Below are 144,179 nucleotides of genomic sequence, written 5' to 3' on the forward strand. Positions count from 1 at the left end.
TTTTCTTCCTGTGGTTTTAAAAAATCCGCTAAATTTTTAGCACGGGTATGTGCAAAGATTGGTTCCTCTGAAAAAATTCCTTTAAAGTCTGGTTCCATTGTGAGCATTGGCCAATGCTTCTTGATTATTTGTTTAAATTGGGTGCTGACTGTAGAGAATTTACTGACGCATGTTATGCGATTACTGGATGTGGATGTTTTCCGGACTAATAATTGTTGTCTGGATTTTTGTTGGGCTCGTGTTGCTGCGGTTTGAGTAATGTCTGGAGGATATCCCCTTTCGATGAATCTTTGTTTCATTTCATTCATTTGTTCTTTACATTTGGAAGCTTCTGAGACCACTCTCTTCACCCGTAGCATTTGAGAGTATGGAAGGTGTTTCTTGAGGGCTGGGGGATGATGACTATTATATTGCAATAGGTTATTCCTATCTGTTTGTTTGCGAAATAGGTTAGTGGAAAATTCCTCCATTTCTTTCGTTATTTCTACATCCAGGTATTGAATTTTAGATTCTTGGATGTTCCATGTGAATCCGATTTGGTCAATTTGTCTGTCCATGATTTGTAGTTGTTGTTGAAGTATGTTCTGGGAACCTTTCCATATCAAAAAAATATCGTCTATGAATCGTACATACGTGACTATGTTACTGTTCCAAATCGTGTCTTGAAACACGTGCGTTTCTTCGAATGCTGCCATGAACAGATTTGCGTACGCCGGGGCGGCGCAATTTCCCATGGATGTTCCGCTTTGTTGCATGAACCATTTCTTATTATGTTCAAAGTAACTGTTATGCAGTGTGAACTGCATGAGTTCTAAAAGGAAAACTTGTTGATCTTGTGAATATTCGCTTCTCAGGAGGGCGCTTTCAATAGCTTCCAGACCTTGTTGATGCGGTATTGATGTGTAAAGAGCTTTTACATCGATGGTAGCCATTATCATACTTTCATCTGGTTGGATGGAGGATAATTTGATGAGAAAATCTGTAGTATCTTTCAGATATGATCTGGTTTTCAACACCAAAGGTTGTAGATATCTGTCCAAGTATTTCCCTATTGGTTCATGGATGCTGAGTTTGGTGGACACGATTGGTCTGCATGGTGGTTTCAATAAGTCTTTATGTACCTTGGGCACTAGGTAGATAGTTGGAGTTTTTTGATGTTCTTGAGTGAGATATTTGAGTGTTTTGTCCGTGATGGTTCCCTGATCATGGGCTTTCTGTACTATGCTCAACAAGACTTTTTTGATTTCTGTGGTTGGATTGCTTCCAATCTCCATGTATAAGTTTGTGTCACTTAGGTGTTCATTCATTGAGTCTTGATAATAGGTTTTGTTGAGGATAACTGTTGCACCCCCTTTATCCGCCTTTTGGCATATGATGTTTTGATTCTCAGCTAGGGATTTCAGGATTCCAAATTCTTTCTTGGAAGTATTCATTTTGTGCGGTTTTTGTTTGGTGCTCAGTTGCTTTAGGTCCTTACTGCATAGTTGTTCATATAAATCTATGGTTTTGTGGCTAATGGGAGGCATGTATGTACTTTTAACCTTTAATCCCTTTAGTTCATCTGTTTCCATTGTTGGTTGTTTTTCCACAATGTTTTCGAAGAAATGTCTGAGGCGAAGTTTTCTTGTGAGTTTGAATAGACTTACTTCCAACTCTAAAGTATTTGTATGGGCTGTTGGAACAAAGGATAGTCCTTTTTGAAGAGTTGCTATTTGGATTTTACTGAAGTTATAATCCGATATGTTCAACACTATACTTTGTTGGTCTGTTGTTGTTTCTTTCTCTCTTTCTTGGTTAGTGTGGACCGTGTTTGTGGTTGGTTGGATCCTGTTTCTCTTTCTGCGTCCCCTCCGGAGTCTTCTGTTTCTATCCGGCCTTCCTCTAAAAAAGGTACCGCTGTTGATGTTGAGGCTTGTTCCGTGGTTTGTGTTGTTTTTTGAGGAATGTTTTTCGTCTGGGTTGTTCTTTCGCTATCCGTGGAAGATGTGTCAGTGTGGGAAGTATATCCTTTGGATTGTCGTTTTCTTGCATACACTTCAGCCCATGTGTAGACTTCTTGTAATTTATAATCCAAAGTGTCTCGTTTATACTTGCGTAACTTGCGCTCATTGATTTCTTGGGTGTGCTTTATTAATTGGGTGTTGATGTCCTCTAAGGTTGCTGTTAGTTCTTCTGGTGTACATAGTTTGGCCATTTCTGCTTTGGTTTGTTCTATTTCGTGGGTGAGTTCTTCTAATATTAATGCCAGTTCTTCTATGATTAGTAGAATAAGGTCTAAGCTGCATTTATTCAAAATTGCGAACCATTTTTCCGTGAAAGTTTTGGAATTTTTACATAGACTGGGTTTGAGAGCTATCCTGAGGCCTCTAGGTATCCTTTGGGCTTTGTGGTATTTAATCATAGTGGATGCGTGCATTCTCTGGTTGATCTCCTTGCGGGTTAAGTATAGTAAATGTCTTAGTTGTTGTTCCTTGTTCTTAGAGTAAACTGGTTCTTTACTTGATGGTTGAATTAATGAATAAACCTAAAGCAACAGAGCACCAAACAAAAACCGCACAAAATGAATACTTCCAAGAAAGAATTTGGAATCCTGAAATCCATAGCTGAGAATCAAAACATCATATGCCAAAAGGCGGATAAAGGGGGTGCAACAGTTATCCTCAACAAAACCTATTATCAAGACTCAATGAATGAACACCTAAGTGACACAAACTTATACATGGAGATTGGAAGCAATCCAACCACAGAAATCAAAAAAGTCTTGTTGAGCATAGTACAGAAAGCCCATGATCAGGGAACCATCACGGACAAAACACTCAAATATCTCACTCAAGAACATCAAAAAACTCCAACTATCTACCTAGTGCCCAAGGTACATAAAGACTTATTGAAACCACCATGCAGACCAATCGTGTCCACCAAACTCAGCATCCATGAACCAATAGGGAAATACTTGGACAGATATCTACAACCTTTGGTGTTGAAAACCAGATCATATCTGAAAGATACTACAGATTTTCTCATCAAATTATCCTCCATCCAACCAGATGAAAGTATGATAATGGCTACCATCGATGTAAAAGCTCTTTACACATCAATACCGCATCAACAAGGTCTGGAAGCTATTGAAAGCGCCCTCCTGAGAAGCGAATATTCACAAGATCAACAAGTTTTCCTTTTAGAACTCATGCAGTTCACACTGCATAACAGTTACTTTGAACATAATAAGAAATGGTTCATGCAACAAAGCGGAACATCCATGGGAAATTGCGCCGCCCCGGCGTACGCAAATCTGTTCATGGCAGCATTCGAAGAAACGCACGTGTTTCAAGACACGATTTGGAACAGTAACATAGTCACGTATGTACGATTCATAGACGATATTTTTTTGATATGGAAAGGTTCCCAGAACATACTTCAACAACAACTACAAATCATGGACAGACAAATTGACCAAATCGGATTCACATGGAACATCCAAGAATCTAAAATTCAATACCTGGATGTAGAAATAACGAAAGAAATGGAGGAATTTTCCACTAACCTATTTCGCAAACAAACAGATAGGAATAACCTATTGCAATATAATAGTCATCATCCCCCAGCCCTCAAGAAACACCTTCCATACTCTCAAATGCTACGGGTGAAGAGAGTGGTCTCAGAAGCTTCCAAATGTAAAGAACAAATGAATGAAATGAAACAAAGATTCATCGAAAGGGGATATCCTCCAGACATTACTCAAACCGCAGCAACACGAGCCCAACAAAAATCCAGACAACAATTATTAGTCCGGAAAACATCCACATCCAGTAATCGCATAACATGCGTCAGTAAATTCTCTACAGTCAGCACCCAATTTAAACAAATAATCAATAAGCATTGGCCAATGCTCACAATGGAACCAGACTTTAAAGGAATTTTTTCAGAGGAACCAATCTTTGCACATACCCGTGCTAAAAATTTAGCGGATTTTTTAAAACCACAGGAAGAAAAGCACACTGCAAAATCATTTCGGGGCACCGTCCCGTGTTATAACTGCAATACATGCAATAACATCATCAAAGGAGCAAGCATAACACATCCACAAAGGGGACACCCCATACCATTAAAAGTTAACGCAACATGTGATTCAAGCAATTTAATCTACATGATTAAATGTCCTTGTGGAGACGTTTACGTAGGACATACAGAACGAAAACTTAAAGTCCGCATAAATGAACATAAGAGCACCATCAGACTCAAATCCCAGAAAACCAGTGTGGCGGAACATTTCACACAAAAGCAACACAATGTCAGCCAATTAAGAGTATGTGTACTCGAAATACTGCCCAAATTGGAAGGATCCCTGAATAAAACCAAGCTGTTAAAACAGGAGAATTACTGGATTTACAACCTGGGCAGTTTGAAGCCCGGGGGACTCAACGAAAGAACAGAATTTCTTTGCTATTTATAAACATTAGAAATTACCTATATTGAGTAATATCATTCTTAAAGTACAGGTAACTGTAGAGCATATTTGCATAATGCAAGCACAGTTGCGGCACCTTAACATAGTGGCAACGAGCACTGGTGTAGATCCCCAAGACTAGAACACCAATAAAGTTAGGGAAACCAAACCAGCATTGGGGAAAAAAAACGGGTCAGAGCGAGCATAATAGAGCGCAGGCGCCAGGGACGTAATACCGGAAGTAACCTCAAGCAGTCCACAGAGGAATGGCGCGAGCAACAGAAACGCCGAGTAAGTAAGCAGACCACTGCCTTAGGCGATTAATGCGCGTAAAACTCTTATTATCTTAGCCTCGACATTCCGCTTAAACAGTAGTTTATTTACGTGTCATAACTGTCAGTACGGTGTGAGAAGATCTTGCCAGCGCGTAACGCGAGGCTCTTTTAGACACTTTGTAACTAAGCGCCGCACGGACGGCAGAAAGCAATTACCAGCAATTTTAGATACTTTGTAACAAAGCGCCGCACGGACGGCAGAAAACACAGCCAGCAATAGCGAGCAAGGTACTAACATACATTCAGTTAGAACCATTCCCATAACGCTTAGGAGAATTTATAGGCTCTATAAGTTCACACAAATAGCTTGTTGATTCAGTTATTTTGCAATGCTGGTAAAACCTCAAAATGTTTAGTTTAAAGAGATGTTAACAAACCATACTAGCAAATGGATTAAAACTGTGTTTTTTTAATTTTAATTTGTAGATTTACTATTTCCCTGATGAAGGCAGAATGATACTGCCGAAATGCATTGGATTTCATGTGAAATAATGGAAAACGTTTTTTGCTAAAAATAATTTCATGAAAAATAAATGAAATATACAAGAACAAGGAGTAACCATTTTATTTTTTGACTCTGAATGAACTCAACACTTAAATAACAGGAAACTCAGAGCTGTGATAGCACATATCGGTGCCCGGAGGGACAGCTATACCGAGCTAGGTATAGCTGCTATCATAGGTTACAATTCAGGTTTTTACCTGCTACCCTTCTGTTGCTCCAACTCTTTTCATTGCCTTTGTTTTCACCTTTTCTTTTTTCCTGCAAGTAAAATACGTTAGCGTTACTACTAGTGCAAGATAATTCTTTTGTGGATATCAATGTTCTCTCTATTCCTTTAGCGATATCCACGACCTCTTGTAAAGTCGGTTTTTTACACGCAAGCAATCTTTCATGCACCTTTTTGGACTAACAGTAAAATACCACTTGGTCCCTAATATAAGTGTCAGTCATTTCCTCAAACTCACACTCTTTTGCTAGAACTCTTAAACAAGCTATGTACTCCTCAACTGCTTCTCCTTCTTCCCGCTTTCGTAATGCAAATTTATGCCTTCCCACCATTATGTTACTTTCCTCATCAAATTGCTTTTCAAGTCTCTTAACAACCTCCTTGTACTCGTCTAATGGTATAAAAACTCCTGGGTGCTTTCATACTCAGGCAAGCTATCAAACACTTCTTGCCCTGCTTTTCCAAGTAAACCAAATAAAAGCGGTGCTTTTTTTTCAGCACCATATCCTTTCCCATCTATAGATATGATATAATTTTCAAATGCTCTCAGCCAATTTTTCCACTTCATTACTGGTCTTCCTGGCTCGTCAAGAAACAATGGTGGTACACAAATATTATTACTCTGTGCCATATTTTATCATACATTATTGTATTCCTTATGCTCCTTATTTTGAATTTAATTCGAATTTATTTTTGTGTCCTTGTATACTTTCCTCTACAGATTTTGTTGCAAGCACCTTAATTTGCTATTTTATTCACTTCCCTTTAATGTCGTATTTCCACTTTGAGTTGTTTAAATTCTCATTTACTTTTCCACAAAACGCTACCTTAAGTAATGAATCTTTCTTCCTTAAAATGATGCACTTCTCATTAGTCCCTACGCGCAGCGTTATGCCTCCGCTTTGAGTTCCATTCGTTTTCAAAAGCACGTGTGATTGTCAATTTCACATTAGCTTCACACATATACGTGCTGAATTCTGTCAGGAAATGTCTTTTCCCAGTCAATATGGCCGCACGCACGCCACGCTGATGACGTTTGAACAATTTGACCCAATTACTAGTCAGAGCACAGCTGCGCTCGTCCCGGCATTCTTCACGCGTACCAGCTGACTGAAGTTTTATCGCACATATGCCTTGCCTTCTCAGCCTGCAGGGATTGCTTCACTGCGCGCCCAGCTGGTAAAGTTTTTCACTTACTTTGCCTCCGATTCCTCCAGTGTACCGGACATTCTGCGATGACGTTGATTTTTAGTTCAGTCCAGCTTTTATTCACTGATGAAATTTCTTCAATTATTCACCATTCCCGTGGGCCCTTGATGACCTTTACCCTCGTCGCCAATTGTTGTGGGTAGTATAAAGTGACACCGGAGCAGTTGTCTATCTATCCTTTATTATATCTAATAACAAGGCCCACATGGAGCCAGAAGAACAAGACACACTGGCAGCAAGGCGATCGCAGCGTCTGCCGAGTGACAGTTGTGACGTCACATAAGTAATCTCCGAACATTCGGAGATGACGTATGTCACGCGCAGCAGTGAACATAAAAAACATATTTCACTATGTAGGTATGCAAGTGCATTCCTCAACACTGGACCAATCAAAGACTGCCCTATTATAGGGTCTTTTAGAACCTCGTCAAGTGCCGCAACACAGGGTGACTGATACTACTCTGTGTCCGTGCATGGGACGGGACCAGGAAACCGAGCATGCAGTGACACCTTGGACTTCAATACACCTATATACATTAAGCAGTTGTTTGAATACTTTATTTAGAAATATTGTTTTATATATATATATATATATATATATATGTACACATAAACACACACATATATACACACATACACACAAACACACACACACATATATATATATACATACATATATATATATATATATATATATATATATATATATATATATATATATATATATATATATATATATATATATATATATATATATATATTAATGATATTTAGTAAGCAATAGTATATTAGAAAGTATTCTTACAGTTATATTCTCACAACATGCCCACTCTGCCAGCAGGTTAATGCACATACTTCCCATATCCACGAGGTCCTTTTTTTGCAAACGGCTTTGGTTTATGACTGTGCATACAGGCATTAGGAGGCATTCATTTGCATGGAACCACAGTCTCATGTTAATAGGATAACACACACTTAATTTTGCAGAGTCACCTAATTTTTCACACAATATATTTTAAAGGGGCCCATGGAGGAAAATATCATTTTGCTATGTGTTCAAAAAATACATAAACGTCTGTTTTAATCAGAGGGTACTTTTCCTTTGTTGACCCCAGAATTCTGCTTTTTTACTTCAGCAGAGTGCACTGCCAAGTTTGGTTTTAAACACAGGTGGAGCCAACTGATATCTATATATTGACACACTGAACGTTAATCTCACTCATGATGTATCTTTGCTGTTCATTTTTCTTTTCTCTTTGTATCTAGTGAATTCATGCTTAATTCATTGCAGGTCTATTGCAAGAGCAACACCAAAGAGTACACATTGAAAGTAATGGCGGAAGAGCAGAATGCAGATGTGAGTGTCCGGTAGGAGTTGGTCACAGCGCCCCCCCAGGCCTGTGGGAGTATGCATCTCAGGAGCTATCTCAAGGCCCTCTTCTGCCACAACACTACTGTGTACTGGATGACACTGTGCCTTAAGTTCAGCTGTGTAGCTCAGCTGCTGGTGCCCGAGTGCCATCTTCAAAGAAACGTAGTCAAAGGCTTTTCAAGAGATGGAGATATCCTGGTCGGGGGCACGTTCGCCATCCATGATGCCAGGGAGTATGAGTCCCCCACCTTCACCGAGACACCTGCAAGGATATCATGCCAGACGTAAGAAACCTGGAATTTATCAAGAATAAAAATGAATTTCTACTTCTGATGCATTACTTATAGGTTTTTCAAAGGTAAAGCAAGGAGGTTTCCCAGAGGGCTGGTGTGGCAGGAGGTTAGCAGGGCTGAGGCCAATCTAGGCACATGTCAAGATGGCTGTGACTCTTATAGTTCTTATAGTTGCATCAACAAGAAGATTGCTTAAACTCTCTGAAAGACTTGCATCTTTCCTTCTCCCACTGTAGGCTACAAAGGTGTATATGAAGTCACAGTGGTGTAACAAAACTTGAGGGCTGCCCCCTGCAAAGTACAATGAGGGCCTCCCACCCCCCTCATCCCCCCCACCCAGTTAGGAGCTCTCAGGCCAGGGGCCCGCTGCCTTGCACAGTACTGGAGGGGTCCCAGGGTGCTCGGGTGCTCCCCACACCACAGTGGCAGCGGGGACTAATGTTACAACACTGTGAAGTCCTTTAAGCATACCTTGCACAGCATGGATAGCAACACACAAGGTGTAGAAGAAGCGCATCATACAACATATGAGGTTTTTGTTAATACATGTATGCAACTCGCATTGAAATGCCTTAGGAGATACTGACATGGCATCAGGTACTTTTTTAGACTATTTGTCTATGCCTGCCATGCTTTTACTCATGTTCTATATGATACATGCTGGTTGAAGGTCATTTTTTTAACTTTTCTGTATGTATTTTAAACTGCTTTTATGGCAGGTCTCCCTGCTTAATAAAGATGCGTTGATCGACTGATTGATGATACTGGCATGAGACTGGTTTGAGCAGGATATATTTTGTTGCCAATCAATATTGCAATATCTCACAATAATTTTTTTTACACAAAATGTGATCTTGAAAAAAAAAGTTACAGAAATGACGTAAATCAGAATTATGTGAAATTTCATAAATTTTAGGTAACGTGAAATTTGGAAATGCTGCTAATTTTAGAAATGAAATAAATTTGAGGAGGGCTAGTTATTAGTGGATCAACAGCAAAACAATTACTGCTGTACTGGCGTTAACCTGTTGTAAGTTCTGCCACACCCTTTCTGCTGACTTCGGAGGTACCTCTAGTAATGACGTGACGTACTGTGCCCTTTGCGTTGACTTCAGAAGGACAGTCTGTCCTTGTGAAATCTTATGCAGGTGTCAACATAAGGAGGAAGCAGCAAATCAAAAACTGAGTGATTGCGCATATCTCAACATGCACTAGTATTGAGTGTTATGGTGTGGGGATTAAAGCCCTGTAACAATAAATGACCAATCTGCTAAATATGTGGTAGAGATGGTGTGGTTCGGTTACCGTTTACTTTGCATGGATAATATTTTGCTTATACTATGCATGGTCTATATATTCTCACGACTAAAGAATAACTACAGAAGTATAATCCATTTCAGCTTGATATATATCTTTCTCCACACTATATGCTGCAGGCTAATGTTTGATGATTTCCAGTGGTTCCAGGCAATGCTGTTTGCCATTGAGGATGTAAACAGGAATCCCAACCTCTTACCCAACATCACCTTGGGCTTCCGGATCCATGATTCCTGCATGGTCATACAGCGAGCCATCGAAGGGACTCTGTGGATTTTGACTGGGCAAGAGGAACCAACCCCAAACTACCAGTGCCTGAGGAACCGCCTTCCTGTAGCCATCATAGGAGATGTCACATCAACACGTTCAATTCTTATGGCACAAATATTGAGTCTCTACAGACATCCACAGGTACGTTAGAGGTTTGATGAACTGCATTGAAACTAAATTTGCAGCATGAAGAAGTCGTGATCTTCACTAAAGCATATCAGGGTATTTTATTGTACAAAACCCTTCCATGGATAAACCTTTATGTGGCTTTGGCCCATTAGATCAGCAAGGAATGGCCACTTAAGGCATGTTGGATCGCAAATGCCAAGCAAGTCTCTCACATGAGCAATGTATGTTAATGTGGCTTCTGCATTCTTACTAGCAAACAATATTAATTCAGCACCAATCTTTGCTAAATTCATCAGGTTATGTGCACATTTTTGTGAGAGCTCCATTGCAACAAAAAAATCTTCCAAAGTTTTGCAAAACTCATCACTGGCATTATAAATATTGTGACATGTAAGTGGATATTTAAGATGCTCTCTTCACTTCGTGTCATTGCCAGCCCCAGTCCTGATTTGTTCATCTACATATCATTGGTTGCAGGTGTGTTTGTTTAATTAGTACATTAGAAGCAAAACTTAGCAACAACACATGGAATGCATTAGGCTAGCACACAAAAATCCAGGACTAGAAACAGCATCCCTAATGTCCTAGAGCGAATGGTCATTCTAGTGACATCAGAATACTACAGCATTATGAAAGTATTATTAGTTATAACGTTTTCAAACATTTGGCCAAATACACCTAAGGTAACGTTCACAGTCTTTATATAACACTTCTAATTAAAATATTTTATTTCTGTATTACAGAGGTTCATCTTACTATATTGTAACCTAGAAAAATGTTTCACAACTCTATTTATATCAAATCAAGCTGCAAACTGCAGATATTTCGAAAGTTAAAGTATATTTTCCTGACTACATCAGCATCCTGGAAATTCATAAGACCCTTTCTAATAAATGAAAACACTTTACCATTCCAAGATATGATGCTCTCTTTGTGTCCATTTCTCACAACCACTAGTATCATACCCAGCACATGCACACGTACACATTTATTCACAGCATCCACACACCCACAAATACACAAACATCCATACATACACACAAGCATGCAAACACTCAACATGAATAGGGCTGTGGCTTCAATGTCAAGTGGCGGAAGTGAAGCCTCTGTTGTTTCCTGATGGTAGGAATATCCTGCCACCTGCTCTCACTGGTGGACCAATGAGAGGAGGACCTTCCTTACCTTGTCACAGAGTGGGATGGAGCCAGTGAGGGTTGCTGATTCCACAACATGCTTTGACAAGCGTCACAGATGGACACTTGGCCCTGGGCACCTCAGGACTTAAAAGTCTATAATTGGGCTCAGAAACCTGGTTTGGCCCGGAGACCTGGTTTGTGTCCATCCTCTGCTGCACTACTAGCTTCTTTAGCGCCAGGACACCTCTGTTTGAGGAAGCTGTTGCGCTTTACAAGTGTCTGTATTATTATTATTATGCCCCCCTCATCATGAGTGAGAGGCTCACAGATGATTTTGCCAGGCTGAGGAACCTGTGAACAGTGGGATGTGAAAACTTCAAATAGGAAATTTCAGCTCAGACAGCCAGGTGCATGTGCATTTAACCCCTTCGCTGCGGCGGTAATTCCGCCAGAGTGCTAGGGGCAGGGGGGGGCCGAGCAGCGCTCACATGCTCGTGACGGAACCGCTCCGTCACGAGCCTCGGTTGAGCTGTGCTCATGACGGAGCGGTTCCGTCATGGCCCCGCCCGCTCAATAGAACGCGCCACGCAGGCGCGAAATCAGCGCTGCGCAGGCGCGCCGAGCGGGCCATGACGGAACCGCTCCGTCATGAGCACAGCTCAACCGAGGCTCGTGACGGAGCGGTTCCGTCACGAGCATGGAAGCGGTTAACACATGTACAGCCGCGTAGAGTGTCTGTCTGGCTGATCTTTGCTCAGCCTATTAGACACTCTTCCTGTGTCAGAAAAAGGTGGAGAAGTGGGGCCACCCACCTTTAGTGACAGGCTGCAGCTGCACACTACCAAGCCACAATTTTAGTCTGGCCAATGTGTTGACAAAACTCCAGTACTTTTGTGAGGCCCATCTGCCCCTTGCCTCAAGATCACAATATTACTGGAAATGTAAGCAAACAAATTATAAGTTAACTGGTTTATTTCTCAAAAGTATTCAATTACATTCTTTGTCACATACAAGTACATCTGTTACAACTAAGCTAAAGGTAGTTGATGCTTCTTTGAGCCTAGAAAACCTATATAGAAAGAAAATGTAAAATAACGTTTTGAATGAGGCCAGAAACTGCTATCTTTTCTTTATAGAAAAACTTCAACAAAATTTTGGCTGACAAAATGAATGACTTAAAATGCAGTGGTACACAGTGTATTAGAGTACAGAAAATATGTGAGTACTTGAACCCACCACATAAGAGGGATTAGCAGTGCGCTGCTGCCTTTCACACAAAGGCCATTCTTACTTTAATGCTAAGGAAAGTAACAATGATAGGATATGATATAGACATTTGATATAGCGCACAATTCACTCCAGAAGGAGTATATCGGCGCTGCCTTGCTGACAAAGGAGGAAATTCCTAAAACAACCAGGACTTCAAACCATTCTTGAACGAGATAAAGTCTAAGGAGGAGTGGAGACTAAAGGGGTGTTTGTCCCGGTGATAGGGTCTGGTGTAGGAAAATGATCTGCCCACCTGTATTGAGGTCAGAATATATCTTTCTTCCAAATCTCCTACTTCATTAATTACTACTAATCCCACGTTTTAAATTCTTATCTTCTCTTTCTTTTATTCGTTTCCTTCTTTCTTCTCTTTTCTCTTCCTCTTTTCTTTTCCCTTATCTTTCCCTATCCTCTTTCTCTTTTCCCCTCTTACTTATAAAATTATTTATGATTGCATATGTCATGTAATACTTAGTCATATTTACTTTTTCCCAATATTTACGACACGTCTTTTGTATTATCTTTCAAATGATAAATACAAATTTCCTAAACAGAAAAAAAAGAATATGAGTGATAATCAGAAGAGCCTTATCTGAGGACCCGAGGCATCCAGCGGGCCAATATGTTTTTAAACAAATGAACTAGTAGGCAAGCGGGATTTGTGAAGTGCCTTCTGTGCCAAACAGCAAAGTATAAAGACAATCCGTTTTCTGATTGGCAGCCAATTAAGCTTCCGAGGAGTAGGGGAGGAGGGGGAGCGAGAAGAGAGATTGCAGAATAGTCTATCTGGTGTTCTGGACCACCTCCAACATGGTCAGCAAGGTGTCGTTTACTGATGTTAGCAGAGCTTTCCCGCTGTCCAGGGGTCTGATAAGGAGAGCCTGGAGAAGAGTTTTCCTATCTTGAGGCCATGGGAGGGCCTTTGTAAGAAGCTTCACAGAGGCAAAGCAGGAGCCGCAAGTGGCATTACTTGGTCCTTCATGGAAAGTAATCAATGAAACTTCACTCCGAGCATTTTCACAGTCTGCTTAGGTGAAGGGGCAGGGCCAAGTTCAGACTGCCACCAGTTGGCAGATCATAGCTCAGACGCTTTCCCAAGAGCATAATTTCAGTCTTGTCACTTTTGAATAAGAGATAGTCACTAGCCATCTAAACATCGACTTCCCTCATACCAGTAGCAAATTTGCTTTTCACCTTGTCTAGATATGGGCTGAAGGAAATAAGAAGGTAATTATTGTCAGCATACAACACGATCTCCACATCGCAGGCTCTCATGATCTGGGCAAGTGGCACCACATAGATATTAAAGAGGGTGGGGCACTCCCTTGTTCAAGTACATGATAATATGTGACTTGAAGGGGTCCAATCAGTCTTCTTGTGTTCAGTTGGTAAGGAAATCGCAGAGCCAGTGAAGGACTCTACCATGCAGCCCAGCCTTGTGAAGCCTGTGAATTAAGATGGAATGGCAGACTCGGTCAAAGACCACCGACAAATCCAGCAGCACCAACATAATTGGGGTACATGTGTAAAGAGAGAGCTTGATATTATCAACCACGGCTAGCAGAGTGCTCTCTGTTCTGGGGAGCTCTCTGTAACCGGATTGTGAGCAGTCCAGGCTGTGATTGTGCTTGAGAAAGGCAGTGAGTTGTTTATTGATAAACCTTTCCAGAGATTTGGCAAAGAGAGCATTTCTTAAGAAAAGGAGACACAAATGCGTGCATCCACTCCAGAGGCACTTTGGCTGTAGTCAAAGAGAGGTTATATAAGTCTGTGACTACAGGAGCCAGATAAGTTGCTAACTTGGCTATTATTCTGGGAGGGCAAAGGTGAACAGGACTTAGCATGGAATAGCATATCCAACACCTGAGCCACTGAGCCTAGTGTGAATTTATTCCAGCTACCCATGGCTATCGGTGAGGGATGATTAAGATCGAATTTGTGCTGAAGGCTATCCGAGATAGCTGGCAGATTTTGTAGAGAGATTCGATTTTGTCTTCAAAGAAGTTGACCAAATTGTCACAGACATCCTGGGAGGCCTCAACGGTGGAGACAAAAACGGTGTGTCACAAAGTCATTTAATCGCAGTAGAGAGGAGGATGGAGGGGTTTAGGGAGGGCGGAGCAGCAGTTTAGGGAAGGGTAAACACCCATCCACAAAAGAGTCATTACATTGTTATTCACAGACTGCATTTCTAAACTTATTACATCTAAAAAGGACCAAACATAGAAGTAAGTATACTCCAGCTCAGACCTGGAGAAAGCCCAGCACCACACATGGCCAGCGACTAGTACTTCAACACCCTCTTATAGAAAATAGAGCCCTATGGAAAATAATGTTAAAATGAATTACTTCTTTGGACTTTTTAAAAAACATATATGCATTGAATTGACTACTTAAAATTACAATTATATATAAATGAAACATATATAATATTTTACGATAAAATATTTTAATAACATTTTTCAATGTAACAAATAATGTATCTTACAGTTTGAAAACATAAATTATTTATACATAGTAAATGATCAATTGTAATGTATGTACATGAATGAAATATTGATTCAAAAATAGTTAATAGTGCTGATAGTATTTGAATTCTGAAGAAGGTGATATTTTAGCATTTATGAGTGCAGAATAACTGTCAGATAGTACATCCATCATTAGAGATTTTGTTTTAATTATTTGTCAACGTTATTGAGCTAGATTTTAGGCACTGATAAGGGGCAGGTGTCAACCATTCCATTTGTGCATCTTTTCACCAGGTTTCAACCTCTACCCCCCCCCCCCCATATCCCACCCTACATTTCCAAGTAATGAAGACATTGCTAATCTAAACAGTTTTTGGCTTTCCCATTGCTGTGCCCATTTTCTTAGTCATCACTGCGGGAACGCCAAAAGCCTGCCAGACCGGATGAAATTCTAATCTGTCAGGTGGCTTGACCACAGGTTTAGCGATGCGGGAGCGGGAAGCCGGCATGGTGTCCCCTCCAGCAGCGTCAAACTCGTAATCCGGCCCAAAGTGTGACTCTATGTGAGTTTCTTTTTTTTCCAACCATGCTTGTTTTACAGTGAATTGAAAAAGAAATACTGGTTTTGATGGACAAATAGAAATGTGACACCGGTAAAACACATAGGCATGTTGTATTTTCTAAAATTGTCACCTCAACATATTGAAATAAGCTAAAATGTATAAAGCATGTTTCCACCTGAATAGATGTTTTATAAAAGCCCTTTTTTCAATTATTTTGTAGATCAGTTATTCTGCATCAAGTCCACTCCTGAGTGACCGGAACCAATTCCCATCCTTTTTCCGAACAGTCCCCAGTGATGACTTCCAGTCTCGTGGTTTGGCTGAGTTGGTCATTTATTTCAAATGGACCTGGGTGGGCCTCATAGCAGACGATGATGACTATGGCCAACAGGGAATAAAACTCCTTCAGGAAGAACTGATCAAGATTGGTGCGTGTGTTGCATTTTCAAAGAATATTGTCACAAGCAGAGCTGACAAGAATGCTTTTGACATTGTCCAAATGATTAAAAACTCATCTGCCAATGCGATTGTCATTTTCTCCAATAGTGGAAATATGGTAGCGGTTATGGATGAGATGGTGAGACAGAATGTGACTGGGAAGATTTTTGTTGCCACTGAGGGGTGGTCTACATCAGCTCTACTGCTAGTGGAAAAATACTCTGAAATTCTCTCTGGCACCATTGGATTTGAAATTCACAGTAGAGAGATGCCAGGGTTTGAGGAGTATCTCACCAACCTCCATCCACTGAACACTGAAGATCATATGCTTCTTCAAGAGTTCTGGGAAGACACATTTAGTTGTAAGTTTCAACAGGAAGTGGGAGAATCGCTGAATATATACAACAATCATACTGTACAGTGTACTGGTGCTGAGAAGCTAGAAAAGCAGCATGTAAACCCCAGTGGTGTCACCAGTTTTGGACTCCCTCACAAAATCTACAATGCAGTTTCTGCCATTGCATTGGCTTTGCAGGATCTGAGCTCATGTAGCCTTACTGGTGCACCATTTGGTCAGGGAACCTGTGTGAATATTAAGGGGTTTCAGCCATGGCAGGTGAGAGCGTCCAAAGGGATTCATTGCGAAAATGCTCAATTTTAACAAATGTTTTTGACAAGCTGCACATTTATGGAGAAATGCACACTTAAAGTGGCATATTCGGTGGATTAGTCCAATCATAACTCATGCTATTTTTTCACAAACAATAGTAATATGTTGATGCTCGGCAACAGCTTCAATATTGTGAGAAAAAAAAATTAACTATGTAAACACATTTACGCACTTTAAATAGGTACCTTGATTAGAACAGTTACCTTCATATAGAAAAACCTTCCACATTTTAAGTATTTACACAGGCTTTATTTATTTTCTGAAATTTGCAGACAGTTTAGTATTAAGTAACATATTAGAACCACAACTTTTCCCCTTCCTTACTTAAAATGAACCCCTGTGGATATTCCTCTAGATCTACTAAACTCTGCACTGTCTCATCTGAGTGGAAGATATTACATACACAGTGCCTAATTTGAGAATGAAAGAGCGCCGGTGCCCGAAGCTCTTCTCAGACGCCGGTGGCTTGTGCAATTAAACATCAGCACACCAAATACCTAGCCCGGTGGTCTTTAATTCACCACCAGACACTCCCAGTCCCTTTTTGTCACCCTTGCTGGTTCCTTCTTTCTGTGTGTAATGGTTTTGCTTTATTTTTCTCCGTCCATTCTCCAGATCTGAATGTATTTCCCTCTCTTGCACTCAGTAAATGCCTGACATGGACATATACTGGTTGGTCCCTAACATTAACTGCCAGTGCCCCCTACCGGCTACCAATAGGTCAAATTAAGCACTGAACATGCAGCTGTGTATTCTTACTTAATTTCTTCAAAATGGTGTTGGACATTAGTGTCCCATAAAATCTCAAGCAATGGGTATATCTAAAGATTATGCAATACCATCCCTTATCCCCTCACAGACACTATCAAACCTCCCTCTGTGGTCTGTAATATGCTGAGGAGAAGTATCTTCTGCTCAAAATATTGTAATGCTGGAAAAATGTCACTCTATTGGTCTTGTTCCAACACTAAACATAACTTATCTTCCTGGTCACTGTGAGACCTCGCGTTAAAATGCTTCTGAGGTGAGGATCATTGCTTATTGATTAAAGCAACACCCTTTTTTGGACCTGTAAGATGCCTTGCAGATGTGTGTGTAATTGAACTGTGCACTATACACTGTATTGTTTGGCCTTTCCTAAATCCTTCTTTTTCATTCATCCTGAAATCCATATAACAATACATTTATCTTGCTTTTGAAAAGCCGGACCTCAATTATATTTTAATGCGCCATCCCTCTTTCAAGTTCTCACATCAAACTTCTGTCTCCCTAATATAAAATTGGCATTCCCTAGGGAGGGCATGGGCAAGCCAAAGAAGCATTAAATCCCTAGACTGCTATATTCATCGAAACCTGAAAACGTTGGACATTTGCATCTGGCAGAATTAAACCTGGTGGGGGGGGGTAGTGGTATGTCTTCAACATCAATTGATACATCAAATGAAAAGCTGTTTACCTTTTCTCCTTCCTGTCTATTGTATGTGTATAATAATTCATGTCATCTTGCTTTATGCCAAATCATCGTTACCCCTGACTTGTTGCTTCAATTAATCAGTCAATCAATCAGCATTTGAAAAGTGCAACACTGTTACCCCTAGGGTATCTGGGCGCTGTGTCTCTGTCAAAGAGCAAGGTCTTAAGTCTCTTTCTGAAGTCTGCCAGCAAGAGGGGTGTGTGAAAATGGAAGGGAAGGACATTCCAGGTCATGATGGCGATGTAGGAGAAAGAGCGGCCACCACTATTGCTGTGACAGAAGTGGGGGGTGTGCGAGGGCAAGTGAAGAAGAGCACAAGTGCCCAGCGTGTTGGTGAAAGTTCAGTCGGTGGTTGAGGTAGGAAGGTCCTAGGCCGTGGAAGGCTTTGTAAGCGTGAGTGAGGAACTTGAACTGGCATCTTTTCTGGATGGGGATCCAGTGGCGGTCTCTCAGGTAGGACGAAATGTGGGTTCATTTGGGGGGGTCCAGGATGAGTCTGTTTGCAGAGTTCTATATGTTCTGGAGTCTTCGGTAGAGCTGGGTGGTGATACCTGTGTGGATTCGATTGTCATAGTCGAGGTGGCTGGTGACGAGGACCTGAGTGACGGTCCTTCTGGTGTTTGTTGGGAATCCATCTGAAGACTCTGCGGAGCATGAGAAGTGAGTGGAAGCAGGAGGAGGCGACTGCGTTAACTTGTAATTTCATGGTCAGTTGGCTGTCTAGGATGATGCCTAGGTTGCGTGGTGGTCAGTTGGTGTGGATGTTGGTCTGTGTTCTGCAGGCCACCAGCTGTGCTTTCATGTGGAGGTGTTCTTTCCGAAGATCAGTACTTCAGTTTTGTCGAAGTTGAGTTGGAGGCAGTTGTCTCTCATCCATTTGGCTATGTTGGTCATGGCGTTGCAGAAGTTGGTTTTGGCATTGGAAGGGTCCTCAGTGAGTGAGAAGATCAGTTGAGTGTCATCTTGATGGGAGATTATGCTGAGTCTGTGGGAGCTGACGATGTGCATGAAGGGGGTCATGTAGATGTTGAACAGGGTGGGGTTGAGGAATGATCCTTGTGGTACACCACATATGATGTCTTTGGGCGCGGTGGTGAAGAGAGGCAGTTGGATGCTCTGTGTGCATCCTGTAAGGAAGGAGGTGATCCACTTGAGAGTGTCTTGCTGTATACCTATGTCTTGGAGACTGTTGATGAGGGTGTTTTGGGAGTCTGTGTCGAGGGCTGCAGAGAGGTTGAGGAGGATCAGGGCCACAGTTTCTCCATGGTCAATATGGGTTCTGATGTTGTCTGTGGTGGCAATCAGCACAGTCTCAGTGCTGTGGTTGGCATGGAATCCTAATTAAGTGGCGTACAATAGGTGGTTCAGTGAGCTGCTTTTTGATGGCTTTCCTGAGAATTTTGGCCAAGTAGGGGAGCAGGAAGATCGGACGATAATTTTTTAGATCTTTAGTGGTCAGCTGAGGCTTTTTTTAGGAGGGGTCTCATGTCTGTGTGTTTCCATCTGTCCGGGAAGGGTCCTGTGGAGATGGAGGTGTTGAGGATGCTGGTGATTTGCATGTTGATTGGGGTTGTTGCGTGGTTGTAGAGGTGATGGGGGTAGGGGTCGGTGAGGGCCTGGCATGGATGGAAGACATGATGGCTTGGGTGGACAAGGTGGTGACCAGGTGGTGATGGTTTGGTTGGTGTTCACTGGTTGGTTGAGGTCATTGGGGTTGAGGGTGGAGGGTTTGAGTTTGAAATTGTTGGAGATGTTGGTTATCTTGCTGTGGAAGTAGTCTGAGAGCATGTCACAGAGTTCTTGGGAGGGGTGGATGGTGTTCTGTGTGGCTGTCAGGTTGAAGAATTCTTTGATGATTTTGAAGAGTTTCTTTGTGTGGTTGGCTGCGAAGTCAATGCCGGTGGCAATGGCTGCTTTCTTGGTTTCTTTGATGAGACGGTCATAGTTGCTGAGGGCAGTTATGTGAGCTGGTCAGTCGGCAGGTACTTGGTGGTGCACAATCATTTTTCCAGTTGATGGCAGTTGCACTTGGTGGTACTGAGTTCCAGGGTGTACCAGCTGGCATGTTTGTGGATCTTGTTTGATTTTGTAGGTTTCAGTAGGGGTGACTCTGTCAGCACATTGATGATCCAGGTGGCAACGTTCAGGGCGGCCTGGTTGTGGACTTTTGAGGGTTTGGGTTGGGAGGTGGTGGAGGCCTATGACCAGTGAGTTTCCATGACACCTGGTGATGGTGTGCTGGGTATCAGTGATGGTGAAGTGTATGAAGGTGTGGTCAGGCCAGTTGAGTACTGTGGTATGGCTGAATTTGATACGGTCACTGGAGGTGAAAGTGGGGTTGAGTGTGTGTCTGGCTTTGTGTGTGGGTTTGGTGACCAGTTGGGTGAGGCCGATGTTGTGGTTCTTCAGGATGGCAATGGAGGTAGTGTCGCTGCAGTTGTTGATTTGGAAGTTGAGGTCACCGAGTAGGACATAGTGGTGAGAGTTGATTGCTAGGGGGAGATGAGGTTGGAGATGGTGTGGCAGAATGCTGCTCTGGGTCCTCTTATTAGTTTTTGTGTCAATTTGCAGTAGGAAGTTGAGGTGTTCCATGAGAGGTGTGGGTTCATTGTTGGGGAAAGTGCATCCGATGGTTTCCTTAAAGATGATGAAAACGCCTCTGCCTTGTTTGTTGACACGGTCTTGGTGTATCATCTTGTAGCTTTCGGGGGTGGCAGTGGTGATGTCGGGTTTTGAGGAGGAATTGAGCCATGTTTCAGTGATGAAGGCAAAGTCCATGGAGAGGGTGGTGATGGTGTCCCAGATTTATGTGGCATGTGTGCAGAGTGAGCGGGCGTTGAGGAGGATACAATGGAGCGGTTGTGGGGTATTCCTTGTCTTGAGGACAGGAGTGGTGCGGGATCTTTCATAGGTTGTGTAGCAGCAGAAGTGGCTGTGTCGGCTGGTAAAGGGTCCTTTGGTGGTTTGTGGGGAGGAGGAGATGCAGCTGATTCAGCGTCTGCAGTCCAGGAGTTCCTTGGCACTGTACTGTCAGGTGGTGGGAGGGCCAGGAGTCCTGGTGCTGGACGTTGTCCAACCGGTGGTGCATTGGTGACTTACTTATTGAGTACGTCCACTGCATGGTCAAGCCTTCATTAGTGGTCCTGGTGGGTGGTCCAAGTGCAGGAAGCACAGGAACAGAGGGCAGCACAGTGGCAGTGGCAGCAAGCAGCACAGGGGCAGAAGGTAGCATAGGGAAAGCAGACAGCACAGGGACAGGGACAGCAGGCAGTGCTGGGGAAGGAGGCTTGATAGGGACAGGGCCAGCAGGCAGTGCTGGGTGACAGCCAGGGCAGGGTAAGCAGGCAGCACAGGGTCAGCTGGCAGTACAGGGCAGCAGGCAGCATAGGGAAGGGGGCTGCACAGGGGCAGCAGGTAGCACCGGGGCAGGGCAGCAGGCAGCACAGGACACAGGCAGGAGGGTACAGTACCTTAGGCCAGAGGAACAGGAGAAAGAGAGGTGGCCCAGCCCTGCCCCCTCAGGGCTCAGACTGGTGCAGATGGGCTGACCCTTGGCCCGGGCTTTGCCCGGGCTATGCCAGAGCATTTCCCGCAATGCGGGAGCCGGAAGCACTCTTTATCCTACGCCGGGAGCTGTGAAATAGTGACTAGCAGCTGGCCCCTCCTCCAGGGCTGCAGAGAATGGCAGTTGGTCTAGCCAGGCCCAGCTGGCTGGCATAGTTGGGTGGTGGGAGGGGTCTGCAGTCACTCTCGAGTACTGGAGCTGGCAGGAAACAGGAGGAGGGACACCTTCTGCAACAAAGCGTAGAAGGCAGCCTATATTGATGCATGAGTCACAGGCGATCTTTTTCCTGTGCTGGGAGGCATGAAACAGTGAATAGCGGATGGCCCTGCCTCTGGGACCGCTGGAATTGCAGTCTGGTCCGGTCAGATCCAGCCGGCCAGCTTAGTTTCGTGGTGGGAGGTGGTCTTCAGGCACTCTCTAGCACTATAGCAGATAGGAAACAGGAGGGGAGACACCTCCTGCAACAAGGGCAGAAGGCAGCTTCCTTTTATTGGTTACTGGCTTACATATGGATGTATATGATATTTATTTAGCAACAATCTAGCCTTAAGTAACCCTGGGCGTAGTGTGCGTAGCGGAGCTACTTGGAGGGCCACAGAGTTGAAAACAAACTCCATGGAACTCCTTGGAGCTCCGCTACGACGCCTGCCTCCAACCCCCTGTTAAGATATATGTTACTAGTAATTTTAAAAAACTAAAAACCACTTATCCCTTTACCACGGCGTCCTCCGGGTTGCCCTCCTCCTCTTCCTCACCATACGGGTACTGCTGGAGAAAACCCATAATAAAGTGCTTGTGCTCACTCCTTAAACATGGTGAAATTGGTGTACATCCAATTGGTGCATTACATTTTCTTATAAGTACATAGTAAAGTGGTAAAACGTGCACAGGGCCTGAAAAGTAAATGCTACTAGTGGGCCTGCAAAAAACACAGTTGATGGACATAATGCAGAACAATGTCTTACATTCACCCCAGTACAAAGATCTGGGCCTAAATCCATAGTTTTTTTGCACTCCACACCACCCTAGGTCAGACAATGGCTATATGCAAATCAGCCTTGACCCTGTGCCTCATGGGAACAGTCCAGCCCGAACTGCCAAGCCATGTCTTTCCTAGACCGGAATCAAGCATCCAAGGACCGGTTTCTGGCTATCAGCCTTCTTCAGCCTGGATAGCTTGACTCCAGTGATGTGGAGAGCCTGGGACTCACGTCTGAGCATACCCAGCCCACTCGGGGTGAAAATTGCAAAAAACACAGTATAATGGATAGAATGCAGAACAATGTCTTACATTCACCCCAGTACAAAGATCTGGGCCTAAATCCATCGTTTGTTTGCACTCCACACCACCCTAGGTCAGACAATGGCTATATACAAATCAGCCTTGACCCTGTGCCTCATGGGAACAGTCCATTCCGAACTGCCAAGCCATGTCTTTCCTAGACCGGAATCAAGCATCCAAGGACCGGTTTCTGGCTATCAGCCTTCTTCAGCCTGGATAGCTTGACTCCAGTGATGTGGAGAGGCTGGGACTCACGTCTGAGCATACCCAGCCCACTCGGGGTGAAAATTGCAAAAAACACAGTTGACAGACAGAATGCAGAACAATGTCTTACATTCACCCCAGTACAAAGATCTGGGCCTAAATCCATCATTTTATTTGCACTCCACACCACCCTAGGTCAGACAATGGCTATATGCAAATCAGCCTTGACCCTGTGCCTCATGGGAACAGTCCATTCCGAACTGCCAAGCCATGTCTTTCCTAGACCGGAATCAAGCATCGAAGGACCGGTTTCTGGCTATCAGCCTTCTTCAGCCTGGATAGCTTGACTCCAGTGATGTGGAGAGCCTGGGACTCACGTCTGAGCATACCCAGCCCACTCAGGGTGAAAATTGCAAAAAACACAGTTGATGGACAGAATGCAGAACAATGTCTTACATTCACCCCAGTACAAAGATCTGGGCCTAAATCCATCGTTTTTTTGCACTCCACACCACCCTAGGTCAGACAATGGCTATATGCAAATCAGCCTTGACCCTGTGCCTCATGGGAAAAGTCCAGCCCGAACTGCCAAGCCATGACTTTCCTTGACCGGAATCAAGCATCCAAGGACCGGTTTCTGGCTATCAGCCTTCTTCAGCCTGGATAGCTTGACTCCAGTGATGTGGAGAGCCTGGGACTCACGTCTGAGCATACCCAGCCCACTCGGGTGAAAATTGCAAAAAACACAGTTGATGGACAGAATGCAGAACAATGTCTTACATTCACCCCAGTGCAAAGATCTGGGCCTAAATCCATTGTTTTTTTGCACTCCACACCACCCTTGGTCAGACAATGGCTATATGCAAATCAGCCTTGACCCTGTGCCTCATGGGAACAGTCCAGCCCGAACTGCCAAGCCATGTCTTTCCTAGACCGGAATCAAGCATCCAAGGACCGGTTTCTGGCTATCAGCCTTCTTCAGCCTGGATAGCTTGACTCCAGTGATGTGGAGAGCCTGGGACTCACGTCTGAGCATACCCAGCCCACTCGGGGTGAAAATTGCAAAAAACACAGTTGATGGACAGAATGCAGAACAATGTCTTACATTCACCCCAGTACAAAGATCTGGGCCTAAATCCATCGTTTTTTTTGCACTCCACACCACCCTAGGTCAGACAATGGCTATATGCAAATCAGCCTTGACCCTGTGCCTCATGGGAACAGTCCATTCCGAACTGCCAAGCCATGTCTTTCCTAGACCGGAATCAAGCATCCAAGGACCGGTTTCTGGCTATCAGCCTTCTTCAGCCTGGATAGCTTGACTCCAGTGATGTGGAGAGCCTGGGACTCACGTCTGAGCATACCCAGCCCACTCGGGGTGAAAATTGCAAAAAACACAGTTGATGGACAGAATGCAGAACAATGTCTTACATTCACCCCAGTACAAAGATCTGGGCCTAAATCCATTGTTTTTTTGCACTCCACACCACCCTTGGTCAGACAATGGCTATATGCAAATCAGCCTTGACCCTGTGCCTCATGGGAACAGTCCAGCCCGAACTGCCAAGCCATGTCTTTCCTAGACCGGAATCAAGCATCCAAGGACCGGTTTCTGGCTATCAGCCTTCTTCAGCCTGGATAGCTTGACTCCAGTGATGTGGAGAGGCTGTGTTGCAAAGTAGAAATTGTAATTTGTAAGGTAAGAAGATCCAGTAGTCGTAGGTATTCTTGAAAGGGTGTTTATTAATTAAAAGCTGGTAAATAGGTAAATAGGAAGGAGGTAAGGAGGAGGGAAGGAGGCCCCACCGGGAGCAGCATCCAGCTGCTCAGCCCACTCAATCAAACTGACCACACATTCAAACCATGCACACAGGAACATTCCAATGACATCACACACACAGGCTGAGCAGCAGGGAAAGAGATGAACAGGATATAACACATCTCCCTCTTTTAAAACAATGAAAACAAAAGAGAGAGGATGAAACTAAATACAGTAAGTCCTGATGATGACAAAATCAGGATTTCAAATAAACAGTCAACATAGGAAATGAATAACTGTAAATAATATCATGAAATGAACAGTCAACATAGAAAATGAATAACTGTAAATAATATCATGAAATAGCAATATATCATCATGAAAGATACATAGAGAGGAAAAATATCTTTTCGCACAAAACCAGGAATAATATCTTCTCGCACCAAACGGAGAGAGAAATCACATACAACCATCCCCCATCTCAAAGAAAAACCCAAAATATTACTAATCATGCCAGTTGGCCAGACTGTCACGAAAATCAATACTAGGGAATCAAACTAAACAAAATAGCGTCCCAATAGAATAACAAATTTAGGACGTAGGAGTTACCACGCTGTCCAAAACCACTTAAATAAAGTATAAAGAACAAAGCGCATAACACCTAATGCATGGGGTACATGGCTACCTAACGAATCTCTGTAAAACTGAACACCTCTAACTAAATAGAGCACTTGCGTGGTTCAGAAAAAATAAAACCAGAATAAACAGAACTGAGGACTCATCCTCATATAATTTGATAAACAAATGGAGCACCTCAAACCATGAGCACTGATGTGGCTCCGCAACAAATTCAAAATACACACTAGCATTGAACTCCTCAAAGTTCATCAAAATACACATTACCATTGAACTCCTCAAAGTTCATCAAAATTCACACTAGCATTGAACTCCTCAAAGTTTAAGAAATACACAAATTGAACTCCTCAAAGTTCAAGAAAATACACACCAACATTGAACTCCTCAAAGTTCAGCAATAAATATAGACTATGCACAACTAATCGCAATAAAGTGTGAACTCCTCTCACTATTACATAAGTGGTTCATCAAAAATCAGCATAAATAAATATCAACATGTAATGAACACCTCAAATTAATTGAGTTTGAACCCCTCTATTTAAAATAGAGCACTACTACTTAAGTGGTTCATCAAAAATCAGCTTAAACAAATATCAAAACGTAATGAACTCCTCAAATTAATTGAGCACAATGTGGTTCATTTCCATAAATAAATTCAAACATTGCCAGAACTCAGCAAAGTAAACTTAACAATTAAAATCGACCTTAAAAGCAAACAGTATAAATACATTAATTCATCAATTTCAGCAAACAACAGTTCCATAAATTACACAGAACACAACATGTACATCAATATATATGTAAGTAGTGACTGATGGAAAATAAGAAACTAAAATAATAAAAGTAGTCACCGTTGTCATATCAGATGTTGTGAATTGCGAGACCTGAATAGAAAAACAGTACCTTGTCTCTTGAAATATAAATGAAAACATCTCCGGGACTTGCAGGGTTTAAAAACAACATAGCGTGCCAGTCGCTGTGACACGATGATGAAAACGATGGCAGACATTAGGAAGGAAAGGCTTTATGTCAGAAACGCTTGATGAATAACAACAGCACGCAGCAAACATCAGGCTGTCAGTCACGTCTTCGCCCGATGGCTCACAGTGAAAATGCACTTGATGAAAGGCGATGACTCATAGGCTGAGAAGATGTGCTGAAACAAAGGCGGTGAGTCATAGGCTGACATCACGGAAATGGAACACGAGGAGAGCTCCCCTTCGCCAACTCCTCGAAACACTCTGAAGACGTCATCACACAGCGTGAAGCAGGGGAAAGGCAAGGATCGCTGCAGACCAACTGACAGCTCAACCGTCATTCCCAAACAGGACGGTGAGTGTCAGAGATTTATGTGAAAAGCAATGTTACAGCTCCGTTAAGTTGGGCGCGCTGGCACCTGTTAAGTTGATCACACTGGCACCCAATTACCTCCTAAACACTGCTCCAATTAACTGCTAATTTTAATGAAAACGGAAGACTTAGAGTGGAAAAATGTCACAGCCTGTACACATGCTTGCAGACAGCTTATACAAACGCCGCACATTTGTTTCACAGTAACAATCCACTTGGAAATAGCGCAGTAATTGGTCTCTATTAACTTCAAAGTTTATGAACAGAACAGCCGCCTCAGATAAATTACTGAAAAGTTCACATCTTTGCCCTTGAAATGTAAATAGTCATTTAAATTGCTGAAAGGTTCACATCTTTGCCCTTGAAATATAACCAGTCATTTTAAGTTGGGCTCTGAACATCTTGACGAAATATATTTAAGTTTTCCACCGTTTTTCTCTGACAACAGTCATAACTCGAAGTTTTGAGGCTCTTGCTAATAAATCTCCTAGTTTAAAATTCAATAATCTGCACAAAGACCAACGCTTGAAACATACCTTTATTGATGTTTCCTGTAGGCTGTCAGATGTGACATGACACCGGTGGGGCATCAAAAGCGTTGTTTGTCTTCTTTTAAAATTTTCATTTTCCATCTCTTCAGTTCCATGTTTCAAAAGTAATTTCTGCACACGTAGTTCTTTCTCGCTCGTCGCCATTGTTGCAAAGTAGAAATTGTAATTTGTAAGGTAAGAAGATCCAGTAGACGTTGGTATTCTTAAGTAGGTATTTATTGGTTAAAGTAGGTAATAAGGAAGGTAAGAAGGAGGCCCCACCGGGAGCAGCATCCAGCTGCTCAGCCCACTCAATCAAACTGACCACACATTCAAACCATGCACACAGGAACATTCCAATGACATCACACACACAGGCTGAGCAGCAGGGAAAGAGATGAACAGGATATAACAGGCTGGGACTCACGTCTGAGCATACCCAGCACACTCGGGGTGAAAATTGCAAAAAACACAGTTGATGGACAGAATGCAGAACAATGTCTTACATTCACCCCAGTACAAAGATCTGGCCCTAAATCCATTGTTATTTGCGCACCACTAGTGGGCCTGCAGCATGTATTGAGACACTAACTTAAGTAGCCTTTAAGCCCTGTCACAGGCCTGCCACTGCAGCCTGTCTGCAGTTTTAAACTGGCAATTCACATCAGGCTTTTTTCGCCATAGACCTCTTGGAGACTGGGCAAGAAGGAAGGTCATTCCAGAAATAACTGTGGGGGGAGAATCTAGAGGTTTCTTTCATTTCAAAGCTGGAACTAGGTATAAAAATAGGGTCCTCAAAACCACTCTTCAGTTCACTCCTGGGCCTGTGGAGGACCCTCAGAAGGCCTTCTTGTACTTCAGAGGAGTGCTGTGCTGCTGCTTGAGAACTGCCTTGCTGATGCAAGCCTGCCTGTTGCCCTCGAGGAAAATCGCTCTACTGCTTGAAGAATGCCTTGCTGCGACAACCCAGGAGTACCAGAATGACTCCAAGGGCTAGCTGACTGGCCTCCTGTACTAAGCTACCGGAACACAAAAAAACTCCAGTGACTTCTAATTTGCTCCTGGACCATGCACGAAGTGAGCGCTACCCTCCAAGCAATGCCCACCCATTCCTGGACCCTTGGAAGTAGAGCTAATGGTGCCCAAACAGAGTTACATTAAAACTTGGGAAGCAGGGCTCTGAAAACCGACAGGAGACCAGGAACTACTTGCTCATCGGTCCACCCAAGGTGTATCGCCGGTCAGCTCCTGCTATGTTCTAATCCACAGTGGCACATGCTAGTCAGTGGCTTTTCTTCAGAAGGGTATTTGACCTTGTGTCGCCCTTGTCAGCTACAGCCTGCATTTTCATCCCTGTGGAGATTTTCATCTTCCAAAAAACGTGATTAAGTCTGAAAGTAGAAATCTTCACTGCAACTTTGCTGACTGCCTTGCCCTGCTGAACTTTACCATCTCAGATATTTTTCCTTTAAAATGTCTTCTAAGTTCAAAGGTAAGCTTAACTGGGCCCAATCCACCTTGTATATCTGATCCACACCACATCGTGGTCAGACTTAACTTTTGACTCTGCCTTTGTCTTGCCTCACTTTATTGCTGCTTATGTGCTGCATAAATACTTAACAGAGGGCCTCTAAGTTAAATTTGACACCTTTTGTTCCAAGACACCAGAGGGTTGAGTACAGTTTTTTTAGTGACATTTGTGGTACATCCACCCGCAACCAATAACCCAATTTCTCACATTTATGTATTTTGGATAGTGGTTAGGAAATTTGTGAAAATGCAGATTATGATTGCGTGTTCTTTTGTGCATTAATTAATAAGTAATGTTATGCCTAACATCACTCTTGTGTCTTCACTCATCCAGGATGCTTTGGTGCCCTTTCTCTTTTGCTTATGATATACGTCTTAACACGATTTCAGCAGCCTTGACCTCACTCACTCCACTTGGATCCCTCTCCACCCTAACATTGTAAATAAAACAAAAGTCTGTGGAGAGGAAGGGTAACAATACATCTCGGACCAGACCCTTAAACAGTAACTCTTGGAATAAAATATAATATTTGAATAACGCTATAATTCAGTCTTTGTTTTATTTCACAAAAACCTAAAATGTTAGAAAAATGTATATAATTGTGAAATACGTTTTTTTCTTCTGTATAATAATTCTCTATAGGTTTGGTATTTTCCAATAAATTTACATTTTATTATACATTTTTTATATAATGTAATATACTTACTTATAGGTGCTTTCACCGAGGACCCGTCACCCATTAGTGCTATTCTGGCGTTCACATTTTTCTTCAGTCCAATACAGCATAAAGCATGGGTCAATGGGCCAGCCCAATTCAGCCATTGGCTACTAAATCTGTGAGTAACCGCATTCCTCCTGTTCCCCAGGAGCATATCCACAAATACAAATATGTCCCTTCAGTACCAGGGACTACCATGACAATGGGTGCTTTTGAGACCAAATAAATATGTTTGCTTTTAGCCACTTTATTTTTAGATTTAGAAGGTCCTGCAGGTCCCCCAACAAAAAGGTTTTGCAAAACTCATGACCAAAATAGTAAACTTTGAGAAGGTCAAAAGGCTGGCACCCAACACCAGACCTATTGCCTTTTTATTTCCTTGGAAGCCTTCTCTACAGGTCCTGAGGGAGCAGAATCCATAGGGCTTACTGCTATTTACCTCTGGTGTTCACATCACCCTAGGCCAGACGTCTTCAAACTGTGGGGTGCGACCCCCAGGGGGGCCGTGGAGCCCTGGGAAGAGGGTTGCGCATTCCCCCACCTCACTTTGCATGATTTCAAAAACATTTGCTTTAGTTTTGGAAAAGGAGAGCAGTCCTGGGGCAGCTAATTTCAATCGTTTGAAATGCTTCTGCTGAGACTGCTGAATCTCCTGTTCCGTGAAAGGCTTTTGTGTCAGGGTGCCTGGCCACCTGAAAGAAATGCAAATATGCCCCACAGGGCCGGCTCTAGCTCGGTGCGATCGGTCCGCCGCACCAGGCGCTGACTTGGGATGGGGGCCTATGTTAATTGTTTAAAAAGCACCGAGATCACCTTCCTTGTCCCAGCAATTTTAAAGCATCAATCAAAATGTCAAAGTGATTAACGTTCGTCCTGGAGAGAGCTTTGTCTGGTAGTAGAAGTTTTGACTCATTGTAATATGCCTACTGCAGGAAGGTGTTGCATTCAGATCACAAAGTGCATATACTATAAAAAGGGCAATAGGTTATCGTTTTTGTCAGAGAGATTCTTTTGTTGCTTCCAGTTTATAAACTAAAATCCTAATACAGAGCAGTAAGCTATTTACTGTCATCAAAGTGCCACATGCAAACTGCAAGGAAAATATTAAAGCTACGTTTTGTTTTGCCTAGTCTTTCCTTATTCTGATATTGCAAAAACATTCGGGGAGAAATCAATTCTTAATATTAAACAATGGTGTTACATTTTAAATTCTGAATTTATGCTTTTCCAGACCAAAGTACCTGTATGGATGACATGTGACTCCTACACCTTGTGGTCCTCTGTCTTATGTACCATTTCCTTTACACTGATTTACACACGTATGGCTGTCTCCATTCCCTGTATGTGTGATGTAAAGTGTTCTAACACTTTAAACAGGTATGAGTGGCGCTATAAAACTAACATCTAAGAGACAGTGGTTATGGAGACTTGGGGGGGATTGTCAAATGATGGTAGTGAGGGAATCCGTGGCAGAGGTAGTCTTTGAGGGGGGCGCCAACCAACATTGTGGCACAGGGCGCTACTAGTGCTAAAGCCGGCCCGGATGCCCAACTATTTAATCTGGAACTGTAAAGGGTGCTTGAGACCGGTGAATCACTCGAACCTTTGTGATGACAAAGAGTTGTTTGTTTGAGTGGTAGTGCAAAGAGTAAACAACTGGGCTGTGAAGTGTTTGCTTTTATTTATAACTGTACGTACACAGCCCTTGGTACCCCTAAGGAGGTGTTGAACGGACAGTTATTTAAAAAGAAATTGCATTACATAGGCCCTGGGATTCCTAAAATCTAAATTTTGGAAGAACCATTTTATTTAAAACTATTTATACATTTTGTATCAGTCTATATTTTACTGTGTGTAATGCAATGCAAGTATAAAATAACGACTTATATTCTCACAGTGCTTTCTGTCACAGGCTGCGATCACATAGCACTAAAAATACAGTGTCTCCTTTGCACCAACTAAGATTTAATTCTGTCTCTCTCTGGTTACACACAGATCTATGCAGTACATTAACTAATAGAGGTTTTATAATGTATGCAGTGCTTTTCCCACTGAGCAACAACTTTTTACATTTATTTTTAATTTACACTGCCCATTATTGTATATGTAGGTACCTGATGGTGAAAGACCTAAAAAAGCATACAGAATATTTTGGGGCTTATTTATGAGAGGCTTGCGCCACCAGAGCACCAGTTTTTTTTATGCTCTGGGTGCGCGAGCATCTTAACTATACCTATGAGCTGCGCAAAGTCACCCTGCATGGCTTTGCATGGCCTCATAGATATGGAATAAGACAAAGCAGGGCAAGTTGCTGCCCTGCGTAACTCTGCGTCAAGGAGGTGTTCCATGTGTGCTGCACGGGTGTTCCCACGCAACACCTATGTATTTTGATGCTGCCCCATATTATTAAAATCACTTAAACATGAGGCAGCACCAAAAACGTACGTCTCCCCAGTGAAAGCATTTCTCCTCGTGTTTTCCTCTTTCCATTTGTGCTGCATTCTGCACCTCACATAGAAAGGGGGAAACTTCTTTTGGGATTATTTTTGTGAAGGATGGTGCCCCTTCCTGCACAAAACCAATCCTGCCTATATTGGTGCTAGGCAGCAATGTGTGCGCCAACTGAAGTGGAAAGGACAGGAATGTACCGTATTTTATAAATATTGTGCATTCCTGTCCTTCCACATTGGCATAGGGCAGCACAGCAAGTGGACTTCCGGCGCTGCCAGACCCCAATTCCTTATAAAAGAGGCCCTTTGTTTTTAGCTACACCTTTGACCAAGCCCCCATGCTCCCTGACCTTTGGTTTGCCAAACACTGTTTAATATTATTTCCCCACTGTAAACATTATTTTGTGTAGGAATTGGCGGCGTTTATGGTTGTCGATGATGAGGAGTACCAGGTTCTAGAAATGTTTATCAGGAGGGGGTCCTTACTCCTAAAAAAGTTTGATAAGAGGGTTTAAGCATCAAAAAGTTTGAAGATCTCTGCCCTAGGCACTATATGCCCGCAAGATGGTGCAGTGATTTAAATGCTCACCACGGACATTTACTCTGACAAGCATGTTACAAGTTTGAACAGTAGCTAAACCAACTAAGCATCCCATGCTTCATCAGAGTCAATTACATGTAGTACCATTATTCCAATAAGTGTATAATTTCTTACGGCAAACACTAAGAGACTTGAAAACCTTAGTATGAAGTGCTATATACATTATTAGCACTGCACTCCAATTGAAATTATCAACCATTTATTTAGCTCTTCTGACTCGTGACAAGTAATTTGGTTAGGCAGTCCAAGTTTAATTTGCTCCAGATGATGGTAATGGTCTGGATCTCAGGTCCATTATGACACAGTATTGACGCATAGAAAACAATCCAATCAGCGCCATCTTAAATAAGGCATACCCCCTTATTTAGATGAGGACTTTAGGGTGTTAAAATGAGGCAGAACAGAGAAGATGAGATAGATGGAGCTCATGTGTCCAAAGTATGAACTGAAATGTTATTGCAGCTCTTAGGGTGAATGCACGAACAGCAATGTTTCAAAGCACGTCCTTGTCCTCAGACGACTCCAATGGCCAGCCAGACTATAAAGATTACTTATAAGTTCCACTCCAGTCAATGAATATAAAAACCAAAACATCACAGAGCTATTTTCTAATGTAGCACTACATTGAAGTGCATTGGTAGTCCACAAACCAGCTACCTCTCCTATCATTTAATGATTTTATGCTGGATTCTGACCATGTACAGAACTCTGCTGCGTTTTGACTAGGTTAAAGTTATAGAATTACCACATACATACATACACACATACAAAGATGTAGCTCATAGAACAAGGATAGCAGCTGAATGATTCTAAGCTATTACTGCATATGTCATATTCAGAGGCTTGTGTTCTAATAGATATGTCTGCATAGTACACAATGATCAAGTGAAAGACTGCAATGCATTTGAGGTAATGCAGAAAGAAATCATGAAACTAATGACTAGCTGGCAAGCAACACCATAGTCCTAATATGCAGCGAACTATGATAACGCGTTCAGTAAAGCTTATCTCTGTTGCTGCCTTCTTATATGTACGAGAATTCAAAAGCATAGGTCATGGCTTCCCCAACACCATTCCAGATAGACCTGAATTGAAGATCCCAACTCAGGGAAAGGGGCCTATTCTATAGCAAGGGAAACTGGTCACGTCAATTGGTTGCCTGGTATGTGGGACATCTAGGTTCCAGTCCTGGTGATCAGCATTTACAGCATTTACAATCCAGGGTGCTAGTAGATATTTTAAAGTGGTCCCTGACAGACCAGTGCACCAACACACACTAGGGAATGTCATGTGTCTTCATGTTTTATTGGCAGAATCATATGTCTTTGGTAACAATTTTCTGGGGAAACCCATGGGTCTAAGGTGTCCCCACATTACTCACTGGACTCTCATCAGAAACAAGGATTAGCATTAGCATGGTTTAGGCTTTGGATGTGATACATCTTTCGACACCTCAATATCTCAACAACCATATGTCACATGACAATGCTACAACCATTTAAAATCAAATCATGGCTAGCTGTCTGAGGTTCCGTGAGAATCAGAACGACGTTTTGAACTTGTTCGAATATGGACGAGTTTGGTATCTATGAACCGCAAATGACGAGTTCAGTGGGTGTACGTGTTTTCGCTACACTACTTTGCACCATTCGTCTTAGTCGTGGGTTTCTTCATTTGAACCCACGGGTTCCATTTTAGATACGGCATCCATTTTGTTTCTTGCCCTCACGTAGTCAGCGAACGGACAGTGTTCGCTTTGTGACCCTGGGATTCCCAAACTCTTGAGGAAGACACATGTTCCTTTGAGGGTGACTTTATGACTAGAGGAATGACACTGCAAAGGCAGATGGCTTCGCTCGAGGCTCATCTAGCCGTGCCGGTCTATTGTTTCAGCCTTGCATGCGCTAGGCTTGAGTCCTTTGATCCTGCGATCATGCTTCCGATATTGCCTCCATATTCCTTTTCGATCTGTTGTCTGTCTTCCTTGCACCTGTTCCTGTCTTCTCCCTTGGTTCGTTTACAACTAGAGTGGAATGCGCCTAATGATGAGATAATGTGCTTTCACAATTGGGAACCGGCAATGCTACTGTATGTATGTTCCGGGCTTCTGAAAACATGAATGCAACCCTTTTGAAGTTTACTGTGGGAACTGAGTTGTAACCTTTTGTTCGTATGTTGTGCAATGGTAAAAATGTGTATATAAGGAGCGATCCACTTAGTGGAATTTGAAGCAGTCTCTCAGAACCTACACGCTGTGTACTTCTTGCGATTTCTGTATCCCTGCAGTAAATAAATGCTGATCTTTTGACGCCAAAGGAAGTGTCCCGTGTCTCTGTCATTTGTGCGCCAGAACAGGTAAACCCACGAAGGTTTTAGGTGTTGTTCCCTGGCACCGCTGGGCCTTAGAATAGCCTAGTCCTTCAGTTGGCGCCCTACGTGGGGCGACATCAGCGGTACCGGTCCGAAGCCTGACGATCGTGAGGAACTTCATGTGAAATCTCCGAGGGAAGGTGCACCCCGCTTCATCGATCCTGTTGTCGAAATAAGTGGCCCGAAGACTTTTCCCGCGAAGATTCCCGCCTCCTGACGGCTGCGACGGACTGATGCCCTGACTGTCGACCTGGTTCGGTGCTTGGCGTAGACCTTTGTACAGCGAGACGATAGACGGGCCTTCCTGGTGACGCCATTGTTCTTTCAGTTAAGTATTTGTGGGTCGCTCCCAGTCCTTAGTTGTTGGTTCCTTCTTGGGACATTTGCTTTGTTGTTGAAACTTGGTTGTTTGCATGGTTCCATTGCATTTGTAGTTCTTAGTTGTTGGTTCTTAGTTGTTGAGTCTTTATTTGACGATTGCAATTGCCAAAAACCGAGGGTCTTGCATTTTTGTGAGAACATCGTAATTCGATAAACCCTTGAAGTTTGTAAGACGGTTAGTGTGCACGATGCCTGGCCGTAGTCATTTGTTTGGTTTCTTTATATGCAGCGGTTCGGATTCCCGACTAGAGGACTCGTGTCCGATACCTCCAGTTGGAACTCCACTTTATGAACTTTATAGTCGACACGGAGTGGGTCCTATCGTATACAATAGTTGTTGGATCCGCTACACGAAGAAAGATGGTGTCCTTAGCTGGCCACCTAATGGTAGTTTCGACACTGAGATTTTAGATAATCTCGAAGCAAAATTGTTTAAAAAGAAAGCTAGGCCGGCTATGTTTGATTCCTTTCGGTTGTGGCGTAAAGAGGCCAAACAGAAAGAAATCAAGCAAATAAAGAAAAATAAGAGAGACAGTATTATTACAGTGATGCAAAGTGCAAAACAGTACCAGCGAGATAAAGATGAGATGGAAAAGGAAGTTTTTACTAGATTGCATCGTATGGCGGTGGATAAATGTTATCCGGTTCTACCGTCAAGTTCTGATGAGAAGGGAGAAGAAGCGGTAGAAGATCCTTTGTTGTCCTATCTACTGAAATCACCACCTCCATATGCACAGGATACTATAGTTCCTGTGGTTCTTCCTGTTCCTCAACCTGTTGTTCCGGCAGCTGCTGGTCAGCCTGCCGTTGGTCCTGTCCTTCCGAACCCCCTTGTTCCCCAAGCCGTTCCAGCTCCCTTATCTGTCCTTCTTCCTACTGCTCCATTACCTATACCTGCTCAGCCTATTGCTCCCGCTACTCCTGTTACCTTGGCTACTCCTGCTGCTCCTATGTTTAGTTCTCATGTTGTTGCTCCTGTACTTCTTTCCTCTTCTCCTTCTGTCCGTAGTCGTATACCTAATACTGTTGCTAATCTCTATTCTCCACTTTCTGGACCAATACTTGGGTCCGATGTCTCTGATGTCTCTCAGAGACGAAGTCAAATTCCTAGTGGTAGGGAGAGTGAGACGTTAGTAACTATGGCACGCAAATGGATTAGACATCCTGCTAAGTACGCTCCGCGTATAGTTTACGAGACGTTCTCTCAGTTTAATGAGCCCACACAAAGATTCGTGTTTGAGGAAATGTGCAAATCTTTGCAGGAAGAGTGGGACGATGATGAATTAGATAATGTACCGTCAGAAATGACTGAACTTCGGAATCAGTTTTCGAGCGGTATGATTATAGGTGGTAATGTACGACGCGCATTGGAGCGTCTATTGGCTTTTCGACCTATAGTACAACCTCGAGCATTGTTTAAAGATGACACCGAGGAGTGAATGGCACAACCTGGTCAGTATCCTATGCGAGAAGTTCCCCCAGTATGGATGCCGGGTGATGCTGCTGTAGCTCCTCCCATTTTGCCACACTTCCAGAGAGTTTGGATACATCTCCCATGGAAACGATCAGAGGTTTTGCAGGTGAAGCAATCTTTACCTGATCCACGAAAGAATCCCGCAGGTTATTATAAGGAGTTGTCCCAACTTGTGGATGCTACTATTATGAACCTTGCCGATATTGATATGTTGTTTGGTAACGTGGTACCACAACCAATTTGGGCCAAAATTCGACAAGAAAATCACGCAGCCGAGCTAGGCGGTGATTGGGCTGCTCTTGTGGCGGCCGATGGACGACAAGTTGGTGGGGCTAAGCCTGAACAGTTGATTACGGCTCTGCCCCAAAGAATTATTACCCTTATGAAAACGCTTATGCCAGCAATGAGAGTTAACTGGGATAAATTATCTGCGTGCAAGCAAAAGAAAGACGAGAGTGTCTCCGATTTCTTTACTAGATTTGAGGAAGCGTTTATCGATCACAGTGGTCAGGATATGAGTTCTGAGGGAGGTCAGCGACTGTTTGTTGATAAATTTGTGTCGAATCTGTTGCCTGAACTAAGTAACAAATTGAAAAATTCCGAAAGTTCGTGGGCTGATTCTACCACTGCTCAAATATTGGCCACAGCTCAATATTACGAAAATAGAGAAAAAGAGGAAAGTGATCGCGCTGATAAGAAAACGAAAGAGCTCAAAACTAAGGTATTATTGCAGCAAGCGTATCCTCCACGCCCGAATCAAAATGACTCTCAACAGCAATATCGATCACAGGTGCAGTCCTCTAGGATGCAGTCGCGCTCTGATTCCTCTGCATCTAGACCTATGCTCGGGTATAATCAGTGTGCATATTGTAGGGTAGAGGGCCATTTGAAGTTTAATTGTCCCGTTTTACGTGATCGAATTAATGGTGCTCCAGTTCGGGGAGGTCGTGGAAGTTCTCAGCAGACATCTCAAAGTAGAGGTCGTGGTACCTCTCGAAATCAGAATGAGCGTTCCGCTCCTTCATCGGACGCGAACAATTGTTTTGATCAGCGAAATACGAGAAATGATAGATCTGCACAGTATCACATGGATGACTATTATGTTGAGCATGAGATTGGTGCAGACGACAGTTACTAGGACAGCCATAGACAAAGAGAGGGAGTAGTATCAGTTCCGGTTGATCAGAGAGGGCCTTACGTCGCAGTTGCCACATCGGGCGTAGTTGAGCCTTTTCTGTTGGACTCTGGTGCAGCAAAAAGTTCTATCATGCATTCGAAACTCCCTGGCGCACCTTTGTCTGGCTTAACAAATGTTTCCGTTGGATTCTCTGGCGCCCCGGTTAGCAACCCAGTCTCTAGTCCTTTGTCCCTTACGATCGGACCTTGTGAGTTAGAGGCTCCTTTGATTTTGACTACAGGTTGTGGTGAGAATCTCTTGGGTCTGGATTTACTGAAACGGTTAAATGCGACTTTGTACTGCTCTCCTGCGGGAGTGGAGCTTACATTAAATATGAGAGTGATCTCTCCTATGTACTTGTCAACTGATAAGTTCCCGCCGGAATTGAGTTCACTTCCTGAGTCTTTATGGGCAACAGGTCCCAATGATGTGGGCCTATTGGACATACCACCTTATGTAGTCCAGTTGAAGTCAAATGTGCGACTGCCACGCATTGCCCAGTATCGTATCTCCCTTGATGGAGAGCGTGCGCTACTGGCGATCATTTATGATTTGATCGAGAAAGATGTAATCGAGGAAACTCGGGGAGATGTGTGTAATAGTCCTGTGTTACCTATCTTAAAACTAACTGATCCATCCAAACCCCCTGTGTATCGCTTTGTCATTGATTTGAGAGAGGTAAATAAAATTGTGATTCCACAATTTCCTGTGGTGCCTGACATTACGGCTTTACTGACTCTGATTCCAGCCTCTGCCTGTTGGTTCTCGGTAATCGATTTGAAGAATGCCTTCTTTAGCATTCCGATTGCTGAGGAAAGCAGGGATCTATTCGGCTTCTCATTAGGAGGTCGCAGCTTCAGGTTTAAACGCGCTCCACAGGGCTACTGTGAGAGTCCATCGATCTACAGTCAGGCCCTTAAGAGTCAACTTGATTCGTTTGTGTTACCGACGGGTGCGGCCTTGATTCAATATGTTGACGATCTGTTAGTGGCTGCTGACACAGAACAGATTTGCAAAACTGCTACAGTGTCATTGTTACAGCATCTATGTGACTTACATCACAAGGTGTCACCTTCTAAGCTACAATATTGTTGCCAAGAAGTAACCTACTTAGGTCACTTATTGTCAAAGGAGGGAAGAAGGTTGACCCCAGAAAGATTTGCAGCAATTGCCCGAATGACTGTGCCAACAACTCAGAGAGATGTGCGTGCCTTCCTAGGTATTACGTCATACTGCAGACAATGGATTCCTAATTTTTCATTGTTAGCGAAGCCATTGTTAGCTCTTACGTGCAAGGATGTTCCGACTCCTTTGCCATGGACTGAAGATTGACAGAGAAGTTTTTCTGAATTGCGTGATGCGTTGTGTTCGGCCCCTGTGTTAGGTACTCCTGATTACAGAAAGCCGTTTACACTATACGTTCACGAGAGAGAAGGTTGTGCGTTAAGAGTGTTGACGCAACAATTTGGCGATAAACAGCGTCCATGTGCATATTTTTCTTCGACCTTGGACCCAGTAGCTAGAGCATTGCCAAGTTGTCTAAGAGCGACAGCGGCAGCTGCGGTGTCCATTCGACAATCCGCAGGCTTGGTCATGGATAATATGCTTACGGTAATGGTTCCGCATGCAGTTGACACTCTCTTGAATCGTACAAAGACTCAACATCTGATGAGCGCAAGGTTGTCCGGTTATGAGTTGACGCTTTTGGCAAGTCATATACAGATCAAGCGCTGTAATGTGCTAAACCCCGCGACATTGTTGCCGACCAATATGGAATCAGATGATGTACCACCACATGATTGTTATTTAAGAACCGAAGAAGAAACGAAAGGTCGTGTTGATCTGAAAAACACTCCATTGGCAGATCCCGATGGTACTTTGTATGTTGATGGTTCATGTTTCAAGTTGCCGAATGGTGATGTGACGACTGCGTATGCTGTAGTGACGTTGAGTACGGTTGTGGAAACTGCGAGATTGAGTCAGAGTTCTGCTCAAGCAGCGGAGTTGATTGCGTTGACAAGAGCGTGTGTTTTGTCTAAGGGAAAGCGAGTGAATGTGTTTACTGATAGTCAATATGCTTTTGGCGTTGCACATAGCTTTGGTCGACTGTGGAGAGAAAGAGGATTCCTGACATCGCATGGTACAAAGATTCAGCATGGACAGCTTGTGAATGATCTTTTGGAAGCACTTACATTGCCTAAGCAAGTGGCAATCATTAAATGCAGCGCGCATCGAAAAGTTACAGATGATGTTGGTCGTGGTAATGCATTTGCTGATGAGATTGCTAAGGAGACAGCTAAGAACCTTGCAACCCGAATGTATGTCACGAGTTCAGTGAGATGGCCGGTGGAGACTGGTATGTGTGAGGACACTGTGGAGAGTGTTAAAGCGATTCAGAATGAGGCCACCGAGACTGAAAAGACTAAGTGGAAAGAAAGCACGGGAAAGTTAGACGCGAATGGATGTTGGGTTGATTTGTCAGAATGTCAAAGGTGGATGTTACCGGATGCGTATGTGCTTGCCGTTGTGACTATGGCCCACGGCATGTCACATATTAGTGTGAAAGGTATATGTAAGTTGTTGTCCCCTGTATGGAAGAATGACGGTATTGCTAAGTGTGCTGAGAGAGTGGTTAAGAATTGTATGGTATGTTTGATGTATAATCCTGGCAAGGGCACCCTCACCCCACCTGGTCATTTTGCTCCTCCTACATGTCCCTTTGAAGTTATCCAGTTGGACTTCATCCACATGGAGAGATGCAATATCCTAAAATATGTCTTGGTTGTGGTTTGCACATTCTCTAGATGGATTGAGGCCTACCCACTTAAGGATAATACTGCCCTGTCCACAGCAAAAGTCCTGCTGAAGGAATACTTTCCTCGGTATGGAATGCCATGGATTGTATGGTCAGATAACGGAAGTGAGTTTGTGGGAAGTGTGATGAAGAGTGTGTGTAAGGGCCTTGGAATTCGACAAAAATTCCATAAGCGCCAATCATCCTCTGTCGGCAAGTTTAGTGGAAGGGTACAATGGCACCCTGAAACTGAAACTTGCTAAGATTCAAGCGACCACTGGTCTATCATGGCCTGATGCCTTACCTCTAGCTCTCTTGTCAACTAGGGCGACTGTGCACTCTCGAGTAGGGCTTAGCCCATATGAGATTGTGTTCGGCCGTCCTGCAAACATTTGGGGAGTCCTGAGGCCTAAGGCGTTTGAAAGCCTTGAATATCCAATGTTAATTGATTATCTTCATGATCTGACTGCTAAACTGAGGTTAATTCATCAACAGGTCTTTGAAGCTCTACCAGCACAAACAGAGGGTCCTGGACATCGGCTCCAACCAGGGGACTGGGTCGTCACCCGCAACTTCGGAAGAAAGCGTAACTTGGAGCTGAGATTTGTGGGTCCCTTCCAGGTACTCCTGGCCACAAGGACTGCAGTTCGGTTGGAAGGCAGAAAGAATTGGGTGCATGCCACCCACACCAAGAAAGTTCCAATCCCTTTGCCAGCAGATTCTTGGGTGAGGACTGGGATTGCTGCAACGGAAACTGAGACCCCAACACGTTTTGTGCCGTTTAGTGATGCTCAACCTGTAGGAGACACTTCATTGCAGCCAGATACATTTGTTGAACCATCAGCATTGGAGAATTCAAGGCTTGAACTGTTATCAGAACGATCGAACACTGTTTTACCATCTGAACAATTATTTGAAGAACAGACTCGACCTGGGAGAAGTCGCTATTTTCTTCGTTCTCATAACAAAGACTAATAAAAAAAAACATTTTTTTTTTGTTTTTTGTTTTTGAATTTACATTACCCCTTTTCTGTCGCTATGAACATTATGAACAATTGCATCCTCTACCAGTTCTTGAGTTCTTCTCCACGTGTGTTTTCCACAGCTAGGAGATTTGCATTAAAAATTGAATGTTAGATTAAGGAAAACCTTTCATCCAGGTTGACCGTAGGGCCGTGCGGGTACTTCCTTCTGTTTAGCAGGTTTCTGACACTAGGTCAATTACTTTTGTCGATTCCTGGGAACTCCTGGGAATTGATAATCGCTACTCAGAACGAAGTGCGTCAAGAACGTCACGGACGGTTTTTCGAGGATGGAGTTCTCTAAGCTGTCGGAAGTAGAGAGGATGTCGGCGTTAAGAACTAAGCTTCATAAGGTTATTCGAACCAAATGTTTTCTGTTTCTGTTATTCTTGCTATTCCTGACTGTTTCTATGTTGCTAGTGAGTGGAGTCTATTTTGGAATACAGTCGTTATTGCCTTCCGCTTCACCTATTTCTCCTTCTCCTGTATTGAATTCTATTCCCACTATTTCTCCACATTCCTTTCATCTTCTGCCCCAACATGAACAGGTTAGACGTGCGGAATTTATGAATAATTCCTTTGTCCAACTTCTGCATCAGCATCAGTTGGTGATGAATACTACTAACTGTTGGGTGTGTGGATTAATGCCACATACCATGGATAAGGGTATTCCATATTTGGTTCTTCCTTATAGTTCCCAGGGGTCAGCTCGAGCATTCCAAACTTTGTTTCGTAGTGCACTAGATTCCTACCCCCATCGAGAGCCACGCTCTGCAGACCTTGGTCCCGGCCCGTACCACAAGACTTTGGCAATAGCGATTGCTGATTTAGATAGAGATATTTTTGATGCATCGCTTATTCCGGAGGTAGAGGTGCGAGCATACAAGGACCTGAGTGGGGCTGAGTATAGTATGTCAGTGGGTGATAGACAGCTTAAGAGCTCATCTCCGATCTGGATTGTACCCCACCTTGGTAATTTCTGCTTGCAAGGACTTGGTCGAAATCCGCGAGCTCAGCTTGGGAAGAGTGCTTGCACTGAAACGTATGTTTTACCAATGCTCTCTTCCCCTGTTTTCCTGACTGCCAAGGGTACATACTTTGTATGTTATGATCGCGCATATACGTGGTTGCCTCGGGATTTCTCGGGCACCTGTTATATTGCGAATCTTTTGCCACCAACTTTCTCAGTTGCCTCAGACTATCACAAAACTAGAGTTGTGAGAGGTGTTATTAGCAAAGAGGACACTGCCGGTCAAGAAGCGGGAGACTTCTTTAAGGGTTTCCTGCCATTTTGGGGACCTATGATTAATAGTAGGAACCTGAGACAGTTGACTCGTGTGGTAGAATTGACTGCTAACATAACTGCAAGTGCTCTTGGTAATCTGACAGCAGAGCTTCAGGCGGATAGACTTATGACGTTGCAAAACCGTATGGTTTTAGACGTTGTACTGGCAGATAGAGGTGGTGTGTGCAAGGTGATCCATTCGAGCTGCTGTATTTTCATTCCTGATAACGCTCCAACTGTATATCAAGCCATCTCGAAGTTGCATAAGATCTCCGAGTCCATACACGTGGATGAAGGTGATTGGACGCTTCTAGGATGGTTTTGGGGCCTGATGTCGATGTGGGGTTGGAAGATTCTGATGATCATCGGGGTTGTTGTGACATTCCTGTTCACATGTTGCCTTTGTGTACAGTGTGGTCCTGCCTTATGTGGCCTTTGTGCTACAACGTGTATAAGACGGCCATCTGTTACCAAAGAAGCATTGATGGGTAGAATAATGTTACAGCAACATCTGAATGGTCTGATGAATATCGAAATCGATTCTGATATCGACTAGTGCTTGCCTACATGAGGGCAAAAGGAGCGTCTGAGGTTCCGTGAGAATCAGAACGACATTTTGAACTTGTTTGAATATGGACGAGTTTGGTATCTATGAACCGCAAATGACGAGTTCAGTGGGTGTACGTGTTTTCGCTACACTACTTTGCACCGTTCGTCTTAGTCGTGGGTTTCTTCATTTGAACCCACGGGTTCCATTTTAGATACGGCATCCATTTTGTTTCTTGCCCTCACGTAGTCAGCGAACGGACAGTGTTCGCTTTGTGACCCTGGGATTCCCAAACTCTTGCGGAAGACACATGTTCCTTTGAGGGTGACTTTATGACTAGGGGAATGACACTGCAAAGGCAGATGGCTTCGCTCGAGGCTCATCTAGCCGTGCCGGTCTATTGTTTCAGCCTTGCATGCGCTAGGCTTGAGTCCTTTGATCCTGCGATCATGCTTCCGATATTGCCTCCATATTCCTTTTCGATCTGTTGTCTTTCTTCCTTGCACCTGTTCCTGTCTTCTCCCTTGGTTCGTTTGCAACTAGAGTGGAATGCCCCTAATGATGAGATAATGTGCTTTCACAGTTGGGAACCGGCAACGCTACTGTATGTATGTTCCGGGCTTCTGAAAACATGAATGCAACCCTTTTGAAGTTTACTGTGGGAACTGAGTTGTAACCTTTTGTTCGTATGTTGTGCAATGGTAAAAATGTGTATATAAGGAGCGATCCACTTAGTGGAATTTGAAGCAGTCTCTCAGAACCTACACGCTGTGTACTTCTTGCGATTTCTGTATCCCTGCAGTAAATAAATGCTGATCTTTTGACGCCGAAGGAAGTGTCCAGTGTCTCTGTCATTTGTGCGCCAGAACAGGTAAACCCACGAAGGTTTCAGGTGTTGTTCCCTGGCACCGCTGGGCCTTAGAATAGCCTAGTCCTTCATGACCACACACAATGGGACTTGGCTGAAAGGAAAAAAATAAATAAATTTAACCCTGAGTTGGGGAGATTTCACCATCTTAAGGCAATACTCCCTCTTCCCAGCTTGGCCATGAATATAGATGTCTTGTTCCAGGTGTACAGTGAATGTGCAGAATGAAATGAAAGGGGCAATGTGAGCTCACCAGATGACACAATCCACCTTTGTCTCTTCCATGTCTTAGATTCCCTTATGGTGCAGATGTTAATTCAGACTTTTTAAGCTTGGTTCAGGTCAGCTGGGCTGCAGATCCACCTGCAGATCATAGATTCATTGTTCCTTAGTGGGGCAAGATAAACTTTAATACACATGGTAGGAAACAACTATCAATCAGAAAGTCACAAAATTGCAGAAAAGCACAACTGTTCACGTGGCGTGAAGATTTCCACTGCTGCTACTGGAATTTGCTGTTTGACATTAAACTTAATGAAACTCAGAGGTTATAGTAACAAGGTAGCATGAAAGCTTATACATTTTGGTTCACGTTACCCAGTGTCTTAACTAAGGTTAAATAAAGGGCCATAGGAAGGGTACAGGGTTCATAAATAAGGTGGAATTTTGATGCAAACCTGCATGAAGGTATGAAGTCTCTTTTTATGTCATCTCCTTCTTTGCTACGCCAATAGTAGACAAAGTGTTACATGTAGCAAACATGACGACTCCCATGCACACAGAGTAGGATACAGACTACAAAATTCAAGACATTGAGAAATTATATTATGCAGGTGTCAACAATGCCATATCGTTTACTTGATTCATTCTCTTTAATTTCTTCTCTATATCAAGAATTTCTTTAATCTCTGTCTTTTACCGATAAATTGTTTGTGAGATAATTGAAAATTATGCCTTACGTGATCTTGTGTCAGCTTTGCAAGTTGACCTTTGTGCCTTTAATAGCATCTATATTTCTTTTCTAACCTAGTCATGAATCTCATCATTCATCACAACTTAGCGGGTGATTATAATGGCCGGTGGATCGCCACTGCCGGGCCGGCAGTTGCAGTCCGCCCACCATCCCAACTTGATTTACCCCCGCCATATTATTATGGGGGGGGGTATCGTGGCAGACGGAAAGTCCGTCTGCCGCTTTCCCGCCGGTTGGCAATCGATCTGCGGTGCCTGCAATGTTGTGCATGGGAATGCACAACATGTCAAATATGCGGACTGCGACTGCCAGGGTGGCGTTACACATCCTAATCAGCCGCGTGTGACTGCCGCATGTATGATGGGCGGTCCCATCCCCGTGAGGATGGCGGGCGGACTTCAGTCTCCCCGCCATTCTAATGGGGACCTTAGGGCGGACTTCAAGACACCACCATCCATATTACCATGCGGGTACTGCATGTGGGCGCCCATTGCGGGTCCCCAGGATGTTGGGGGGATGGGGGGTGCACATGGGGGTACCTATGGTACCCACCTCCATTGGCATGGACAAGGTGGAAGGCACTGCACGGTGCCTGTCACCTTGTGCATGCCAATGCCCAACGTGCATTCTCAGCATTGAGGCGGGCGGTGCTGTGTGCACCGCCCGCCACATTGCTGGGAATGGTAGATGCCACCACCACCATGGCGGTGGCATCCTAATTGCCGGTGCGGGACCGCAGCACCACTGGCGGCTGGTGCCAGCACCACTAGGGTTGCGGGCGGACGAAAGACCACCCGCCATCCTAATAGGCCCCAAAATGTCTTAATGTTAATTTCTGGTAAAGCGCCAGCTGAAACTTTATCATCTAATCTGCCTTTATCTCCAAAAGTGCTTGGCAACTATACCAGTATTTTATCCGGAATCAATTTCCTCTTTCCTTTTTCTGAATATCCATCCTGTCTTAAACTGCCTCCACATCTCTCCCAAGGGCCACAACGAGTAGGGAACTGACCCTTGAGGGTGAAATTGCCTGAAACAAGGATATCAGCATGATGGCTGGTGCATGCGAAAGAAATTGCCCAAACCAGCAAAAAACAGATATTACGGCCGGGCAAAGTCCATCCCTATCTCCAGGGCTCAGTCTGACCTCAGGGAATTCCTCTTTGTGATGCGCTGCATTGTTACTGCTAAAGTAGCCATGGCACTTTAATCTTAAGCCCTGGGGCTCCTCATCAGTCCTCCTGTTGCTCCAACTTGTGTGACAAGTTAGGAAAGGTAGAAAAGGAAGAGGCAGAAAACTGGAACCTGCGCAGTACATAAGCATAAGCCCTATGACATTGGGTCCATGTTAATTTACTGCACAGTCTTCCACTTTCAGTGTCCTTCTTAAGTAATTGAGACAGAACACCTGCCAGAAGGGAGCTATGTGCCTGCCTAGAGGGTTAATGGAGCTGAAGCAAGAACCATTCAGGCAGCTGATGGGTAAGTAAAAAATTATTTCATACACTGTGTGCATGCATTGGGGTGAGATATTGTGTGTGGGCGTCTGGAAGTGAATGAGTGAGAGCAAGTGAGAGTGAAAGTTTGAGTGAGTGAGCATGTGACTGCCAATATGAGTGACATGATGTTTGAGTATATGAGGGAGACAGTGTACAAATGAGACTGACACAGTGAGTGAGACTGTGTGAGAATGTAAGTTTTACAGTGTGTGAGTATATGAGTGACAGAGTGTGGGAATATATGAGTGAGCCAGTGAGGAGGATGCAAGTGAGAATTAGGGCCCCATTAGGATGTCGGGCGGATCGCCACCGCCATGTGCGCGGTGGCGATCCGCCCGCTATCCTTCCCCACCCGCCACCAATTTCCCCCCACCACACATTTCCCCCGCCATATTACTATGGACGGAAAGATCGTCCAACACTTTTCTGCCCAGTCAAGGAGTTGACCGGGCGGAAAAGGGTTTCATATGGTAGCGGTGTCTGTTAGACACTGCTATCCATATTGGGGTGTGGGCGGGGACATGCTTTTCCGTGGCAGCGTTGACATGCGGGAATGTCTTGTGGGGGCCTGTTGTGGGCCCCCAGGGACTCCGGGGGGGTGCACATGGGGGGTACCTATGGTACCCCCCTGCACTTCACTGTACAACGTGGCAGGTACCGCACGGTGCCTGTCACGTTGTGCATTGAAGTGCACAGTGTGCATTTTTAGCATTGCGGCGGGCGGTGCTTTTAGCACCGCCCGCTGCAATGTTAAAAATGCGGGATGCGACCGCCAGTGTGGCGGGCGCATCATAATGGCCCCCACGGGACCGCCGCCCTTATGGCGGGCGGTCCCGTTTTACGTCGGGATGGCGGGTGGACTAATGGGCCCCAGAGTGTGAGCATGTAAGTGAAAAGTCTCCTTGAGTGAGACAGTGTGGGTGAGGCAGTGAGTGAGGCTGCATGAGACAGTGTGAGTGAGACAGTTAGTTTGACAGTGAATGAGACAGCGTGAGGTAGTATGTGAGAGAGACACATATCTAGCTGCAAGGCTAGTGTACTTGAGGGAGCACTGTGCACGGGCATTCTGCACCCCCTCTCCAGAAACTGCTGTCTGGAGCTATTGGAAGGTGCTTGCTCCTCAGGAAGGTTTATAACAGTGAGCAACCCAAACTACCCTTGAGGGCTTGGGTAAATATAAATGGAAAGGTAAAGGATGCCTTCAAGGGAATTTATTTCAAGTCTGTATTCGGATTAATTAGAGTCAATTTTAAGGACAAATTAATGGTCCCAAGGTTGAACGTTCAACAATAAATTCTCTTTGAGTCATATAAATTTCAAAGGATGTAAGCAGTTGTCAACAATAAACAGAAACAAAAAAACAAAACAAGACTAGGCGGGTGTATATGAAAATGTTGAATTTATCATCAAGTAAAAAAGGCAAAAATCTATATATACAAATATATGAACAGGCCTACAGGGATATCAGTAATACATCAATATATGACACTGTGGGTCCTGCTAACACCTTTCCTTCAATCTAAATTGCAAAATAATTATTGGTAGGAGAAGGCGATGGTCGACGTTTCGGTCTCTTATGTGTCCATCTGCGAGACCATCTTCAGGACTGTGTAGTTTATATTTGTAATGCCCTCAATGGGGAAGTGGGGTGGATTCCGTGAAACGGCCATAGTGTTAAAGGCGTCTCTGCCTACGGGCACATTGGGTGCAGTTAAATCACAGTCTAAATATTGTCTCAGTCACAACGCGGCCTATGTAAGAACCAGCGTGGCCGCTGCAGGTCGGAGAGGAGACAGGCGGCATGATGGCTACACGTCGGTGACTTCACTAGTGTAGCTGGGAGGCTCCCTTGATTTTCAATTGCAGTGCAGATGAGTTGCAGTCTTAATTTAAGAAGAGAATCGTTGCAACGAAGCAAGGCAGCTTGAGTGCAGATAAGTTGCAGTCTTAGTTAATGACGGAAAGTCGTGGCAGCGAAGCGAGGCAGCTGTCAATGTCGAGATGCTCCTCAGGAAGCCTGAACATTGAGGTGTTTTGGAGCGGGGAGCACAGAGGAGATATGGGGTATTTCTGGTGCTGTGACAGGCCATTTTTCTTCAGCACGTGATTTTCATCACTTGCAGCTGTACTGTCTTGTGCTGAGGCAGGAAACAGTCGAACAGTGGTGCATCCACACACTGTAATTTGAAAGGTTCCGGCCTCCATATTAAAAGTAGCAGGTGCACACACTGTGCTTCAAAAGACATCATCCACCATATTGTAAGTAGCGGGAGCAACAGGGGTACAGTGTTTAGGAGTGTGATCCGCTCACCTTGAGAATTCGGTGCAGAAAACACTCTGGGCATGAGTTTATCGGTGCTGCGCCATCTTCGCTCCACCACCCCCGAACTCATAGCTGGATTGCCTCCCACCTCCCACGGTGGTCCATGCCATGCAGGAACTCGTGATCATGCACACAGAGGGAAACACGATTTCTAAAATAATCTTAATCACATTAGCTTACCTAGTACCAATGGTTTTGCAATCCCACAATTACCTATACTACAAATTCCATAGACAATATGAAATATGTCCAATGTTATCATAACACAAATTCCATGAGCAGTAAAAAGTTATATCCTAAGCTGTCGATGCAGCGTTTCGGTGGTATATACTGGTTTACATCGGGAAACATCCTTTACAATGAAAGTTTTACAACGCAGTGCTATTACAATGCAGGTTTTACAACGAAAACCATTACAACGCATTGCGCTGGGGGGCGCTCTAGGATAGGGAATCGATTTAATTTACTATCCAACACCTTCCCTAGTGTCCACGGGGACTGGAGTTGGAATAGTAAATTAAACTATTCACTATCCAGCACCCCAAAGCGATATGCGTTGCAAAGGTTTGCGTTGTAAAACTGGCGTTGTAACAGCATGCGTGGTAAAAGCATGCGTTGTAACGTCATACATCCGTTTACATCACCTTCAGAACGTAAGATTTTACATAGAAGGTATAGATTTATCTTTGAAACAGAGGCTTTCTTTACATTCCTCATTCTCTATCAGGTTGTCACATGTGATATGTAGGGGTTTTTCTTTTTTATTTCAGAAAAAATATTGTATTTCCAAGTTTCCTGTCACGTTACTAAGGGCCCGATGTAGGTAAAACGCATTTTCCGATTTTAAAATACTGAATCGCACCAAATCGGTATATTGAAATCGGAAAATGAGATGTAGGTAAAAAAACTCGGAAAAATACCGATTCGGTAGTAATCGGTATTGTGATTCGATACGTACCGAATCGGCATTCACTGAATCGGAATTTACCGAATCGGCTACAACCGATTCAGCAAATACCGAATCGGTAATCGCAATACACCCCCTTGGCCAAACGGCCCATAGGAACGCATTGTAAATACCGAATCGGTATTTACCGAATCGGTAGAATCCGAATCGGAAAAATCCGAATCGGTATTCACCGAATTGGTGAATGCCGATTCGGCACGCAAGTCAAACTGAAACCAAAGACAACAGCCAATGAGGTGGAAGCACCCTCCCCCACCCTAGCAGGGAGTGGCTACCCAGGCAGGTGCAACTCATTAGAACTTTCTGGAGAGGCAGCCTGAGCTGAGCATTCACAGTGAGCAGCAGTGGAAGCAGGATCCAGAGCACTGTGAAAGATGGCTAGCAGCACTGAGAGCCAGAAGGCTGGGCACAAGAGGAAACCAAAATTCAGCACCATGGAGCTGCAAGTGTTGGTGGAGGAGGTGGTGAGGGTACACAGGCAGCTGTTTGGGAGGCTGTCCCTCACTGTACCCGAGAGCACGAAGAAGAGGCTGTGGAGCGAAATAGGGGAGAAAGTAAACGCTGTAGGTGTCACCCCCAGGAGCCTTGACGACCTCAAAAAGAGGTTCTATGACATCCGCAGCCTCACAAAGAGGAAACTGGCAGAGCTGCAGAGGCAAGCAGGACTTACTGGTGGAGGCAGGAACCCGGCGCCCCCCCTCACTGACCTGGAGGAACTAGTGGCGACTACCATCGAGAGGGAGAGTGTGGTTGGAGTTGGGAACCTGGATAGCTCAGCCAGAGCTACAGCTAAAGGTAAGAAGCATGCACATCATGACACACCCTACCAGACACCTCCCCTTTAGACCCAATGCACAGCCAAACCCCAGCCCAGTACTGCTACCAACAGACATGAGAAATGCAGCATGGTAAATGTAGTCAGCAGAACAACGCAAAAATGCCAGTGCAGAAGCACAATTAAAAGAACTGTGAAACTGAATCAACGTATTTGAAATGATATGTGCAATGCTTTAATTGTAGTGACTGTAATACATCAGCACTCAATTCACAAATGCTTCTTTATACCTAGGGGCACCATCAGGTGGAGGAGCAGGAGCTACTGAAGCACCAGCACCAGCACCATCTGCTAGTGCGGTGGCAGGGCCAAGCACCAGTCAACCAGCACAGGAGGAGGAGGAGGATGAGAACACCAGTGCCCTGGAAAATGAGGAAGACCTTGGACATTCCCTCAGATTTCTACACTCCCCCCGACTATCTGGCACGCCCCCATTGCTGTTCTCCCCAGAGAACTCACCACCACAGAGCCACCCTGCACCTGCCACATCTCCTGCCAGGAGTATTATTGTAGCTCCGTTGAACCCCATCGATGGAGCAGCGGGTCAGGCCCCAGCTAGCAACCCAGTTACACCTGTGGCACCCCAGCCCACACAGCAGGGCAGCAGCAATCCCCGGAGGCGAAGAACATCCAGCAGTGCACTTCCAGCACGGGAGGGCAGCGTGTTTCAAGGGCTGGAGGGCAGTATGGTAAAGATCCAGCGGATGCAGTCTAAATCCATCTTGGCCTGCCAGCGCCAGTTGCGGGTGCATAACCTGCAGATGGGAGAGATGGCGCAGGGGTTTAAGACATTTGTAGAAAGCAATAAGGACATTGCTACAGGTCTTGGCCGAGTGACCACTGCCATCACGCAGCTCTGTACAAAACTGGATGAGCACGAGCTCTCTCACCGCAGGGATGCCCGCGTGCAGAACAGGGCCATCAACCGCCTTGCTGCTGCTACCGCCCAGATATGCCAACGTGGGGCAAACATGGAGGCCAGCCTGACCCGGAAAACGGCAGAGGTCACTAGGGGCATGGCCCGCATTACGACCGCTATGGAGGCACTTATGATTTCGAACACTGTTGTCAATCCAGCCCTGGACCTGGGCGAGGCTGGGGACAGCAGCAGCCGCAGCAGCCCGGCCAGCGCAGTGTCATAGCCGCGCCGGAGCAGCAGGCGCTCTGCTGAGGCTGCTGGACATGCGGAAGGGGGAGAGGCACATCCCAGTGGGGCTGCCAAGCGCAGCAAAAAATAAGACTGCCAGGGCGGGTGAGGCAACCCGGACAATAGACATTTCACCACTTTCTCTTAACATTTTCTTTTGTTGCACATCAGTGCAGTAACGTTGTTGCAACATTATTAAATATTTCTTTTCCTAACATCCATTGACCTGTCTGTGCATCTGTACTCACTCAGAAATAGTTTTCAGTAATCTCCTCACGTCTGTATCTGCCATCACTTGGCGTAGACACCCCAGCAGGTTGTGTCTGTGGCACAGCGACGTCGTCGTTATGGTCCTCGTAGTCTGACAACTCCACCTCAGTGCCCTTCTTAACCGCAAGGTTGTGCAACATTGCACAGACAGCTATGATCTTGCAGCAGGTGATGGGGGTATACTGCCTTGCACCTCCACTCTTGTGCAAGCATCTGAATCTGCTTTTCCAGATGCCAAAGGTCCATTCAACTACATTCCTTGTGCTTTTGTGGGCCCGGTTATACCTCCTTTGGCTGGGTGTAGAGGGGTTGAGGTAGGGGGTGAGTATGAATGAGCGGAGGGCATATGCACTGTCGCCTAGAAGGAAAAGGGGTAACATTACTCACATGCATACATGTATTTCACTTAGCTACTTTGTGTTATGGGGGTCTGATGATGTGTCTCACCTAGGAGGTATCCTTCACCAAATTCGCCAGCCGTCAGCCGTGCATAGATGCCGCTCTGTTGAAAAATGTAGGAGTCGTGGGTACTCCCTGGGAATTTTGCTACCAGGTCTGTGATGGTGCACTTCGCATTGCAGATCACCTGAACATTGATGGTGTGCGTCGACTTCCTATTGCGGTAGATGTATTCTGTGTCAGCAGGGGGGCAAATCGGAATGTGCGTGCCATCTATACAGCCGATGATTTGGGGAAATTGTGCCATCTGGTAAAAGTCAGCTTTTGTTTGTACCAGTTCCGCGTGGGTTGCAGGGAAAGAGATGTATTGGTCCATCCTCTGTATCATGGCGTCAAGGAATTTGTGGAAAAACCTTGACAGGCTGCTCTGGGTCACCCCTCCTACCGCAGCTACTCCACTTTGATAGCTGCCAGACGCAAGCAGGTGTAGGCTGCATAGCACCTGCACGTGCGCTGGGATGGCGTGTGCCCTTGGGGTGGGGTGGTCCAACAGTGGTTTGAGGTCCCTGATGAGCTCCAGAATGGTGTCTGAGTCCAGCCTGTACCTCTGTAGGATCTCTGCCTCTGTGAGCATGAACAGGGTGATCCGCTGTCTATACACCTGCTCCTGTCTCAGCCATTCCCTCTCTCCGTCCTGCTGTAGCCGTAGCCGCCTTGCAATGACATAAAAAGCAGCCATCCTGCAAGTTGCAATGCATTTTGGGTCTGTTTTTATGGGTTGCAGTTGGTTACCACCTGATTGTAATCCATGGTAATTACCGAATTTGAAATACCGATTTTGAGCCAAAATCGGTATTTCTATGCTTCCCTACATCTCTATCTCTGTCCGATTCGGTGTTTACAGATTCGGTAACTCTACCGAATCGGTAGGTTATCCGATTCAGACTTTTTCCGATTCGCTGTCTCGACCGATTCGATACATGGACCGAATCGGTATTTTTTCCGATTCGGTGTCACTACCGATTCGGTACATGTACCGAATCGGTATTTTTATCGATTCGGTATGTTACCGATTCGTTCTCTTAACGATTCGGGCTATTTCCGATTCGGATTATTTCCGATTCGGTAGCCATTCTGAATCGGTATATATACCGATTTGGAGGATTTTCATTGCCCTACATCTCGATGGCTGAATACCGATCGGTAAGGGCCCAAAATCGGTATTTTCGGCCGTTACCGATCGGTAACGGCCTACCTACATCGGGCCCTTATTTTCTTGTTCATCCGCTTCTCATTAAGACAATCCTCAATTTATCATGGCTGTAACCTGTGAAGGGCGATAGACTTCTGGAGAATTTTTGTTGATATTTTGAAGTCAATTTCTTTCCCAAATAAATCAATCAGGATTTCAAAGTTTCATTATGCCTGGCATATGATGACAGGCTGATTAGAACACAAGTACAAATGTTGCTATTTCTCATTTTGCCAATGCCCCTATCGCAAGGTTTTAGCTAATGGCTAATAGAAAAATGAATATAATAAATGTGATAAATATTTTTTAAAGATTTATAAAGATTGAAATATTAAAATATTTGTCATGACTAACAAATTATTTATATATAAATTACATGTGACAATTCAAATATAATCATAAGTTATAAAATACATCACAAAATACATATACTTAAACTTATTAAACAATATAAATTCTTTAAAAAAAACGAAATAATAAGTCATTCATATAAATAACACAGCAACTCCAAAAAATGTATTTTTATTTAAAGAAACAAAATATAAAAAATATAAAAACATAAACTTCAATTTAAAGAAATTTTCATAATCACAAAACACCAAAAATTTAATTTATATTATCTTTCAAATGTCTTATTTATACATATTAAAAACAAATTATAAAATTAAATGTATTAATAATCCCAACTGTCCTTCCCTATGAAAATAACATCCAAAAACAAAAACTACTTTTGAAGTTGTGTACATTTTAAAATATTTTCTATAAAAAATTCAAAATTATATATATATATTTTTGACCCTGCTATGACCCTTCTCGCAGGCAGGTCGCTCCCCACGCTGCTGCACGGCTCTGCCTGCATTGTTTTTGCCTAATCTTGTATTTTTCCCCTGTGCCTAACTTGCTTTCTTGCCCAGACTTGTTTTTATTCCCCTGTGCCTAACTTGCTCTCTTGCCCAGACTTGTTTTTATTCCTCTGTGCCTGTACTTGTTTTCTTGCCTAAACTTGTTTTTCCTTCCTGTGCCCAGTTCTCCCGTGGCCCCCGCCCGTTTTTCCCGCCGCTGCGTCCCTGCGGCCCGACCACCTGCAATCCTATTCGCCGCCCCACTCCCGCCTCCCAGCTGCTCCTCCCTCCCACATCCCCTCATATGGAAGCCGCTACGCGGCCACGTAGTGGGCGCGCTCAGCGGGGGCGCCGCTGGCGCACCTAAGGCAAGCCCGTCTGCACCCGTCCACGCCTGGACCGTGCCCAGTGCCAGAACCCCTGACCCCCGCGCCCCCCAACGCACCCAACCCAGACTCAGCTACGATGCCGACTCCCTCCATGCTCTCAACACTGGCCAAGACCAACACTGCAACCAGGCTGCCCCGAAACACACCCACGGACCCTTGTCCTGCCACAGCTGCAGATTCACCTGCGACAGAACCATCAAACCACCAAGAACCAGACCCAACCACCTCCTCTGCATACTCCTCAACACCCGCTCCGCCCGCAAACACGCCATTGAGCTCTGGGACCGGCTCGACACCACAGGCCCGGACGTAGCCTTCATGACCGAGACGTGGTGTAACGACTCTTCTGCACCAGACATCGCCGTAGCCATCCCAGACGGATACAAGATCACCCGCAGGGACCGCGCCAAAGGCATCGGAGCAGGAATAGCCATCGTCCACAAGTCCACCCTCAAGGTCACCACCCACGCAGACGACTCCCTCAACACCGCCAAACACCTGCACTTCTGGATCCACACCAACACCACCCTCAGAGGAACTCTCATCTACAGACCCCCCCGGACCCTGGGCCCGCTACAGTGACTCCATCGCCGACCTCGCCAGCACCCACGCACTCGCCTCCACGGACTACATCCTCCTCAGGGACCTGAACTTCCACCTCGAGAACAACAACGACGCCAACTCCTCCACGCTGATCGCCAACCTCGGCCTCAGACAACTTGTCACCGCACCCACCCACGCCGCTGGCCACACGCCGGACGCCATCTTCTCCACAAGCACCCACGTCACCTTCGACCACACAACCAAACCCCACTGGACCGACCACCGCGGCATTCACTTCACCTTCAAAAAACCAACCACCCACCATTGCACCCAATAGCTGTCTCGCCGCTGCTGGAGCAAAGTCACCGAAGATCAGCTGATCACCACCCTCTCCAAGAACCCACCCTCTGACCCCACCAACCCAGACGCCGCAGCCTGCAACCTCAGACAGTGGATCAACGACTGTGCCAACACCCTCGACCACTGAAGAAACCCTCCAACAACCACGCCAGCAAGAGAGCCACCTGGTTCACCGATAAGCTTCTGGCCTCCAAGCGCGCACGCCGGAAACTGGAGAAGAAATGGCTCCCCAAACGCACACCGGACAACCACGCAGCCCTCAAGGACGCCACCCGCAGACACCACCACCTCATCAGATCAGCCAAGAGATCCTCCTTCAAATACCACCTGGATAACAACGCACACAACACCAAAGAGCTCTTCTGCATTGTAAAAGAACTCTCCAACCCCAGCGCCAACACCAACGACATCCCGCCCTCACAGGAACTGTGCGACTCACTGGCCATATTCTACCACCGCAAGATCGCCGACATCCACGAAAGCTTCAACACCACGACCGACCCGACCACGCCAGACTCCACCCCTCTCCCGAACACCAACAGCACCAACCGCCTGACTTCCTGGTCCAACGTCAGCGATGTCGAGACATGCAAGGTCATGAACTCCATCCACTCAGGATCACAGACAGACCAGTGCCCACACCACATATTTAACAAGGCAGACGCAGCCATCGCACCCCAACTACGGAAGATCATCAACATCTCCTTCGAAACAGCGACATTCCCGGAAAGCTGGAAGCACGCCAAAATTAACGCCCTCCTCAAAAAGCTCAAGGCGGACCCCAAGGAATTCAAGAACGTCCGGCCCATCTCCCTGCTCCCATTCCCGGCGAAGGTCATGGAGAAAATCGTCAACATGCAACAGACCCGCCACCTCGAAGACAACAACATCCTGGACCCGTCCCAATCCGGTTTCAGACGAAACCACAGCACCGAGACAGCCCTCATCGCTGCCACATACGACTTCAGGCACCAATTAGACAACGGCAAAACATCTGCCCTCATCCTCCTGGAACTCTCGGCCGACTTTGACACGGTCTGCCATCACACTCTAAAAACACGCCTCCAAGAAGCCGGTATCCAAGAGAAGGCCCTCGACTGGACCACATCCTTCCTCTCCGACAGATCCCAGAGCGTCCGCCTCCCACCTTTTCGATCCGAAGCTACCGACATCATCTGCGGCGTCCCCCAGGGATCCTCCCTCAGCCCGAAGCTGTTCAACATCTACATGGCCCCCCTCGCACAAGTGGCCCGCCACCACAACCTCAACATCATCTCCTACGCTGACGACACTCAGCTCATCCTCTCCCTCATCAAGGACCCACGCACCGCCAAAACCAACATCCACGGCGGAATGAAGGCCATCGCCGACTAGATTAGGAGCAGCCATCTGAAACTGAACTGGGACAAGACGGAGGTCCTCATCCTCGGACCCAACCCCTCAGCCTTGGACGAATCCTGCTGGCCAACCACTCTGGGGACAGCACGGACACCCACCGACCACGGACGCAATCTTGGATTCATCCTCGACTCCTCCCTCTCCATGTCCAAACAGGTCAACGCCATCTCCTCCTCCTGCTACAACACCCTCTGCATGCTCCGCAGGATCTACAAGTGGATCCCGACCGAAACAAGAAGAACGGTCGCACAGGCCCTCGTCAGCAGCAGGCTGGACTATGGCAACGCACACTTCGCCGGAATCCCAGCCAAACACCTACGACGACTACAGCGCATCCAAAATGCCTCCGCCCGACTGATCATCAACGTCCCCCACCACAGCCACATCACCCCCCACCTGAGAAACCTACACTGGCTCCCCATCGACAAGAGGATGACCTTCAAACTCCTCACCCACGCACACAAAGCACTCCACAACGCCGGACCAGCCTACCTGAACAGCAGACTCAGCTTCCACACCCCTCGCCGCCAGCTCCGCTCCGCCAGCCTCGTCCTCGCCGCCGTCCCCCGCATCCATCGAACAACCTCAGGTGGCAGATCCTTCTCCTACACCGCCGCCAAGGCCTGGAACACCCTTCCTACCCGCCTACGGCAGACGGAAGACCTACTCGCCTTCAGTAGACTCCTCAAGACCTGGCTCTTCGAACAGTAGCGAAGCTTCCACCCACCCCCCCCTCAGCGCCTTGAGACCTTCACGGGTAAATAGAGCGCTCTACAAATAGATTGATTGATTGATTGATTGATTGAAATAATATTTGACAACAGCTAACAACATACATTAATCTAACTAACTACCCTAAAAAAAATTAAAAAATATAAAAATGTAAAAACATTTTTAAAATACCCCCAACATTTTCCATTCTAATTTTCAATCTGAATACTCAGTTATTTTTAATAAATATGAAATAATTTCCCAAACAAATACCACATTTTTTAATTTTGTTCACTATAGCCCACACCTTTTCGCTATAAATATACATCACACAATTAATATTGTTTTCTCTCTCTACATTTTTACATTTTCTTAAATAGATTATCCAATTGTTAAAATTCCCCACAATTAATCCTATAACTCCATATCCCAATACTACATTTTTAAACATTTTTGAATATAATGGAAAAACATTTTTTTAAATGATGTAATATTTAAAAATACTCTCCACCATTGTCCCCTATTGGCCCATCATGCCAATACTAAAACAATGTTATTTTACAAAAAAATTGAATTCAAACAAAGGGGTCTATTAGGATGATGGGCGGATTTTGTCCGCCCGTCATCCCATCGTAGAAAGGACCGCTTCCATAAGGGCGGTGGTCCTGTGGGTGCTATTAGGATGCGCGCGCCACAGTGGCGGATGCATACTGCATCCCTAACATTGTGGCGGGCGGTGCACTCATAATAATATGGCGGGGGTCTTTCCTACAAGGATGGCGGGCGGATTGCCCCCGTCAGGCCGGCGGTGAGCACCGCTGTCCCGGCAGGGGCAATCCGCCCGCCATCCTAATGGGTCCCTAAATATGCTAAAATAGTCCCCACTGTCTTTCCATGTAACTCAACATTCCACTCCCAAATTTCAAAACTTCCATCTAAATTATCCGCTATAAACTCATCATCCTTCTCCTGAATTTTTTCAAATTCAATCGAATTTTTCTTAATAATATTTTTTCATTGAAATATTACACACATTTTTACAAGTGTTTAAATTACTTCTCACCCTTAACCCATATAAACCCAACATCCCACTCCTAAAAAATATTAATTAACACAAAAAACATTTCTAGCAATTCACCATAAATAAATGCATATTATTACAAACTACGTTTAACAAAAAAATCTGTATTATATATAATGATTTTTAAAATCGATAGTTTTAATATTGATATTTATTCAACACCATAGTTCGATATTTCTGACTTCAAAATTACATACCAGACTATTTTGAGATCAAAATATTTTGTACACAATATTTCTGTCCCACTATATTTTTTTCGATATTTTGTCTGAATACCATTCTAACCATTTGTTTCTTGATATTGCTTGAAACTGATTTATCTCATTTCAAATTTGAAAAACTAGGGGTGCACTGAGTCAATGCTCCCTCCAATAGCTCGTTTGTATCTTCACCCATGTATGGTCCAGAGAGAAAGCGGCCCCTCATTTGCTTGGGACCATGTCCCCATGCAAAAGAGGGAAATTCCCCTTCGGAATACAGTGGTGCATGCAAATGCACTCTGTATGGCACAAGAAGCTGCAGAAGTATCTGCAGGCACTTCTGCAATAGGAAAGTGCTACAGAGGTGCAGAAAGCAGATTTACACACCTGTTGTACCCCAGGGTAGTCAGTGTAACACTGCCCCTGAGATCTGGTACATATGTTATTGGTCTACCATCAAGATCTGAATGGGCTCAAATATGTGTATTGTGTACAGCATACTGTAACAGCCTAGTAAAATTGTTTCTATTATTTATATATCAATGTATTTATCTTTTACATTAATTTATCATACTTCATCAAGTTATAGTCACTCTGAATTATGGAGACACTATTACATTCAAATGATGAACACATTAAATCCATAGAGGTTAGCTGTTTATGCTGTCTTGTAAATGTTTTGTTATCTTATTGTGAGGGTCTCCAATATTAGTTAAATATTCTGTCAAATATAAGCTAGGCTGTTAAATATTTTTTTTCATGAGTTTATCAGACCGCTTTGACAAAGCCTATGCAAATTTAAGGGAATACATTTAACTTTTCACCTTGCCCGGTCTTGGATATAGGATTTTTGGAACCACATAGATGGTGCCACAACACAAATGTGTGAACAAGATTGGGGTGGTCAAGTTTCAAGGAACCTTATCAGTCAAGTGCACCTGAATGTATGTGAATGGCTTGTTCTAGTACAACCTAAGCAATGGGATTCTTTCATGAATATAATCCTAAAAATGGTAATAAAAATTAAACAGTACATTTGCAATGAATGTCTCTTCTGTTCTGCCATCCTCCAGCTTCTTGGTTATATAAAAAATGTGAGCTTGAAAGAAAATGGTGGCAGAGGGGCCTTTTTTGATGAGCACGGAAACCCACCTGCACAGTATGATATTTTAAACTGGCAACAAAGTCACAAGGGTACCCTCAGACCTGTGAAGGTGGGCACATATGACTCAAGTGCCCCTCCCGGAGAGACCCTCAATGTTAATACCAGTTCTGTCCGGTGGATTGGAGGAGACACAAAGGTAGGATTTTACACATTTTATGAAGTGGTTTAAGCTTCTGTTTTAATGTTCGTATAATAGAAGGGGTGGTTGTGAGGGTTGACAGAAAATTCTGGCAAATTTCATTGAGTAAAGAAATGGCTCTTCGCTTTAGCAATTGTTGACCAGTAGATTCCTAGCCACAAATCAAGTTAGGAATTATCAGTGATAATTGCTTATAATTTGGCTTACATAACATATCCTCTTTCGTGTTGCTTTTTCCACCACTGAGTGAGTAGGTATCTGTACTACGCTACAGCAAAAATTTCAGGTGCTCCTCTCGGCAGCGTATATTGTGTAAGGTTTTGGCTCACCAGGGAAGCCAGGCAGCTTTGTGAATCTATTATTTTTCTGTGGTGCTGCATTTCTGTTATAGATGACTACACACATATAGACACCTCCTGCCATTATAATTGGTGGTATCGCTATTCTAGTTTTAATTGAGATGAGTGGGCTCACAGATTAAAATTAATTTTGGAGCACCACCTCGCCTCATTTTATTTCTCCTCACTTAACATCACAGCTACACCACTTGGCCCCTCACACGCACCTCACCTATACGGCTTGGGAAAAAGATCTCCGACAAAGAGCCCCTCATATGGTGCCCGTCATGCATTGCAGCATGAGGAGCAAAGAACAAGGCGGATGACGAAACGCGTCAAGATTGCTCGAAAATGAAGGAATATGGATGAGAAAACCCCCTGAGAGTGTTTTCTTTCTTGAATGTATATCAGCAAGAAAACGGAGCGTGAATAATTCTCGGGGACGCACCTCCACGATTCAAGCACCCTTTCAAGAGTGCGCTGCCAAGGTGCGTCGGAGCAGACATATATATATATATATATATATATATATATATATATATATATATATATATATATATATATATATATATATATCCAACAATACCAGAGTCCCAAAGTGAAAGGACCACCAGGAAGATTCTTTGGAAAACACAGGTTTATTGACAGCTTGCTCGTGGCAGGTAAACAGGTAACCACTTCACAAAGTTAATGTTGCCAGACGCGTTTCGGGAGGAACCAACTCCCTTCTTCTGTGGCATTAAGTGATTAACACGTGAACTTTCTGCTTTTGTTAATTGCTGCCCAACACGCCCCTGGGCGGGGACGCGGCCACTCCTGCGGCATCTTGGGCGTTGTAGTTTGATGCACAATAAATCCCAAGTGGGTGCAAAGTTCATTAGTTGTGGCACAAGTATTGATCCCAAGTGGGTAGAGAGGGTGACCTGCGTCTTGTCACGCTGCTTTATTGCTGTGAAAAAGTGTCCGCGTGAGCACTTACTGGAATCGTGCTTACGCGTCTTCCATCCGTAAGCGTCAGACAACCGGGTGCTTCTGACTCGGATCCAAAGGCTGGGGGGTCACCTTCGCGACCGGGACGGCCGCTAACATCCAACAATACCAGAGTCCCAAAGTGAAAGGACCACCAGGAAGATTCTTTGGAAAACACAGGTTTATTCACAGCTTGCTCGTGGCAGCGAAACAGGTAACCACTTCACAAAGTTAATGTTGCCAGACGCGTTTCGGGAGGAACCAACTCCCTTCTTCTGTGGCATTAAGTGATTGACACGTGAACTTTCTGCTTTTGTTAATTGCTGCCCAACACGCCCTTGGGCGGGGACGCGGCCACTGCTGCGGCATCTTGGGCGTTGTAGTTTGATGCACAATAAATCCCAAGTGGGTGCAAAGTTTATTAGTTGTGGCACAAGTATTGATCCCAAGTGGGTAGAGAGGGTGACCTGCGTCTTGTCACGCTGCTTTATTGCTGTGAAAAAGTGTCCGCGTGAGCACTTACCGGAATCGCGCTCACGCATCTTCCATCCGTAAGCGTCAGAAAACCGGGTGGTTCTGACTCGGATCCAAAGGCTGGGGGGTCACCTTCGCGACTGGGACGGCCGCTAACATCCAACAATACCAGAGTCCCAAAGTGAAAGGACCACCAGGAAGATTCTTTGGAAAACACAGGTTTATTCACAGCTTGCTCGTGGCAGGTAAACAGGTAACCACTTCACAAAGTTAATGTTGCCAGACGCGTTTCGGGAGGAACCAACTCCCTTCTTCTGTGGCATTAAGTGATTAACACGTGAACTTTCTGCTTTTGTTAATTGCTGCCCAACACGCCCCTGGGCGGGGACGCGGCCACTCCTGCGGCATCTTGGGCATTGTAGTTTGATGCACAATAAATCCCAAGTGGGTGCAAAGTTCATTAGTTGTGGCACAAGTATTGATCCCAAGTGGGTAGAGAGGGTGACCTGCGTCTTGTCACGCTGCTTTATTGCTGTGAAAAAGTGTCCGCGTGAGCACTTACTGGAATCGTGCTCACGCGTCTTCCATCCGTAAGCATCAGACAACCGGGTGGTTCTGACTCGGATCCAAAGGCTGGGGGTCACCTTCGCGACCGGGACGGCCGCTAACATCCAACAATACCAGAGTCCCAAAGTGAAAGGACCACCAGGAAGATTCTTTGAAAAACACAGGTTTATTCACAGCTTGCTCGTGGCAGGTAAACAGGTAACCACTTCACAAAGTTAATGTTGCCAGACGCGTTTCAGGAGGAACCAACTCCCTTCTTCTGTGGCATTAAGTGATTAACACGTGAACTTTCTGCTTTTGTTAATTGCTGCCCAACACGCCCCTGGGCGAGGACGCGGCCACTCCTGCGGCATCTTGGGCGTTGTAGTTTGATGCACAATAAATCCCAAGGAGGTGCAAAGTTAATTAGTTGTGGCACAAGTATTGATCCCAAGTGGGTAGAGAGGGTGACCTGCGTCTTGTCACGCTGCTTTATTGCTGTGAAAAAGGGTCCGCGTGAGCACTTACTGGAATCGTGCTCACGCGTCTTCCATCCGTAAGCGTCAGACAACCGGGTGGTTCTGACTCGGATCCAAAGGCGGGGGGGTCACCTTCGCGACCGGGACAGCCGCTAACATCCAACAATACCAGAGTCCCAAAGTGAAAGGACCACCAGGAAGATTCTTTGGAAAACACAGGTTTATTCACAGCTTGCTCGTGGCAGGTAAACAGGTAACCACTTCACAAAGTTAATGTTGCCAGATGAGTTTCGGGAGGAACCAACTCCCTTCTTCTGTGGCATTAAGTGATTAACATGTGAACTTTCTGCTTTTGTTAATTGCTGCCCAACACGGCCCTGGGCGGGGACGCAGCCACTCCTGCGGCATCTTGGGCGTTGTAGTTTGATGCACAATAAATCCCAAGTGGGTGCAAAGTTCATTAGTTGTGGCACAAGTATTGATCCCAAGTGGGTAGAGAGGGTGACCTGCGTCTTGTCACGCTGCTTTATTGCTGTGAAAAAGTGTCCGCGTTTACTTGGCTGCACTACCCACATGGGATTAATGTAATGAAAATTCAGGACAGTCACGACGGCGCACTTGTGAGACCTGAACCACAAGTACCATCAGACCCCAGGGGTGGCCGCGCCCATGGGCGTGACTTAAAGAAAGTGAGGTGGTACTCAAATAAATCGCCGTGCAACCCTGAGCTTTGTCTAATGCCTCTGAAGAAGTGCTTAATGCAGGAAACGCGTCAGGCAGGACATTACTTTGCTGCCAGTCCAGGTGTCCACATGATGCTGCCTGCACTGAATAAACGTGGCTGAAACTCCATCTTCGTGTGAGGCTCCCTTCTCCTTTGACAGGCAATCTTGTGGATTAATTGCGGCGTGCCTGAAGCCGCGAAGAGGGGCCCAGGATACTGTTTACAGCCTCCTACAGAGACGCCACACGGCGTGTTTGTAAAGGAACGAAGATGCCTGTTCCGTGCAGAATGAATGCAACAACGTGATGGTTTACTTGGCTGCACTACCCACATGGGATTAATGTAATGAAAATTCAGGACAGTCACGACGGCGCACTTGCGAGACTTGAACCACAAGTACCATCAGACCCCAGGGGTGGCCGCGCCCATGGGCGTGACTTGAATAAAGTGAGGTGGTACTCAAAATAAATCGCCGTGCAACCCTGAGCTTTGTCTAATGCCTCTGAAGAAGTGCTTAATGCAGGAAACGCGTCAGGCAGGACATTACTTTGCTGCCAGTCCAGGTGTCCACATGATGCTGCCTGCACTGAATAAACGTGGCTGAAACTCCATCTTCGTGTGAGGCTCCCTTCTCCTTTGACAGGCAATCTTGTGGATTAATTGCGGCGTGCCTGAAGCCGCGAAAAGGGGCCCAGGGGCTGTTTACAGCCTTCCTACAGAGACGCCACACGGCGTGTTTGTAAAGGAACGAAGATGCCTGTTCCGTGCAGAATGAATGCAACAACGTGATGGTTTACTTGGCTGCACTACCCACATGGGATTAATGTAATGAAAATTCAGGACAGTCACGACGGCGCACTTGCGAGACTTGAACCACAAGTACCATCAGACCCCAGGGGTGGCCGTGCCCATGGGCGTGACTTGAAGAAAGTGAGGTGGTACTCAAATAAATCGCCGTGCAACCCTGAGCTTTGTCTAATGCCTCTGAAGAAGTGCTTAATGCAGGAAACGCGTCAGGCAGGACATTACTTTGCTGCCAGTCCAGGTGTCCACATGATGCTGCCTGCACTGAATAAACGTGGCTGAAACTCCATCTTCGTGTGAGGCTCCCTTCTCCTTTGACAGGCAATCTTGTGGATATATATATATATATATATTACCTACTGGCGATAGCCAGTAGGTATATATAGTTAGGATTTTTTCTCTATGGAACTTTTGAAAATTCTATGTCTAATAACTTTGGCGTTTGTGGACGGAATCGGCTGAAATTTTCAGGAAAATGGCACATTTTGTTTCTGAGCAGCCCCTGAAAATTTGGGGGGGGGTTCCGTCAAGGGGGGGCCGAGAAAAAAGGGGGGTCCCAAAACACGTTTTTCCCATTCATTTTTCCATAGGGCGTTTGGCCTCACTTTTAGCTCGAACGGCTGAATGGATTTGCACGAAACTTGGCAAAATTGTAGGGACTGTTAGCCCGATGTGCCTTTGCTGGGTCTCAATATATATGCTCCAGTGGATTTTGAGAAATTAACGTTTAAAAAAACAGATATATCTGTGACAGCATCCCGGTTAGCGCACCAGTTCGCGTACTTTTCGCGTAACGGAGCTTTGCGAAGTGAAGCTGATTGGCTCTCTGGTGTCTGTCAACATTCTAAACAGTCCGGAGCGGCCGCCATCTTGTCTCTCGGTAGGATCGAGAGACAAGAGGAGGCCAAAACGAAGGGGGAAATGAAGGAAAGGGCGCAAGGTAGACCCCTTCTGACCCCCTAGGATTGATGAGGGGGATATTAAAGTGCCCCGCGGGGCCAAAAAATAAAAATAAAAAAATTTGCGATTTTTTGTCGTAGAGGCGCAAATCGGTACGTGAACCGGGCAGCTAACCGGGCAGCTAACCGGCAGCGTAACGGGAGTCTGAGGAGAAACTGATTGGCTGTCAACATTGTAAACAGTCTGGAGCGGCCGCCATCTTGTCTCTCGGTAGGATCGAGAGACAAGAGGTGGTGAAAAATGAAGGGGGAAATGAAGGAAAGGGGGCAAGGTAGACCCCTCCTGACCCCCTAGGATTGATGAGGGGGATATTAAAGTGCCCCGCGGGGCAAAAGAAAAAATAAATTGTGATTTTTCGCGGTGGAGGCGCTTCCCGGTACGCCAACCGGGCAGCTAACCGGCAGCGTAACGGGAGTCCGACATCTTGTGTTTTTGGAGCGTCCGGTTTGCGTACCGGGTAGCGTTCCGGTAAGCGTAACAAGGGGAGAACCAAGAGAAACAGTAAAATAAAATTTAAAGGAATAGATTTCCACCAAACTTGGCAAAATTGTAGGGACTGTTTGTTTGATGTGCCTTTGCAAGGCCTCAAGATATGTGCACGTGTGGATTTTGTCTAATTAAGGTTAAAAAAATATATATATATCTGTAAGCGTGCTCTGGCGCGCTTACGTTACGGGTTTTGTTTGCGCTGCAGAGACGATACGTCACGTTTATGCGACGCGTCATGAGGCGTCTCACGTGGCTACGTGATACGTCACGTAATAAAGAATATATTTTACAGCTATAGATATTAGCTTTTAAAAAACCAATGAAATTCACTGAAAAAACCATAGGTTATACACCATATATAGTTAGGAATTTGCATTTACAAAACCATGAAAATTCACTAAAAAAAACATTGGTTATAGACCATATATAGTTAGGGATTAGCATTTACAAAACCTTAATTTACTCGCACAAAACCATAGAAATTTGCATTTATAGTTAGTTGCAATAACTATATATTGCGCACCCGCAATCCACTGCTGATGATGTCACATATTACATCATTCATGACATGGTCAGTGACATCACTGATGACATCACTGATGACATCTCAAATGACATCACTGATGACATCTCAAATGACATCACTGATGACATCTCAAATGACATCACTGATGAAATCACTGATAACATCTCATTTGACATTACTGATCACATCACTGATGATATCATTCATGTGATAATACGATGAACATCTTCAGACTCTAATATAACCTTAGATACAATCAGTGTAAACAGACACTCACAGACTGTCACTCATCCATGGAGTTACTCACACACCTAGTCAGTCATGCAAAGAATCAATCACACCTCCATTTCCTCAACTATACAGTTATACACACCTTACTTAATCAAACATATACTAACACATATTTACTCTCTTATAGAATCACTGATACAAGTTCACAATGATCCATACAGCCACTCACACATTCACTGGCTCTTATGCACAGTTATTTATATATGTCAACTCTTACATGTACTGTGTTTTACATATGTACTTACTTTGACATGTAGCACTGAGAAATCCAATCACTCACCAATACACTCATGCAGACAGTCAACCGCCCATACAGCTGTTTCCACATGCACTTTTGAACCCATACATCTAGTGAATCAACTGCTCACACATCTATGCACAGAGTCACACACCTCCCAGCCACCCCCACACACACACTCACTCTCCCATACAAATATTTGGGCAACCAATCAATAACCCATATAGTTACTCATATAGCTACTGATCAACACATGCAGCAGTTTACAGAACAACAGACATAATGATGCACAAATTAAGACAGTTTAGTCACTAACCCATGCACTCAGTGAGACACATTTAATCATTCTCTCATACAGTCAGTCATGCACCTACTAAATCCTTCATCCAAACACTTATACATCCACTCATTCTTCAATATGTAAGACATATTTTTACTTTACAGAAACATACAGTCACTGGGTGTTGTCATCAGTGATGTCATCAGTGATGTCATTTGAGATGTCATCAGTGATGTCATCAGTGATGTCACTGACCATGTCATGAATGATGTAATATGTGACATCATCAGCAGTGGATTGCGGGTGCGCGATATATAGTTATTGCAACTAACTATATATGCGAATTTCTATGGTTTTGTGCGAGTAAATTAAGGTTTTGTAAATGCTAATCCCTAACTATATATGGTCTATAACCAATGGTTTTTTCAGTGAATATATATATATATATATATATATATATATATATATATATATATATATATATATATATATATATATATATATGTACGCTCGTGTGTAAAGACACAGCCACACTCGCGGGGAGAAACTTGAACTCGCCTTTCTTGCCACAGCATGCTTGAATAGCTGAGGAGCTCAAGAGAAAGTGATTCAATCCCATTTCGCCATGGAATTCCTGACGCGTTTCGAAGGCTCCCGCCTTCTCTTCAGAGGATTTGGCGAACTGATGATGGGAATGCAGGTACCAGCCCTGATAATAATCATGGCACGCCCCTAGTGGGCAGTCCAAATGTCCCAGTGCCTGATGGGACTGGTAGTCCTGTTTAGTCTTGGCGCCCCATCTGTGGATCAAGGCGGACGAGTGGTCTCCCCTCGCCAACCAGGCGACCTCACGATAGCGGAGTAGCAGACGGATATATGCCCGTCAGACTAGCAAGCTGGATGCTTACCCTGGTCGGCTCCTACCCTGAGGCTGCTTGGCGGTGCTCAGCGTGTATGCAGGGGCACTGCTCGCTCGTTTCCATCATGGCGCTGCTGCACTCTTCTGGCGGGTGCGGTAAAAGGATGGTGATGGTTCCATCCACATATGTACGCTCGTGTGTAAAGACACAGCCACACTCGCGGGGAGAAACTTGAACTCGCCTTTCTTGCCACAGCATGCTTGAATAGCTGAGGAGCTCAAGAGAAAGTGATTCAATCCCATTTCGCCATGGAATTCCTGACGCGTTTCGAAGGCTCCCGCCTTCTCTTCAGAGGATTTGGCGAACTGATGATGGGAATGCAGGTACCAGCCCTGATAATAATCATGGCACGCCCCTAGTGGGCAGTCCAAATGTCCCAGTGCCTGATGGGACTGGTAGTACTGTTTAGTCTTGGCGCCCCATCTGTGGATCAAGGCGGACGAGTGGTCTCCCCTCGCCAACCAGGCGACCTCACGATAGCGGAGTAGCAGACGGATATATGCCCGTCAGACTAGCAAGCTGGATGTATATATATATATATATATATATATATATATATTACCTACTGGCTATCGCCAGTAGGTATATATAGTTAGGATTTATTCCCTATGGGATTTTTGAAAATTCTATGTCTAATAACTTTGGCGTTTGTGGACGGAATCGGCTGAAATTTTCAGGAAAATGGCACATTTTGTTTCTGAGCAGCCCTTGAAAATTTGGGGGGGTTTCATCAAGGGGGGGCCGAGAAAAAAGGGGGGTCCCAAAACGCGTTTTTCCCATGTTAATTTCCATAGGGCGGTTGGACTCACTTTTAGCTCGAACGGCTGAATGGATTTGCACGAAACTTGGCAAAATTGTAGGGACTGTTAGCCCGATGTGCCTTCGCTAGGTCTCAATATATGTGCTCCAGTAGTTTTTGAGAAATTAACGTTCAAAACAAGATATATATCTGTAACAGCGCTCCAGGCTGCGCACCGGTTCGCTTACTTTTTGCGAAACGGAACTTTGCGTGCAGAAAGCTGATTGGCTCTCCGGTGTCTGTCAACATTCTAAACAGTCCGGAGCGGCCGCCATCTTATCTCTCGGTAGGATCGAGAGAGAAGAAGAGGTGAAAAACGAAGGGGGAATTTAATGAAAGGGGGCAAGGTATACTCCTCTTGACCCCCTAGGAATGTTGTTGGGGTTATTAAAGGGTCCCGTGGGGAAAATAAAAAAAAAATGATTTTTCACGGTAGAAGCGCTTCACGGGCCGCGAACTGGGCCGCAAACTGGTAGCGAAACGGGAATTCGCCATTTTGTGCTTCGTTAATTAAATTACTAGGTATAAGGGGGTGCGGGAGACGTATCCTAATCCCCTATGTTTCCTGAGGGTGGCTGAGGAGGCTCATATATGTTGATACATCTCTTCCAGCGGCTGTGCGTGAGCTTTTTTTTTTTTTTGCTGCGTGACAGTCCGGAGCGGCCGCCATCTTATCTCTCGGTAGGATCGAGAGAGAGGAAGAGGTGAAAAACGAAGGGGGAATTTAATGAAAGGGGGCAAGGTATACCCCTCTTGACCCCCTAGGAATGTTGTTGGGGTTATTAAAGGGTCCAGTGGGGAAAATAAAAAAAAAAATGATTTTTCACGGTAGAAGCGCTTCACGGGCCGCGAACTGGGCCGCAAACTGGTAGCGAAACGGGAATTCGCCATTTTGTGCTTCGTTAATTAAATTACTAGGTATAAGGGGGTGCGGGAGATGTATCCTAATCCCCTATGTTTCCTGAGGGTGGCTGAGGAGGCTCATATATGTTGATACATCTCTTCCAGCGGCTGCGCCATCTTGCCTTTTTTCCAATGCCACAATTTTGTCGTGCACGGCAGCCATTTTAGATGCCAGGCTGGTCCCAGGCTATCACCTACCCCTGCTGATGTAGTTTATGGCCCCAGCTGTAGAGAATCCAGACATGCCAACCCTCCCGATTCAGGCGTGAGACTACTGATTTTAGTGCTAGTCTCCCGCCTCCCGATTTCTGCAAGCAAAAACCCGGGGGCATATTACGAACAACTAGCGATAATTTTTGTCTCTAACTTGTTTAGAGACAAAAATTATCGCCGCACATCGGCGATTTTTATCGCAGATAAACCTTGCTATTATCGCAGAAAAGTCAGCGATATTCATGTATTATCGAGCAAATGCTCTTAGCCATGTTATCCACCTCCCATTGGATAACATGGCTAAGAACTGCTCAGGGCAGGTGCTAGCTTTTGGAGATATTCGCGCTTAGCGCGAATATCTCCAAAAGTTGGTAATAGGAGATAGCGATGTTAGGGACTGTTTCCAGTCGCTAACATGTTGGCACGCCCACTTTGCATGTCATTAGTGATAAGTATCACTGACATGCAAAGCGGGGCCCAAGATGGTCGCTATCTCCTTTTAGCTGTCACTAACTGGTGTTAGCGACAGCTTGGTAATAGGGAGATAATTTTATCTCCGCTTTCATGGCTTTTAAAGCCAAAAAAGCGGCGATAAACCCCCTTGATAATATGCCCCACGATTCCTCGGGGGTTTCAGCTGACAGGGCTTGGTATTGTGTTACGTGGTAATTTTTCCAGGAAATGTCAGAGGGTCGATGCAGGGGTTCTAGAAGAGGTGATAAACCATTTAAGCCTCATGAACAAGCGCATGGTCTTTTAAAGATTTGTGAAGTACTCGGGGCGGCGGTGTGTGTGTGCTCTCTTTCAGGAGCGGGCGGGGGGGCACTGCCAGCAACTTGCCAGGTCAGGTAGTGTTCAACACGTGCATCACATTTTCTCTGCCTGCTATTGCGCTCCATGCTTCGGAAAGGTAAGAAAAAGAACGTGCATTTGAGTTTGAAATGTCCGATCCTGCAGCAGCACACTTCCAAAGCCCACACATGACAATAACCCGATTCAAGGCCCCATTCACCCGTTTTAAAAAAAAATATATAACACTCCAACAAAGTAAGATTATAAAACTTTATTAACTTTTAAATATAATGAACGGAACAAAAACTGTAAAAACATTTAAACATTTTTCACCCAAAAAAGCAACAATGGTCAGAAGCTGTTTTTTGTGCGAATAGTCCCAAGGCAGCACAACGTGCTGAGTTCTGGACGGCACCCAGGTGATGTCGCCTGGGTGCCGCACTGGTTTTGGGATCCTACAATGCTGCTCCGAAAATTGGCGTGGGGCGTCCCGGGTGGTGCGGGGGGAGGCCTCGTCAGTAGCGGTCTGTTGTGCGAATAGTCCCAAGGCAGCAGAACGCGCTGAGATGTTGATGGCACCCAGGTGATGTCCAGTAAACTGCCGCACTGGTTTTGGTATCCTACAATGCTGCTCCAAAAATTGGAGTGGGGCGGCCCGGGGGGGGGGGGGGGCGTGGGGGAGGCGGCGTGAACGGGCCTCCCCAGGTGGCGGCCATCCAGCTGAGTTGCGCCCGCTCTTGCGGCTACAGCGTCTCGCTCACCATGTTGTTGAGTTGCTCCCACTCTTGCAGTGCAGCGATAGGCGGCTGCCACATGACTCTTAAAATGGCGGACGGCTCTTCGGTTTTGGGCCTGGTCCACTGAAATGGCCCTGGGACACCTTGGAACTCGGACGCTTGCCTGCTAGGGCTTGGGCTCCATTCTCGAAAAGCGTCCCCTCAGCCGTGAAGATTCTACAAAAGTCTTGGGGGCCCCCGACTCCCGCAGGCTTCCGGTGGGGAGCGGCTGCCATGATTGCTCGCGGAATGACCACGACGGAGCCACGAGATGGTGGTGCTCTCATGCTGACGCCAGCTTCAGTCTGAATGATCCAGAAACAAGGTGGGGCTTTCATCGTTTGGGAAAAAAAAATGTTCTAAACCAATGAAAAGTGTTATTTTTAGGTCATATGACCAAGCCTTCCATCTTTAGGAAACCAAAAGTAAAATGAACCAATGAAAAGTTTTATAAACAAGTCACATGACCTGTTATGCGGCATAGGGCTACAAAAAGCGTAGAAAATCCGTTGGCACGTGAGGCGGCGTCAGTAGCGGACCGATGTGCGAATAGGCCGAAGGCAGCACAACGCGTCGAGATCCGGATGGCACCGAGGTGGTGTCCAGCAAATTGCCGCACTGGTGTGGCCATCCTACAATGCTGCGCCAAAAGACGGCGTGTCCAGCTGAGTTGCGGTCACTCTTGCGGTACAGTGACTCGAACGCGCCGAGATCCGGATGGCACCGAGGTGGTGTCCAGCAAGTTGCCGCACTGGTGTGGCCATCCTACAATGCTGCGCCGAAAGACGGCGTGTCCAGCTGAGTTCCGGTCACTCTTGCGGTACAGTGAGTCGAACGCGCCGAGATCCGGATGGCACCGAGGTTGTGTCCAGCAAGTTGCCGCACTGGTGTGGCCATCCTACAATGCTGCGCCGAAAGTCGGCGTGGGGTGCCCCGTTGGCTTATGAGGTGATGTCAGTAGTGGACCGATGTGTGAATAGGTCGGAACCAGCACAAGGCGCCAAGATCCGAATGGCAAGTCCTGGATGTTGAGTGCCATAGTTGAGAGTTCTGAGCAGTGCTTGTAAGACTGTCTGAAGCTTATTTGCACCTGCTGCAGCTTCACTATTGCCCTGGTGTGGCCAAAGGTCGCACATGACATAGGCGGCCGGCTCCCGTGGTCCGGTGGAACTTTTTTCCTTTTCCTTTCTGCTTCTTTTCCTACAATCCGTTTCATCTGAAGACACGACCAGGTCCCTGAATGTGTGCAGGGGGACGCTATTGATTGAATGAAAATGGCGGCTTGACACAAAGCTGACTCAAGCATTGCTGTTGATGCTATACAGACAAAAATTGGTTTTCAGTTTGTACATTCTTCAGGATTTTTTTTCCATCCAAGTCTGATTGAGAGTTTGTAGAAAAATGGCTTCAGATTTTCCACATACTACTCTTCAACATTCTTCCTAAATGTAACAATGTGAAACTCACTAGGAGAACGGCTGTTTCTGTTTCCTTTCAAAATGCTGCCAACAATATTTTCTGAATGGAAGACACCATCTTGTAGCATAAAGGGCCGAAAGGGGTTCTGGTCTGGCCGATGGTTGGTGGAGACATTTTGACTATATCTTGGACCTGCCCGGACTCGCCCAAAATGGCGCCGGTATAAATGGGACTCGTAACTCATTGTTGTGTACTAGTTGAACAACCTTGATATCATGAGATATGAATGCAGTTTTGATGCTCATGGCGGGCGGGGACGAGAATTGATTAAATATTACGACATCCCTATTGATATTAAGTTCTGATGTGTTATTGATTACTGTACTATTGAAAGTTCGAATTAACGTCCCCCATGGTACTTGCACGCAAATGTATATCTAGATAACTTTTTTGTAAGTGGCCCTGTCGTATTTTAATTACAAAATGTACGTCCACCGATTCCGCAACTGTTAGACACCTTAGTTCTTGCAACCTAATGGCCCGCTCGTTACGTTCCTCTACAATGTAAATGTCTCCTCATCATATACGATTCCAGTTTGCTCCGTGGCCGGCCCACGTGGTTATAGGCCCGTATTTGTATACTGACATTTTCACAATAAAGGTTTTTAAAACAAAACATGGTAGTAGTATTTACATTGGTAAAGTTTTTACTTTTAGTCACTGTTTTCGAATCAGTAAAAGGCAAGTGAAATAAAGTAGTCCAATTACATGACGGATAAAAGGTATAATATGTAGGAACGCAGTAAAGATAAATGGTCAAGGGCAGTTGTGTTTTTCACTTCTGCAACATAAAGTGATCGATAAGAATCTGATATTCAGGCGTTTCAGCGACTAAGACAGCAGGCCGAGCCTCTTTTGCTCAACGGCTCCGTCATGGGACGAAGAAACGCCCTTTTTCTCGAAAAAGGAATATATTTTACTTGCAGGACAGTTGTAAATTTTCCGGGAAAGTACATTAGCCTGGAATATTATAACCTATATGTTTAAAAAAAATAATGTTCGAAAACAATAAAAAGCGTAATTTTTAGGTCATATGACCAAGCTTTTCATCATTAAAATAACAAAAGTAAAATGAACCAATGAAAAGTTTTATTAACAAGTCACATGACCTGTTATGCTTACGTTGCGTGCTGCGCGCCGCGCCCCGGATCACTTCCGGGTGCGCTAACGCGGCGTGTCATATAACGCATTACGCGACAACGTACGTCAAGAATATAGTCAAAATGTCTCCACCAACCAGCGTTCGGAACACAACCCCTTTCAGCAGTCCAAAAAGTTCTGTTAAATGACAACAGAGGGGACAGGCAACAAGAACCATCAGTCAAAGAGGGGAGGGCAAGTTCTTCTCTTCCGGGTCATGTTGGGGCGCTACCGGAACTGATCGAATTGGTAGTCTACAGTGTTTCTGGATGTTTCAGACTAAAGCTGGCGTCAGCATGAGAGCACTACCATCTCGTAGCTCCGTCGTGGCCATTCCACGAGCAGACATGGCAGCCGCTCCCCACCAGAAGCCTGCGGGAGTCGGGGGCCCCCAAGACTTTTGTAGAATCTTCACGGCTGAGGGGACGCTTTCGAGAATGGGACCCAAGCCCTATCAGGGAAGCGTCCGAGTTCCAAGGTGTCCCAGGGCCATTTTAGTGGACCAGGCCCAAAACCGAAGAGCCGGCCGCCATTTTGAGAGTACTGTGGCAGCCGCCTATCGCTGCACCGCAAGAGCGGGAGCAACTTAACTACATGGTGAGCGAGACGCTGTAGTAGCAAGAGCGGGCGGTAAACAGCTGAATGGCGGAAGATGCACAGTGTAGCAAAAGCGGGCGGAATGGCAACTAAAACGGTAAAGGGGCGCCCCACTACAGCGTGTCTTCAGGTGAAACAGATTGTGGGACAAAGTCCAGAATAGAAGAGTCATCAAAAGGTAAAAAGTTCAGCCGGACCCCGGGAGCCGGCCGCCTATGTCGGGGGCGATCTCAGGCTACACCAGTGCTATAAGACTTGGGGAGGGGGTCGGAGCCAAGCGTCTTCTCCGAGTCCGTGCCATCACACCGTCCCTCGGGGGCCTCCGTCAAGCGGTTTAGGGAGGTACCATATAACATTGTTTTCAAATGCAGTCAGGTCCACAAACGACCCTCACTTACTTTGAGAATAGTGAAGCTGCAGTAGGTGGAAATAAGCTTCAGACAGTCTTACAAGCACTGCTTTTGTAAACATTTTTTGTTTTTTTGGTATTTTTGCACAGTTTTATATATTTTTTTTGTTTTTGATGGAGGGGAATCAACAAAGCACAGGCATTGAAAAAGGCTCAAACTCAGAACTCTGAACTATGGCACCCAACATCCAGGACTTGCCATCCGGATCTTGGCGCCTTGTGCTGCTTTCGACCTATTCACACATCGGTCCACTACTGACATCATCTTATAAACCAACGTTATGTAAATAGTTATTTAATAAAATGTTTTACCCTGTTTCTTTGCTGGTGTGTTGTCTATATTTTTAATATTTGCATAGGGTTTGTCGTTATTTTGGGCGGGATGGGTGATGGAGCCGAGCTGTCTTGCAGCCTTCATGGTGTGGAGCTCAGTTCATCTCACTATTTTCGTATTTCTCATGAAGGGTTGTTTATAATATTTCTATTTTAGCGAGGTCAAAAAAAGATCCAATTAGTGGCGTACTGATTTTGCTCGATTACTTTTATTTTTTTACACGATTTTTCCCGATCTGCAAAGACTAAACAGAGTATTGCGACTTTGTGCTTGTTTGTAAATAGAGAATGAACCAAAGAGAATCAATTGTAAAACAGTAAATGCTTGGATAATAATCAATCAAATGGAGAGACAAGCAGGCAGGACCGATTACAACGGGGGTAAAGGCCTGCGTTAACTACTCTTCAGTATCTGCAAAGAGAGAGTACTACTAAGAGAAAAGAGGGGAGGGGGGCAGCGTTCAAAGCACATCAGCGTGCATAAACACGAAAAAGTTTTTATCTATCACGTACTTGACATTTTAAAGCTTTTCATATTTGCTATTAAAAAACCATTGAAATTCACTGAAAAAACCATAGGTTATAGTCGATATATAGTTAGGAATTTGCATTTACAAAACCTTGAAAATTCAATGAAAAAACCATTGGTTTTAGGCCATATATAGTTAGGGATTTGCATTTACAAAACCTTATTTTACTCGCATAAAACCATTGAAATTCCATATATAGTTAGATGCGCTAACTATATATCGCGCACCCGCAATCCACTGCTGATGATGTCACATATTACATCATTCATGACATGGTCAGTGACATCACTGATGACATCACTGATGACATCTCAAATGACAACACTGATGACATCACTGATGACATCTCAAATGACAACACTGATGACATCTCATTTGACATTACTGATCACATCACTGATGACATTATTCATATGATAATTTGATGAACCTCTTCAGACTCTAATAAAACCTTAGATACAATCACTGTAAACAGACTCTCACAGACTGTCACTCATCCATGGAGTTACTCACACACCTAGTCAGTCATGCAAAGAATCAATCACACCTCCATTTCCTCAACTATACAGTTATACACACCTTACTAATTCAAACATATTCTAACACATATTTACTCTCTTATACAATCCCTGATACAAGTTCACAATGATCCATACAGCCACTCACACATTCACTGGCTCTTATGCACAGTTATTTATATATGTCAACTCTCACATGTACTGTGTTTTACATATGTACTTACTTTGACATGTAGCACTGAGATATCCATTCACTCACCAATACACTCATGCACACAGTCAACCGCCCATACAGCTGTTTCCACATGCACTTTTGAAACCATACATCTAGTGAATCAACTGCTCACACATCTATGCACAGAGTCATACACCTCCCAGCCACCCACACACACACTCAGTCTCCCATACAAATACTTGGGCAACCAATCAATAACCCATATAGTTACTCATATAGCTACTTATCAACACATGCAACCGTTTACAGAACAACAGACATAATGATGCACAAATTAAGACAGTTTAGTCACTAACCCATGCACTCAGTGAGACACATTTAATCACTCACTCATACAGTCAGTCATGCACCTACTAAATCCTTCATCCAGACACTTATACATCCACTCATTCTTCAATATGTAAGACATATTTTAACTTTACAGAAACATACAGTCACTGGATGTTATCATCAGTGATGTCATCAGTGATGTCATTTGAGATGTCATCAGTGATGTCATCAGTGATGTCACTGACCATGTCATGAATGATGTAATATGTGACATCATCAGCAGTGGATTGCGGGTGCGCGATATATAGTTAGCGCATCTAACTATATATGGAATTTCAATGGTTTTATGCGAGTAAAATAAGGTTTTGTAAATGCAAATCCCTAACTATATATGGCCTAAAACCAATGGTTTTTTCATTGAATTTTCAAGGTTTTGTAAATGCAAATTCCTAACTATATATCGACTATAACCTATGGTTTTTTCAGTGAATATATATATATATATATATATATATATATATATATATATATTACCTACTGGCGGTCGCCAGTAGGTATATATAGTTAGGATTTTTTCTCTATGGGATTTTTGAAAATTCTATGTCTAATAACTTTGGCGTTTGTGGACGGAATTGGCTGAAATTTTCAGGAAAATGGAACATTTTGTTTCTGAGCAGCCCCTGACAATTTGGGGGGGTTTCATCAAGGGGGGGCCAAGAAAAAAGGGGGGTCCCAAAACGCGTTTTTCCCATGTTAATTTCCATAGGGCGGTTGGCCTCACTTTTAGCTCGAACGGCTGAATGGATTTGCACGAAACTTGGCAAAATTGTAGGGACTGTTAGCCCGATGTGCCTTTGCTAGGTCTCAATATATGTGCTCCAGTGGATTTTGAGTAATTTAGGTTCAAAAAAAGATATATATCTGGGCGGAGCCTAACCACACATCTGATCTGATTGGCTGTCAGCACTTCATCCAAGAAGTGTTGGCAGCCATCTTGGGATCAATATACATGATAGCACCTCATTAAAAAGCATTGTAGTTAATAGAGGGTTTTAGGACTTTAGTTACATTATAAATCATTTGTTGATGGTACCATACTCGTTTTAGGAATTGTGGTGGGTTCTAAGGTGATTTTACCATGTGAAAAAAACCTTCTGCTGTGATATCATGAATATTGTTTGAAAGAAAACTAATATCTCATGATTTTCCCACAGTGGTTTGGAAGGGGATCTATAAGCTAAACTGAAAGCATATTTTCTGTAAATTCACATTATCTTTCTCAGTCATGTGAAAATTAAGTCTGACATTCTCAGTAAAACATGTACATCCAACAAGGACAGAGACTGTCAGTTGATTCCTTTGTGTTCTACTGCAGCCTCCTAGAGTGTTCTAAAGAACAACTAGAGCGCTAACAGTCCTACTTATTACAAAGGTATGGCACACCTGAAGCCATCTTGATTGGAATAAAGTGGTAACTCTTAAAACATTTAATTTAAAAAGAAACAACATGAGGGGGTATATTTTGCCATAGAAAGTATGATTAGTGCTGCAGAATGAAAAATTAGGGCACATTTTGAGTGACTTCTCAAATCCTTTTCTATTTCATTAAAACATTCTGACATGCAGTCTCCCAAAATGGCCACCAGAGACAAAAGAGCCCAAATGTAGCCCAAATATCACCCAGATGTAGCCCAAGTATAGCCCAATGACAGAATGTCCCAGAGTGTTCTAAAGAACAACTAGAGCGCTAACAGTCCTACTTATTACAAAGGTATGGCACACCTGAAGCCATCTTGATTGGAATAAAGTGGTAACTCTTAAAACATTTAATTTAAAAAGAAACAACATGAGGGGGTATATTTTGCCATAGAAAGTATGATTAGTGCTGCAGAATGAAAAATTAGGGCACATTTTGAGTGACTTCTCAAATCCTTTTCTATTTCATTAAAACATTCTGACATGCAGTCTCCCAAAATGGCCACCAGAGACAAAAGAGCCCAAATGTAGCCCAAATATCACCCAGATGTAGCCCAAGTATAGCCCAATGACAGAATGTCCCAGAGTGTTCTAAAGAACAACTAGAGCGCTAACAGTCCTACTTATTACAAAGGTATAGCACACCTGGAGCCATCGTAATGGGAATAAAGTGGTAACTCTTAAAACATTTAATTTAAAAAGGAACAAAATGAGGGGGTATATTATGCAATAGAAGGTATTATTAGTGCTGCAGAAAGAAAACTTAGGGCACATTTTGAGTGACTTTTCAAATCCTCTTCTATTTCATTAAAAAATTCTGACATGCAGTCTCCCAAAATGGCCACCAGAGACAAAAGAGCCCAAATGTAGCCCAAATATCACCCAGATGTAGCCCAAGTATAGCCCAATGACAGAATGTCCCAGAGTGTTCTAAAGAACAACTAGAGCGCTAACAGTCCTACTTATTACAAAGGTATGGCACACCTGAAGCCATCTTGATTGGAATAAAGTGGTAACTCTTAAAACATTTAATTTAAAAAGGAACAAAATGAGGGGGTATATTTTGCCATATGAATTATGATTAGTGCTGCAGAAAGAAAAATTAGGGCACATTTTGAGTGACTTCTCAAACCCTCTTCAATTTCATTAAAAAATTCTGACATACAGTCTCCCAAGATGGCCACCAGAGACAAAAGAGCCTAAATGTAGCCCAAATATCACCCAGATGTACCCCAAGTATAGCCCAATGACAGAATGTCCCAGAGTGTTCTAAAGAACAACTAGAGCGCTAACAGTCTTACTTATGACAAAAGTATGGCACACCAGAAGCCATCTTGATTGGAATGAAGTGGTAAGTCTGAAAACACTCAATTTAAAAAGGAACAACATGAGGGGGTTAATTTTGCCATAGAAAGTATGATTAGTGCTTCAGAAAGAAAAATTAGGGATCATTTTGAGTGACTTCTCAAATCCTCTTCTATTTCATTAAAAAAATTCTGACATGCAGACTGAAACATGCACTTTGAATACCAGCAGCAGACGTCCCTGGTGAGCAGTAGCTTTATTACAGTGATCTAATGTGCAACTAGAGTGCTAACATTCAGAATTTATGGCAAATGTGTGACACATCTGAATGCCTTCTTGATGGAACCTAAGTAAACAAGCATTGAAAATGCAATAGATCTCGCCCTCGTTTAAGTTAAAGCCATTCTGTTTGTAATGAGGTGGCTTTTTAGCTTTGCATTTATTAGTGTTTTTTCAACTTTCATGTAAATAACATGCATCTGTATGCATATAAGTATATGTATGCATGCATTTATGTTTGTATTTATATAGATATACAGATGATGTATGTTTATATATGTATGTATATATATATATTCACTGAAAAAAACCATAGGTTATAGACCATATATAGTTAGGAATTAGCATTTACAAAACCTTGAAAATTCACTGAAAAAACCATAGGTTATAGACCATATATAGTTAGGAATTAGTATTTACAAAACCTTGAAAATTCACTGGAAAAACCATAGGTTATAGACCATATATAGTTAGGAATTCGCATTTACAAAACCTTATTTTACTCACACAAAGCCATTGAAATCCCATATATAGTTAGTTGCACTAACTATATATCGCGCACCCGCAATCCACTGCTGATGATGTCACATATTACATCATTCATGACATGGTCAGTGACATCACTGATGACATCACTGATGACATCTCAAATGACATCACTGATGACATCTCAAATGACATCACTGATGACATCTCATTTGACATTACTGATCACATCACTGATGATATCATTCATGTGATAATACGATGAACCTCTTCAGACGCTAATATAACCTTAGATACAATCAGTGTAAACAGACACTCACAGACTGTCACTCATCCATGGAGTTACTCACACACCTAGTCAGTCATGCAAAGAATCAATCACACCTCCATTTCCTCAACTATACAGTTATACAAACTTTACTTATTCAAACATATACTAACACATATTTACTCTCTTATACAATCCCTGATACAAGTTCACAATGATTGAAATCCCATATATAGTTAGTTGCACTAACTATATATCGCGCACCCGCAATCCACTGCTGATGATGTCACATATTACATCATTCATGACATGGTCAGTGACATCACTGATGACATCACTGATGACATCTCAAATGACATCACTGATGACATCACTGATGACAACATCCAGTGACTGTATGTTTCTGTAAAGTTAAAATATGTCTTACATATTGAAGAATGAGTGGATGTATAAGTGTCTGGATGAAGGATTTAGTAGGTGCATGACTGACTGTATGAGTGAGTGATTAAATGTGTCTCACTGAGTGCATGGGTTAGTGACTAAACTGTCTTAATTTGTGCATCATTATGTCTGTTGTTCTGTAAACTTTGCATGTGTTGATAAGTAGCTATATGAGTAACTATATGGGTTATTGATTGGTTGCCCAAGTATTTGTATGGGAGACTGAGTGTGTGTGTGGGTGGCTGGGAGGTGTATGACTCTGTGCATAGATGTGTGAGCAGTTGATTCACTAGATGTATGGTTTCAAAAGTGCATGTGGAAACAGCTGTATGGGCGGTTGACTGTGTGCATGAGTGTATTGGTGAGTGAATGGATATCTCAGTGCTACATGTCAAAGTAAGTACATATGTAAAACACAGTACATGTGAGAGTTGACATATATAAATAACTGTGCATAAGAGCCAGTGAATGTGTGAGTGGCTGTATGGATCATTGTGAACTTGTATCAGGGATTGTATAAGAGAGTAAATATGTGTTAGTATATGTTTGAATAAGTAAAGTTTGTATAACTGTATAGTTGAGGAAATGGAGGTGTGATTGATTCTTTGCATGACTGACTAGGTGTGTGAGTAACTCCATGGATGAGTGACAGTCTGTGAGTGTCTGTTTACACTGATTGTATCTAAGGTTATATTAGAGTCTGAAGAGGTTCATCGTATTATCACATGAATGATATCATCAGTGATGTGATCAGTAATGTCAAATGAGATGTCATCAGTGATGTCATCAGTGATGTCATTTGAGATGTCATCAGTGATGTCATCAGTGATGTCACTGAGCATGTCATGAATGATGTAATATGTGACATCATCAGCAGTGGATTGCGGGTGCGCGATATATAGTTAGTGCAACTAACTATATATGGGATTTCAATCATTGTGAACTTGTATCAGGGATTGTATAAGAGAGTAAATATGTGTTAGTATATGTTTGAATAAGTAAAGTTTGTATAACTGTATAGTTGAGGAAATGGAGGTGTGATTGATTCTTTGCATGACTGACTAGGTGTGTGAGTAACTCCATGGATGAGTGACAGTCTGTGAGTGTCTGTTTACACTGATTGTATCTAAGGTTATATTAGCGTCTGAAGAGGTTCATCGTATTATCACATGAATGATATCATCAGTGATGTGATCAGTAATGTCAAATGAGATGTCATCAGTGATGTCATTTGAGATGTCATCAGTGATGTCATTTGAGATGTCATCAGTGATGTCATCAGTGATGTCACTGACCATGTCATGAATGATGTAATATGTGACATCATCAGCAGTGGATTGCGGGTGCGCGATATATAGTTAGTGCAACTAACTATATATGGGATTTCAATGGTTTTGTGTGAGTAAAATAAGGTTTTGTAAATGCGAATTCCTAACTATATATGGTCTATAACCTATGGTTTTTCCAGTGAATTTTCAAGGTTTTGTAAATACTAATTCCTAACTATATATGGTCTATAACCTATGGTTTTTTCAGTGAATATATATATATATATATATATATATATATATATATATATATATATATATATATATATATATATATATATATATATATATATATATATATATATATATATATATATATATATATGTCATACAAAAGCCTGAAGCTTAGGAGGTCACACACAGCTCACCTTCCATCCGGACTATTAAATCACCTTGCAGCCACTCTCCCAATGTGATTTTCATTTGCCAACGCGTTTCGAGCCTCAAAGACCCTTCTTCCTGGGCAGTTAAATGAAATGAGATGCAAATTCGTTTCCCATGTGTTTCAGTTCCTTTATTTCAGTATTAAGCCTTCTGATTGGCCTTGCTCATGTGCTTGAGCCACTTTGCATACTGGGATTGGTACGTAAATCCCGACGGAAAAAGAAAAAAGAAAATAAAGCAGGATTCGTTTTCTACAAGCCCCCGGGTGGGCCAGGTCCCATGGCCATTGCCTTAATAATTAGCTGGGGCCCTTGGCTTAGTTAATAGTATGCGGGGGGCTCTCGGCCCCCGCAGCCCCGGGGACCGCCACCTCCCCAGCACTTTCTTTATTAATGGGGGTGCCTTGCGGGCCCCCCAAGCCCCGGGGACCATCACCTCCCCTGGGCTTTGTACTTGAAAGGTGGGGGCCACGTGGCCCCCCGGCTGGAGCCCTCAATGGCCCTGGGGACCGCCACCCCAGTGTCCCTGGGTCCCCACCCCCGGGACATTGCTCTTTGCTATGACAGGGTGGGAGCATGGCTCCCGTCCTGTCATAGCAAACTATGCTTTGCTTTTTGGATGCGTGAACAGGAAAACCTGCTCTCGCCGCTTCCAAAAAGCAAAGAAGATTTGCTTTTGGGTAAGCATGTCAGCAGCTGCCCTTGCCCAAAAGCAATGCCGGCTCCCACAGGAGGCGGGGAGCTGCCCGGGACCATGGGGGCATTGGGGCTCCCCTCACGGTCCCCAACTTGAGGGCCGGCCCCGGGGGATAGGGTCCCCGGGGTGAAAAGTGGCCCACGGGAGGGGACCACATGGCCCTCCTCCCGTATAACAAAAAAAATAAACATAGTAAGGCCATGCCCCGGGGGATGGGGTGCCCAGGGCGCAAAACGGCCACGGGAGGGGGGCACGTAGCCCCCTTCCCATTTTTTTTCTTCTGTGGTATGCCCTGGGGATGGTGTCCTCAGGGCCCAAAAATAGATTAAAAGAAGAGGGGCCACACAGCCTCCCTTCTAACAAAAATACATTTTAAAAAATCTGGCATCTGGCCGGAGGCCCCGCCCCCTCCCTGCAACACTGTGCAAACACGCCCCCTAGCGCTTTGTAAGTTGGGGGATTAAATCCCCTTCAACCCTGAGGGTCCCTGGGTGCCAACTAGACCACCAGGTACCTGCAGTAAGCGCCACAGAGCTGTGTTACAGACAGGTGTTCCGAATCCACGCCCCTTTTTACACCACTCTGCAATCTCGGCTTCTGGTGCACTGCTGGTGGGGCGATGAGGTCCTCTTGTGTCCTGAGGACCTCAGGGCACAAGTGGACTTCATCCTCTGCTCCATCCACTGCTGATAACGTCACATATTATATCATTCATGACATGCTCAGTGACATCACTGATGACATCACTGATGACATCTCAAATGACATCACTGATTACATCACTCCTGAAACGCGTATGGCGATGATGGCAGAGTACGCGTTGGGAGGTCATCTGTGTCTGTGCTGCTGCCTGCTAAAGAAAAAAGAGGTGATTTCTTACGTCGTGTGTGGCGTCTTCACTTTTCAAGCAGCTTCAAATGGATACATAGTGGCCGGTTCTGGCCACGAAGACGCCCCACTGCAGACTGAAGCGGGTCTGTGTGTTCTCATCATTAGATGCACACCAGGAACGGCGTTGCCCCCTTGGCAGGTATAAGCTGAGCAACACATCAAATTTGCCCATAACAGGAACCAATGGATTTTTAAACCTGTTGAGGGAAAGGTACAGCGTTTCCCACTATGGATTTTACTTACCTGAAACTACTGTTACCAAGATGCACTGATGCACACGCCCATAGAGGCGGGACTATGCCAACAAAACCGCAAGTGTCAAACGATTTGAAAAGCTGTTTTCCACCACAAGCCAAAGCCAGTGATCAAGGAAAAAAAACACTCCTGAAAAAGAAGGCAGAGCCTTCGAAACGCAAAGGACTAAAAGATGAACCTGCCACTTATGAAATTGACTGGAGTGTCTTTTCCGTACCAATAAAGGCTGTTTACAGCGTGCTGCTGTCTCGAGTGATGCTTGAATGCTGGGACAACCTTGGAGCTGGATTTATGATGCGGCTAGCCCACCGCGAAGCATGCACCACCTCAACTAAATAGAGGGCCACGGGGCTCCATATATACGGAGTCGCAAGTGTGGAGCAGCAACATCGGATCGAGGAAAGAAACTCCAAAAGCGTCATTGTGCATCTATTTGAGGATTAATTTTGCTGCAGAAATACAACTTCCATAAGGCACTGCATCATATGAACTGCCTATTAAGTGGCGTGCCATGAACTAATTACAAATGGAACTTGGAACCTGCAGGCACAGAGCAGTTTCTCATCCTCTGAAGAAGGCAGAGCCTTCGCAACGCGTAAGGACTAAAAGACGAACCTGCCACTTTTGAAATTGACTGGAGTGTCTTTTCCGTACCAATAAAGGCTGTTTACAGCGTGCTGCTGTCTTGAGTGATGCTTGAATGCGGGGGAGGAGTCAAGATGGCGGGCTGAAGCCGCCAGGTGAAGGTTGCTACATGGAGCTGCTCTGCCGCGATTCGGATAAGTTTTTGTAGAGACACACCTAAACTGGCTGATTACGATAGCCGGTGAAGGGAGAAGAGAGAGGGAGAAGAGAGAGGGCGCACTGGGAATAGCGGCAACATTTCGAAACTCACCGCTGAAAAACTCGCTAAGTGGGGCTTTTCCACTGCACGGCAAACTCCAATGTTCCTGATTGTGCTTCGTCAAAGCAGGGGTTTTCTCCGCTCCTGGACACTCGCTAGGGCTTGCTTCACTCGCACGCCGACGAGGCTGCTTAGTGGGGCGGGTCTTGGATCCTGTCTGTTTCCCCTGCAGCTGTGTGCACGCCCGACGCAGCGCTCGGTGCTACAGGCGCCGAATTTTTGGAGCTCGAGGAGCCGATGTCATCAAGGCAGACGCGGTCTGCAAGAAGCCGGAAAATTTGTAAAACGGCGAAACAAGGAAATACAGGTATGATGGCGGCAGCTGCAGCGCCAGGCGGCCCCAATACACCACAAGTAGAGCACTCAGCGATGCTTAAATTAACCACATGCAATAGCAATATTGGTAAAAATAAAAATGTCAAACAAAAAAACGCTGACACGATAGAAGTAAATATGGAATCTGAAACAATGCCCATGCAGGATAAGAATGGAGGAATTACCCTAAAGGGTAAAAAATGTGTAAAGAATCCGAGCCTGAGATAGAAGTTGAGGTAGAGGCAAAAGAGCAGGCAGATAAAAGCAAAGAATCACTTAACAGCACGAACGATGCTTTGATGGTCACTACTACCTCTATAGCTGAGAAAGTGGAAAACAGGAGCAGAAACAAGGGCTCAGATTAACTTTCTAGAGTAAATAAAGTAATCCTCTCTTTAGAAAGTCAATCAAACACTGGAGATACCACAATAAACGAAATCCAAACTGGTATGGAGACAACATGTGAAGAACGGACCTTTGCGAAGAACGCTAGCCCAAAAAAAATGCAAGATATAATGCTAAAAAAAGGAGAGGACATTGTGGAACTAAACACCAATCCCAACTCACAATTGAATAAATCTAAAATGGAGGGGAAAAAGACAAGAGATGGCTCAATTCAAGAAACCATCGAGCTAGCAGATGAGGACTCCAATCTGGAGTATGAGGAAATAACAGACGAGGACGAAATAGATGGAACCCCTAAAACTAACTCTAGTAAAACAACTGGCTCAAGGAAAACTAAAATGAAGGCTAAAACCAAACAAAAAAATATAACTCTTAAATCACTAACTAGAGAACCAGCTGGAAATAAGAAAAGTCACTTAATTGACGATAGTCCATTGAGAAGATGGATTGAAGCAAAGGGTGGCGTAAAGAATATGGCTCTAAGACTTTCTGGTACATGTCCTGAAGATGAGCACAACTCTCAGGGGAGCAATAAAGAATGCATAACGGATTCCATAAAGAAATCAACATTTGCAAACCAAGAATTAACAACTCCCCCAGGTGAAACTAGAGCTAACATAAATAACGAGAACAGCGAAGGTGCTTCCTTGACAATTACTTCCGCCACTACTGATAATACTGAGTTTGATGAATTTGTGGACATTAATCCTCAAGATACAATTTCTAACTCCAACATGATAAGGGAGGACCCAGATTATATAATATCAAGTTTAAAATCAACTAAAACATTGTCAGTGGATAACTCAGTGGATAACTCAGTGGGACAGCCTGATACGATAAACAATGCAACTGAGGAAACAGACATGAATACTTTTCCATTGGACGTTAATAAAGTGCTGGCAAAGAAAACACATATGGACCTTCTCAATTCAACCTCATCGCTGGGTCAAACACAAGCACAAGACACAATACTATTACAAGACCCCTCAAAAACTTCATCAAATACTATATCAATGGAATCAATTATGCAAACTCTTCTGGCACATAGAATGGAGAGTCAACAGCAATATTTACAGCTAAGAGAAGACAATACTCAGTTGTAAGTTTGCATGAGAGAAATCTGTCAAGGTCTTGGTGGGGTTACAAAAGAAATAGAGGACATAAAACAATGTATAGTAGAAGTGAAAGAAGGTGCCAGTAGAACAGAATCAACAGTAAAACAAAATACATCAAGGGTCTCTAAACTGGAAGCTAAAGTAGAGGATTTGAAGAATCGGGCTCGGAGACAAAATCTTAGACTATTTGGAATTCCAGAAGGAATGGAGGGGGCCGACCCGAGATCTTTTCTAGTGAAACTCTTTCAAAGAGCCTTTAGTGATTTATCTGACTGGGACTGGGATTCCCAACTACAGAGAGTACATAGACTGCCTTTGTTTCAAAAAAACAAAAATAGTAAATTCCCTAGACCATTTTTGATATACTTTGGGAATTTTCTATTGAGGCAAGCCGTTTCACTCAAAGCCAGACTCAATAACCCTGTAACTATTGATAACCTAACCTTCTTCGTGAAGTCAGATCTAAGCAAAGGTACAATGGATAGACAATGGGAACTTCGGAAAATGATTGATTCTTTCAAAAACCTAGGGTGCATGGCCTATCTCCAAGAACCTGCATGTCTCAAAGTTATACGCAATGGCCAAGCGTTTTTTTTTTTACTGAACTTGAAGAGGCAGAACAAGCTCTAGAAAAAATTTCTTTGGAAAAAGAAAAAGAGGATAATTGATCTAAAACTTAAAATTCATTAATAATGACACTATTTCTTTTTCCCGGCCACTTTGCTGATACAACACTTAAATAACCCTTGGCCTATTTTACTTTTTACTTTCCCATTTCACTCCTTCACCTTTATCTTCTTTCTCTTTTGTGTTTGCTTATGTATACTTCTTTTCTTCTCTGTGTGGTCAAATATAGACATACATATGATGCGGCTGGGGCAGTTTTTCATGCAAGCTCCTTCACTATGCTGCCTACACAGCGGCAGCAGAAGATAGAGGGGTGCTCCCCCCTAAGAGACGTGAGGGTGCGAGGGTGGAGGGGGTCTTGACAAGGGAGGGGGTGGAAAAAGGTGGGGGGGAAAAATGCGGAAAAAGTTTATTGCAAGAAATGATTCTGTTTTGAAGAACACTAGAAAATATGTGGTTAAAAAAAAAGGTATCAACAGAGGGAAACTAATTACACGGGAGAAACTTTAATTTATAAAAAATGACTAAACTAAGATTATTAAGTTGGAATGTAGATGGTCTAAATAGTAAAACAAAAAGGAACTTAATACAAGAAGAGATTAAAATGTACAATCCAAACTTTGTGCTACTTTCAGAAACTCACATTAAGTATCAGGACAGAAAATTGCTGTCTCAGATGGGTTATCAATTGGTTGTATGCTCTACTTTGAATGCGACTATTAGAGGGGTAGCCATTTTAAAACAAAGAGGAACTCGATTTGAAACAATTAAAACAGCTTCAGATGCTCGGGGTAGGTGGGCAATTGCACAGATGCAAGGCGATAACAAAAAATTTGTATTATGTGTGGTATATGGACCCAATATTGATGACCCCAAAGTATTTGAAGAATTAAGTATAGAGCTACTTGAATGGGAGGGAGAAAGTATAATTGCGGGGGATTTTAATTGTGTCATTAATTATAAAATAGATTCCACAGGGCAAAGCAACTCTAATAGAATGCACAAAGTTAGATCAGCAATAATAGAACTAGCAAGATTAAACAATTTGAAAGATTTATGGCGCTCTAAATACCCTCTGATAGCAGGTTACACTCACTACTCTGCGCCGCATAGATCTTGCTCTAGAATAGACATGATATGGGCATCAGACCAAATAGTAGATAACTGTGAAATTGAAATATGCCCAAAAATTACCTCAGACCACAACCCTCTGCTACTTGAATTTGTAATAATAGATCAAAAAAAAGAAACACAAAACTTTACATTCCCAAGGTACTTATTGGCTGATGCTAGGTTTATAACACTATTGAAAAAACATATACAAGAGTTCATACTACTTAATATCAATACGGCTAGTATAAATACTGTATGGGATACTTGTAAATGTTGAAAAAAGTAAAGGAGGCCCCCTTATCTGTCAAATCTGGGACAGGGGAGAAATGTTGAGAAACAGGGAAGTCCCACTGGTAACCCACAAAGGTGGTTAGAGTTATACTGTAGGTGCCCAGAATCTTGCTTTTTAGCAATACCAATCACACAATAATATATTACCAAACGTCCTGCACAACTTATTCAGCTAGACATAGGCCAACCATTGTAAAAAAGCTATCAAATACCATTAATACCTATAAGGCACACATATTACCAATCTTTGGTCAGAATTAGAAAAAACAGGAAAATTGTTTTTAGAAACATCATAACTGCCCAAGTTACATCCGAATCCATGAAAATATGCAGTACAGCTAAGACCCGGAAATTATAATCGGGCGGCTGGTCCTCCATGATTTATCTGGAAGACAGTTTTTCAACTCAGGTAACCAAGGAATTGTTTTATGTAAATGTGTTTGTTTCAAAAACAATCTGTAAGCACAAAAAAGTAACTGTGTGTTTCTTTTTAGAACTTGGTCCTGAAGAAGGTTTTAATTGTTTCTCCAAAACCGAAACGCCGCGTCGACCCCCGTTCTTGCGAACATTTGAACTTTATAATGTATAAATTGTTTGTTTTTTGCTTATAGCTATGATTCTATATGTTTTTAATTGTGATACTGTATGATTTTTTTAATTAATTGTTATTATTGTGATTATCTTGTAATCCTGAAATAAACACACAAATGATATATTTTCTAAAAACAATTTTCCTGTTTTTTCTAATTCTGACCAAAGATTGGTAATATGTGTGCCTTATAGGTATTAATGGTATTTGATAGCTTTTTTACAATGTTTGGCCTATGTCTAGCTGAATAAGTTGTGCAGGACGTTTGGTAATATATTATTGTGCGATTGGTATTGCTAAAAAGCAAGATTCTGGGCACCTACAGTATAACTCTAACCACCTTTGTGGGTTACCAGTGGGACTTCCCTGTTGCTCAATACTTGTAAATGTAGCATCAGGGGGTTTGCTCAACAATATATATTGATGTCAAACGCCGAGAGTCGCCGTGCTAATAAGAGAATTACCTCCATTATATTACAAACTGAACAACAACTTGCCGACGCTAAGCGACACTCAAAAACTGATATTGATGAGATCAGAATAAAGTTAGTCGAATTACAGTCCAGAATAAAAAAAACTTTAAGAGAAAGATATAGTGCAAAAATACATAAATATAAACTTGTTCAGTATGAAGGTGGCGATCGTATAGGCAAAGTACTTGCTTATAAGACTGCGGATAAAAAAGCCAAAACTAAAATTAAGGCAATAATAGGGTCAGATCAAGGCATTTATGAACAAGCAGACCAAATATTAAATCAATTTGTTAAATACTACCAAAATCTATACACTCCCGATAATATACCCTCCAAAAGCACAATAACACAATACCTCAATAAACATTTAACAACACAAAGGGTGCTAAATATAGAAGCTCTTCAGCAATTAAACAAAAAAATAACACTATTTGAAATAAAACAAGCAATTGACGCTATACCGCTAGGGAAGGCAGTCAGAGAGGATTGTCTGCCTTTGGAAATATATAAATCTTGTGCCCAAGAACTACTACCACTGTTGGAAAATGTGATAAACTCAATTCTCTCATCTAAGCAAGCACCATCATCTTGGAAAATTGCCAAAATAATCTTTTTCCTCAAAAAAGGCAAACCTGAAAAAGAGTGCGGTTCATACCGCCCAATCTCTTTGCTTAACTCAGACGCTAAAATTTTCTCTAAGATTCTTGCCAATCGCCTTGCTCCTATTATGCCTGATATGGTTAATTCACAACAACACGACTTTGTAATGGGTAGAGACACCACCGCCCACGTAAATATGGCAATCACAGCTTTTGATGTGGCTGAGACTATTCACACCCCACTCGGTATGATCATGTTAGATGCGGAAAAGGCATTCAACCGAGTGGGGTGGGAATACTTGTGGGAAGTACTAAAGAAAATGGGAATATCCGGACCATATCTGGATTGGGCCAGCTCACTATACGATGAACCACTGGCTAAGATAAGCTATGGGGGTAAAGACTCTGCTAACTTCAAGATAGGAAGAGGAACAAGGCAAGGTTGCCCCCTTTCCCCATTACTTTTCGCTCGCTCTCTTGAACCCTTTTTAAATGCACTAAACGATCAGGCTAACATCATTCCGGTCAACCACGGGGAAAAAACCCTCAAATTAACAGCTTTTGCCGATGACATTGCAATATATACAATAGACATAAATAAAGCAATGCCCGGGATTATTAATGAAGCGACAAAATTTTGAAAAGTATCTGGGGACAAACTCAATGTGAGTAAAAGACAAATTATTGCTAATTACACCCCTGATGAACCTATATACGATATTTGCCAAAATGCTATATATTTAGGAATTAAATTAGCTGCTAATGTGGAAAAGATACTAAACATGAACTATGAAGCTTTCCTAAAAGAAACTGCTCTAAGTCTTAAAAAATGGCACAAGATACCACTTAGTTTAATAGGACGACTTAATTTGATAAAAATGAAGGTATTACCCAAATTACTTTACTTATTCAGGGCTATACCACTTCAACCTAATAAACTCTTCTTTAAAAAACTAGATGGCATATGTAGCAGCTTTTTATGGGGGTACAAAAAAGCACGAAGGGGTATTAAGTTTCTGAAATTGCCAACATCAAAAGGTGGACTCACTTTTCCGGATTTTAATCTGTACTTTCTAGCAACCTTTTTTCGTCGAATAAGGAGCTTAATAAAGAACGAAAATCCACTATTTTTTCATCACTACATGTGAGGATCTGATAGTAAACAATTCTTACTTCGCGCACACGACCCGAATTATTTTAAACGGGTCAAATTTAAGACGGCTAAGCACATCAAAAAAATCTGGGATCAAATTTTGTCCATTGACAAAAGTTCATTTTTTAATGCTGAACTTAGACTCTGGAACAATCCAGGTCTTCCTGGTATTTTCTCTGATGGGACAGGAAACCAATGGATTAGAAATGGAATTAATACACTGGGAGACCTCTATGGATCAAATGGTATGTTAGATTTTGAAAGCCTGAAAGCAACAAATGATATAACTAATGATATGTACTTTAAATACAGACAAATAAGAGACTTCCTTTTTTGCAAAATGAAAATAACGGAAGTCACTCAATCGGACTTACTTGAGTGTATATACTCCGATAAAACAAAATCACTAATAAAATTGGGCTATCAATACTTAGTTAAGGGCAAGGGTGATGATACGATCAAAATTGCATTAAAATGGCCTGGTAGACTTAATATGGATATTAATCCTACACAGATTGCAACGGCACTATCCCACTTAAATAACATAGTACACTCCTCCAATCTTAGATTACAGCTCTACAGAACAATTACACAACTTTATTATACACCACAAAGAATATCTACTTGGACACAGGGGAATTCAATAACAGATAAAACTAAATGTCCAAAATGTGACCTATATGCAGCTGGAATTGAACATATGCTGTTTTCCTGTCCCGAATTATCTATATATTGGAATGGAATAATGGAAATCCTAAAATACAAACAGATAATAACTTCGGTACTCTCTGCACATTTAGTTTTATTAGATTTACAAGAAATTAATTGTCTTAATAAAGATCTCATAACCATACTCTTTGCATGAGCAAGATTAGTTATAGCTAAAACATGGATATCTAAGGATCCCCCTAATGTTTCAGAATAGTGTGCTTTGGTTAGCGAAATAAGAATTATGGAACTTACATTAGCTAAACATAGAGGCCCAAAAGCCTTTAAAAAAAAAAGAAAAGATTTGGAAACATTTTTTTGAACTATAAAAGTGGAAATTTCTTTTTACCTGTGACTATCTACTATTTTGGGCACTATCTATACCTAGCTAAAAAGTACTCCGTAACTTTTCCTCTTGTTTTCTTATTTTCTCTGTTGATCTTTTTATATTGTAAAATTTAACACAAAGCTAATATTATGTCATTTTATTGTTACATGATTCAATGTATTTTTTCCCTTTTTCTTATCTTGCAATAATAAACATATTTAAAAAAAAAAAAAAGAGTGATGCTTGAATGCTGGGGCAACCTTGGAGCTGGATATATATATATATATATATATATATATATATATATATATATATATATATATATATATATATATATATATATATATATATATATATATATATATATATATATATATATATATATATGTATATATATATATATATATATATATATATATATATATATATATATATATATATATATATATATATATATATATATCAGAGTACCAAGCAGATATTTACTAAATTACTATGTAAGGGTTATCCAAACACATTCATGAGCATTCTTTTCTCCACTTGTGCCTGATCCTTGACAGCCACTACCAAGCAATAATGATGAAGGACTGAGTGGACCTTTATGCACCCACCTTGAAAATCTCCTGTTGGCATGTGCTGGCATGTTATATAGATGCAAATCCATAGCCTTTCATAGATAATGTGCCATTTCTCTTTGTGAAAAATGTTTAGTTGGGTTTTGTTATGGTAGCAGGGTGCTATGCAGGCCTCGCGGCTCTCATTAGCCATTGCCTACAATACCATTGATGGCTATAATAAAATGGGCAAACTGGACAAATGTGCGCTGTAGATAAAATAGACCTCAACAAGTGTAACTCCCTCGAAGATTAACAAAGTCTCAACAATGGAGGTAGGACAACCATGTGATTTCACAGGTTTGCAGAACTTTTTAACAACCAACTTTGCTTGAAACTTAATCTAAAAAAATACAGTTTACTTACTATACTGCATGGGACGAGTAGGTTCCAAATGCTGTTTGGCTCCAACCCTCCACTTCAATGATCCATTTCCCACTCACTGATTTCAAAGTCACAGAGTTGTGACATCCTTGGCACTACTAACTGCTGTAGAATGACTACACATAACTGCAGTAGAAAGTCCCATTATATGTGTGGTATTTGTGGAATAACAGATTGACTAAGGGGCATATGTATGATTTTGTTGTGCATCGCTGCGAGTCACCGTGCTGCGCTGCATGACAGGGAAAGAGGAACAATGTGCTGTGTGTAAAAGAATGCAGTGCATTCCTGTCCTTGTGCCTGTGCTGGTGCTGTAGTGGCTGCCTAGTGCCAATGCAGGCACCCGTGCACCATGGTGCAAGGGAACCAGTGTTGCATGCAGGATTATTTTTGTGAAGGAAGGGGCACCGTCCTACACAAAACAATCCTGTGAGGCCTAATCCTCCATTGGAAGGCAACACACATAGAAAGAGAAAGTAACATGGAGGAATAAAGATATCTCTACTCATTATGCCTTTCCTGGTAAGACATATCTTTTTGGCTTATTCCTAGGTACCCAGTTCTGGTAAATTTGGAAATGCATCAAAAAGCATGGGAGTTGTGTGGGAACACCCACACAACACCCATGGAATGCCTTTCCAGGGCTGAGTCGTGGAGCAATTTGTGCTGTGTTGCGTTATTCCACTTTATGAGGCCACTCAGGACCATGCAAGTGGCCTTGCGGGGCTTCATTAATCTCATTTGTGGGTTGTGTCGCACTTGCACCACGTTGTATTTTGCAAGTGTGACGCAATCAGGCTCATAAATATGACCCTATATTTTGCATTCAAACTAACAACCCTTCTGTTACAAGGAGAAAATCAAATCATGTCTTCATTGCCAAGGATAGTATTTTTAGTATGTTCTGACTTACATAACAGAAGAACTCTCTCCTGCGGTGGAAAATATAGTTGTTCTGTTATGTATGTTGCATTACAAACATGCTGCAAACATTCTTTTTCATTTTCAAAGACAGTGTTTCCATTTCATTTGCAGTCATTCTAGAAGGGCTGTTTTCTCTGTGACTGTCTTTTGTTTAAATGTATGCAAATAACTATCTTCTATTGTTACAGGTAGATATTTGACTCTGTTTAGCAGGTGCAATGCAGGGGGCTACTTGAGTGGGCCTGTGTGGAATTGGGGCTTTTGCTTAGGATGGATGAGGCAACACAGAATCTTGGCTAACCCAGACATAGGCCCAAATTAGAGTGATCGCCCAGCCAGTGACCTCGTGGTAACTTCCTCAGTAGAAAGTGGTCAGCTTCACTAGCACTGGTGTGGGGGCACTCCAATGATGCATGTGCTGAAACTTGGTGGCTCATCACTGTGTCATGGGCCAAAGGAGTAAAGGAAGACCAGGTTCCTGGTCAATGAGGTGACCATTGAGCTTGCAAAGGGTGGTGAACTTTTATTCCTCCCTCTTATCCTGAATGAGAAGGTATTGTGCTGAACTGGTTGCTTCAAGCCGGCCTTGATCCCAACATGCTGAGTCAACTACAAGCAGAGCACTCTCTCACTCTCTTTGCTGTAGAAGGAAACACATGTGACTGGGAGCCCCAAGAGAGCCAGATAATGGTGCTTGATCCTCCCCATTATCGAAGTGGCCTTCTCCAAAATGTTTATTTGTTTGAAAAAGTGCAGCATTTACTAGTGACATTATGGTGCTAGCACACCCAACAGTAGAGTCTGCTGAAGCTTGAAGACCAAGTTAGCAGAAAAGATTGAATGTAAGAACCATCAGATTTTGCGAGCCAGGTCTAGGAGTTTGTGTTGGCGCATAGGGAGTAGTGATGCCCAAGAGAAACGTAAGACCAGTAGGATACTATGCCTGCAGTACAAGCAGTGGCAGCTCCTCCGCTATGGCGGAGGAACATCGCCCCCCCTGCCAGCACCCTCAAAAACATAAAAAAATTAAATGATAATAAAATGGGTTTAAAACCCATTCTATTATTGTTTTATATTTCTTTTGCCGAGTCTTAGGGATGGGGCCAGGTGGGTGACAGTATTTGAGGGGTAGTGGTGGTCTCAGGCTCTCTCCAACCCCACCTGCATTGCCTGGTTGGAGAGAGCAGGCAAAGGCTTCCAGGCAAATTCACAGCCCTCAAGCCAATCCTGAAGCCGCTCCCATTCATGACAACATCTTCTGGATTGGCCGCAGGGCAGTCTGGGAGATGTGCCTGCCTGCAGTGGAGACAAGAGAAGTAGAAGAGCGCAATGCTGGAGTGCGGTAGGTAAGTTGTTTTTAATTTTTTTGTATTTGTCTCCGTCATCCACCTTTCACCCTTCACCTATTTTCCATGACACGAACCGCTCCTGAGGATGGCATGAAACTAAAGTTGTTGGTTGATGAGGAGCAAGTTGATGTTCATCTTGCCTTTGCCACGTGATCACATTTCTTAAGACCATAGATGAGGCGAACAGTTGCGTTCTACAGTCGCTGATGTTTCCTCAAAGCTCCAATTGTATTGAAACCATACCAGAGTGTCTGCTTTGGTTATTTGTGTATCTACTAAGGAGCATATTGTTAAAAGAATCTTGGGGCATGGAGCTGCGCCTAATGTAGCAGTGCCACGCTCTAACATTGTCAAAATGGAGGGATGCGCCGTAGTCTCCTCCCTGTGTTTCCCCTAGTGCCAGGGGCGGCCTTAGGCATGTGCAAGCTGTGCAACTGCAGAGGGCCGCCAAACCCCAGGGGCCGCCACGCCAATATATATCCTTAAAATAATAGTCATCTGAGGATGGATACGTATTTGCGGGGCTGCCCCTGGAAGGGATTTGGCGGCCTCCGGCTCTGCTCCACTTCCAAACACCCTGACCCCCCCCTCTCTTCACTGGCCACCGCGCCTTGCCCGGACCCCCTCTTCTGGGGCCCCCTACCTACGCTCCCTGCCCAGGGCTGCCATAAGCCTAGACCCGCCCCTGCCTAGTGCTTTGCAAAAAAGGTTTGCTAGCACCAGCGCAGGCACCTCGCCGCCATTTTGCAAGGGTGCCTGTGCTTCTGGTACAATTGTTTATATGCAGGAAGGGACACCTTCCTGCATGTAAACAATCACTAAAGGCGATTTGTATCTTCAATGTGTTCCATGACATTAATTATTTGCGCTGTCTCAGCCTTGTAAATCTTGTTTAGCACCAAACAGCAATGCATGTTGCTGTGAAATGCCTGCAGCAACTCCCATTGCAAGCCCCTTTGCCACAGAGGACTGCGGCAGAAAGGGGCATATTTACAGGGTGCCACGAAACCACGCAAAGTGGCTTAGCATCACCTTATGAATATGGAAAATGGTGCTGCGCCAACGGAGCATCAAAAAAAGTTATGCTCCTGTGGTGTTGAGGGGTTGTAAATATGCCCCTAAGTGTGCTTGGGTGAGAACAAGGTGAGCCTGGCTAAAAATGGCTTTCACCTGGGCCCATCTGTCCTATTCTCCTCGGCATGGTAGGAGTGACTGGACATCCAGCTCGATTCTCTAGTTTCCCCGGAGACTTACATAAGCATTAATGAACATCTCTGAAGACTTGGTGGTGGTGCCTCCGCTTCTATGCACTTATGCAGTAGAGACTGGCACAGTCACAGAGCAGGAACAATGAAGACAGCAGCAGGCATGGGGGTACTGTTTTCTGGTGGCATGTCCTGCTTTTTTCCTCTGCTGCTGTCGGTTATTGGGCACCATTTCTACAGCAGGGTCAGAATTAAATATTCTATAAAGGTTTATCGGTTTGCCTGCTAATGAAGATTCTTAAATAATGCTCCCAGAGGTGAGAAGGCATCTAACGTAAAAAAAACAATAGATGTTCTGAATTTTAAATTCATTTATTGAAATGTCTCTTTATTACAGGGAAGCAATATTACCTTTTCCTCCGAAAACAGATACTGTACAGTGAACATGTTACAATATACTCACCGTGTCAGATTGCATGGACTTTCTAAAATAACCAAATGCAATGTGGGTAAGATTAGACTTCCGCCCACTCATTGAGTAAAACAAGAAAGCCAATGGTGGGCTGGCAAATGCAGGGTAACTAACATGTTAAAAGGGCAGAGGATTCCAAGCTTTAATGCAGGGACTCTTGGTAAGCAACTATATTTCAGACAAGGCCCTACAAGTACTTCACAATAAAGGATGTTAAGTTATGAAACCTATTCAATGCTGGAAAAACTACTCGACAAAGAGAACATTGTTGCCATGTGTATGTGCATCTAACCTCCGGTGTTCCATAATCCGCTGCCCCCCGTGAGGCAGTGCCCCCCCTGTTTTGCGCATGCGCACGCATGCGCATATTACGGCTGATGACGTGGGACCACGCCCACCATCATTCCGTGACGTCACCATTGCGCATGCTCTATTCGAACATGGCTCGCGTCTCGGGCAGAAAGCGCCCGCGGGGTCCTTGTGCCGACCGCTATGCACAGCCCGTCTCCGTACACCCCACCTGCAGGCCGGTATTGCCCCGCATTAAAGCTGGTACATATTTATTAAAAATGTACATGTTTAACACAATACATTTCTGACAGCTCTCAGCGTATCCCCAGTAAGTGTCCTCAATTCTTTCTTCTAAATTCTCAATTTCATCTGATCGGCCTCACTCGGACTTCTTCTCACACCCCTCTCCCTTTCCTTCTGTAATCAAATCTCCATCAGATAGATGGTGATTAAATTGGCATTAAATAAAATGAATTTTAAAGTGTTCCAGCCTCGTACACCGCCTCGGGCTGCTGGCGGCTCGAGGCTCTGAACAATGGTGGCACAAGGACCCCGCGGCCGCTCTCTGCCCTTCTCCGCCCATGACGTAGGGGGGGCAGCCACTCACGGGGATACAATGGTTCTCAGAACATCGGCTATTCCTCGCTCTGCTCTGATTGTTTGCAGCTACAAAATGAACTCATTTTTCTGCATTGTGTTGCAAACAAGATGGCATTTATTCCCCATAGTCATGCTCTGGACTTGGTTCTCGCTGGAATTTCCTTGGTTGAACGGTGTGCCTTCAGCTCATCTAGGTGCCTCAGCAATGGCTTTCATCTTGCCCGTAATGTACAAGCGGCTTTGAGTCTCCTATACAGGACAGAACGTTCTTCATAAAGATCTGCATTTCTTTCACAATTTGTTAAGCTTACATAGAATCATAACATTCTGTAAAAGTGTTTTAAATATCTATGCAACATATATTTGGCCTCATTGTGAATTGACTGAGTTTAAGGGCGTGGGGGGATACCCGGTCTAGAAATAGGAAATCTGGCCGGAATCTCTAAACATAAGTCCAATTATTACAATATATTGTCCCCAGAATTCAAAATATCCATGCAGATCTGAGACTATCAGTTAGATTTCCGCATAGCTCTGTCCATAATGTTTTTGTTACTGGGCGTCGGTTTTGCAGCAGTGATGCAATATCGCCCCCTGGTACCAAAAGCAGCAGTGCCCAGTCTGGTCCTGGCTCTGCCAGCCCTATGGGTATTACAGAAGGGGCTGCACAAGCGTCTGTGGCTCCTTCTATAATGCTAACGTGCTCCAGGGGCACGCAAAGTGGGCGCAAATGCCTGTTGCACCCCCGGGGCAGTTGTATAATACAGCCCCAGAACCACTTGTGATCAGCTGCAGCTCTCCAGGACACAGCTCCTCCAATCCTAGAATGAAGGTCAAAATGAAATAAATGTATTAACATGATGATTGAAAATATGACACTAAGAGAGAGAGTGTCCTTGGCAATAATATAAACCTCTTTCATTGCCCAGGTACCTGTCTCTGTGTGCAGTCCCTTATGTTCCCCTGGATCTAGAAAAGTTGCAAAAGAGGAAGAACCTGCATGCTGCTTTCTGTGTGTTCCATGTCCTCAAGGGGAAATTTCTAACCAGACAGGTGATGTTCTCTTACAAGAGAGTTACATTTTCTATTTATCATTACTTTTTTATTAGAACTGTTTATAAAGACTGAATCTAGCCGCAAAGGGCAGTAGAGTGCTATACACAGCACAATAATGTACAGAATATAAGGGCACAGCAATACAGATGAACATTTACATTGGGTAATGATAGCAATATTTTTGTAAACATTCAGAAGGGATCGAAACATAGCATTGCAGTGGGGTGAGATATAGGAGGGCAGGGTTGTATTCTAAGATAGATGGCACAAATGTTGTGAGGTGATGGGCTTTAAGATCTTCCCTGAGATGTACCCAGGCAGAAGCGAGTTGATGATACAACTACAGGTTGTTCCAGCATCTAGAGTGATATGCAACAAATATATCTTGGTGCATGCATTCTTTTGTAAGCCTCCTACATTTTGGATTTGGTTATTGAATTTCTCCTGGCAGTGTAGGTGTCACTGGGTCAGTTCAGTTTAGAGGCGTGGCAGTTAGGTGCTTACCTGGACAGCCCCAATGACAAGAACACCTAATTCCTGCTGGAGAACCTCACCACCATCGGAATCAAACAACTGCTTACCTCCCCAACCCACTCAGCAGGACACACGCTTGACCCCATCTTCTCCACGAGCAACAACATCATCTTCAGCCGCACATCCAAGTTCCTTTGGACCAACCACAGCTGCATCCACTTCTCCTTCACCAAACCCACCATACACCACCTCCCTCAGCAAAACTCCTCAATTGACATCCACAGATACTAGCACCTCAGCACATTGAGGGATCTCCAACTGCACTGACACACTGGCTCCCCTCAGGAAAGCCCCAGGCAAGCGACGCTACAAGAAAGCCAGCTGGTTCTCTCCTGCCTTTCATGATTCCAGAGGCACCTGTAGATGGCTCAAGAAGAGGTGGAGGAGCAGGAAGACCCCGGAAGACCACTCAGAATTCAAAGCAGCTGTCACAGAACACCACCCCTTCATTAGAACAACAAAGACACCTGCTCTACAAGAAAGGATCAATGTTGACGTACTCAATAGAAAAGAACAATTCGGCCTGGTCAAAGGATTCACCAAATCCAGCACAGAAACAGCAGGCATTCCACGCTCCCAAGACCTCTGCAACAAACTCAGCACCTTCTTCCACTGCAAGATTAAGGAGAACCACAACAGCTTTGACAGCCTTGATGCCCTCCCACCCCAACCACAACCGCTGCACCCAATGACACCGGACCCCAGCAGACCCTGCAGAGCTGTACTCCCCTCACCGATAAATATCATCCACTCCGGAGCACCATATGACCCCTGTCCGCACCACATCTTTAACAGAGATGACAGCTCCATCTCCCCCAAACTCTGCTGCACCATCAACTGCTCCATCAACACTGCCACCTTTCAGGAAGACTGGAAACACGCAGAGATCAACACCGTGCTAAAGAAACCCTCTGCCAACCTGACAGATCTCAAGAACTTCAGATCCATCTCTCCACATCCCTTCCCAGCCAGGGTCATTGAGAAGGCCATCAATGCCCAACTTTCGAAGTTCATTGAAGCAAATCAATCCTGGACCTCTCCCAATCTGGCTTCGAAAGCAACCCGAGGACCAAGACCGCCCTCCTCACTGCCACAGATGACGTCAGCATCCTCCTCAACCGTGGTAAAACTCTAGTCCTTATCCTCCTGGACCTCTTAGCCACCTTCAATATCATCAACCACCACAACCTATGCCCAAGTCCCTACAACGCCAGCATCCATGACAAAGCCCTGGAATTGATCTGGTCCTTCCTCACCGGCTGAACACAGAGGGTCAGACTTCCACCGTTCGACTCTGAACCGGTGAGGACCAGCTGCAGAGAGCCTTGGGGCTCCTCCCTGAACCCCACTCTCTTCAACATCTACATGGCCCCGCTCACAGCCATCATAAGGAACCACAAACACAAGCCAATGACACCCAACTGATTCTTTCCCTCACCAAGGAATCCGCAGTCGCCAAGAACAACTTACAAAACCCGATGAAGGCTGTCACCACCTGAATAAAGGACAGCTGCCTCAAGCTCAACTCAGAGAAGACTGAAGTCCTTATCCTGGGCTCCACCCCCTCTTCCTGGGAAAACTCCTGGTGGCCCGCAGCATTTGGAACACCCACACCCACAGATCATGCACAAAACCTCTGCATCATCCTGGATTCCTGGTTCATTATGAATCACCAGATCAACACTGTCTTACTCACCCTGCTCTAAAAGATCTTCAAGTGGATCCCCACTGAGTCCAGAAAGATGGTCACTCATACACTCATCAACAGCAGGCTCAACTGTGGCAACATAGTCTACACTAGCATCACCCAGAATCTTCTCAAGAAACTGCAGAACATTTAGAATGCCTCCCACAGACTCATCCCCAACACCCCCTGACACAGGCACATCACCTGCTACCTGAGAGACCTTCACTGGCTCTAGTCAACAAAAGAATCACCTTCAAGTTCCTCACACACACCTACAAAACCCTACATGACGTGGGACCTGTATACCTCAACCATCGCCTTGCATTCCACACACCCACCAGTGATCTCAGCTCTGCCCAGCTGGCCCTGGCCACCATCCCATGCATCAGCAAGACAACAGCTGGAGGAAGATCCTTCTCCTACTTTGCAGCAAAGACCTGGAACACCCCGCCTCTCCACCTCAGGCAATCACCAGCAGTGCCTCGGTTCAGGACGGACTTCAAGACCTGGCACTTTGACCAAAGCACAGTGCCTTTGACTGATCAGCTGTCCATCCCCAGCACCTTGAGACCCCTACTGGTGAGTAGATGCACTCTATAAGACACTTGATTGGTTTGATTGATAGAGGTGCACTGATGTTAACTTCATTTGAGGTCGGTCGCATAATTGATTAGGAATTCTATTTTGGTTCTGCATGGGAGGCATTGATTTAAAGTATGAAATATATGCTTAAACTTTTTTTGTTTGGTGAATATTTGAGATACCGCAAGGATCAACAATGAGGTCTTCGGAAGACCAGTGAGTAAAACATCTCTTCTGTTATAAGGCCAGGGCGTGAACCATGCAATGGAAGACTACAGAGAGAGGAAGGGTCTGTTTGTCCACCATATCGTAGGCTGCAATCATGCTGTTTGTGCATTTGTCTTTTAATGGAAACATCAATGTTCAGATATATTACATCTGTATTTTGTTTTGCTATTTCAGATTCCATTGATTGCTTCAAGTGCTCCTGGGATCAGTGGCCAAATCAGAAACAAGATAGCTGCATTCTCAAGATTATAGAATTTCTGCACTATGAGGAGCCTCTAGGAACTATGCTGACCACAACCACCATTCTGTCTTCCATTCTACCTGTTACAATCCTGGGACTGTTTGTTTATTACAGAAACACCCCAATTGTCAGAGCAAATAACCGTGAACTAAGCTTCATTTTGCTCCTGTGCCTCACACTATGCTTCCTCTGCTCATTAGCTTTCATTGGCTACCCCTCACAAGAGAAATGCCTTCTGCGCCAAGTGGCCTTTGGCATCACCTTTGCTCTTTGTGTCTCTTGCATCTTTGCAAAAACCATCATGGTGGTCATCGCCTTCAATGCCACCAAACCAAACAGCAATTTAAAGAAGTGGATTGGGCCCCAATTATCATACATTGTAATCAATGTCTGTACTCTCATTCAAGTACTTTTCTGCATCTTTTGGCTAGTTCTTGCTCCACCTTTTATTGAACGTAATATTACTTCTAAGCCAGGAATTATAGTTCTTGAGTGTAATGAAGGATCCTCTATTGCTTTCTGGGGCATGTTGGGATATCTTGGACTTCTAGCCACAATCAGTTTCATAGTGGCCTTCCTAGCCAGGAAACTGCCTGCCAGCTTTAATGAGGCTAAGTTCATCACCTTCAGCATGCTCGCCTTTCTCACAGTCTGGCTCTCATTTATTCCTGCCTATCTCAGCACACAGGGTAAATATATGGTGGCCATGGAGATTTTTGCTATCTTATCATCTAGTTCTTCCTTGGTTTTCTGCATATTCTTCCCCAAATGCTACATAATTTTGTTCAGATCTGAGATGAACACAAAGGAATATTTGATGGGAAGAGCGACTGCTAAAGTACAAAGTTGAAAGGAAAATAAATATACATTTTCTATGATTCAAATCTTCTTAGTCCTAAGAAGAGCAGACAGTAACAATTAGCGATTTTATGATTTGAAATACTTGGAAGTTAATGGCATGAGTAAAGGATGGAGGGGAAGTTATTTCTCTGTAAGGTTTCTTATGCCTCCAAATCTTCCAACTCCTCTTTTTACCAGTGCCTCAGAGTTTGATTGCTTTGTCATCCCTGCATTTACTGTTTCATTTTAGATGGAGTATGTTAGTCCTGCCATCCTGGGTGTGGTTTTCCCCTAGCCTTATGCCTTCAGGTCATCTGTTTTTGCTATCTTTAATTTTGCTGGCCTTTGGACTCTGCACACTTTGCTACTGCTAACCTGTGCTAAAATGCTTGTGCTCCTTCCCTAAAACATTCTAACATTGGCAACTTTCTTGTAAGGCCCTGGTAAAGTTGCACTACCTGTGCCTAGGGCTTATAAATTAAATGCTGCCAGTGGACCTCCAGCACTGATTATGTCACCTATTTAAATAGTAGTGTAAACATGTCTCAGACCTGCCATTTCAGAGCCTGTATGTGCAGTTTTAAACTGCCATTTCCGCTGTGCCAAGTAAATCCTTGCCATACCCAAACCTTCTCTTTCAATGCATGTTAGTCACTTCTATGGTAGGCCCTGAACCACCCAGAGGGCAGGGTGCAATGTATTTAAATACAAGGACATGTACTTTTAAGATTTACATGTTCAGGTAGTGAACAACTCTTAAATAATTTTTTCACTACTGCAAGGCCTACGTCTCCCATATGATAAAATTTGAATTACCATATTACATTTTGTGTAATTTCCAAATAGGATCAGGTAAGCCATTCATGTTTGGTGTCTCTGGAATCACAATTTAAATTCCTATCTTATGGTGAAGTTGGATGTTAAATTGCAATTCTGAAAATGACACTTTTAGAAAGTTTCCATTTTCTTGCCTTAGCCATTTGGTGCCTGCAGCCTGCCTCTGAGTCACATGACTGTGTGGGTGACAGTGGGCTTTGTGTATTTCTCCTAAAAAGCCACACACAATGGCTAACTTAGATGTGCACTGGTTGGGCCGTCACTGGCAGGAAGGAGGGAGGAGCGGGCCCCAGCCCCATTTACAAATCAATAGATTGTGACCTGCCTCCACACAAAGATCTGCATACCCTCTGCAAATAGTTTGGAGCAAGGGCCAGGAAGGCAGGGCACCTGTGCACTTAAAAGTTAAGCCTCTGGAAGCCTGTCCCCTCTTCAAAGGCACAACTGTGTAGCAATACTGAGCATCAGGCGCCAGTACTTCTGTACACTTCTGGACCTGTGGATACTCTGTCAGGAAGAAGGACTGCTGTGCTGCTACAAGGACGGCCACTCTGCTAGACTGCTGCTTTGAAAGACCTGCTGCCAGCTGTGCTGACCTGCTGCATGCTGCCCTCTTGCCTGGGTGAGAAGGACTGGACCTTCATCTCTTGAACTCAGAACCCAGAGTGAATCCAAGGGCTAGTTAACTGACCTCCTGATCTGAAACCTCAGGGACATAGCAGGCTTTAAACAACGTTGCATCTGTACCTGGACTCTGTCTGTCATCTGTGAGTCTACCATGCCAAGTGGTGCCACCATAGTCATGGACCCCTGGAATTTGGATTAAGGTGCTCTGCTAGCCTCTGTGGATCTAAAATAACTGCTGTGTCTCCTCTGCAGCGTTGTGCATACGCAATCAGAATCAGCGTACCTCTACTGCTGCATGGATTGAACCAGTTGCAAAGACCTGCATTGCATCACAGCTCCTTGGAGCTGCTCATCGTCCCTACTGTGTGACACATCCTCGGCGTAGGCCCGCTCATCTTTCCCCGATGGCAGCCGCTACGATGATGACAGACTCCACATTGCAGCCTTGGAGTTTTTTGGAACTGATGCAGCCCGGAGTGTGCATTGTATCCTCGACACTGGACTTCTCATCACAAGTCCCATTGATGGGATCCTCGCTGGTAATGCAGGCCCTAAAATCACAGCCTTGCTGCATTTAGGAACTGGTGCATTGTTCTGAGTGTGCAATGCATCTTCGAAGCTGATTCTCGTAACGCTCCGCAAACCAGAATTTAAGGTGCATTATTCAGAGGGCCAAACTGGGTCCCTATCACTGGCCCGCATTCCATCATGATTGACCTGAACTTGTTACTTTGTCCCAGTCCAGCACAACCAGATATTGACAGTTGTACTTTGTGTTTTTTCGCGCAATTTTTATGCACATCTTTACCATTGAATATCTTCAATTCCACTATTTGTATTTTTGTTGTTTTGTTTTTTCTTTATCAAGAAAGTGCTTTTTTTCTTACTTGGTGTGGAATCCCTATTGTATGGTATTTTCACTGTATTAAATCAACCATTGCCTCTATGTTAAGACTGACTGCTCTGTCCCAAGATACTAGAGAGTTGAGCACAGTTTAATTTAGGGTTGGCTTGTGCCTCACTCTGGCAAGAATTGTGGTTTCTGCTTGACCAGGGCTCACAACCCAGTAACCAGCAACCCTATTTCTCTCTTAGCGATATTGAGTCCTGGCTTCAAAATGTCATGTATTCCTAACCGAAGCACCATCTTCTTCCATGTTTATCAGTTTACACATTCCATTTATTTTTTGGGACATTGCCATCAAAATATGAGACAGGACTTCACATTTATTGGCACTGATCTGAAAATAAGTAGAGCTAACACTAATTCAGCATCTCCGGTTAATAAAAGCAGTCATTTCTTACTGAGTATGTGCCATGGTGGGTATTATAACATGCTGAAGGTAAATTGGCTCCCAAACTCCTGCTCTTCTGCAATGAACATATATTTTGCAGGCATAAAACTTCAATGGTTATGCTGTGTAGCCTTGCTTTCCTGTCATTCCCCTTTACATGCTGCCTGTTGTAGTCAGTTTGCATCAGAAACATGGAACCCCATTATTCAAAAAATCCCTGCATATAGAAGGCAGCAAAACCCTGCCTGTGAAAAAGTATGCAAGTTAATCTTGCTCTTCCAGAGACGGTGGGAAAAATATTGAAGTACTGAGTCAATGTTAATTCCTGTCTGTCAGAAGGGGCCAGTGCAGTGTTCCTTTCAAATACCTCCATGTCCCCTTCCCTGATGGCAGAAGGGGGATGGATTCTGGAATACCCTTCAGCAATGCTAAGGCTTTGAGACACCAACAGTCTCCCCTCAAATATATACCTCACATTGAGACAGGGCATTGTAAGACTATGGACTATTTTGCTTAGGAACAATGGGCAAACCTGATCCCACTTCTTCACTTATCTGATGCCAATATTACATTGGAGGTCGTGGTGATGGGTATTCACCAACAAGGGGAGTCCCCGTCTATTACCAGTGGGCCTTCTGAAATGGATGGAAGCTCCTGCCCTATTGTAGAACCCCTGCCAATGTGTAGTACATTCTGGAATGAAGCTTACAACCTTCACTTATAGAAAACTAAATTCCATAATACAATTCATTCTTAGCTCTATTGTTCTGTGGGGAAGTTCCAGTAGCTCCTTCCTCATTCAACACATCAGATATATGAGCAAACATCCCTTAGCTTGATGATTACTTGCATATTATCAAGGGACCAATTCAGAGTTTCATACAAACTCTGCTGTGAATACTAAGATGTGGAGCATAACTGTGATGATCCTGAGGAAAGGGAACATCGATATAATATAAAATTGCTTAGGCTCCTGTAGCATGGGAACTGTCATAAAGTACTGGGTGGTTTCCAAGAAATAATTAGTTCTTAATTGTAACAGAAATTTGGCTTGAGGTGTAAATTTGACACAGTGTACAGCTGCACTATATGAATAACAGAAGATCTGCAGTTACGCTGCTGGGATCAGATGCAGATGTTTGGTCTCCTAAATGGTGACCAGCCAGCCTGGGTGAGTGCCCAACCCCAGTGGACAATGTCAGAAATTTGGGAGTCATATTTGATAAAATGATCAGAAGTATACAGCCATTAATCCCCCATGATTCATGTAAAACACTAGTTACGGCAGTGGCCCTGCCCAGACTGGATGATGGCAATGCCTTGATTGCAGGGATACAAGTCTAACACTTAACCAAAGTCCAGCATCTGCAGAAAGCAGCATTAAGTCTGGTGCTGGATATTCCCAGATCAGAACCAGTCGCCCACAGACTGAGAGCCCTTAATTGGCTACCGATCAAAAAGGGGATTCTGTTTCAATCAGTTTGCTTGGCCTACAAGGCCCTTCATGGTTTAGGACCGCAGTTTGTAAGAATGGTATGAGCCAGCTAGAAGCTTGAGGTCCATTCACGCAAAACTTTTACAGGTACCTTAGTTCAAGCAGGTCAGGTGCGGGGGAGAAGATTCCTGTTGCGGATGGCCAAGACTTTGAGCCTTCTCCCAATCACGATAAAAATCAGCCCTTCGCTTTTGTCTTTTAGAAAAGCCATAAACACCTGACTCTTTACCTCTTAAGTTAGCTCATCACCTTTTCGGCAATCCTTCTCACATCGACCCCTAGCGCCAAGACGCCTCTGGGCAATCGCACGCTCTATAAATTTATAAATCAAATCAATCAGATCAACACATTTGGAGGTACTAACTTCTTTGATTACCAAGATCATCAGGTCAGAGTTTTGTACTTCCTTTCAACTCTCAGTGATTACTATCTGGCTGGATGATAAAAACAAGATCTGCAGCATGTGGAATTTCCTTTGTCTTTAAACGTTATTCATGCGGCAATTGGAAGTGTCACTGGAAATATTTTCAGACCATGGGCTGGCTCATAGATGGACTGTGCTACAGGTCAGAATGGTTTGTACCACAGCCCAATGTTAGACCTGATAACCTTGGTGTGGCCTTCCCTCAAACATTTTGCTTTGAGTCCCCCCTGTTTTTTTTATTTAGTTTTTGTTGGTGGTGGGACTATGTGCATATTACCACTGCTAGCCAGTTGTAATGGGCTTTGTGCGCTCTCCTTCAAACGTGGTAAAATTGTCCGACACCAAATAAGTACACTAAATGTACTTGTTCATCCTTAATAAATGGTACTACATGTGTACAGGGTCTGCAAATCAGATTATACTAGTGGATTTGCTGCACTCACTATGCCACCCACAAAAGTAGCCTTTTTTAAACATGCCTGAGACCTGACACTGCAGCTTGTGATGCAGTTTTAAAACTGTCTTTTCGGCCTGGCACCATAAACCATTTGCCAGGCCTAAACCTTCCTTTTTATTACATATATGGCACCGTTAAAGTTTGCCCTAAAGGCCCTTAGGACATGGTGCATTGTGTTTTAAAAGTAGGACATGCGTTCTTAAGTTTTAAATGTCCTGATAGTGAAAACTCCTACATTTGTTTCATACTATTGTAAGGCCTATCTTTTGTATCTATTATTACATTTAACCCCTTCACTGCGGGGCAGATTCCCCTGCTGTGTTGGGGGCGCATACAGTGCCCCCATAAGCCACGGTTCTCGTGTGCTCATGACGAGGTGAGCTCGTCATGACCACGCCCATTCCTTAGAACGCCCAGCAGAGCAGGGGAATTAGTCCCGCGTGTGAGCGTTCTAACGGACATGACGAGTTGAGCTCGTCATGAGCAAACGTATATGCATTTAATCAGATGCATATACTTTTAACTGATTGTAAAATATGGTGTAAGCCAGAGGATGCTCCCCCCTGTAGGTGTGACGGCTATTCACTTCAGGATACTAGTCATTTCATGTTCTTCTGTTCTTTAGCAGATTATCCAGAAGAAAGTTTATTGTTCGATTGTTAAAGGATAAGGGATTCCTGCAAGTCAAACCAGCGCTACTTTATTTGCAGTTAATGGAATCCCCTGTAATCATGTATGGAGTGGCAAATTTTTTAGTGGCTTCCATTCGTTGTAGGAATCGGAATGCGATGGATTAACTGATATTGTTCCTGTATATTTATTAAGTCTAATGAAATATGTTTTAAAAAAAACAAAAATGCACATGTATATATAGATTTTTAACTGTTTTATGCGTATTAATGTAACCCCTCCATTTTCTGTATTGTTACTTTTATGATTTTTTATTAATCGAATAAAGTGGTATTGAATTGTAATTGAATTGAGTCACAAGTTTGAAAAAATGACTTTTAGAAAGTTGGGATTTTCTTGTCCTAACTATTTAGTGTCTGCTGCTAGTGTCCTATGACTTTAAATAGCTTTGCTGTTGACGTTTGATTATTCCTGACAGACAGTGAGACAAAGTTGACTGGATATAGGCAGTATGGGCAATCCCGCCTGGATGGCTGCGGCCAGAGCTGTTCCGTGCCTCACTTACATTTTAAAAGGCTTGCCTCAAGCACACTCAAAGGAACCTGACACTAGTCTTTTGTCGCGCCATTCTTCCTGAAGCCTTGGCAAGGGGAAGAAATAACTTTCCAGAACCAGATATTGAAGTAACCCAGGATGTCCACTACACTGTGTGTAACAGTAGAGAAAGCAGTGGACTCAGGAGGGGTTGCATTTACTATTCCCACTCCAGTAGATGCATCAGTAGGGAAAGCATTGGACTCAGAAGGGGTTACATTTACTATTTCCACTCCAGTAGGTGTAACAGCAGGGAAAGCATTGGACTCAGAATGGGTTACATTTACTATTCCCATTCCAGTAGGTACAACAGTAGGGAAAGTGTTGGACTCAGGAGAGATTCAATTTACTATTTCCACACCAGTCGGTGCAACAGTAAGGAAAGGGTTGGACTCAGGAGGGGTAACATTTACTATTCCCACTCTGGTCAGTGTAACTGTAGGGAAAGTGTGTGACAAAGAAGGGGTAACATTTACTATTCCCACTGCATTCAATGGTACAGTACAGAGAGAGTATTGCTCTTCAAAACATATTTAAACAACTCGAATAAATATCCAAAATATCAAATGCTAAATATAAAAATTAAATGTCTACATTTTAGCAAAAGTTTTAAAAATAACATAAATATTACAAATGTTAATAATTATTCATAATTAACACAAATAATATTAATATAATTTAAATACCACACTATATTCCCACAAACATAACAGCCAACAAATAAATGTAATACAAATACACAAAGTATAACACAATTAGTGTATGAAATATTAAAAAAAATAATAAATGTATTTACAATTACCTAAACAACATCCCCAGTCTTTACAAACTAAACAACACACACCTTAAATATAACTTAGCAAATATGATAAGTTCACAAGTAATAAATTATTATCAATACATAATTAACTTCCCACCCTGTAACTTTAAAAACACAACAACCCGCACCTAACATATAATTTAAAAATATCTTAATTATAAAATTAACATAATTAATTATCAATAAAATAGTTAGTAATAAATACAGACATAAGTATTAATGGAGTATAACTAAACTACTTCCACCCTATACCTCTACAAACCCCACAACCAGCGACTAAACCTTAACTGAAAAATAATTGATTACACAATTTACATAATTATCAATTAAATAATTAACAATGATTCAAAATTAACAATTTATTATAATTAAGTTACTTCTCATCCTATACAGTCTGTGAACAGGTTTTTTAGTGTTCAGAAATCTGGCGCTCAACTTATCACGGTAAGTTTTAGAGTGTCGTAGTTTAAAGTTAGGTGCTTCTTGGCAGAGGAAAACCTTAACCTCTGTACGAGAAGAGGATCAGGGACCTCTCTCTAATGCAATTGGACAGGAATCCAGAGCACACTAAGTGTATCAAATCGAATTTCAATCTTCAAATGGTCATACAAATAGGATAGATCAGACCAAACATAAGTTTTCAAAAGTTTTATTACTCAACAGTGTTCTCTTCTCAGAATCACTGTGCCTGTCACTCTAGCCTACACGTGTTTCATCACAGCATGTGGCTGTGAATCTTCAGGGCTGATCTTAATGATCGAGGCGCGTTATCGGGTGACCGGTGATAATTCCGACCCGGTCCTTATCGGGTAGTTTCTGTAAAAACGAGAGCGGTACCGATGATGTTCGGTTTCCGTTTCGTCAGAAAAGGGGTAGCGTGTAGTGTTACACAGCATCAGTATTTAAGGGCCGTTTGTTGCCCGTGGTTTGAGCTTGGTGCAGCTCCAGTTTCCAAGTCTCATCCTATAGTCCTACAAAACCCACATCCCGCTACAACACTAAAAATTACAATAAAGAATTAAATTAAAATAGAAAACAACTATAAATATACAAAATATATTAAGAAACATTAACAATAATGATACAAAGAAAATATTTACCAATTATATTTTTGTAAACACTATTACCTACACCTTTTTTTAACATTGATATAAACAACAGATAGTTTTGTAAATGATATTAACCACATAGATATTTTTGTAAACAATATTAAAAACATGGACATTTTTGACAGCGATATTACTTACCTTAGAAAATCGATGTTCTTTGCAACGATATTCCTGCAATACGATAACTGTGTATCACAATATCAAAAACTTGATCATTTGTTTTATAATTTTTTCCAAACATACCTGCTATTATAGTTGTGCCAGCATTTCTAGCTGTCAGTGACTGTCTTTATGTCTTGTTCCAAGCTGATGATCTTGGCCAATATGGACTGCCAAATTGTCTCTTTCTTTCCAAATGGCAATCCGCGCCAACCCCCCTGTGCCAACCCCCCTGCGCCAACCCCCTGTGCCAACCCCCGCAGACGAACCCCCCGTGAACCCCCTGCGTGAACCCCCCCACGTACCCACCGTGCGAGCCCCCCTGCGCCAACTCCCCCTGCACCAACCCCCCTGCACCAACCCCCCACGTGAACCCCTGGTGCCAACCCCCTTGCGCCAACCCCCATCCGCGCGACCCCCACCGTGCGAAACCCCTGTGCAAACCCCCCCCATGCAAACACCCCCGCGCAAACCCCCACACATAAACCCGCGAACACACCGTGCGAACCCCCTGCGAGCCTCGCCCTGGCAACATTCCCCCCACGAACGCCCCCCCACATGAACGCCCGCCCCCACGCAAACCCCTGCCCCCCTGCCGAAAAAAAGGCCCTTTGCACCCCTGTCACAATCATTGTCGTTAGTATTCAGATACTGCTCACAAAGAATACCACTAGTCTTCAAATAGTGGTCACGGTCAATGAGACTAGCCTTCATTTTGCTCTTGAAATAGCACAAGAGCTGCAAATAAACCCTAACAGAATACTACTAAGCTTCTAATACTATTCTTCTAGAATACTACTAGCGTTCTTTTCGCAATCAATTTGAAGTACCATAAAAATACCATGGGCCTATACCTACCAATAGCCCCAATCCTAATTACCAAATAACCAGTCAGTTGGCAGTGAAGAAAGTTCAATCATTTATTAAGCAAAATACTCTATAGAGGAGCCTCTCTAACCCTCACCCATCAGGTGCACGGAGAAGACTGCTGGCTCATATTCAAACATTGAGTTCTATAGTTTCAGTTCAGCACATATAATCACTGAAAAAGGAAAAACACCAGTTGGCCCTCGAGCTCCAGGAACGGACCATATATGGCACAGCTTGGATAGGAACAAAGGCATAGCTATCTATTACTGGGGAGGGCAGGAGGGGTGACTCCCTTTCATCTCAGTGCATGGGAAGGGAGAGGCGGCACCTTCATGTATGCTCTAATCACTCCCAAAGCCAGATGCAACCTTGAGTCTAAAACAGTAAAGTAAACAGCCACTCTTTAGCTGCTACCAGTAACTCAGATAAACTGGGGCTTGACAACTGCATGTGATCAACACGTGATCACGGCCCATGCTCGAGCACATGTTCTGAAAATGGCATCTGTATAGTTCTTGGCCTTCCCTTCTAGCAGCAGATTTACATGTAAGGAAAAGAGGGTTTCTTCCTAGAAAAAAGACAAGTATATCAAGCAGAAAGTATACATATAGATGCATCATGCTAACATAACATAGGTCCAATACCCCTTATGAACAGGAGATCTTATTTTTATCCCTCAAATTGAAGTGTTCATTATGTATTTGAAGGGTAGTTGAGTAGAACTAGTATTCCCTCATTTGCATATTTCGGTTTGTGGGCATACTACTTATTCTTCATGCATACTAAATAAATACTATATTTTAATAGTAAATGAATACCGCTGTAACCACTGGAATCACTCTAAATGAAGTTCTTCTATTTTGGTGAGGGTTAGTCATTTGAAACATTTCACATGACCCATTGTTTGAATTGTTAATTCTCATGGTAAAAAAAAATGGGTTTGAGCAATTTTGATAGATTTCCTATAGGCTTTTAGCTAAAGCTTGTATTTTATTTTGTCATCTGTCCTATAATTACTCCTCCATATCAGTTCAAAATGTTTACGTTTTGTTTCATAATGCTAGTTCTAATGAGAACCATGGTGCAGTTTTAGTCTGTGTTTATGCCACTGATTAACTCAAGTCGAGTCAGCCTCCATGCTGCTGCCACTTAGTATTGGAAGGGAACTCGTTAAACTGTTTATTACATCATAATCTTCAATTTGACTCAATTTTTGGGATATGTTGCTAACATTTAAGTTTTTATGAATCTAAATTCTTATATAGACATAGTTTGGTAGAATCAGTTATGACCTTGATTACGTCAACAAAAGGTATGCATAACCAACTATCAAAAGAGCCATTCGAAAATTGGGAAAGACAGGGACGTGATGGCGGTGGGGGAACATGGGAAACAATCCTTAAAAATAACAATAAATTATACACAAATCCAATGTAGTTACAGAAGTCTGTGGAATTCAAGTCTAACAGTGCATGCTTACAGGTTTTCGTCAATGCCGCGGTGGGCCTAACATGGTAAGCACCATGGTAACTATGTGTAGAAATCCTGTGCATGTGTGAAAGGGACAAAAAAAACTACCTGATACATTCACTATAGCCTATCACAAGACATAGTCCCCAGGAAAGCAAAAAAGAGAAAGACTGCTAAGTCAGAAATGGGCCCCATACTTCCTCGAACTGCTGTAGGCAGTCATTCAATTTATAGATTTCTATTTTATATGAAACTACAGCATACATACCAGTCAGCCAATGTCGATGGAGTGGTGCAGCATTTGACTTCCAATGAATCAAAATTCCGACTTTGACCCCTGCTGTTATGCTATCTGTATAGCGCACTAATTTGTATAGCGCACTAATCACCCATGAGGGCATCCAGGCACTTGTGCAGGTGTGTCGCTGAGTGTCCCCTCAGAGTAATTTCAAAAGCCTGGTCTTCAGTTTCTTGCAGAAATCTAGAAGTGAGGAGGAGGCGCTGATGTGTTGTAAGAGGCCCTTCAATGTTTTTGATGTGATGTATGAGAATGAATGACCTCCTGTTCTGCTCTTGTTAATGTGCCAAAGTGAGAGTGAGGCTGAGAGTAGGTGTCTGTTAGGCTCATGAAAGTTTATGCGGTGGTTAAGGTATGCAGGGCCAGTGTTGTGTCGGGCTTTATATGTATGATTAAGGAGTTTGAATCGTTTGTGTTACTGATTAGGAAGCAAGTGGAGCCCTCTGAGGTGAGGTGAGATGTGGGTTCAGAATGAAAGGTCAAATATGAGTCTCGCAGTGGTGTTCTGGATCGTCTGGAGTCTGGAGCGTGTTTCTGTAGTAGTGCCAGTTAGTGATGAGTGCTTTCATGAGAGTACATCTGGTGTTGTGTGGCAGCCACTTGAAGATTTTTTGTAGGATACGTAGGATGTGGAAGCAGCCACCTCTCTCTGCATTGACTTGTGCTGTCATGTTGAGCTTGTCACCCAGGATGATCTCCAGATTCATGAAGTGGTCAGTGTGTGTTGGTCCTAGCTCTGATGCCCAGCAGGTGGTGGCCCATGGGGACGTTTTGTTTCTCAAGATCAGTACTTCCATATTTTCAGAGTTGAGTATCAAGAAGTTGGTCATGCAGTTAGTGAAGTGGGTTCTGGTGGTGGTTGTCTTGTCCATAAGGGAGAAGATGAGTTGTGTGCTGTTGGCGTAGGCGATGATGTTGATGCCCGGGAATTGGATGATTTTGACAAGCGGTGTCAAATAGATTTAGAAAAGGGTGGGGCTGAGGGATGATCCCTTTGAGACTCCAGAGATCAGGTTCCCTGATGTGTAATGTGGCAATCTAACTCTTTTAGTTTTTCCCGTGAGGAAGGAATAGATCCATTTCAGTATGGGTCCTTGAATGTCGACCTCGTGGAGTCTTCTGACAAATGTGTTGTGGGATCATGTGTTGAATGCCACTGAGAGGTTGAGCAGGATAAAGGCTGCTGCTATTCCTCGATCCAGGATAGCCTGTATGTCATCGGTGTTTTGATGCTGTGGTTCTTTGGGGATCCTACATAGGTGTTGCACAGTTGGTAATGTACTTCGGGTGGGTTGTGACTTACTTGTTGAGGCTTTCTCTTTCACTTTGGCTAGTTAGGGGAACAGGGAGATCATTCAGAAGTTGCTCAGTTGGTTTGGGTAGGCTGATGGCATCTTGAGGAGGGCCCTGGCCACTGCATGCTTCCAGTCTTTCAGGAATGTTGCGGATGTAATGGAGATATTGATGATGCAAGTGAGGCTATGCTGATTGGTCATGCTCCCAGGTTGTAGTTGTCTTGGGGGCATGGAGATGAAGAGGCCCCTCAGTGGATGGTCAGCATTATCGTTGCTGTGTCACCTCTGCTGAGGTTTACACCAGCTTGTCAGGTGGTAGATATAGTTTGTGATGGGTAGTTTGATGATGAGATCCCTGGAGTCGGGTTGGTGTGTGAAGTTGCTATAGATCTTTTTTTCAGGGGAAATAGGTTTGACAGGTTGTCACAGAGTTCTTGGGAGGAGTAGATGTTGTCAGTTGAGAAGATCTCCTTGCAGCTGTTGGAGCTCTCTTTGATGCATTCAGCTAGCACTCTTTTCTTAGTGTCTCACAGCTGCGGGTGGTAGCGTCTGAGTGCACTTGTAGGTGGTTCTATTAGTTGTTTTTTGATGGTTCTCTGTTTCCTCTCTAACTGTTTGTAGTGTCGTTTGACATCTCACAGGTCCTCTGTGTACCAGCTGGCATAATTGTTGAATATTCTGTGCGTGTTGAGTTTGATAGGTGCAAGGGTGTCTACACAGTTTTTTAATCCAGTTGTTGTAGTTAGTGGTGTCCTCTTTGAAGTTGACTGTGGGGTTGGGTTGATCAGTGCTTAGGGTGTTGATCCAGTCTCATTCTGAGATTTTACCCCAGCTGCAGCTTGGCGGGCTAATGCTGGAGTGTATTTTGACCTGTGGTATGTTGATTTGGAAGTGATTGATGGTGTAGTCTGTCCATGTGAGCGGTGAAGTGGTGCTGTATTGATGCTGCTGCTGGTGGTGAGAATTGGGTCTGGTGTGTGCCCTGCTATGTATGTTGGTCCTACAATGAATAATGTTGTTCAGGCTTTCAAGGAGTGCTGTCAAGCAAGGGCCAGTTCTGTCTTCCAGGTAGAAGTTGAGGTTGCCGAGGAGTATGTATACTCTGAAGTCAATGGTGCGGAGATGATGAAGTTGGTGTTGAGCCTGGTGAAGGTAAATCATTTTCCGTGTGTAAAGCCCTCTTGCTTGGCTTCTTCTTTTAAAGATGTTTTTGACTGAAAACCAGTGATATTACTTCCTGTGCAGATGATGGGAAATCCAGTAATGCCACCGCCTGTACTGGTGGGTGACTGCGTTGCAAATCATCTATTCATGTGGTGTGGCATTGTGGGAATGTGAGTTCTGTCATGTATGGTGAAGGTCCTGCTCATCAGAGGGGGATGGGTTCCAAGGGTCATGGTAATCAATTCCCACACTTTCCTACAGTAAATCCTCAACTGCATGCAGCCCCACACTATGTGATCAATATCACCAAATGGTGTATGGCATCTTCAGCAGGCAGAATCTTGTGACATATGTGCTCTGAAAAGTTTTCAGTGCCATTGGTGTAGAACTTTATAATAACTGAATTTGAGGTGAGCTTCTCCTATGGTCTTATAGTGAGGCTCCGCAAAGAGGAGCCAAGCCTCATCCTTAAATTCTAACCCCAGTCTTGCTGACCACCAGCAACATAGGCACCGTGAATTTGGTATAGAGAAAAGACAACACTCAATATATTTATTTTTTTAAGTCCTCACATCAATAGGCGTATAAAGACTTGGCTAGGCAGATTAGGCAGGCAGTTTTAAGAACGTTTTCCTTAAAATGGAGAGAGTCTAATGTTTCATCCATATCGCACTCTAAACCAGCTTCGCAGCCACGTTGATAATCTTTCAGGGCGAGATTCTCTCTCCTGAGAATTCGCTATTGATATTATCATCATAAGACAGATTTCTCATTTAACACTTTTACTATCTTTTCTAAATTCTTACTGTTCTTCCCGTTTTACCCAAAACTGAACTTTTTTCTCTAAAGAACTCTTACGATCCAAAGAGATTGTTCTCCGAATTGATGATAACCACTCCAGTTTAATAGGAGAAGTAGGCAGTACCCATTTTATACAAATCTCCTTCCTTGCCAGTAACATTAACATAAACAATAAAGATTTGTGTTTCTTTGATAACTTAATCCTGCCCTCTTCCACACCAAATATTACCATTGGTAGGCTTACCCTAATGTCTTGATTTAAATTCTCTTTAACCATTTTACTCACTTCCAGCCAGAAGGACTCTATCAGAGGGCACCGCCAAAACATCTGGATATCATCAGCCCTTTCCTCACCACACTTAGGGCATTTCTTTGGCTTGTGTATCTCTGATTTAGACAGCTTCTTTGGTGTCCAGTATGCCCTGTGCACTGTGAAGAGATGATTTTTCTTGAAGAGAGCAGACTTCACAGTTGACCAAAATATAGTCATCGATACTTGCCATAAATCTTCCAATATCGAACTTGGCAGGTCCCTCTTCCAGAACTCTCCCAGCATGGAGTGGGGTTCTTCACCGGCCTCTATCAATATCCAGTAGTATTTTGTAACCTCCTTCTTCTGAGGGGATCTTAGCTAGTACTCCCTCTCAAAGTCCTCAGTACTTTCCTCTGTTTTCCTCAAAACATTTGCCCAACTCAAGAGCTGGTAGTATTTAAATTTGGAGAGACATCCGTCTGTTGCTCTCACTAACATTTTCCAAGAGACTAATCTATTATCATACAAAAATTGATCCCATTTGTTTATCCCCATTTGCCCTATTGGGGCTGCCAATTTTTCTACAAGACACATAGGAGTCCCCGCGGAGTCCCAGATTGGAGTGGAAACATAATAATAAGGTACTGCGAAGGACTGTCTAATCTGATACCATAAGCTGCATATGGCCTTCAAGATCTTTAGTCTCACTTTTTGTAATATTTAGAGTGGCCAAATTTATATAGCAAAAGTTTGCCATTTCTATTTCCTCAGTTGTTAGGGCCTTAAAGAGTGAGGTGTAAAGAGCATTCCCCAAGAGAAGAGATCTGAAGGTCTTAAATTGAAAGGCAAAGCAGTATATGAACAGATCAGGACTTACGATTCCCCCTAGAGATCTTTTTCCGATGTAACTTTTTCCACGTGATTCTTACCCCTTAATCTGCTCAAATAAAACTGCACAGCATTCCTTGCAATTTTTAACAGCATCCACATTAAATTTCAGGGGGATTGTATAAAAAATAAAAGTAAATTTGGTTAGAATGGACATTTTCTGTAAGTTTGATCTTCCTAGCAAAGATAGAGGGAGACTATAGTTTCTTTTTTCACCTTTGCAAAGTTTATCTGGGCCAAGTCACTGTCAAGATTCTGTACCACCGGAATCTGTGGGAATCTGATCTCTTGTTTCACCAAGGGACTAAAACAATTGGTGTTCCACTCCATTATTTCAGTTTTTGCTGGTTGACTAGGTATCCTGATACTTTACCAAATTCCTCAAACATTTTAAAAATCTCTAGACGGGATGTATCATTTCACTGGCATAAATCATCAGATCATCTGCGTAAAGACCCACCTTATTTTCCCAACATCTATACTTATGAGGACTTATCTTTAGATGTGCTCTTATTTTTGTGCAAAAGGCTCAATATAAATGTTGAAGGGTAAAGGGGACAAAGGGCATGCCTGGCGAGTCCCTTGTTTAATTTCTACCAGATCCATGAGATACCTATTTACCAAAATCCTACCAGTAGGATACTATATATCGCTGAGACTGTACATGAGAAATTCTCCCCTAGTGCATATTACCTATTTATCCACTGTAGGAAGGGCCAGCTGACCCTATCAAATGTTTTAGCAGCATCGAAAGTAAGGATCGTCAAAGGAGTTATACTGGCAAATTTATTGTTCCGATCAACTCATGAGTTAAGTCCTGCAGTTGGCTCCCCTTTATGGAACCCTTTTGATCAGGGTGTATCAGCTGACGAATAACACCCTCTAATCATTTTGTCAAGATTTCGGTATATATTTTATAATTTGAATTTAGAAGAGAAATTGGTCTGTATGATTCACATAATTTGGGGGGTTTATTTGGTTTTAAAATAATACTAAATCGTTGCTTCTTCCCAGGACTGTGGTAGTTCTTTCCCCTCCAGAAAAGCACTGTTTCTCAATTGTCTAAACCATGGGGCCAGTTCTTCTTTCAGAATTTTATATAGCTCTTTGGGCAGACCGTCTGGGCCTGCTGCTTTCCCTTTTTTCGTTTTTCCCATTCCCAAAATTACTTCTTCGAAACTTATTTCTGCACTTAGAAATTCCTGTGAGGAGTACGTTCTTTTGGAAGGAAGATGGTGGGTTGATTCCGCCAAGGGCTATACTCCACCCCATGTTTTCTCACTCACTGATTCTGTGCGGTCACAGGTCATCTGCAGTAAGCTGAGCGGCAGGACGATGAATTTTTGCAATGGTGCTTCTGCTGCTTGACAGTGCTTCTTTCAGTTGCATGACATATGCAGGAGCTAACATTATGGGGGTTGTCTCTCAGATGCAGCGGCTCTGTGGGATGCATATTTTCAGCCACACATACCTGGTTGTGGGTATTCAAATGAATTGGCAAACTTTTTTCTTCCAGCACTCTGTAATGGCTCTTCCAAGGGCTAGTACCTTACATGGAACACGAGGAACTCAGGGGCAGCAAAGTCACACGGTGAGGAACATGGACCAGAGGTGGATGTGGCAACAGTTGGGGCACCTGTGCCTTTGGGTACCACAGCTTCACAGGTCGGATGTCGTATCCTGAAGTTGCTAAGGACCGGCATAGCTAGAGATCTCATGGAAGCTGTATCCAAGGAATATGTGATATACACAAAGGAACACAGGGGGTCTGTAAACCACTATGTGTAGCTAACTATCCTTAACTCCAATGAAAAATTGTGAGTTGGTGCCTTAGTCACCATAGATAGTCTACAAAAAAATTAATACAATATGGTTATGGGTCAGCATGCATGGATTCGCGTACATACAGTACCAGTTAACTCAATCCCATTAGCTCTTGTATGGATTACCATCAAATGAACTTAGTGATCAGTCCTATCATATGGTTCACCAGTTAAACGTGGTTGGTTCCTTGATCATCGAAAAGATTTAACCACGAACTCAGTAATAGAGCAAGATCAAGTCCAAAGGCATTTATGGACGACCAAAAGACGGCTGATCATTGGAGGTTGTAAAGTAATGAACACGCAGTGCAAAAAAAAATGTTTTATTGTGGTGAGTTAAAATAGAGTGAGATGTCCTAGAAACATTTTTTTATTCAGCAAAGGACACACCCCCTAATTAAAACCAGAACCGTGCAAACGACAGTGAAAACAAATGTCTGTCGTAAAAAAGGGCCAACATGTTTAACTCCAACGAATCCAGAACGCTTCAGCCAGGCTCATATTAGACATCCAGCGCAAAGAACACATCTCTGGTCACCTGAAAAATCTCCACTGGCTCCCCGTCAATAAGAGGATCACTTTCCGGCTCCTAACCCACGCACACAAAGCACTCTACGAAATCGGACCAGAATGCCTCAACACACGACTGTCCTTCTACACCCCCTCACGCCAGCTACAATCATCCAACCAAGCCCTGGCCACTGTATCTCGCATCAACAAAACCACCATGGGAGGCAGATCCTTTTCCTACCTGGCAGCTAAAACCTGGAACTCACTTCCCACTCACCTTCGCCTTACTCAGAACCACCTAGCATTCAGAAAGCAACTTAAAACGTGGATATTTGACCAATAATTCCCCACCCCTCTTCAAGCGCCTTGAGACCCTCCGGGTATGTAGCGCGCTATATAACATTTCTGACTTGACTTGACTGCTTAACAAGTGGTAACGAAATTATAACCGAATATGTAACCAAAAAATGTTCAAGGTTGGAACCAATACAACCTGTAGTGCTAATCCTCCGAATCAGCGGATTCATGAACACATCTATAAAGAGATGTAGGAGAATAAATGAAAATACATCAATTAAGTATACTATATTTAAATGTAACCATCCTGCATTTACATCACAAGTTTGTAAAAATTAAAATGTTCTCACCCAGCTTGACCGGGGACTGGACCTCACCTCACCTGGACCGTGCTCAGGTTTCCCAAGGCCCTGCTCTAGAGGTCAAAGAAAATAACCAGAGAAAACAGGAAAATATAGAGCTCATAGTTTTACTGCTCCTAGACTTTCACAGCTCTATCATGGTTAATATCTCATCTTTGACCAGGTTAAACCCATCGGCGAAATTGCAGTTTCATCTCAACCCTGCACAAACCCAGCGAATGTATATAAACAACATCAAGAACTGGGTGTGTATGAATCTATAATGATTACATCCCACCTACTTTCAACTTTAGCTCAATCGTATATATCAAACGTCTTCAGCAAAAGGTCAGGCCAAGGAATATGTACCAGGGTAGGAATCCAAGTTTGCAGAAGCTTTGATTGGGGTGGCAGTTACTACAACAGTGCTAAATACATCTCCACCCTCACCACCGCGGAATCAGGACAAATGTCAGGGCTGTGAGCGGGACCCCGGTAATTTTAAGCAAACGCCGGAGGCCGTATCGCTTTGCAAGCTTGTTCCACCAGCTCTAACCCTGACTCAAGCTGGTGAACTACTAGGGGATAGAACCGCACCAACTGTTGAAGACACTGCATCAGAGGTAGTACAGGACACCCCAGAGCATACAAATGTAAGTACTGCCTTTGATATTTTGCATCTGTTTCTGAGGTGTAGTGATGATGCGGCTTCCCATGCTATGCTCTTAGAGAGGTGAGCAACTTGGGAGTGTTGAGCGGCGATTCTAAGTCAGGGGGGATTCTAAAGGTTTGTGTTGCAGGAGACCACTTATTCACTCATGGGAGCTTTGGGTTCACTACTGTACAACCTGCACAACCTGTACAGCCTGTGGATAGTATTCTGTCTATCATACAAGGAGAGGCGACTTCTGCTCAAGGGGGCCCACCGCCTAAAAATCTGGATAAATTAAGGCAGTCTAGGAAGAAAAAACCTACAGATCAGGTCACTGCCACGGTACACCAACAAATTAAGCTTGTGAGACAATGTTAGCATGGCAATCCAGGCGATCAGGGGGGGCATAGGGAGGAGGTTCTACGAGAGTCATCATTAAGATCAATGATGTCAGTTCTACAGACCCAACAGGTTGAGGCACAACTCTACTACACCCAAGCAAGAGCAGATCATTTACAAATGCAAAAATCACTGGAAGAGGTCACTGGGCAGACCAGCAACCTTGTAACTGACAGTGCAGACCTACAGCAAAGAGTTACTCATAATGAGGAACTGGCGACAACAACAGCTAAGTCTGTAGAGAATATTGAGGGCCTAATGAAATCTCTCCAAACTAAAATTGAGGATATTGAAAACTGACATAGGAGGAACAATTTGAGGATTTTTGGGATACCAGAAAGCAAAGAAGGTTCTGATACCCGGCAATACATGGTTCAACTGTGCACAAAGCCTTCCCCGGATTTAAGCGACTGGGACTCGCAAATACAACACTCTCATCACCTTGTCTTCAATCGTAATGCCTCTGGTATTAAGGCAACACAACCCGACCCATATTGATATATATCGGGAACGTCCTCTTTAGATAAGCTGTCTCTCTTACAGTTCAACCAACATTACCAGTTTAAGTTGACAATTTGTCGATTGTTGCACGTTCAGATTTGTGTAGACCCACAATGGACAGGAGATAGAAGCTTTGGCAGTTTATTGATCCATTAAAAGCAGCAGGTGCTCAAGCTGTTTTGCAGGAAAATGCCTCAAAATTATGAAGGATGGTTGCTGATGAATGTGCTTCCCTGGCTTGGTTTAGAGGGGCAAAAGTCATACTTCACAGTCAAATAATATATGAAATGATATTTAACATAATTGCACTATAGCTCTGTTTTCTCTTTTCTCCCCCCTCTTTTCTGTTTATCTTATTTACCTTATTCCAGTTTCTGCCGCTCCACTTATTTTCTCTTCAAAATTGTATATTCTAACTATTTGGTGGGTGGAGGTTCTTGGGTGGATGGGAAGGGGCTCTCTTGGGCTGTTTCCATCAATGGCTCCAGAGCAGGGTGATTCCTTCCTTTGGGCACAGGGGGTGGATGGTTTTGTGTGGGGTGTTGGCTGCAGTGGGCATTAGCTTGAAAATTGAGGTTGCTGATGCCCTCACTCGGGCTCCTCAGGCTAATTGGCCGACGTGCAGAATTTGGGGGTGGGTGAAATAAGTCATAATAGAGTGAATTCAAAAAGGATGTATATTATGCCTTTTAATGGATATGTAAAATTTACATTGGAATATCCAAACATGGGAATTCAGATCTTTTCATTTTGTTTAGATGGCTAAGATTAAATGTATGTATTGGAATGTCTCAGGGATTAATGCACCGTCCAAGCGGCAATTGGTATGCGAAGAGATCAGATATTATACCCCAAATGGTGGCTCCGACTGAGACTCACTTGGCATACAAAGGCGCAGCCCTACTTAAGGACCTAGGGTACAATATATTTGCCTGGACAACTCAGAGTACATCAATTCGGAGGGGTGAGGTCCTCTGTTCTAAAAAGGTTTCAGGGCCAGGTATTAAAGACTGAGGCTGACTCTAGGGGAGATGAATTTTGGTACAGTTGCTCTTCTCCGTTAAACTTGCATTTTGTGTTATTTACGGACCAAATACTGATGACCCCAAAATATTTGAAACACTTTCCCTGAAATTATTGAGCTGTGCGGCAGAACTGATTTTTATGGGGGACTTCAATTATGAAATGAATTACGGGATAAACTCCACCAATTGTAGGGCCACTGTCCGTAAACCTAGGACTTCCTGAGTGATTTAATCAAGCTATATGGCATGTGCGATGCCTGGTGAGCTTTATACCCAACAGATTCTGGGTATACATATTATTCATACCCACATAAGCATTACTCAAGAATAGACATGGTCTTTATTAAGCACATGTGGCTTGAAATTATGGAAATGTCAGTATGTCCAAGGGTAGTCTCGGATCATAATCTGATTTTTAACACTTTTCTCTGGATTTAAAATTCCACGGGCCCTATTCTCCTAGGTTTATTTTCCCTCGCCATTGATTGACTAATAGTGAATACAACAATTTCATTTTGTGTTCACTTAAAAAATGTTCTTCTACTAATAGAGGGTCAGCATCGACCTCAAAAATATGGGACACCATAAAGGCTTATGTCCGTCGTTTAATGCTTTAATTCGTAGTCAGACAAAATAGAGCCACTACTAAAGAAGGCCCATACTGGATGCCATCTCAGGGAGCAGATCGCAGCTAGATTTGTAAAATATAAAAGTCTTCAGTATGAATATGGGGAAAGGGTGGGAAGACTATTAGCATATCAAATTACAGAAAAACAAAACAAGGGTAAAATTCAGGCTATCAAAGGACTAGATGGTAAGTTATATACAAATACCACACTCATCTTGGAAGAATTCTCTCTGTTTTATGAAAAGCTTGACAGCCAGCCATAAGAGTTGGATCAATGTAAATGTATGGAATATATTCAACACTGCAATCTCCAGTCTCTTACGGAGGACCAGGTAGAGGATCTGCAATCAGACTTTTCAAGGCTGGAAATTGAGGCTACATTCTCAGCCCTGCCTTTGAGTAAGGTGGACGGGGAAGACTTGCTGCCTACGGAGTTTGATAAGATATTTAAGGATATATTGAGCTCGTAATTTGCCTTTGTTATTCAATCTATTCAGGTAGGACGGCCACTCCCAGCAAGCTGGCACACAACTATTATTGTGGTTTTTTTTTTAAAGTCAAAACCGGCTGGGGATTTGGGATCATATAAGCACTTTTCCCTCATTAATATGCTAAATGGTTTGCTAACATCTTGGCCTCTCGACTCACTTCAGTAATCTCTGTGTTAGTATCTCCACAGCAACACAGATTTGTCCCAGGGAGAGATACCATTGCTCATATCAAGACAGCAATTGCTACATTTCACATCGCTGAGAAGGCATTTGAACGTGTTGCATGGGACTGTTTATGGGTCACGCTGTCTGCTTTCAATATTAGGGAAGACTTTATTAAGAAGATTCAGGCACTTTATTAGACTCCATGTGCATGGGTGGCACACGCTGGGAGCTATTCTGAATTTTTTTGGATTTATCGTGGGACAAGGCAGGGATGTTCACTCTCTCCCCTTTTTTTGGTCTTCATAGGAAGAGCTATCTGCAATCCCTTCATAGCAATACAGATATCCAACCATGTGCTCGCGAGGGCCAATAATTTAAATTAAATGCATACGCTGACTATGTGGCAATCTTCTCTTCTAACCCAGCAGTAGCAATTACTCAGATCGCTCTGGAAGCACGTGTATTTGGCCACTTTTCAGGCTATAAGTTGAATCTAAAAGTCAGGTTCTTCTGAATTTTACTCCAGATACTCCAATTTTAGGGACCTCTACTTCAGCGGTCTATCTAGGTGTTAGGCTTTGTGTTATGGTTCATAATATAGTTAAATTAAATTACAAAACTCTGTTAGCTGCAACTATTGTAAATTTAAAATCATGGAGTAAGCTACCACTTACTATAATTGGACAAATAAATATTATTAAAATTAATATTGCCCCCAAACATCTTTATATTTTTAGGACAATTCCGCTTAGGGTCCTGGATTTTTTTTAGACAGCTAAAAGGTGCGATTGGTAGCTTTGTTTGGGGTTACAGGCGGGCAAGTCGTGCTATCCAACTTTTGAAATATTCCTATAAGAGAGGAGAGCTCTCACTCCCAGATTTTAAGCTTTATTTTTTGGGCTGCTTTTACTGGATGATTGCTTAGTTTATTGATTTATGGGGCACCAGATTTGACATTATTCTGCTACCAGCTTGCTCTTGGTGCAGATGTTAGTCTTTTCTTCCATGGAATTAATGATCCCAACTACTATAAAACAGGGCGCTTCAAGATGCTTAGAGATATTATCTTCATTTGGAAGGGGTTCTGTAAGAAATAATCTATTTGCTTTATTAAAAAAGACACTCCCATATGTGACAACCCAGCTTTCCCCCTTTTTTCTCTTGATTCAACCTGTAGTCTGGGCTGATTGTGGAATTTCAACAATGGGTCAATTATTTGATCCCGATGGCTTTAGAGACTTTTCTGATTTACAAGATGCTTTTGGTCTACCTCATCATTCTTTCTTTAAATATCTTTAACTGAGGGATTGCATGCGGACGAGCATCGCACAAACACATGACATTGATAAGTCTGACCTTTCTTTATACTATTTGGAGCCTGGAATTTAACCCACTGTTAGCATGATGTATCAAATTCAAATTCCTTTAATCGGGTTCCATAATTCATAGAAAACCATAAAAGTTTACAATAACATGTGCAAACAATAAATACATGATGATGTAGCAAGCATTTCAGAAGTTTGCTATTGAAGACACTCCATTATTAGCATCAAATTGCAGCAGACTTTTGTCGTCTGAAGTATCGGCTGGAGAAATTCAGATGACCTTAGATCTGCTAGAACCCTTAATACACGCTGTTAATCTTAAACTACAACAGTGGCGCATGTTACGTTTTTTACACTATACCCCAGATTTCATTGTTAAATTGGGACATTAACAATGAAACAGATAGAACCAAATGTCCAAAGTGCAATATTCTCACGGCTGATGTCCTACACATATTTGCGCTCTGTCGCTGTCTGCAAACACTTTGGGAAGGGGTTAGGAACTATATGTCAATAACCTTGAGCTCGCCTGTAAATATCTGTTAAGGAGAAAATGATGGGTATTAAGTATGAATTCACCATGGGCTCTCAGAATCTCATCACAATTATGCTGCCACCAGCCCAACTCTGTATTGGTAGGGCATGGATCTCAAGGATAGCTACTAATGATTCGGAGTGGTTTACCCTTATTTATCAAATATGTGAAGTGGAGTTCACTTTGGCTTTGCTCCAAAAATGTGATAACATCAGGAAAAATGTTAGACATTACTTTTTTAATGTCGATAATGAATGATTGATTGGAAGATGAAATGGTCCTTTTTTATATACATGTAATATAATTTAATCTCATCGTGGTCAGTCTTTTAATAATTTTCATAATTTTTTGTATCAATGTATGAATTAAATAATTAGCATTGTTACTATTTGGACAGTTTTTCCTTTCACGTCTTTCCTGTATGAATTGCTATTAATTGTCTACTTTATGACCAATAATTTTTTTTTTAAAGAGAAATTCCTGTGAGGTAAGAGTCAACGGGGGAGTATTCATTCCCTCAAAATAACTTTGTAACTGTTCTCTGGATTCTACTGTATCTTCATTATACAGATCTTTAAAGAACAGTTCGAAAGCCTCCTCCAATTCTTTATCTTCTTTACTTAGTCTACCCGATTTGGGATCTAAAATTTCAGTGATATTATTCCTGTTCACTTCTTATTTAGTTTTCTACGCCAGCAGCTTTCGACAGCCCTCCCCATACTCGTAGTGAGAAATCTTACGAGCCTCCCACTTCTTTGTAATTTCTTCGTTAGGAAACTAGATAGTCTATATTTAGCTTCCTGCAGGTTTCCCTGTATGTATTTGTGCCTGGACTAGTATGTTTAGGGGTTCTCTAACTTCTTAGACAACTTAGTTATATTATGTTCAAATTTCTCATTTTTAGCTTTCCACTCCCTACTTTGAGTTATAGAAGGCTACATAGAAGCTTTTTATGTGTCCCAAACTATATACATCGGAGTTGAATGCTTATTAATCTGAAAAAATGTGTTTGTCTCTTTTTTTAAAATTTCAACTAAATTGTTGTTCATAAGTAGTACACGGTTTAAAATCCATCTCTTTTGTGCCAGTGGTTGGTTTATTATAAGCACCAGACTGACCACTGAATGATTTGATAAACGTTCTACTATATGTTTTACGTTGGAGAATTTATTACCAATATGACTATTTACAACAAAAACCTAAATTCTTGAGGAGGGCTCATATTTTTTGTGTTTAAATGTATTTCTGTTATCCTTGCTTCCTTTTTCCCTTCAAATATCTATTAACAACAGGTCGTCCGTCATAAGTTGCATTAAAGCTCTCATTTTTGTGGTATTGACTATAGTCCTGGGGGATGATTTATCAGGGATTGGGTCAATCAAAGTATTTAAATCACCCCCCAATATAATGGGGACATTTATATACAGGAGAAATTATATAGATCCTGAAGTGGTGCTGGGTCATCAGTATTGGGGCCATAATAGCCTAAAATCGCAAGCCAGTTATCATACAGTTTAACTTTGGTTTTGATCTATCTCCCCCTTTTATCTACCACGCATTCCCCCAGGCACGCCTTAATAGATTTTTTAAAAATAATTGCCACCTCTTTTGTACAGCACTCCTGATCTGTACACACATAGTGTTCGACCCATTTCAGTTTTTTTAAAATCTTACTCCATTCTTCTTTCAACAAATGTGTTTCTTGTATTAACATTATCTCACTATTTGACAACTTCCAGTACTAACAACCCTAAGACCATTGACATTCCAAGTTAGGATGCCCTTGTCAATCATTTCCTATCTTAGTGTATTTAAAAGAGAGGTAAAAAGTCCCTATCTCTATGGAGTCTGCCGCATTTGTTGTCAATAAGGACCTTATTTTTTTTCTCCCTCATGCTCCTCCACCCTGTGCTAAAAATAACAAAGACATTCATGTATGAACGTACCCTCCGTCCCTGCCTTGGAAACCCTCCCATTTATCACCAAGTGTTCTCTAAGGGGGCACTTATTGTTTTTTAGCCCTCTCGCCCGTGCAGAATTTGTTTTTCTAAATTATTGTTGGTGTGCTTTAATTTGATCAATCTAAATTTCAGCTTCTTTTGGGTCCTTAATATTGTGCATTCTATTACTCCACACTACCCTCAATCTGTCCGGGAAAAGCATTTGAACAGTGGCACCCAATGATCTTGGCTCTTGCATAGATTTACCCAACTCCCATTGCCTGTCCTGGGTCATCCTAGAAATATCCGATCTGATTTTAAAGGACCATTCTCCCCATGTGATTGAGTCTGCTTTAATGGCTTCTAATAATATTGCCTATTTGAGCGAGTATGTTTTAAAGTTTACTAGAATCTTCCTCTGTGTTTTCCTGACAGTGGATTTGTGAAAAGGGTCTTGGTGTATAAGCTGTACACCTTCTTCCAGTGTACTAGTGTCAAGATTTGGGATAAAATCCTTTAGTAGACCAATCGCAGCTCTTTTTACATTATCCCCTTCACAGCCTTCTGGTACGTTTAAGATCCTTATGCTGTTTCTTCGTGCATTATTCTCGAGAATCTCAGTCTTGTCTCTTAAGTCCTTTTCACCTGCTCTAGGGGAAGAGATTTCTTTTTAGTTTGTTTCAACTTGCCTACTTAGTTTCTCTACAGATACTTCTATTGTTTCCAATCTTTCCACTAAAGAGTTCACCTTACACTCCATACTTTCACATACTTCATGTATCTTCCCCTGATTTTTTTCCAATATGCCAAATCGTTCTTTAATTTCACTAAAAAAGGAGGTTATAATCTTTTCCACCTCTGGATGTGTGCCCTTTTCTACTTGTATGTGGTGTTCAGAGTATGCAGGATGCTCAGAGTGTGAAGTTGGGCTCTTTTCCTGTGGAAATTCCTCTATTCCATTGTCTGCCAATGCTCAGTATCTGTTTGTAATCTCTAGATCTCCCAGAGTATCCATAGCATTATTGTTAGGTTTGTTTTTCCGCTTACTCTGTTGAACCTGCCATACCTGCTCAGTGTTGGTCTTTACAAGGTATGTCTGTTAGTGGAGGTTGATTAAGCTGCTCATTTCCCTGGGTTTGGACATTAAAATAAGACTGCAAGGAAGGAGTTATTTTACCTAGACCAAGTGATTTTGGTCCTTTTCTCCCTCCTTCTTTCATTGTTCTCCAAACCTTTGCCAAATTATTGAGGCTATTTGGAGTCAGTAGAGAAATAGCGGTGTCCAGTGATACCTGTGTATTTAAGGCAAGGTCTGATATAACAGGGGTTACTAGGATTTGTTTGTTTCTCAGGGCATATCTATTGACCTGGCCCTTTGAAGATCCCTCCAGCCTCCTTACCTCGGTATTAGTTTTTACTCCTGAACGTCTGACTTCTTACCGGGTATTGAAGGGTATTGAAGGGCTGGTAAGGGCTCCTGTAGATCCCCTCCTTCTTTACTTCCTTGTCGGTATCATAAATATGGTTTTATCTTTTTGTAGTACAAGATAGTTCCCCAACTGTTCTTCCCCCCTGGCACTCCCCAGTTTAAACCCTGTGGGGCCTATTCACAGAACTAACTTAAGACAAAATCCTAAACTTACTACTTTTGGTATTCACAGAAGTTAGGATTTTGTCTTAAGTTTGTCTTATTTATTTTTTTTTAAACCTTTATTTGGAGAGAAGCAAGGAAAAAGGAAGTGCATACATGATCCATACAGTCATAAATGGTTATTACAGTATAACGAAATACTCAAAAGAGCCCTGAGTACAGAGTGGCATATCAATCAGTACATACAGTAATTGTCGAAATCACATAGCATGTAGGAGAGCGATGACCCAGGGCGCACAGGTACACCGATGAGATGGTACAGCATGGGCATGTTCTGTGAGCGCAAAATAAAACAAAGGAGAAGTAAAGAAAAGGACAATACATGTAAGAGGAAAAAAAAAATGCCAGTGTCAAACGACACAAGCATATTCCATGCATGATGTACTCCAACAGGCCCCCCCCAGCCGCCTACTGAAACCTGACAGGAGTTCGATCTCTATCCCCACCATCTGAGTGGCATACAAAGAAATACAGCCCCCTTGATCTCGCAGAAGCAGGAAGCAGTTCAGCCCCCCCCCAATACCTGAGGACCAGCAAATGTAGAATGGTATCTCGGCCCACCGTGCTGGCGTTAACCAACCCCTACTCGGTCCTCATGTTCAGAATCAGAGTCCTGCACAGCTCTAGTTAGGAGGTACACCTGTAGCGGGCTCCAAAAGTCTTTGGGTCTACACCTCACGGGCATCAGTTCAGAATAGACATTATATTGGTCTTGACAGTATATGAGATCGTTCAACCAATCCTGGAAGCGCGGTACCCTGCCACGACCCCAGCAACAAGCCACCCTACGCTTGGCCAGAAGCAAGGCCACGTCAACAAATCTACGATGAGGGGCAGGCACGTCCCTAGAATAACCCAGCAACATCACCAAGGGGTCAAACGCCACTCCATCCTCCGCCATAACCTGTAGGGCCACATGGACCTGAGTCCAGTATTCCAGCACCCCCGCACAACTCCAAGCCAAATGCAGAAAATCAGCACCTTCCGCTCGGCACCTAGCGCATCTGTCGTCCTCCGCTAAATGAAACCGAAGTTTCTTCGCCGGGGTGTAATAGTACCTCTGGACAAATTTGTAATAGATTATTTTCAGGCGACAACTGGAAGAAACATTGGCAGTAAGTCCACAGCAATACTTCCATTGCTCGTCCGTAATAGGGGCTCCCAGTTCAACAACCCACTGCTCACGCACCCGATTGGACGGGACAGAGCGCTGTCGGCGAATAGCACCGTATAATTTTGACACCAGGTGTCGCCCATCTGAAACCAACAGCACATGGAGGGGGAGGGTGACCTCCGGCTCCGAAGGAAAATCCGGTAGCAAGGCACGCATGCCCTGCCTCAGACGAACATAATAAAACAGCTCCAAAGGGGAGCAGGCAGCAGCTCCAAAGAAATGAGCTTGGGTACGGAAGGCGCCTTCATGAAACACGTCACCCCACGTAAGAATACCTAGCCGCCTACACAATCGTTGAAACCCCGTTTCCAGCAACAGAGACAAATCAGGATGATAGGATAGAGGCAGGGCCGGCGAATAAAGAAAGGAGACGCCCAGCAGCCGTGCTACCCGTTTCCAGGCATCCACCGTGCATGTCACCGTCGTTTGAGGCGTATCTACATCTGACACCTTGCCCAATACTAACCCCTCAAGTGGGAGCGGATGGGCAACCCAATGTTCGGCCGCTATCTGGGGCATAAACGGCGTGGGGCGCATCCAGTGATAAGCGTAATGCGTTTGAGCGCTAAGATAGTAAAGCTCAAATTCAGGGACGTCAAATCCTCCATCAGAATAGGGTAGTGTGAGGGTAGCCCAAGCCACCCGCGGCTGTTTGCCCCCCCAAAACAATCGAATGAGCTCAGAGCGAAGCCTACGAAAGAAATAAGCACCAGGGTGATATGGAAGGTTTTGAAATAGGTACAGAAATCGGGGCAAGACTACCATCTTGATGAGGGACGCTCGACAGGCCATGGAGAGAGGCAAGGACATCCATCTAGTGACGTCATCTGCCAGTTTAGTAATAGCCACACCATAATTAAGCCTGATCGTTTCTTCTCTGTCCAATGACACAACAATGCCGAGGTACCGCAGCTCCGAATCACACCACTCCAAAGGGTAATCAAGAGGAAACCTACGCACAGCCGCAGTAAGGGGGAAGAGTTGGGATTTCCGCCAGTTGATATGGACACCGGAGACACCCCCAAACGCAACCAACTCTCGCAAGAGCGCATTAAGGTTGTTTTCAGGATCTTTCACATAGAGCGTGACATCGTCCGCGTATAAAGAGATCCCGACCTGACGCTGAAGACAATTGAAGGCGCTCTGCTGGTGTAACTGATGAATCCGGCAGGCCAGAGGCTCAATAGCAATGGCAAATAGGAGGGGCGAGAGGGGGCATCCCTGACGAGTCCCCCTTGTAAGAGGGAACGGGGGGGATAGCACCCCATTCACCACCACCCTTGCCATCGGATCAGTATACAAGAGTTTAACCCATGAAATGAAGATTCGAGGAAAGCCCATCCGACAAAGTACATCAATAAGATAGCCCCACTCAACGGAGTCAAACGCCTTAGTGGCATCAAGGAAGATGGCGGCGACCGGGATATCAGGAGCAATGGTCGAAATAAGGGAAAACAAGGTACGAAGGTTGTGGGAAGTAGCACGACCAGGCACAAACCCCGACTGATCGGGCAGAACAATAACAGGCATGAGCTCAGCAAGTCTCACCGCCAGGACCTTCGCGAGTATTTTGACATCGCAATTGAGCAACGAGAGGGGCCTATAGGAACCCACATCCAGTGGATCCTTTCCCGGCTTGAGCAGCGACGTAATAGCGACCTCCCGCATGGAACACGGCAGTCGCCCCTCCTCCAGGGATTCCTCAAAAACCTCGCGGAGAACGGGGGCCATAATGTCCACATAACACATATAGAATTCAGCAGGAAGGCCATCCAGACCAGTGGCCTTCCCATTGTTCAGAGACATGATTGCATTCCTGACCTCTTCCACCTCTAGGGGCCTACCTAAGAACGCCCGATGATCATCCGACAACCAACAAAGTGCCAACTCATCCAGAAACCCGCCATACCGTGTCTCACCAGTCTGCTGCGTCGTGTAAAGGTGTGCGTAGTGGTCAACAAAGGTACGCTGAATCTCCGCAGTGTCCCGACAGCGAGTGCCATCCGGCAAAACCAATTCCAGCACGTCCGACCCATGCCATGGATGCCTAGTAAGTGCAGCAAGGACCTTACCGGGCCTCTCCCCCTTACAGTACCGCCTCGCCGTCCAATACTTCCCCCTATGTTTAGCCTCCCTGGCAGCCTCCTCCTCATACTCGGAGAGCTTGGTGCGGAACTGACTCAAAAGATCGGGATCCGAGCCAGCCTGCATCCTGCGTTCTAAGTCACGCAAGTCTCCCTCCAAGCCCCCGAGAGTCTGAACAATCAATTTAAGCATTCCACAACTTTTAGAGATAGTGACTCCCCGGATCGTAACCTTGAACGCCTCCCATATAACCTCGACACTGTCGACAGAGCCCTTGTTTCTTGGGAAGAACGCCTCCACCTCCTCTCCAAGCTCCGCCCTGAACACAGGGTCAAGCAAGGCAGTTGGAAAAAGGCGCCAAGGCGGGCGCGGCCTGTGCAGCCCGGGAACAGACAGGACAACCTTCACCGGGCAGTGATCAGAATACGTACGAGAAAGATGCACAGCCTCCTGCAGGCCAGCCACCAACCCCCTAGAAAGAAAAACATAGTCCAGCCTCGCCCATGAGCGCGCATGTGCAGTGTAATGAGTTCCCTCCCTAGTGGCAGGGTGAGAATACCTCCAGCCGTCAATCAGCCCAGCCTCCTCTACAACCCCACGCAGAACTTCTCTAGCTTGCACATTGTACTGAGGACTCCCGTCCGATCTATCCAACTGAGCATGAAGTGCAAGATTGAAATCCCCCCCCAAACAATGTGAGTGGCATCGACAGCAAGCACATGGCCCCACAACGTAACGAAAAAAGATGGCGTATCAACATTGGGAGCATAGCAATTAACAAACAGCACAGTGATCTGCCCAAGCCGCCCCCAGAGTAGCACGTAGCGTCCCCCCGGGTCTCCCATAGAGCCCAGTCCTCAGTTGACCTGCATCTTATGAATGCACAAGCCACACACGAAAAAGGCCAGCTTCTGGATCCGATTTTCACGAATCTCAATAACTTTAAAACCGAGACACCCATTTCTTACCCATGGACTGATCATTTTTTGATCCCCATGTTTTGGCATCTCAAATCCACTCCGACGCAAACACCCAAAGCCAGGACCCTTGCGCGCCGCTGGCACAAGCTGGTACCCGAGATATGGGAAGCTAAGCTGAGAGAATCCACCCCCCTCCCCTCTTTGGACCCCAAAACTGCGGATAGAGAATTTAACGACTGGCTTACCCATTCCTTAGACGACCTTATCCCCCAAACCAGCACGCTCAAACATGCCAAGAGGATCAACCCCGCCCCTTGGTATACCCCTGCATTAAATGCCCTACGTAAGGAATGCAAAAAGTCAGAACAGTTATGGAGGAAGGACAAGTCGGCGAATAAAAAAGAATTATTCCAGACAGCCATGAGAACATACAAACTGGCACTTCGCAGAGCCAAAAGCGTCTTCTATGATGAAAAAATAAAAAATTCTTGTTGCTCTGCCAGGGAAACTTTCCTTATTCTTAAAGAGCTCCTTCAGGTCCCTGACTCCCCTGAGAAACATCTGAGCCCCAAAGAAGCGGAGGAAAAATGTATCAACCTAGCTTCATTCTTTGATGAAAAAATCAAAAAGATTCTCGCCTCCCTCCCTGCGACCGCTGCCGCTTTTAATGAAGGAGAAAACGGCACTCTCCCCCCGAACCCCCAGAAACCATCCTTCCCTCACCTGCCTTCATTCGGACCGGTTACCAGGGAGGAAGTAGCCACCACACTTGCATCCATCAAGAGTGGCGCCCCAAGCGACCCGGTGCCTATACGGTTCCTAAAAAAAATCATTCATACCATAGTGCCCCCGCTGACCGCACTGATTAATACCTCCCTACTTCAAGGAGAAGTACCACCGAGCTGGAAAGCGGCGGTCGTTAAGGGTCTCCTCAAGAAACCTTCCCTAGATCCAGCAGATCTATCTAATTATAGACCCATCTCCCTCCTCCCATGGGCGGGCAAGGTCGCGGAGAAACTGGTCAACAAAAAACTGTCTGAGTTCTTGGAAATTAACCATCTGCTCAAGAGCTCTCAAACCGGCTTCAGACCAGGCCAAGGCACTGAAACCGCACTCCTGGCAGCAGTGGAGAAGGCCAGAGACATTCTGGACACGGGAGGATCAGTGGCAGTGATCCTCCTAGACCTCAGTGCGGCTTTCGACACTGTCAGCCACCAGGTCCTTATCCAACGCCTGGGGAATGTCGGAGTGAAGGACAAAGCTCTGGAGTGGCTTGCGTCATTTCTCGACCAACGTTCCTTCCAAGTCTGGGAAAGGGACAGCCGCTCTCCTACCATCCCTCTCCGGTGTGGCGTGCCCCAGGGCTCGTCACTTAGCCCCACGTTATTTAACGTGTATATGGCCACATTGGAGGAAGTGGTTACTCCATTTGGAGTAACCATCATCAGTTATGCTGATGACACACAGCTGGTGGTAACGCTTTCCCACCCCAAGCAAGACCCCTCGGACCTTCATGGCTGCCTCTCCAAAATTAATCAGTGGATGAATGACTCTGCCCTAAAGCTCAATGGGTCAAAAACGGAGATCCTACTCCTGGGGCACACAGAGATCTCCCTTCCCCCAAACACCTGGCCTGCCTGCCTCGGTGAACCACCTTCCCCCAAAGCTGAGGTGAAGAGCCTAGGGGTATGGCTGGAGAAAGATCTCACCTTTAAGACCCAGGCAAAGAAGACGGCCGGCGTTTGCTTCGGCCTTCTCAGGTCATGCAGGAAAGTTCTCCCCCTGCTACCTTTTAACTCCCGGAAACTGCTGATCCAGGGCCTGATTGTGTCCAGGCTGGATTACTGTAATGCCATTTACTTGGGAGCCCCGGAAACAACCTTCTACACTCTGCAGAAAATTCAGAACGCTGCGGCCCGGATGCTCACGGGCACCCCAGCCAGAACATCCGCGAAACCCGCCTTGATGAAGCTGCACTGGTTGCCGGTCAGGGAGAGGGTGGTGTTCAAGGCTCTCTGCCTTGCCCATAAAACGCTTCACAAAGAAGGTCCGCCAATCCTCAAAAACTGCATCACCCCCTATAAACCGGCCAGAGCGCTCAGATCGGACCACGAAAACCTCTTAGTGGTACCGAGAGTGAAGAAAGCCCGGGCAGGAGGGCGCCGATTCTCGGTGCATACAGCCAAGCAGTGGAATGCGCTGCCTCTGAAACTCAGAACGGAACCCAACCATCTCCGTTTCAGAAAATCACTCAAAACCCTTCTTTTTCCCAAACCCTCCTAATCTCCTGTTCTGTGCCCCCGTCTGACTTCTAGGTATAGCGCTGAGATACTCCCGGGTGATTACGCGCTCTATAAAAACCTTAAATAAATAAATAAATAAATAAATGCGAGCGATCTTTTAACAAGGATAACAACCCCGCGAGCATAAGAGGAGTAGGAAGCAAACATCCTGGCCGCAGCCCACCTCCCACCAAAACTGGGGGAAGGTCCAGAACGCAGATGCGTCTCCTGGAGGAGGGCCACATGAATAGCATGCCTGTCCAAATACTGGATCACATTTTGACATTTCCTTGCATCATTAAGACCCCGTACATTCCAGGACAAAATTGATATCTTGTCTACAGTGACAGTCGACATTAGCCATGTTCAGGGCCCCACAGGACCCAATAAGCAAGGGCGGCATGTCCGACTCCCAGCAGCAGCCAGCAGCAGGACATCAGCCCAGGACGCAAATGTCCCACGACATACACTCCACACACATCCTTAAGTTTGTCTTAAGACAAAGTTAAGACAGACTTAAGACAAAATCCTAACTTAAGTCTGTCTTAAGTCTGTCTTAAGTTTGTCTTAAGACAAACTTAAGACAAAATCCTAACTTCTGTGAATACCAAAAGTAGTAAGTTTAGGATTTTGTCTTAAGTTAGTTCTGTGAATCGGGCCCTGTCTGTGCTGCAGCGCCAGGAACTCCCCGATAACAGATTCTGCCCAAAGCTCGCCGGTCCCAGGAAAGCCCTGCTGCGGCTGCCTCCGCCCACACTCCAGCTCCATGTTTGGGAGAGTGCCTACGGCTGTCCTGGCTGTTTCCTGCTGTGGCGTCCTCGACCGCCACATACACACCATGTGGGAGGGCAAACGGTCCACTGAACAGCCCCTTCCCTCTGATACGCTCATGACCCGCCTAATCGCCGGCCGCCATGTTCCCCGTCAAGAAATTTGCATCATGCAACACCACTCAATATTGTGTAATGGCTGCAAAAGACTCCTTTACGTCCCTTCCATCTCTTAGGATATTGTTGAAGTTTGTCTGTGGCGAGGGTGTAAGGTCTATTACCCAGAATAGCTTGAAGGCTATGGGCCAATAGTGTATAACACCAGCATTGGGAGGAGTGCAGGTTGTATTTTTCTGACAGTGTCAAAAAAGGCAGTAAGTACCCATTTTGTAGTAGGTTGTCAAGACAATTTACCCCTCGAGTGAGCCATAGATACCACTCTGTTTCAGTGTCCCCCACCTGAATCTGTGCAGGCGCAGGATTGTATCTGTGCCGAGTTACCCAATAAGAGTGCGCTCTATACCTGGTGTTTTGAGTGGCAGCTATGACAGAGTGATCCATTTTGCTTGCTTGGGAAAGATCTATATACAAGAGTGACAAATTAGCGACGGAATCCAGGAGATGACTCTCCATGCCCCTCCAAAGCGATACCTCCCGAAGTGGTTTGAACAAATAAACTGCATATGCCAATTGAGAGACTAAGCAGTACAATTTAATGTGAGGGAGTCAAAGGCATCCCACAGAGGGGAGGCATACATCTTGGGCACTATCATTTCAGGCCTGCAGTCTCCCCAAATAATCGTTAAATAAGTCCATCGGTCTCTTGGAGTTTGGGAGTCAGAAAATTTAGAGTGAGCACACTGAAGGTATACAGGAATCATGGCATGATATGAATTTTCATGATCTGGATTCTACTTCACATTGACAATTGTAGTTTGGACCAAACAACAAATTCAATTTTTGCGAGTATATTAACTCGAATCATGTTTGTAAACCTGGGTTGTGGAGAATTCCTAAATATTTGAGATGAGGATGCCATCAACAGCATGGCCTCACACTTGAGCCAGGTATTTTTTCATCTAAGAAAGTGAAGAAGGAATCGATCACCTCCATCAGGGCCAGAATACCCATTCCAGTATCCAGGTCAACGGGTCACAAGAGAGTGACTAGGATGTCATCAGCATAGTGCATAGCTTTATGTTCCTCTACTGCACTATATCTGTCATAGATTACGGGGCTGGTCGAATGGCAACCATTAGTGATTATTCCCATGAAGAACAGGGTTAAGACTGGTTTTGATATGGCTGGACCTGAACTGGGGTGGCGAAGTCAGCTAAAGAACAATGAAGGATTCAATACAGATCTGTGACTCGGGTGAGTGTCTAAAAAGTTTCAGCGTTCCCTCCATCACTTCCTTGTGTTTACTTTCTTAATCCCTGTCTTGTGCTGCGGTTGATAGAAAAATATGGAGAGATAAAACTGCCACAGGACACGTCAGTCATAGGTGTACGACAGAGCCATCTTGGATCAGTTGCAAGACTGTGAGAACCAAAATCCAAACTAAGTCCTAGGGTAAAAACTGACCCGCATGATGAAATCAGCCTCTGCTTCAATGTGGTCAGCCTTAAATAGTCACATGGACACCCTCAACAATGAACTGATACTTTACATTTCCATTTAACTTTTATTTAAGTACTTTTTCCTTATGCATTAAAAAATCATATCCCCACTTCCCCAAATCTGATTTAACTCATTGTAGTGTTGTTTTGCGTATTACAATTATCTCTATTTTCCCAACTGTTCTAAGGGATTTTTTCTTTTTACAGCGACCTTAAAATTGTTGGTACTGTTTAAGCTAAACAGATATTTCCATGGGAAATTACCTGCTGAGTGTACTACAGCTGCCACCTGTTGAGCAGAGATTCACCAAAAGCTGTGTTCCAGCCTAACCTGGGTGTGGTTAGTTTTCAGGGCACAACCTCCCAAAACAATAACATACTTGATGACACTGGTTTTGTGCATATTGATGTATTGATTTTCATTCATTACAACAAAATACGACAATTGATCAATGTAAGGTAACTAGAGGACCAGCTCAAGACCATTCAGAGTTCAATAAATAATTAAAATGAAATGCGTACCCACTATAGTGAGCAAGAGTCCACATATTACATTAAGGACGGCTGTGATGGTATACTAAGGACCCCAAATATGTTGATGATTATTTGCACACCCCCTCCATTCGTAAAGCAATCTTTATGCTGCAGGCCAGTATCCAATTCCTCTAGTTCAGGAGGGGGATGTGAAAGTTCTTCTGCCAGCACTTTGCCATGCCTCTTTTACCCACTAGAAGACCAATACCTTTCAGTGTCTTCTTGAACCGGATCACAAGCAAAACAAGACTGGTTTCACCTGACTGGGGCTCTTCAGTAGGGTGTAGCTTGGTTCCAGTGGCAATGTGAGCATGCAAACCACGTTTGGGCATACCCATTATATTTAGGGCAGCAATGAAATACAGAAAAAGTGATGGATGGCTCATTGGAGCGAGCAAACAGGAGGCAACCACCTGACCCTTTGGCAATCGTTCTAGTCCCTGCATGCCAGGAGTAAGAAATTGGGTTACTCGTTGAGGGAGTGAAGCCCTGCTTGAACAGCAACCAAGAACTTTGTCAGGGTGAAGTCACAAGCATACCCAAAATAGACTGTGCTTAGCCCTCTGGTAGTTTGGCACAAAAACAGTCAGACTGAACTTAGAGGCAATGTGTAAAGTATTCATGCAATACTTCAAACAATAATAAAGTGAAACAGCACACAAGAAAATTCTCACACCAATTAAGAACATATATAATATAAAATCATATTAGACCAAAATGAAACAAAATCCAATTAATTGAATCGGTGATATGCAATTTTAAAGATTTAAGTAAAAAGGTGCTGTGTCGGTATCTGACTGTTCCAGACCGGGACAAAGTCACAAGTTCAGGCCGACCCTGATGGAGCTCCGGATGCATACAGGGACCAAGTTAGACCTACTGAACAAAGTTCCTTAAATCCTGGCTCGAGGTATGCGTTACTTTGCTTTGCGAGGTTTCACGTAATCTGATCTTTTTTCTGAGGAGCTGCAAGATCTACGAAGTGAAATCCTGCATCAGGTTGCATTGTGAAGCATCGATTACGATGAAGCTGTGTGGCGAAGCTATGCAAGTCTTCGTGCCTCGGGTCATGTAAGATCCGATGAAGCTTCAGCATTGATTTTGTTGAGATTGGCAGCTGTGTGAGGAGGTTTTGCGGGGCTTTGCATCAATTAGCACCAGATTTGGTGAAGAACACAGCTGGGCTGGCAAGGCACCCCTATCCCCACTTACAAGTGTCCAGGACTGGAGGCTCTTGGAATTTTCTTCCTTTCTACTCTGGCACAGACTGGTGTGAAACCCTTTGGAAATATGCTGAGGCAGGGTCTTTGTAATGTGCAGGTGTGGTTGCTGACAGCTTCTTTCCCCCTCTGGTCAGAGATGGCCCATCCTGCCAACACCTATCCCATCTTTGTCTCACT

The 144,179-nt window shown here is 43.8% G+C and overlaps 2 protein-coding genes across 2 annotated transcripts; both read left to right on the top strand.

Moving 5' to 3' along the window:
* The first annotated feature begins 9,857 nt into the window (after nt 1-9,857).
* On the top strand, nt 9,858-105,636 carry LOC147678547 (extracellular calcium-sensing receptor-like). Its single transcript, XM_086946594.1, has 5 exons — nt 9,858-10,115; nt 15,760-16,593; nt 60,928-61,155; nt 101,388-101,511; nt 104,720-105,636. Exons 1-5 carry the CDS (start codon nt 9,858-9,860, stop codon nt 105,634-105,636), a joined length of 2,361 nt encoding a protein of 786 aa, XP_086802720.1.
* LOC147678548 (endogenous retrovirus group PABLB member 1 Env polyprotein-like) lies at nt 42,256-43,806 on the top strand. The gene has a single exon (XM_086946595.1). It carries the CDS (start codon nt 42,256-42,258, stop codon nt 43,804-43,806), a length of 1,551 nt encoding a protein of 516 aa, XP_086802721.1.
* Nucleotides 105,637-144,179: the final 38,543 nt, after the last annotated feature.

This window comes from Lissotriton vulgaris, chromosome 12 (genome assembly GCF_964263255.1).
Source record: "Lissotriton vulgaris chromosome 12, aLisVul1.2, whole genome shotgun sequence".
Classification (NCBI taxonomy): Eukaryota; Metazoa; Chordata; class Amphibia; order Caudata; family Salamandridae; genus Lissotriton; species Lissotriton vulgaris.

Excerpts from the sequence above, each read along its gene's own strand:
- LOC147678548 (XM_086946595.1), top strand. The coding sequence starts at position 42,256 with ATGGAGTTCTCTAAGCTGTCGGAAGTAGAGAGGATGTCGGCGTTAAGA.
- LOC147678547 (XM_086946594.1), top strand. The coding sequence starts at position 9,858 with ATGCTGTTTGCCATTGAGGATGTAAACAGGAATCCCAACCTCTTACCC. Across the intron at positions 10,116-15,759 it reads GTCTCTACAGACATCCACAG|ATCAGTTATTCTGCATCAAG; the intron begins GTACGTTAGAGG and ends ATTATTTTGTAG. Across the intron at positions 61,156-101,387 it reads GGATTGGAGGAGACACAAAG|GTACCTGTCTCTGTGTGCAG; the intron begins GTAGGATTTTAC and ends TTCATTGCCCAG.